The sequence below is a fragment of the Rhea pennata genome, chromosome 4 (assembly GCF_028389875.1).
Source record: "Rhea pennata isolate bPtePen1 chromosome 4, bPtePen1.pri, whole genome shotgun sequence".
Lineage (NCBI taxonomy): Eukaryota > Metazoa > Chordata > Aves > Rheiformes > Rheidae > Rhea > Rhea pennata.
Genome location: NC_084666.1, coordinates 25,290,261 through 25,394,114, shown reverse-complemented (window position 1 = coordinate 25,394,114; position 103,854 = coordinate 25,290,261). Strand labels below are relative to the sequence as shown.

General features: G+C 43.4%; 1 protein-coding gene across 1 annotated transcript; it reads left to right on the top strand.

The window, feature by feature from the left end:
* Positions 1–6,549: 6,549 nt before the first annotated feature.
* On the top strand, positions 6,550–87,446 carry RBM47 (RNA binding motif protein 47). The gene is made up of 5 exons (XM_062574604.1): positions 6,550–6,699; positions 80,082–81,241; positions 82,707–82,913; positions 85,436–85,638; positions 87,189–87,446. Exons 2-5 carry the CDS (start codon positions 80,113–80,115, stop codon positions 87,444–87,446), a joined length of 1,797 nt encoding a protein of 598 aa, XP_062430588.1. The 5' UTR covers positions 6,550–6,699; positions 80,082–80,112.
* The last annotated feature ends 16,408 nt before the right edge of the window (positions 87,447–103,854 follow it).

Here is a 103,854-nt window from a genome sequence, read left to right as displayed (position 1 = left end):
GCCTTTTCTGTGCTTACATTTTGAAGTGGATTTTAGGCAACTTCTCTTCTTTACTTTTTCCCCTTTACAAGGATTAATAAATAGCTGAATCCCACTTGGCCTGATTTTTTTGTGTTCTCAGAGCTTGCTTCAGTACATCACGATAATTTCCTGCTGAAATGCTTCTGCTGCACTTTGCCTGTTTCACTTCCCTTCAAAAGAAATGACTGCAGAGTAATTATCACACCAGCACTCAGTACATCTCTTAGCCAGGGTTAAATCTAACCACACTGCCTTGTGATTTTACCCAGCTCCTGATTTCACCAGCTACAGCTTCCAGTTTTGAGCTAGAGCAACGTGCATTTGTTTTTGAAGGAATGGGTTTGAAGAGAGCACTCAAGTTTTAGCAAATGAATTCTCTACTTTTCTCTACTTTTCTCAAGGCAGAAGACATCTCCAAGATCCCCTCTGCAAAGTATCCGCTCTTTTAATCTGTGAAGTTAATAGAGAAGAGCAATACTACATTCAGAGGCTCTTATCCTGGCATTTTCAGATCCTCATTTTATTATAAGGCCTGGAAAGCTGCATAATAAGAGGAACACCAACATTGCGATTTCTGCACTGGAGGAAGTGCTTTCCACGTCTATGTGAAAATACCAAGCTCCCTCCTTCCAGAGCTTTAACAGAAGAGGGTGGGGGGAAGAGAACAGCCTGCTGCAACTCCCTCTGAGTTGTAGGCTTCGGCTAGAGGTGCAGCCAGGGTTGTCTAAGGGCATATTTACATGGAGCGAGGGATCATGCAGGGCCCTGACGCACCTCTTGGGCACCAGCAGTCTCCAAGGAGTATTTGCTGGCTGCCTGTAGCCAGAGCACCCAGCACACCAACCATGCCCGCTCTGCTGAGGTAAAGGGCTTACCCTGAAGGCAAAACAGAGGTTTATCAAAGGTAGCCACTGCCGCACCATCCCTGGCACTGCTGCTCGTGGGCTCTGCATGGAAGAGAGCAGTTAATAATTCAAATTATAAACCTTATAATTCAGATTATCGGGAATAATTTGAGCTATTCTATGAAACGTCTACATTCGGTATGATGATGTGTTTTCATGACTACATAAGGAAAAGAGAAAAGATTCTTTTCCTACCTGTAAATATTTCCATGCAAATTCTTCTGTGCAGGTCTGATGTCTTTCATGAAGTTATGTTTGTGGATTGGATCTTTGAACAGAAGTTCATTCTCTTATATTACACTCCTTTGGTCGTGATGGAAACTGATCTTGAGCCAAGCTGGTTTTGCTAGTGAAAGGCAGGATGCCTGTGCACCTTCCCAGTAATAGGAGTTAGTTTAATAATTAGCAAAATAAATAGCAAAATATCTGTAAACACATCCTAAGGAGAAGCTGATCACTTACACTACTGGAAGCTTTGTAGGTAAGAGGCATTTAAAATCTGTAGGCAGAGCCAGCTGAGGGCTTTTCAGCTGTGTTGATTTTTCTGCCCCAAGGAGGTGTAGTCCTCAGGCGGCCTCCAGGAGAGTGGATGTGTCAGGAGACCCAGGGCTCCTGCAGGGAGACAGAGGATCTGAGAGGGTTTCACAGGGTGCTCCCTTCCCCTTCCACAAGCCTCATTACTTAACCCTGTCTTTCTCATCTCCTGTTGCCTAGAAGTGAGATCCTAGATGTGCTCCTTGCAAGAGCACGGGATGGTGTACGTGGCTCAGACAGAGACAGGTGAGTAATCCCTGCCTCTGCAGCCCTGCTGCTCTCCAGCCCTGAGCTGCCAGGGTGGGTGGTGGGACATGGCCCTCAGTCACTTACGTACCTCTTTTTACTGTTCTTTCCATATTATCAAGGTAGTGAACCTCCTGTTAAAGGAGGAAAATAGTTTGATGCCCTATGCAGCTCCTTGCCGATGTGCCCTTGACACTGTCCACATAAATACTTCCCCTGGAAAGGATGAAATGCCTACGGGCTTCCAGACAAGACATCTCCAGAGGAAAAATTGCTGTGTCACAGACTAAACACACCCAGATTTTTTTACTTGCAAAATGATAGTAATTCACAAACTAGTTCAGAAATGTTCGCTCTCCATGCTTCAGCTTCAATGTGAACTGAGAAAAATCATACCCTGTAGGACTTAAATACCAAATTAACTGCAGACTGAGCTAACTGAATTAGGTTCATTCAAGCAGGTCACAGAATCACAGAACAGCTGGAGTTGGCAAGGGCTTCTGGAGGTTGTCTCGTCCAAAGCCCCTGCTCAGGCAGGGTCATCTAGAGCAGGTTGCCCAAGACTGTGTCCTGTCAGGTTTTGAATAACTCCAAGGGTGGAGACCCCACAACCTCTCTAGGCAATCTCTTCCTGCGTTCGGCAACCCTCACAGTGAAAAAGTGTTTTCTTATAATCAGATGGAAATTCCTCTGTTTCAGCTTGTGTCCATTGCCTTTTGTATGAGAGATGCTCCTGACCCTCAATCACCTTTGTAGTCCTGTAAATCAATTTAGCCTTTAATCACATATTGGGAAGCATTCTGTGTTAGAAAGCTCAAACAAAAATTTAGCTAATCTTTTTTTCCCCTTTTTTTTTTTTGGTAGAAGTAATTCCTTCCTTCTCCAATCAGTTTTCTGATATTAAAACATTCCTGCTTAGTATACTTTCTTACTTGTAATGTTAATATTTTTACACTTAGTAAAAAAGGGGGGGAACGGCAAAATTTCCTGAATGAAATGTAGTTACCAAACTTGTGACATATTTTTTTACTGCAATAAAGTCAGCTTGTGGCAGTCGTGATAAATCGTCAAAAATTATTATGTAATTGGTACCACAATAAGCTATATTCACCAGGAAACAGTAAAATCTTGGGAGAAAAAAAAACAACAAAAAACGAATGTTGAATATTCATAGCCAGAGATTTTCAACTGCAATTTCAAGGTCTGTTTTGGAGGATACCTCCCTTAGTCAAATACTTTTGCTTTTAAAGATTAGTGCTCATAGTGTAATCATGCTACACTTAGCTTAATTTGCTTTGCTATGGACTCATTAAATTCTTTTCTTTTGGTCAGAAACCCTACCACGGCTTGGCAGAGGAACAGGAAATCTCTGCTCTGTACTACAGGGTTGTGACTGCTTTTTCATTTTAACCCACAGATTGAAGGGCACTGCAGCAAATTATGGCTGGATCTCCCCTTTCCGTTTCATTAAAGAGCTCCTCACAACCACTTACACTGACACTTTGTCAGCTGAACAGTTGGGACTTACAGGGAGAAAAAAATTACTCTGATGTCAAAAATGACTCAGACTGGCATTAGATCGATTTGATCAATTAGATCTAATGTTTAATTTTAGACGACCTAAAGCCCCCATGGTAACAATCCTTATAATTGATCATAAATTTCGAAGGATGCTTGCATCCCATCTCAGCTGAGGTAGATCCAGCATCTGATAGTCAGAAAGAGACTTTCCTGCATTGCTACCATCATTTGAATGGATGTAGTATGCTAAGGAAGCAAAAAAAAGTGAACTTCAGGAACAGTCTGGAAATATTTAACTGTTATTTGAACTGGAATCTGTGCATCAGAGTGCACAATGAGATACTGCATTTATTGCCACAAACTTTGCAACTTTGTGGGGTGTTTGGCACCACTATTTTGCTGACGACTTCCATCATCTTCTCTTACCAAATTCCGAAATTCCATAAAAAGCTGTGTGCAGGTCAGTCATTGTCATCACTGTCCCTGCAGAGATGGGCAGACAGACGCGGACCGTTGCAGTCCCCTGCGCGCCAGTGAGAAGTGCCTGTCACGCAGAAACATGGCGCACTAGGTTAGATGTTTTACTTGTCGGAGGACCTGTTGCCTGGCATTGGCTCGAACTGGACTCCTCATGCTCTGCAGCATTCCGTACCTGGAGCTGAACTGCACCAAGGCAGATGTCAAACTTTTTCCTGTCTTCAGCATCTTCAAAGCAAACCTGCCTGAACCCTCTGCTGAAAAGAAAGACATGAATTAGCTTCCAGAGATGATATCAAATTTTGAACAGACTGATCACACCCATCACCAGTCAGAGGAGCGCTGCAAGCACAGCTCTTGGCAGTGTAGCCGCTTCCTGGAGACCCTGGACAGTATATGTCCATCCCATTTTCTATACTATGTCTTGTAGCATAGACAAAGGCTGTCATTTAGGTGAAACACCTACACGTGCTGGCAAAGAAGCACTTCTGCCAATAATGCCAGTTTTGCTCCTCTAAATGGAGCAAATGGAGCATAACTTGTCTCTACATGAGTCAGTTTTCCTGAGGAGTAGATTGGCAAACTTTTCAGATGAAGACACTATCTCTTGCTTCAGGACAAACAGGGCATGGTTTAAGGAAGGCAATGCTAGCATACTTAAAAGATTCTTATAGTACTAAACCCTCAACATTTGCTTTGCCAGACTATTCTTCTTAAAGAATTTAAATGTATAAAATGCTTGCAGCTACTGTTGAATTCATATTTCAATTTGAATATTTGATTACATTTCCCCCCCGATTATTTGCTCCTTAAAACTGCTAAGTTCTGAAAGACTTATGCTTTAGACATTTGCTAAAACTGAATTATATCCCTTCATCAACTTTTGGATTATGACAGTTTGGCGAGAATCCACTGCTAACTGGAACAGTGCCATATTTGGCTATTAGATTTTGTTACACCAATAGGAGTCTGATTCTTCAGTTTCTCCCTGAAGTTAAACTTTCTTTGGGAGTTGTGAGATTTGCTTAAATAAGAAATATATGGTTCTTCTCTACCAGAAAATTGAATACAATTCGATAAAGGCATACTTAGAGGGACAATGCCTTCAAAAAAAGTAATTATGTAAAGTAATAAAGCAGTGTACACTCAGCTCTGAATATATCTTCTAAAAATTACAGAAGAATTAATTTATATCAGTAGCTTTAACCTGCAATATTATCTCTTCTTTAAAGATTTAACTTTCAGGATTGCTGATCTACTGCTTGTGGGTGTTTGCTGTTTCCAAATTTGGTAGATTAAGACACTATGTCCAGTCATAAATTACAGAAGTTAATTTCAGGGAAAAAAAGTAGCTGCAGAAACATCCTCCACAAGTGAACAAACCAATGAAAAAGCTCTTTAGATCACTACTGAACATAAATGTTATTCTGTTAGGTATTTGCATGTACATGTTTTGAAAAAAAAAATCAAAAAAGAAAAAAAAAAAAAAAAAAAAAAAAAAAGAAGGACCTGCATTTGACCAAAAGTCACTGAAGAGGGAAGCTGAAACCTTTTTTTTGTTGTTGTTGTTGCGTGACAATGCAAGCAGGAATTACTACTTAAAAAAAATATCTGATGGTGTGTGCTTCCTGTTCCAGTTTGTTTAGTCACAAGTCCGAATTAGACTTCTGTTGGTTGGTTTCATTTACTATAAACAGGTCTTGTGCTTTGTTCAGATACTTCAAAGCGCGCGGCCAGGCGCGGGCAGGTAGATGTACAAGGCGGCAAGAAAGTTCACAGGCTTGCCTCCTTGCTGCCTTAAGCACGGCAGACAACTGTCAGAGAGATCACATGGAGGTTGAAAGAAGGCTTGGCCTTTTTTTTTTTATATATAGAGTAGTTTCTGTTTTGTTTCTTTTCTAGACAGCAGATGTAACTTTAGGTCGGAAAGGATAAAATGTGGTACTTCTTTAACAAGCATTACCACTGCTTTTGGGGTAACTGGATCAGACAAGCCCATAGGCTTCTCCCCTTGCTATGCCAACCCCAGCGATGCTATCCTTCAGGTGAGTACAATCGCTTTATTTTGTTTTCAAATCCCCATCCACCTGAAGGATGTAGATGAATGAGGAGGGTATTTTTTCTTGACACACACTGGAAATCACTTTTTTTAGCCCTTTAAAGATTAAAAGGTAATCGCTCCCTCCCCCAGAACTTGTAGTAAAGCCCGTCTGAAAGTTTGCCTTCTTCCAGCCTTTGCATGGCACAGGCTTCGCTTTCTTTTCTCTCTCTCTCTCTCTCTTTTTTATCTGCCCTCCTGAAACAACAGGAATGCTGTACTGGCCCTCGGCCAGCACGGGCTCAGCGAGCAGGGTAAAATTTCAGTTCAGATTTACGGGAAGGTGTTGGGAGCAAAAATCTGGTTTGGTGAGTTTAGGGCAGGGAGTAGAGGAGAGCCACCTCGCTGCTGGGAGCGCAGAGAGCAGGGGCGGAGGGGAGGGAGGGAGCGAGGGGGGAAAGCCCCGGCGCGCAGATGGGAGCCCGAGCTTCCCCGCGGCGCGGCGGGCGCTGCTGAGCCCCGGCCGCCGCCGCCGCCGCCGCCGCCGCGCTCGCGTCCGCCCGGCCGCGGGGCTGCGCGCCGGCTCCGCGCTCAGCCCGCGCCGCCCCGCGCCGCCCCGCGCGCAGGAATGTGCCGGCAGGGCGGGCAGAGCCCGGGGCTGCCGCTGAGCCGGTGCTAATTGCAAGTCTTCCTCTCCACACTTTACTGTTCAAAAAACTCTTAAAAAAAAAAAAAAAAAAAAAAAAAAAAAAAAAAGCGGCGAGCCGGGAGAGGGGGTAAGGCGCAGCGAGCCGCCGCTCCCGGCAGCAGCTCCGCGCGGAGCGAGCTGCTCCGCGGCCCGCGTTCAGCAGCAGCGTGCCAGACCAGAAAACGCGCTCGGTGGCTGCCCGGAAACGTTGTCTTTGCCCGTGAATGGTGCCAGGCGCAGAGGTGGCTCCGGGCGCACCGCGGCTCCAGGTAGGTACCGACTTTGCTTTGCTTTGCTCTGCTGTTCCTAGGCCCTTATCTGAGGGTTTACTCTCCTGTGATGGGGTTGACAACGTGGTAGGATAGAAGTTGGCTCCGAAAATACAATTTAAAACATTTTTCTCTGGGGCGGGGGGAGCCTAACCAAGTGGACTGCAGAGATTCTGAATGAAGTTTTGGTTGTTCTTCCCAAGTGGCAGATTTCTAACGTCTTGTAATCATAACTCTGGGAAAAGATGACAGATAAGAGGCAGAAGCAAATATTAAATAAGAGTGAGAAATGATATTTGGGTTTGAAAGTTCAGTTTAAAGGGATTATGTATCTCCTTGTCAAACAGAAATTACAACATGAAGTGCCTAATGGCTTTGGAGTAAATTTTGTTTGAATAGCTGTTTGTTTCTCTTCCACATTTAAAATGCTGTAGTTGGTGTAGAGCACAGAGCTGTGACACAGCTCTGAGATGACAAATGGGTTCTCAGCGAGGCTGCTGTCCGGGGGTCTGTTACAGACTGTTAGCGTGAGAATGGGATCTTATCTTGGAAAAGTTTCTGACGACATTTAAAATATGTGTATTGATCACATATTTCCCCATACTGAGCTCAGAAGCTTGGTCAAGCTTCTTCAGTCTGAGGTGATTAGATGGGGCTCTCTGTTCATGTTAAAAGGAATAGCTGGGTTTTTGGAGGGAAAATTACACAGCTCATTTCTCTTCAGGATTTTAAAATAAAACTTTGGGCTAAAGCCAAAGTATTACAAGAGTTAAACATGGGTTGGGACGTAGCAGATCTCACAAACCCACCTAAATTTTATCAGCTCAACTGAGCTGACCTAACAGAGGGCAAGGGAATAAGACTGACTGAAACTAAGAGCCTGAGGCTAGTGCAAATTAAATATTGGTGCCTTTATGAGCCTTCTAGACTTTGCAAATGATAATTTGGACAAGCCTGCAATTATTCTTTACCAGTTGAGCCGAGTTCACATGATGCGAAAGGGGGAAATACGTGGGTTTCGCAACAAAGACGCAGCAAGTTGCTGTGCTGAGGACGACTGCCAGAGGGGTTGCCAGAGGGATACGCTCCGCATTTCTGTGCGCTGCAGGTGCCAGCGCGTGGGGGTGAGAGGTCACCCGTGGTATTAGGCAGAGCCTGGTATAAAGTTGAAAAACTGGAAGACAACATGCACTTTCTGAAAGGAAACTAAGATAACGGCAGAATTACACTGTGAGCTGGTGTCATACCAAAATTACTAAAAGGCTGGCAAACTACTGTCTGGGAGATAAATGAAGAAACAAATGCTTTTTTCATACATTTTTTTCTTGCTCTCTCTCACTTTCTCTCCCCCACTCCTCTTATGTACTGTCTTCTTGGGACAAATTTTTCTCCTGACCTATTTTAAACCAATGCATCTTCACTGACTTTAAGGCATGTGCTCCTGACTTAAATCAGGGTGAGGTGAGAACTGGGCTTTTCCTTGGGCTTTCAGATACTCTCATTTTCTGAAACATAGAACAAAACGCACAAGCTCTGCAAGTTAGGTATTGTTAAGGAAATATTTGCAATTGGTTGGCATGTAAATACAGTTCCTAATCATTTCTGTGTGTTCCTACAGCATCCTGGGATGAGAAATCTTTGTTTGAAGTTTTAGAAAGTAAAGGAATGTGCTGCATTCAATAAACCAGATTAAAAAACGTTGAAAACCTTGGAATAAAAGTATTTACTATAAGCAGCAGAGATGGCAAAGCCTTCAGACAATATTGTTCCAATGGCAATTCTGTCTGAAGTCTTGGACCTGTGTGGCCTGAACCCACCAGGCTTCGGCCAAGCAGGCATCAGTGCCAGGTCTGCTGGTGCTGAGCAATCCCAGCACTTGGGCCTGCTTTTGTGGATGCCCATGTCTTGATATCTTGGTGTCCAAGCTTGGCTTCCTCCACATGGCACAGCCTACTCACTCCTTTGTTATTGCTCTATAAAGTGTTAGAAATTCTTCTGCAAAAGCTGAGAGAGCTTCTGGTTTTGAGATTGCTTTGCTCATTAGATTTTTTTCACTGTCTGCTATTTTTCTCCATCAGAATTAAGACAGCTTAGGGGAAAAAATGGAAATGAGCTCAGAAGTAGACTTTGTTGGTAGCTGATGAAAGTATCTAATCATAGAAACGTAAATGGCAATTTACACCTGCCACCACAGATCTTGTTGGCTCTCACAATAGATGAAGTTGATTTTTATGGTTTTAACTGTACACTGAAGTCGTATTTGTTGAGTTGGGTAATGACATATTCAAAATTTATTAATATGCTATTTTTTTAAAGAGCACCTAGCGAAGAAGATCCAAGGATTATTCAGAAGCAGGGTACGCATGCCGGGGTTGGTTTTCCGTAGGAGCACACAGCACTGTTAGGATGACAAACTCCTGCAGATGTTACATGAAACTTACAGGTGAAGCAATAACTTAGTCTTGCCTCTTTTCATTCAGACTGCTGGCCTTGATCATCTGTGTATGATTTCTCAAATCAAATTGCTCAGATTTACCGAGAAACTTAATAGGGAAAAATGTGGGCTCTGTGAACAAACAGCCCTAGATCTCTAGGGTGCCAGATCCTGTTTCTGTCGAGAATAACAGAAATCAATGACTTAAGTGAAAGTAAAGATCAGGTTTGCTTCATAGAAAGGAAGTAAATCTGATAGGCTAACTATAAAGGACGATCTCCATGGGTATGTATTAGTGTATGCAGTTACCTTCTTAGTCAGGAAGTTTAGATCTCCAAATTACCAGTGATTAAACCTATAAATCTGAGTATCCCTTCCTTATTTTGTAGTAAAGTTGCTTTGAAATTTGTTTCATATGGGGATTTGAAGTGAAATTTTTGAATTTCTGAAATTTATCCTATCAACAGGGTATTACTCAATACTGTTTTAGTAGGAGGAAGGATTCTAACCTTTATCTTTTCCAGTAAGAGGCCTAAAATAATATTTCTTTGTTATTGTTCTTTTTTTCCAATAAAATGCTTCTGGGTACACCTAGCTCTTGCCAAGATCAAGCGCATCTTCTCAGCAGCCTTGTTGAGACAATGTAGGCTTTGTATAGTTACGGCTGTTAGGGTTTTGGTGACACAGTAAACTCAACAGAGCAGAGCAACTTCTTAATAACTGCAAAGCTGACTACCTGGTATTTGAGGGCATTTTCTTGTCCTTTCCAGACTTCGATTTGGCACGATCATAAGCAAACTTTCATTTGAAAAGAGGAGGGGGTTTTTTAATGTATTTTATAAAATATACGTTATATATGGATGCTATCTTTTACCTAGCTGGGTCATAAACCAGAGACAAAATCAGCACAGATGGGCTTATTTGGCAAGAGCTGTAAAAAAAGTGCAAATGCAAATCATCTACAACGTGCTATAAAAGAGTCATGAGACACCAGTAATTTTCAGCTATGTCCAAAGTGGACAAGCCACTTCAAGGCTTAACCAACCATTGAAAAATGAAATGCTGTCTATCGTATTGGTCAATGTAAGGGCCACCTGGCCCCACAAGGAATTTTATTCTATAGAAGCACTACCTCAAATGATACATCTCAGGGTCTGTATTCATTTTTTGGCCTCTGGGTAACTAATGGACGTATTTCAGTTCTGTCTTGAAATAAAAAGAAATCCTGCCTCTGTATTTTTGTTTCTTACCACAGAAGCTTACTAGAATCAACCACAAGTCAGAGCACAGGTTCAGCTTTGGCAAGCTGACTTCTTGGTAAAACTGAAATCATCATTAATTATTGCACTGTCATAGGGCTGGGATTCCTGGTCAGGATGTTGCTGCTGTGTGTGCGCGCATCTGCTTGCAAGCAGAGAGCAGAAGGACTGTCACCACTGCATGGGGTTCACGCATGAAATACAAGGCAAGAAAAAACAGAGCACACGGAAATAGCGGGGGACTGGTCAGCTGGGTACAAAGCAGCCATAGCACTTGGGCAGCCAGACTTGCTGCACTATTTCAGCAGCATGGGGACAAGGAGAGTTTTAAGAAGGAATTTAAGAGATTAGTGAAATTTCTTTGTGGTTGTGAACAGGGAGGTCCTTCCAGGGAGAAAGTATGAGAGAAAACAGAGAAGGTACTTGCTGGTAAGTACAGTGTGGGCATTCAAGAGCTGCGAGAGCATTCGTCATTCAGTTCTGTCTGCCTGTGCAAGCTGTGTGTGTAAGGACACCTAATATTTTATTTGTTAGAGAATGGAGAGCTAGTAAGCAGAAGCATAAAAATGAGTGGAATGCCCAAAGCAATAGGCTATGAAAATGACCTCTGTAATAGCATTTGGAAGATGAAACTGAATAAAGATGGCAATTATGAAAGCCAGAGGAAAGGATATAGCCATTATCAAGATAATGTGAGAGTGGGAGCCTGGAGAAGAGTTTTAGCTATGAGGATAGATAGCATAGGCAATATCTGTTGATGTGTTTGCAGAAAACATCTCACATCTTAGCTGTACCTGCAAAGCAAGTCTGTCTAAATAAAAATGATGCCCAGGTCCATCAGCAGAACAACAGTTGTCGCTGATGGTGGGAGACAAATGAGATTTCAGGAACCTCTTGAGGTGAGAGTATTAAGGACTGTTTTATCTACGTTGAGCTGGAAACAATAGTCAGGCTTTCAGAAGATACCAGAAAAAGTGGGCGAAGGGTGTCAGCTGGGAATGGATATTGACTGGAAGGCAAAATGAAAGAAATTGAAGCATAGAAAGAATTTGCAATTAAATTTGGTAGAAAGAAGGGGTTTAAAAGCAAGACAGAGGTCATCAGGGCTGATGGTGTAGAAATCACGGAAAGGCTGAATGGCAGGACATAATGGGGGACGCTACTTACTAATAAGTAAGGATCCATGAAAAGAAGAAAAGGAGCAGGAGAGAGAGGATAAAAGTGGCAGGAGAGAGTAAACAAAGAAGAGGCCAGTGCACTGAGTACAGTCTGATACCAGTTAGGGAGTATCTGAGAAGAAGCTCTCAGTAGGGTTTGAAAAGGTTTCTGTTGAAGCAACAAGGAGGTTTGGGGGCCTGTAGGGATGGAGATTTGGAGAGACTATGGCTGACTGAGGTCTTTAAAGTTGGAGTGTGTGCTCTAGAGACGAGATGAGGAATGGAGACACAGTGGTGTGAGGAAGCAGGTAGACAGCATGTGGGGTTCAACTGTGGGGATTGTCAAGGCTTGGGATGGGCAAAGGGCTAGACCTGGGAAAATGATACCAAAGGCGTGGAGGCAGAGTAGAGGCAGACATAAATATACACGGAGGGCTATGTCCTTAAGATGTTTTTACAACATGAGAGTTTGTTAAACTCACCTTGATGAAATACTCGTGTTATTAACGTGGCTTTAGGCCATGTCCACATCATGTGAACACCTTTGGCAGCAAAATCTCTGCTGGCTGTGGATGCTGCAATTTCGCCGGAGTTCATGCTGTTGTGCATAGCCACCCTCATGCTATGGCACACTTCTCCACATGGGGAGCATTTCACTGTCATTAGTATTCCCATTAAAGATAGCACTAATAAGGTGCGTGAAGCTCACAGGAACATGGGACTATGAAATGCTGCAAGCAGGGAAATATTTCATAGATAAGTGTGTTCAAACTATTGGGATTGCAATACAACCTGTGGCTCTGGCCTTTGCTTCTTGGCCTTGTAAAGTGGACCAGGAATAGACGGGCGTTATCAGACTTGCTAATTGTGCATTTGGCACATTGAAGGGAAGCTGGAGGTGTCTCAGGTGACCATGATGATATGAACACACCTCTACTTGTTGCTTTCAGTTGGTTGTGTCTTACTCAGTGTTTATGAAATAAACAGGGAGAGCAGATGCTGCTGACAAGCTTGTTCTGCTTATTCTGAGCATCCAGCCCCAGGCAGCTGCAAACAGAGGTATGTTGTGGTGCTTTACAACTCTGGAGGCACTGGGAGCAAGCTTTGCCTGGGGCACAGTCAGGTTTGAAGGGCTCCCTCTGGGTCGAGCGGCTGGCTCAGCCTCATTGCTCTTCTGAGGACACTCCAGCAGGCAGACTGGGTGGGAAGTCTGAATTCAGCCTCAAGACTAAACTGTTAAACACAATTTAAAAGGGAGACTGATAGAAGCTAGTGAGCTGCTTTGTGCTGTGCCCCTTAGTGAGAGAGCTGTGCTTTCCTTACAAATAGGCACACTTAGCAAGTAGGTGACACTAGTGAGTTTTAGTGAATGGTGGATCACACTGGGCTCATAGTGAGCTGAACGGATCACCTTTGTCCTGCAGGAAGGAAAAAAAAAAGTAATTTTCATAAAAGCTAATTGTATTGAGCAATAATAAACCAAAAGGCTTCTACGTGCTTCTTCCACATCCTGAAGTACCAAGTATTGACTTACCTGCATGAATCACAGGTCAGGCTGTACGTGTGTAGAATAAATCTTTCCAAATACTGCAGGGGTGGCAAGGAGCGTCTGGTACGCCGTGTGGGTGCTCGGCCTCGTGTTGTGTGTGATCGCAGGAACCTGGCCTGCGATGGGCAGCAGCTCTTGGAATATGAGTCCGTGACCGCTCTGCTCCTCCCTGCATCACAGTGCGTTGGGTTGCATCCCCAGGAGCCCTTCCTCACATACCATACCCCTTGGTCCTTTTCTCGGACTTCTGTTTTCCCACTGGTATTTGCAGGCCATTATTTGAGGTGCTGTGAAGATTAAAGAACATGTCTACCCATGCTCAGTTTTTATTCTTCTTGAAAAAAATCTGTTTTTTTCTACAGATATTGCTGTCCACACTAACACTCTTGGTAAGCTGCAAAGCAGACTGACAAACAATACCATTTTTTACTGTCTGCTAACCCTATAAGCCTAAGTAAGAAAATTCCTTAGAAATTCCTGTAAAAGATACTCATATCTGTAAGGAGCTAGTCATGCTTGCTGCAGGGCCACCTGCCTCGGGAAAGTTTATCAGATCACTGTATGGTTGATATATAGGGCTCTTTACAAAATCTACAGCTCTAAGGGATGTGCAAGGAATTGCCAGAAGCCCTAAGTAAGAGCAGTTAAGTATTACTAAACTGGAGGTGCTGGTGGCCTTGGCTGATAGCTTTCTCATCAGAATGATAAAAGTGCAGGGAAAGTAGCTGTTTTCCTCGCAGGGCAGCTCCAGGCTGCTTTTGCTACACCTAACATATTATCTGGAGTTTTAACTGTGGCTTTGTGTGTCCTGAAGATGAGTTGTTCGTGGTGTACTAGCAGGAAGAGAGACATGATTAAAACTTGGCAGGGATTTCAGACGTTATCTGTCATCCTTTTTGCCCCTGGGTAGCAAAGGTCAAAAACGACCTGTGGGGCTGTGGTGGGATGGCTGTTTGTGGTGGTCCAAGGGGCCATGTGCACACCACCACGCACCGGTAGAGCAGTGTGGCACAGGGTAGAGCCTCCCTCCTCGGCCAGCATCAGCTCGTGGCTTCATGGAGGAGGCTGAAATCTGAGCCACGGACCGACGCTCCCATGCATAGATCACAGAGACAGAAGAAGTGAAGGAGCAAATTATTCCTCTTGCTTCCTTGTGCAAACGGTGGCCTTTCATTTACTCTGCTGTCAGTGATCACAGACTTCACTGAAGTCAGTAGAAGTGTCCTGGTAACCTGTGCATGGGAAGAGAACGAGGCTTTGGTATTTTAACTTTGCAGTTGTTTTGATGAATACACTGCTTCTTCTGAACAGACGGAGGCTTCCCCGTGTACGCGCAGCTAGCGTCAGCACAAATCCGTCTCAGTGTTGGACCCTTCATTCACAAAGCACTGGCTCTTGGCTATCAGTGCCCAGCCACCAGCTGTGGTTTAGGCAGAGTGACCTTGAGCGAGTCGGTTTGGCTCACTGTACCTTAGTTTCCTCTCCAATATATAGGAAATATGTATTTCTGTCTCCCCTCATAAAATTTTAGAAATCCGCTCCTTAGAAGAGCTGTAGGAGACAGGCTGTTAAAGAACATACCAAATATATACAAGAGATAATGGGAATGTACCTGCCTCCAGCAGGAAGCATCTCTCCCTCTTTACATTTTCCAAAAGACACAAGTTTTGTTTTGTTTTGTTTTGTTTTAATTAAAGAAGTTCTATAAAAATATGGGGTCTCCAGAGAAACTGAAAGCAAAACTGCTGACTGTAGAATCCACTTACCTGGAGACAGTGCAATAAACTTTATGAAAAATGCAGTATATACATAAAGTTTTTGTGAAACAATAGATGGTTAGACTTGCGATAAAACTTCAAACTGGCAACAAAAAAAACATCAGTTACAGACCATAGCTGACCATGAATATTGTGGGTACTCAAGGCTTGTCTGCACTGGGGAGTTAGCATGCTGTAAGCTAGGATGTAATTTTGTAGTACCTTTGGACACACCTTCATTTATATATATATATATATATATATGTATATATATATATTTATATGCAAGCAACTGTATGTTCTTTTTTCTCAGTCTCCAAGCTAATCAGGAAGGATCCTGCTGTAGGTTTGGGGGCTGTAATCATGCTACTACAGGGCAGATACACAGCTTCCTGCCCCCACATGTGTAGTCCCGTCTGAGGACTACCCACAAACGGGTTGGACCAACCCTCACCAGAGCTCTGGTCAGCGCAGAGAGGGTTCGTTAAGCTGCGTTGTCGATGTTGTGCAAGTTTCTGAGTTCAAGATTCAAAACCACAGGACTGAAACTCCTTGGTGGGCTCCGTCCGTACTGTGCGCTGCAGCCGCTTGCCGGCAGCGTGCGTTGCCAACTCACTGCTTCCCCATCTTTCTGTCTGCCTTTTGCTTCCGGCGTGAGTGTTGTTTCTGGGGCGAGCGAGCTGTTCTGTTGTTCCCTCTGGGCACACTGCTGAGGTGGGACCTACCACTGCTACTGCTAGGTCTGGAGCAGGACGGGTATTTGCGCCGATGCGCAGCAAGGGTCGCTGAGCCGTGGCCTGTGGAGGGCCGGGGCGTGTACAAGCCAGTTCGAAGGGCTGCGGAGCGGGCTGCAGAGCCGCTGGCACCAAGGAGAAGCGGTTGGGAAGGACCGCCGCTCCGCGGCTGGGAACTCCGAATGAGACCCAAGAGGATGGAATCAGGCTTCTATTTCATGTTGTTCAGATCCGGACTCCAGCCAGAGGCCCAAACGCAGAAAGGGCACTGGCCTCTTGTCCCCCGAAACGTCCGCTTTACCTTGAGCAATCCGAGAAGAGTCACGTTTTACTGCTCCTTCTGCAGCTCCAAACCTGAACCATTTCTATCACATTTCCTCCTCATCTAATCTTATCTCTTTCTTAAGTTGTATTTGTGCACACAATGAGATGACAAGCTAATGAAGCGGGTGTTGCAACCCTTGCTGTGCTTCCCTATTTCCAAATCAAAGCACGATCTTTGTGCAGAAATCTGGAAGCCGCCTCCATTTTGAAACGTGGCCTGTTTTAAACAAAGAACACCAGTTTGTTAATTTAGTGTTAATCCTTATCTGGAAAGTAACTTGCGCCAAAAATCACTATATTCTCCTTAATTTAGTGTTAATCCTTATCTGGAAAGTAACTTGTGCCAAAAATCACTATATTCTCCAAGCTTCTGCAAATGTCAATCACAATTAAAAAAGATTTCTTCTGCATCCACACGTACTCTTGTATGTATATACGCAATAGGGTGTAGAACAAGCCAAACAAGAAGAAAATGAAGAAAAGCACAGGCATGACTGGTTTTGCAGGAAGAACACCAAGTTTAAGGCTTAGGAAACCTGGGTTCAAATCCCTGCCGCACCGCAGAAAGTGGCACAGACAAGTTACCGATGGCACAGTCCGGTGTGATGTTGCCGGCTGCTGTGGGTATCGGTTATGTGATTACCGCCCCCGATGCTGGTCTTGGCCTCTGCCATTACAGCCAACCATGCCGCTGGCGTGTGATATCTGTCAGCAGGATCTGGTCTGGCTTAAAAGTCTTTTGGGGAGTTTCTGTTTGTTTGAAGGGGTGGAGGAAGGTGACAACCAGCTGGATCCCTGACCCGAACGCCAGTGCTCTCTGGCTCAGCTCCCTTCTCCTAAACTGCCTTCTGCAGCCCACCTCCCTGGGGCCAGGAAGTTTGTGGAGTTTAGCTGGTTTGTGGAATTGCTGCTGGTGCTCCAGAGATCTTTGTCATTATAAAGTGTACAAGCGGTATGAGGGGTACAGGTGGTTGCACCCAGTGAGACATGTGGGTTCTGCTGGGTGAGTGGTGTCTGCTGTGACACCTTGAGGCAGGAGAAGGACTGCAAGCCCCCAGTTGCTGTGCTTATCCCGGCTGTGGCAAGGCTTGGGTTTCTGCTTCATATGTGTGGTATAATCATGATTTTTAGAAAAGTAGTTTTAAATGCACTGCGAAAGCTGCCAGTAGCTTCAGTTTGGATAAGTAGATACAACTGCTGTTGTCCACTCCTTAAATAACTGTGCACACAACACGGCTTGCAGAGGTCCATGGCTGTGGCTGCAGTGTGTGCATGAGGCTTTCATATCAAAAAGCTTCCATCATGTGAATAGATTTAAAAGGAAGGGAGAAAAGGCAGACCACCTCTGGTTAATAAGATTGCCCTGAATTTCTTAGTATGAGGCTATTTTCATTTGGTCATAATTTTGCAAAGCTTTAACTCCTTAGACTGAAACTCTGAATGGCAAAAAAGTTTGCCCCAGGCACGTGCAGATCTGCATTTGTCTGGATAGAGGCCCAAGGGCCATTTAAGCTGAAATGACTTGGCCATGTCTGAAATCAAAATGAGAGAATTTGCTCTTTTCACATTTTTGCAACCCCTTTCTCTGGAGCATCCCAGGGCGATGACTTGACATTTAGCAGGGAAGTGGCTTTTGCGCAGAGCTACCCAGATTTAAACAGGATATAAACCTCTGAGAACCACAGTTGCCTTGCACTTAGTGGAGACTTCTTCAACTTTTATCATCCAAGTGCCAGAAAATACTGTTCACGCGAAGCATGCACCTGCATGAGCAGGTTTTAACTGGAGCTGCAGTACTAGGGTGCTAGGCTCTCCGTGTCTGAATTGGGGAGCAGGGTTCAGGCCACCTGCAGGCAAAGGGAGCCAAGAAACAAGACGCTGGGGGTTGGGGATGTCAAGAACAGGCTGAATGGAGGAACCAAAGGAAGAGAAGAGGGACACTGGGACTGCAGTGGGGGGCAGGCATGGGAACAAGCCCATCTGCCTGGAAAAGCTGCTTGGGAGTCAAGGCTGGCGGAAAGGGGGATTTAGTGAGATAATTTGGATGGAAGGGGGACCAAAGCACCATGTTTCCATTTAGGACGTTTAGGTTGCCTGGGACCCACCCCCCCAGGTCCTGTGTCCTCCCGTACCCCACAGCTACCAGCAAGTGCTGTGCTGTTTTCCTGTTTCTGTGATTTATCTAGTTACTAGCAGAAGTCTATGTGGTGAGTCTCACGTGCCACCCTTCCTTGTGACACAGGCGTCACTAGGATGCCACATGATGGAATTTGGTTTTGTTTTTCAGTTTGCTTCAAAAAATAGATAAAAGCTTAGGAAACATTGCAAAGGGATACTTCGTGCAGAAAAAATATTAAGTGTGTAATTTTGGTAGTGCCAGATTTATTGTCTGTACAATCTTAATTTGCTTTCTGGTATGTATGACTATGTTTTGTTTTTTGACATCGTCAGTACTGTTCTTTCTTTTGCAGAACTCTTGCCTCATACCATGTAGGAAAGGCAAGGGGGTCAGTAAGTGAGCAATTTATTTTATATTTGTTTGTTTTCCTTGCTGTTCTGAGTATAAATGCTGCATGCTTTTGCACTGCTTTGTTCTGAAGGGAGCATCATTATTTTTTCTTAGGCTTTTTTGTGGTGTCCACCTCTAGTATTTCAATACTTCATAAACAGTAACGAGTTAGTCTGCAAAACAACACTGTGGGATTCATTTATTAAAAAACTGAGGCACAGAATATAAGTTAAGAAATTTACTAGAGTTCTGAGTGCATGGTTTAGCTGGCAGCTAGGTACAGGTGAAGATTTTTAGATAAATGTCTTCTTCACTGAAAAAATGTGCTTTAGGATTAATCAGATCTAGTTGTGGATTTATGTCAGATTTAACAGGTTATTTTGGGTGAACAAATAAAAACATATTTAAGTAAGTTGAAGTGTTACTTCCATGTTTCCGAAATACTACAACTCCTTTTTTCACTTCAGAATGATATTTCATTTAAAAATGTGACTAAATTTAACAGTAAAAAAAAAAGTAGAGAATCCATAAATGAAATGTTTGCTTTGGGGCAAAATAAACCATCTCCCTTACTGTTTTTTCCTGTTTTGGTTAGTAATATGAATCACTAGCACGCGCACGTGCCGCAGCGCAGCGTTCCTCTTTGGGACTGCCACAGGGCCCGCGGGAGCACCCCAAGGAGCAGCTTCGGAGCACTGCGAAAAATCCATCGGCTCCAGACCGAGAAGGGGGTCCTGGGTTGTCGCGCCTGCGCTGAGGCCCATACCCGTGTTTTCATCCAAATTACAGCCCATGCATTGGCTGAAGTACCAAAACAGCTGGAACCGAGCGTAGGATCCTCCCGTGCGAGAGTCACCCACCCGATTACGTTAGTAAAATAACTGATGAGTCCTCAGAGGGGGAGCGTGGGTCTCCTGAGGACGTGTCGGTGCTCCTCAGGTTACCTTCGCAACTGCTCGGCTTACTGGTGATTTCACAGCACACGATCGGCGCTCAGAAATTACTGCAGGCAGCTCACAAAAGCACCCCTGAGCTGCTGGGTGCTTGAAGTGCTTAAACTAGCCCGGATCGTGCAGGATGAAATGGTCCTGCGAGCCCCCTCGCTGGCGGACCCGAGGAGCTGATGTTCTGCAGCCACGTAAGGGCAATGGCCAGTGTCTCCAAGTGGTGACCGCTGTCACTGACACAGCTGCAGCAGGAAAAATAGCTCGTGGAGAAGGCAAGGATGATAAAAAAAGTTAGGACTATAAAGAAGGAAGGGATGAGAGAAGACAAATAGCAAGGGCAGTGCTGTGAGAAATTAGTGAAGATGAGAGGGGAGGATTTGAACTTGACGTGGAAAAAGGGGAAGTGGATGGATCCAAATGCAGACTGGGTTATTACCCCGGCTAATCCTTCCACAGATGTTACCTAGCTTATACAACATGGCCAGCATAGAGCTGACCGACACATTACACCTACTTCGAGATCTGCTTAATTAAAACAAATTTTAAAGGCAGTAATCAAATGCAGAAAGTACACCTTATGCTGCTGGAGGGGGGAGGGTTGGATCTCTTTCTCCTAGTGGTTTGTTAGTGTAAATTACAGTTACTTTAAGTTAGCTTGTTTTAAGACAAGGAACAGGACACTGGGAGCACGACCATTGCTCTTATGTATTTGTAGCATAAAGCTCAGGAACCGTAGGTGGGACCAGTTTGGCAACTCAGGGAACCTTAAAACTAAAGTAAACTCTCTACACCTTCCTAACTGCTTGCGAGTTTGCTGGCAGAAATGTGTTTAAAGCAGCGTCAGCACTGCTCAGATTGCCCCTGCCGTGCAGGATTTGCATATTTGCTTGGCATGAACAAATGAGGTTAGCGAGGGGGGATGGAGGGCGGCAGACCGAGTCTAAACTTGTTTGAGTTGAGCGGCGAAGGCAAGTGCTTTTCACGCTCTTCTATATAACCAGGTTAAGGGTATTGAGTGAGGTTGGGACACAGTGCATGTGCGTGAAATCCTGAGTCATTAGGAGACAGCGATTATGTGATTATGGGTTGCAAAGTGCCTGCTGTACAGTGCTGTCTCTGCTGTGTCACAAGTTGCACCTTGCTTTGGGCCAGACCTGGGTCTGTGGCGCAGTGCTCCAGGGAGGCTGCTCCCATCCCCTAGACCCATCCCAAAATGATACATGGCAAAAGCCTGACCTACTTGAAAGGTGCAGGATCAAAGCCTGAATAAGTTAAATGTCTGAGCTGGTGTAAACTGGCAAAGATCCATTTTTCAATATATTGTTCTAAAGCAGAAGCTAACAAATGAAAGATCCCCATTGTACCAAGCACCACAAACATGGACGGGAAAGGCAACCCTTATACAACAGGCTTGAAGTCAAAAGTCAGAAAACCTCACACACACAGAGCAAATAGCTGGAGATAATATGAAGCAAACAGTTCCCGAGCAGGCTGAAATGCAGTGGATCACAGGGCAGCATTCATTGAGCAAGCCCAAATTGTGAACATGCTCATGAAAACTAGTGGGTGGATGATTCACACACACAAAAAGGGATGAAGCGGAAGAGCTGGCACCCCTCTAATAGGGGACGCTGGGTTTAAACTGTTCTCATAACTTGGCATGGTAGCAGTACCTCCTGTCGTGCCCACACACGGGCACTTGCTCTGTTCCTCCACAAGGTCACCGGCTCCAAGGAGGACCTTTATAACATATGACAATAACTATTCGAAAAGTGCAGGATAGACCTTCTAATCTCATGTCTGCCCCAACCCTTGTTCATTTTATGGGATATTCATAAGGAATGCAAGCCTGCTCCTTTTCATATGCAAAGCTTTGGCCAGGTCTACAGTACAAGCTTTTGCTGGCCCAGCTATGCTGATCAGATCATCTTTCACTCCTCCTTCTCCCTGGTCTGCCCCCCTCCTTTCCCACACTGACAAAACAAGGGGTCATACCTGGGCTAGGAAAAGCTCCCTGTGCATCCACAGCTACACTGGCAAAATGCCTTCCCACTGAGAGTTTATGTCCCTGGGAGGTGGAGGTTCCCAACAAACTATCCTGGCAAAAGCCGTATTTTGCATGTATGTGCTGTGTGGGAGGTTTGGTAGTACAATGTACAGGGAAAAAAACAGCCTGAATTTTCTGTGAGCAGTTGCAACCTGCAGTAGTGAGTGTCCAGCATCAGCTCATGGGCTCAGCTGTCTAATGGTGACAAGGAGAGCCCGTGTCTGAACTGGTTTATGCCTAATTACTTGAAACTAGTGAAAATCAGCACATGGTTTCCCAGCTTGCAAAGCTGAATTAGCGTCAACCCCCATGGAGTTAACATGCATTATTATTGTTGCAGTTAAGCAGTTTCCATTCTTTATATTCTTTCTCTGTTTGGACTTTGATTTACTTTTAATATTCTGACCTTTTCTCTCTCTTTCTTGCTTACTTTGTGTCCTAGTGCTTAGAGATTTCCTGCTCATATATTGAAAGTTTTTAATGAAGAATTTCAACAGCACTTGGAGTTACAAGTAAAAACCCTCTGCAGCTCTTGACAGAAGAAGGAGTTATATGAAATTACTTCTAATCTCTTTATCCTTGTCACACCACTCTGCTATGCAGTAATACACCAAAGAATTTCCAGAAAGCAAAGGTTGGCAACTTCCAATACCTACCTACTTGACTGAAAATAAATAAATAAATAATAAAGGAACTAGGAGGTGAATTAATTCTGGTTCTTTTCTTTAGATATGTCAGCTGGGGGAGAAAGCAAGGGAAAAGTGGAGGTGTCTGGAAGAGGGAGAACGCTGGAAAATGTGAAAGCTTTCTCTCAGTTAAATTTTTTTTTAAACAAAACCTTGAGGCCAAGCAAGCCATTTGCCTCCAAAGTTTAGGTCATGTTCTGGAAGTTAAAAAATGAGGCATTCTGGTTGACTTTATCATGGCAGCTATCAATGGTACATTGTTATTCCCTCTTAGAGTGGCAAAGCTGCAAAACAAATAACAGTATGTCCTTGAGTGCACCAGCTATGTGCCTGACAGGTTTTCATTTTTCACTCTGTTGCATAATGCTGGCATACACATATGACACGTAGCATATGAAACTTTCTGGGTAGGGCTTGATCCTGCTTCCATTCAAGTCAAGGGTAATATTCTTACAGTTCTCCAAAGCAGCAAGGTCATGGTGTGTGCTGGAGCCTACCTCAGCCTCAGTCGAAAGCCAGACGGCAGTATTTCAGAATAGCTCTTCCACTCCAAGTCCAAGTCCACACGAGCGGGTGCAAGGACTTACCACTTCTGAAATCCCTTGGCAACTAATGGCATTTACCACCTGCCTGCTGTTTACTCTTTTTTTTTCCTAAAAGAAAAGAAGAAGAAGGAAAACCCAGCTATCATTTCTTCCTGAGATACATGCACAGCTATGCTGATTTCCTTGTATGCTGTATATGTCAGTCTTACCCAAGCGTTGTATGTAGGTGTTAAGTGATTTTAGAAAATACGATGAAATGTGGGTGGGACTGAAAATGCAGTTTCTATTATTCATCTATTTATGCCATTATACATGAGTGATCAGACTGTGCTCTTATACAGCAGCCTGGGAACCTATAGACTTGCGTGAATCATCCTTCTGTACGAGGGCCGGAGATATGCTATTTAGACCTTCTATTAGATCACCAAGATCTGTATATACTGAATTTTATTTCATACCTAGAACCAGCAACAGCCCGAATGTGATGAAACATCAAAACAGAAATCTGTACTCACGCTTTTTTCCTCACAATATACAAGATTATCAGGATCCCAATTGGGGGAAATATATGTAGACAGTTACCAAACAATGAAGACCTCGGTTTAATAAAACTACTTGTAAGCTTGTGTTAATTTTAGAAAATAATCTAATCTGTGTAAAACTAAATAAAAATTACGAGAAAAATGTTTTCACTTTTCAGTTTGGAGCACACTATGAAAAATTGTAGGAAATATTATTGAAGCACTACAGAACTGAATTTCTATTTTGTGAAGGAAAGCAAGGAATAAGAATCTTTGCTGTTGTTTTCAACAGGAGCGTAGCTGTGGGGAGGGACAGTTATTCACACAGTTCTGCTCCTTCCCTGAAGGAGTAAAGACGTGGCATTAGCGCTAGAGGTGACACCCAGAGAGGTGGCATTAGCACTAGGTGGCCAAACCATTTTCAGCTGCTTCAAATAGAGAGTTTTTTTGTCGGAGTTTAATCCTGAATGCTCTCTGCCTTCTGTGAGCTGCCCGGAAATGTACCTGTGACACGTGTGAACCAAAAATGTTAGGTGTAGATCCCTTATCATGATTTTGCAGGATCAACCACATTCCTGCTTCCACAGAGAGCAGTTCTTCTAGCTGCGGGCAGTGCAAACTTGTTACAGTACTAATTATTTGATCTTCTTCCTCAGTATTTCCCCGTGTAAAAGATTTCTTTATTTTGGGTGCTAAGGAGTTTAGCTTTCTATCTGTGTTCCCCAATGGCAGCATCTCTGCTAGTAAACTAAATGTGCCCAGAGTCGTCCTGTGTGGTGAGGCTGGCTGCCTCCAGAGGAAGGTGCTGCCTTGCTCACCGAAACTGCGCAGTGGGGATGACCCACAGCTCCTGCTACCTCCCAGCCTGTGCCAGGGAGAATTGCATTTGCCCTCTAGGTGAGTTTGGGTGAGTGGTATTTTAATGGCACAGGCCAAAAGTGTGTCGGGGACTGTTCAACAACTAAGCAATCCAGCCACTTTTCAGCACCCGGGAATGGCCACTGACACCATTTAATTTACTTCTATAGAGGTACTTTTTACATCTCCACCTGCCTTATTGGCACTGATCAGCACAATATTCTCCTTTCAGAGGCTACAAAATCAGGTGTATACTTATTATATATATAGTAAATATAATTAGTGCTTACCAGCATGAGCAAGTGTTATACAATAAGGCTTGTACGAGAGAACTGAATGATCAAGATAAAAACCTACAGTCTTTGGGATCTCTGCCTGGGAAGAAGCACTGAAAGAAGGCAAAATGATAGGAAACAGCAGATGCTGATGTTGAGAGCTGCTGTCAAACTGAACAGTCTTGCTGAAAATAAGTCAATTTCTGAGCGGGAAAAAGACGAGTGTGTTCACAGAGTGGGAGGAGGAGCCTGGAGGCTCTACGGTTCTATTTTTTTGTTGTTTTTTCGGTAGAGAAGGAACATTTATTGGGCACAAATATGCTGTGGATCTAGATTCCACTTTGCCTTAATCTATCCGTATTGGGGGGCCTGTTGCAAGCAGTTCATTATCGGTGGAACTGAACAGTGGACTTCTGAGTCCCATGGAAACATAAAACAAGCTGATTCTTTATAATTGACTCCCCCCTCCTTGAAGGATAGGGTGGAAAATCACTGGAAGTCACTGCCTTCATAGCTGGTCAGTACAGTATTAATGGAAGCTGGGCACTTCATCAGTTTAGTAGTAGAAATTCTTATAATAAAAGTTTGGAATTATATTGTCCTTAACCAGTTTTTGGCACTTTTTATATATACCAACATACCCAGTAAAATAAGGTGGTAAACTTATAGAATAACATTATGTACATTACCTTTACAAAAGAATTCTGCAGATCAAACCATTTTGCCTGAAGTTGTTTTTCAAAACAGCAGAGCTTCCTACATGTAGGACAAAGCATTCTCCTGTTACTTGGCAATATTAAATATAAGGAAGGCATTTTTTCCACAGAATATACCTGCTGATTTAACTGTCATCTGAGACTTTTTCTTTCACAGATTCATTTTGTTATCCACTAATTTCACCCACACATACCAGGATAACACTTAAAAATTAACAGCAACAACTTTGTTTCTCAGTTATGTCTAGTTTAACTAACATGGAAACATCTAATCCTCTTAGCTTTCATACCTTCACAAACAAGGATTTGTTTGGCTAAAAATTTTTAATTAGCCCAATCACATGGAGAAGGTATTTAACAACCCCAAGGCAAACTCGTTTCAGACATCAGAGGTGTCTCACAGTCAGATTCTGAGAGCAAATTCTGGGAGCCTTTCGCTGTATGCTGCAGAACTTGAATAACAGGGTAGGTGAACGACTGGCACTCAGTTTTTCTGCATAAGTGGGCAGCATTCTTTAATGATAACTTGCTGGCTCCAAAACATTGTTTTATGATCTTTTACTAGCACCCATTACCTGTTTTCCAACCAAAGCAGTCCCTCAGTTTGTGCTCACACAAATCAGTCCAGCTATAAGAAAGCTGAGAATCTTTTCGTAGATTTGGTAGGACCATTGAAGACCAGACAGGTCCCTGGAACAAATAAATACCTTCATAGACTGAAAGAATAGAGCAAGAACTGAACTTCTGATCTCAGTAATTTGAATCCAGAAGAAAGGGTGCTCAACCAGCATATGTATCTTAACCTAGGAAGCACAAGGCCACTGCTGCAGGACAGGTGAGATTGAGACAGGAATGACGGTGGCCTTGGGGCCATTGCTCCTCTAGGGTGTGAAACCAAATAAGGAAAGGAGCAATTAATACAAAGTGGAAAATAGACATAATGAAAAAAAAGCACAAGGGAATGCTTGCCTATGCTAAATGTGTATTAACTTGAGACAGAGTTAAATTCTAGATGGGCCAATTACATCCAGATTGATGTGATGGAGTTCAGTGGCTTTTATCCTTTTACTCCCTATTACTCAATCAAACCAGACAATACAGTGTATAACTGAGATGCTGTGGGCCTGTCCGCCTGGGTCTCCAGGAGCTGCTCTGCACTCTGCCACAGGGTTGGGACCACGGCCGTGCAAAGCCCACACAGCACGTGAGCTTGAATGACTCTCTGATCGAGCCTGATTCTCGAACAGTTCCTCTTGGCAGGGAGCTCTGCTGAGCATCCAGACCTGCCTCTCAAGCAGGGCTCTGGGGAAAACAACAGCAGTGCGGGGGGCATTAATTGTCAGAGACTATAGGGGAAGGCTAAGAGTGATGGCTAGCAGCAGTATTAGTTTGTTGAACTTTTCCAGGAACAAAATCTTCTTCTTATTTCTCTGCCACTATATATTCTTTGAAATAGCTGTTCCAGTGGGAATGACAGTGACCAACTCGGCTTAAGGACAGGACCTCTTTAGGGCTGTTCTGATTCCTTAGGTGGGTGTCTTCTTGGTTTGAACCCCACTGAGAAAGAGTTATAATTAAGTAAACCAGATCCTTATTTTTTATGAACATATATTCACCCTCTAGAGTTATTTTGGGGCACATCTAATCTTAAAGTTGCTTGTGAACATCTCAAAACACCAGCCAATAGTAAAAATAAATAAATATACCAGGTGTAACACTATCATCTTCTACTTAACTTTGTTTAAAGTCTCGCTAAGGTGAGCCCTCCACTTTCAGCCCTGATTTTGCAGCTTTACTTCGAGCTTGCCTGATTGCCTGATTGCCAGTTAACTTGAGCTATTTGATACATTTGCCCCTGAATTCTCCACGTATTTGTTCCTGGCTCCTGTTGCTTCCCGTTAGGATGCCAGTGCATTCTAGACTAATCTCAGAAGCTGTAGCACTCTGGCTCGGCAGCGAAGCAGATGCCTGGAAGGGCTGTGTAGTGAGTAGGGCACAACACACTCCTGTGATACCTTAGCATGCACAGACCTGGGAGGAATATGACTGGCCAAGCTGATTTTTGAGATGTGGTTTTGATGAGCTGTCCTTGCTGTGAAAAACAAAAAATACCCTCACTTTTGAGGAAAACCATGAAACCATATGGTCCACATGCAAATGAAGGATGTATGGTTTAAATCGTATTTCGTCACATTCTAGCTAAACATAAAATCATTTTAAAACCATTCCTTCCAATACAGAGTGTCTGTAAGATCAATTAGAAGTAGGTTGCATGAACAGAACCTGCATAATCAGGCAGAATTTCTATTGCAGATCACTTAATGAGATAAATTAAAATAACAAAAACATGAAGTATGAGAAGTTGTTCCTTGGGAAGCCAGCTTTAAAAAAAAATCCACTGTCTAATCTTATCCTGAACTTTCAGCTTTCAGAGGACAACTGAAAAGCTCACAGTGTCAAGTCAGTTGAGTTACTTATCTCTGTAGCATCATTTTGCAGACATTTGCAGATAACAATATATGAGTGCTCACAGTGTTGGTGACTTTCACACCATTAAGAAACCACTTTCTGGCAAACTTTTACAGTTAACCAGTGAAACATGATACAAGGGAAAATCTGGCAGAATGGTGTGAAAGAAGAGAGACAGAATGTCAAGTAGTATAACTGAAAGCTGAAGAGTGTCTCTAAGTAATGCTTAGCTTCAGTAGCCCATAGTACACCAAATATAACAAAATCCTTGCTACCTTCCAAAGTACTAGCATGAGAGCAACCATGGGAATTTGGTACTTATATAGAACCAAGCCAGTAAAAATGGTGTCTTTAGAAAGATTATTAAGTAGTTGGGGTATATGAGAACTGGCAGCAGAATTGCAAAGCCTCAGTAAATCCAGCATCCAAGGAGAAGATAGTATGCAATATTCATGAGGACTAGACTAAAGTCAAGACCAGATCAAGACAAAACTCTGTTTTCTCCAAATGTCCATTCAGTTTTGTGGAGAATACATGCTTTATTTTAGCCGTCTGAGTTCTCTGCATGAGCACTCCTGCAGTGGAGGGCCTGCAGTAGTGCCCATGGATGGCAGGTGCTGGATTTTCAAGGTCAGACAATTATGTCAGGAGCACTGTGTTATTGTATATGAGCACAACACTGATTCTTTTGAGGCATAAGAAGACTCAGAATTGAGCTCTGAGGTTTCTTTTATGAAAGTAAAATAATTTATGTAGAGGTTCTGGATTAATAAATGGCCCCAAGTTCTTCCTTTATCCTCAGAATGTGTGTAACATCCTTCACAACAGTACAGTGAAACTTATGTTGCCCTTGTGCCTGAGAACATATTACAGGCAACATTATATTCAGTAGTTCAAATTAACTGACTTATCTTCAGAACACCAAAAATATCCGGAAATACCATTATTTATCCCCTTCTGTTATACAGCAGCAATGATAAGCACATTATTAAGGCATATTTCACCAGTGCAATTCCATTGCCTTAAACTGAGTTTAATGTTGTGATTAGAGGAGAATTTGAACAACTGAGTCTGACCCGCTGTGTTTTATAGGTTCATTAGCTGAGTGCCATATGTTATGATCTGGTATAATGCTAGAAATATCTGTTATGAAATCAAGAAGAGAACATCATTCTGCCATTCCTACTGTTTATGAAAAATACATTTTAAAAAAGCAATAAAAATGGCACTGCACATTTTAGTGCACACATGCATGCACAAATGCATGAGTGCACAAATGCTTGAGGATTTGAGTCAAATGTATGCACAAATGCATGCAGTCATATGCTGTGGATTTCCCTTCTGTGGCTGCAGGGAATTGTTTGAGATCTGTACAGAGCTGCACTGCCCACAATATGTTAAATATAATACACACAATATAAAATATTTTTTTATAAATAGTGTCTGCATCTTTTAAATTGAATTAGCTGCTATAGAAGTCTTAGTTCTTGTCTCAGCAGGGATACAGCAACTTATTGCTGATATTAGTCACGTTGCTTAAAGCCCTATTGTAAAGCACTCAGATGCTGTAATGATAAGCATGATATAAGAACATGTCTGAAATAGCACAGCTACCTTGACTGTAGAGGAACTGTGCTGATTTGCATCAGTGAATAAAGTAGACTCTTTAGGTTAAAAGAAGCTGTCTCAAATCATAATCTGATATCCCAGACAATTCTCTGAATTTTGAGTGGCACGTTAATTTGCATGACTGAGCACATTTACACTAGAAATGTGGCACATTTAACCTGTATATTACTCCCCCATCTTAGTCACATGGGAAAAAAAACGCTCTTGGAAACATAGACTTTTACCGAATGTCCAAAATAATGTGAAAAGGGTGAAACTTCTTTTGGAGAGACTAATTCCTCTTTCACTCAGCTAGAATAAAATCAGCAGAAAGTTTAATTTCTAGAAAGAAGTTTCACAAGGGTATATATTTTAACGAGGCAGAGCAGAATTTCCTTCTGTGGAATATCATTTATTTTCTTTCTTTGTTTTCATGAATAAGTTGGATTTGCCACAGTACTTCATACAGGCCTAAAGACTTCAACTGGCAGTAGAGGCATTTTAGTAGATTTAAGGCGACAAGCCCTGTTGCCTCCTTTTCCAGTTAGGTATAAAATGACAAGAGCTTTGGGGACTAAACAGTCTCAGATTCCCTGTTTTTTCTTGTCTCGTATGGCACTGAGGGGGGATTGACAGCGGTGATAACCCAAGACGTGGGACTTGTTAGTATGTTTGCTGACGAGAAATAAATCCCCTGCGAATACCAGCAGCTTCTGCACTTGCAGGACCCCAGAAGCTCGCAGAGCTCCTGCTAATCAGCAGCATTGCAAGTAACGTCGGGATGGAGCGAGCTGTGTTTAGACAGTGCTAATTCTTGGGTACAGTTCTGGAATTTTAACACCGACTTTCCTTTCCCCCACTCTTTGTAGTCAGCTCAGAGATGCAGTATCGTGGGTGGGAGAGCTGTACACCAAAAGAGTTACGAGCTAACATTTTCCTTTCTGTTCCTTAACAAAGAATACAATCAGCAAGATGTTAATACCCAAAACATTGACTAATACACTGATGAAAATGAAGTTTCAGTGAGTGTTAATCCATGTGCTATTTTTTGCAAAAGATCCCTGCAGGCTCTGCCCCATAGTCCACAGACTGATTCATATCCTGGAATTTCAGGCTGATACACAGTGTGATCCCCCAAGGCTTCTATTCATCACAACTATGTCTGGTGCTCATTTTTTTGTGGAATGTATGCATATAGGATTTAGTGCCATAAGGAAATGTTGACTGGCACTGATTTACTTTACTGCAAGCAAATGGAATTCTGTTCAAGCTATCAATAAAATTGCATCACTCAAGAACTATAAATTGGCTCAGTGACTGGACTTCAATCAATAAATGAATTGTAGTGTCCGTCCAGATAGTATATGTGTCGAATGCACACATTAAGAATAGCAGCAAACTCAAAAAATTAAACTCTCCTTTCTCTGTGTTTCTGTTTATTTATTTTAGCTAGGGTGCCCTCACTTGCTTGTGTCTAGGAGTGACATTGTTCCAACATGCCATTGCCTTCATTACTGAAAGAAGCCTGGCATGAAGAAATATCTTACCTTTTCCCTAAATGTGCTACGGTTACAACTCATGCCAGTCCGTGCGGAGGGGCGCTCTGCAGCTGCTTGCCGCTCCCTGGGAATGATTTTCCCTGGATCCTCCCAGCAGAGGTTGAAAGTAATGCAGGGGAAGGACTGCAAGAAATTCCAGCATTGTATCAGGCTGTCAAGTCCTGGTCTTGAACAGTCAGTGCCTCAGCCTAGACATAAGCTTGGCGAGGGAAATGAGGCCGGTCGAAGGTGGTGGCAGCGTGATTCAGCAGCCTGAGCTCTCGCACTGGTTGTGTGCTGTAGCTCTGGCAAAAACGCTGTGGTAACCCTGCACTGATGCTTTTCACAGTTTCTCCCAGGAGATAAATTACTCTTTTTTTGGGAAGCAGAAATCACTGACAAATACAAAATTTACAGATACCACTAGGACAGGCCTAAAATAGCAGACTCAGTTCTTTTGCTGTACTGACCCTATTCTCATTCTCCAGAATTATTCAATCAGTCATGTTTCCCTACTTCCTATCTGAGTAACAGTAAGTGTATGGAAACACTAGTCATGATCTAGATCCTTTTTCTATTTTAATAATGAAATAGATCAGAGTTTTCTGACTTTTTCCTAGGATTAATGGTATTTTCTGGAGTTACTCTTAAAGGAGTGCTGTAGTGTAGTAAGAAGAATTTTACTAAGTTGCCAGGATGCTCAGTTTCCCAAGCATAGACATCCCTGCATTTTTTATGAGTAGCCTGCTAATGCATGTTAGATAAATGCATTCTGTCTCCCAGAATGCCCACAGTACCCTTAGTAGAATCAAGTATTATTTTAATTTGTGACATTAATCATTTCTCCTTCAGAACTGACTGTATATCAAAGGGGGTGAAAATACTGTGTTCATTTTTTTGCTTAGTCAAGTGAGCTGGGAGTCCATTAAGGGAAATGTAAACTATGCAAATGTAAGCCATTAGTAGTGTCTGAAACACACAAGTATGTAACTTTAATATGAAATACTGACTATCACTTCATAATAATCCAGGATTATTCCAAAATACGAATCAAGTTTGTGTTTAGATACAGACAATAAGGTTCAAAAGATAACGGCAAGTAAAATTAATCATGAAGAATCCTGTGTTCAGGTTTGCATTACTGTTCTCATACTTATCGACATTGCTAGACTGCTAGCAATTTTGTTTGGTTTCAGAATTGGATATTTTATTTAGTGTTTGATGTCTCTTAGACAGCTGCCTGGCACTCTTTCCCATAGTGTCTTTCAAGATACTTCTCGTAATGCAGCCTGGAGTGCTGCTAATTTTTAGAATATGATTTGTCATCTCTCCTCATAGTAGTCTATAGTATTCATGTAGTTCTCTGAAGGTATATTATTTCAGAGCAAAGCTTCAGTCCAGTTACTCCCCTGAGTTTAAGGAAAAAAATCCTTTGCATGGCTGATGGAGACCCGCAACAGAGATTCAGCTGTAAGTGCACAGTGCAGACAGAACTTCAGTGCTCTGCAAAATAACCCCATATCCACATGGAATAAGCTGAGCTGAGTTAAGCCAGATACATTCTTTCATTTCAGATGTTTAAATTCCCACTGGTTAGGGGACCATTTTGAACCTACAAAGCCAAAGATCTGGTTCCAGTACAGATGCAGCTCAACTCAAATGCAAAGTCTTGCCCTCAGAGAGATTTTCTTCTAACAAAGCAGAGGTCTTGCAAGAACAAGTCACTCCTGACAGTTCCTCCATTTTGCACAAAGGGTTGTAAGAGTAAACTGCAATTCCAGTTTTAGTGTAAATGAAATGCAAGCCTCAAATCTGAATTCTAGCCAGCAAGTAAGACTGAGACCCAATCACATACAAATGACTGCATCTCTATTTTAAAATAGAGAGTACTTTTTTTCCCTGGGATACAGGGAAACTCCCAACTCCCAATTTCTTAATAATCAGTAGAACAGGGTTCTATATGTCAGCTATCAAAATACAGCATTTGCCTAATCTGAAAGATTACAATGTGAATTTTGAAGAATCTGTGAAAGATTTTTGATTTCTAAAAATGTGCAGAAGCAAGGTGTGTTTCATGACTTGGGAGTTTGAATCAGCATTTTCCCACTAACCATGATATGATTGTCAGGAGAGTTGTAACGCACAGATTATTTGTTGTAGAAGTTGCAGTTTACCACTGATGTCTGAAAATGTGTCAATGTGCTTGCCAGAGTAGGCGTTACAGGGTTACAGGGTTTCTTTTAAATCCTTTCATTGCATGGGAGAAAAGCTTCAGTGAGTCCCTTTGAGCTTTAATGGAAGATCTGAAAAATAGAAATGCCATAAGACTGTCCTGGGAAACTGATACACTGGCTAAATGCTGCAGTTTTCTGGTACAGAACATTGTGTTATTATTCAGTTCTTCAGCTTCCATACAATAGCCTGGAACACTACAAGCATAAAATATAACTGGTTATGTGTGCATAGGAGTAAACGATACCTGGGCTTAGTCCTTACGAAGAAAACAAGTTTAGCAACATATTTGATATGAACATGTGATGTAGCTACTATGCAGAGGCTATTACTGGTTCTCCTAGGCTTCTTTTATGTAAAGATTTTTAATAAGGAAAAAAAAATCTGCTTCAGGCTATTTTTATTCATAACGGGAAAGATTGTTTCATTTTTCTTTTTGGACCATTACCCTGCAGTTCCCACTCCTCCATTTACCCTGGGCTCTCTGCGCAGCCATCCCCAGCTCCCCTTCAGTACCAGCCCCCTTTTCCAACACTTCACCTCAGTTTTCTGGCAAGAAGCTGTCACACTTTTCCTCCCTTGCTGCTGTGTCCTCTAGTCCCTTTACCTTACAGTTACTCTGGTCAACCATTTGCAGACACGCTGCTCCCCTGTCATTTTCTTCCCCAGATTTTGCACTTTGCGCTCTCTCCTGCTGTCCCGGTGATCTCCCAGTTCTTAGCCAAGCCAGCTGCCCTTCAGTGTCTCCTGCACCCGTTAGTATTCCTCATTGTGTGGGTTTTTCTGGCCCTGAAAATGGCCCGTTGGCTGATCGGATCTTCCTTTGGCATCATTTTTTTTCTGATTTTTAAACCTCTGTACTCTCATCACGCTGTTTTTTCATACTCTCCATCTGCCGCTGTATGGCTTACAGCCTCCCAGATGTCCTATGACCACCTCTATCACATGTAAATTTTTGATCTACCATTCTTCCTTCACCCCAAACCCTAACTCTCCTTTTAGTTATGCTCATGTCTTGCCAATATTTTACCTGATTCATTGTGACTTCTTTAAACCCAATAAATGCTTATACTTATTGCCTTCTCTTTCCAATACCCATTAAACCCTCATTTTCTTCCTTTTCCCTTTTCCTTTCTTACACTTTTTCTCCTTTCTCACAAGCATTATTATGTCTCATTAGCTTTCTGTCCAAGATACCTTAACCTGCCCTGTCACCTAAATTGCTCCTGCCCATCTTTTTCCTTCCCTTACGAAACTATGAACATCCTCTGATCTCTTCTGTACTCAAGACGCTTTCCTGGTTCTTCCCCCTCTTCCTTCCAGCTATCATTTGCCCTGTAAGCAATTTACAGCTCACGTTCCTCCTTTGCCATTCCTATTAATCCCTGTGATTCTCTATTAATTTCTTTTCAGTTGCTTGTCAAGACCTAGACTGCCTCCTGACTCCTTCTCTCCTCCTGGTATTTCTGCAGTTGGTCGTCCAGCTCCAGCCATCTCTCAGCCCCACACCGCCTCCTGGCGCCGTCCTCCTTGGGAGCTGTGTTTCTGTTTGAGGAAGCTCCCCTCTGCCTCAGGGTCCCCCCCTAAATCTCTTGAGGACAGCTGATAGGAAAAACTCCAAGGAAGGAACCTCTGTGCTTATGCACACCCTTCAGGCCTTCATCTCATTCACCCCGAAGGGTGCACACTCACCACGTCCTTATGACAGACTCTACAAATGCCCTTTCCTATAGTGTCCTTAATTTGGTGATAAGTTGGATAGGCTGCAAAAGACATCTGTGTACTGAAGCTGAGGTGGCGGGTTTTAGTTACAATGAGATAATTAAAACCTAAATAATAGCTCGATTCCAGATATTTAAGTACAGTCCTCAAGAACCAGCCTCATAGAGATTTATTTCTATCTCCTCTGAGATTCTCAGTATAGCAAATAATAACACAAAGTATTTTATTCATGTACTTAGCAGAGAACATATCCCAGGCTAACTATTTGCTGGAAAAGATGATTCACTCTTAGCTTTTCCATTCAGCTATAAAATCTCCATATACACTACCCTCTTAAGCATTATTTTTAAATAGAAATGTTACTTATCTCCTGGGGTTCATTTAAAGCAACTAGCTGTACTTGCTGAGTGTGATAAAGATTTTTCATGTAATCAAATGTTCAGAGTGGCATTAAATAGCAAATATTTGTCCAAATTTAACATCAGGTGCTAAGGATGATGCTAAGAAGTAGACTTCTCACTGCTAAAATGGCTACAGGTTAGCTTCAGTTCCAGTGTTAAAGCCTGAGAAAGTAGAATGAAGACAGTTAGTAATACATTTATATTCATTTATTTAGAATTCTTATATTTTACAGCCCCACATACTCATCAGATCTCCCAAAGCATTCTACAACCTGAAGTGCCTTGATAAGACAGACAGACAGATATTTTTGGTTTTAATATAAGCACTTTACTGCATAAAAATAAGCAATTATATTCTTATTTCAAAGTAACTACAGAAAAAAAAAATGTCCTGTAGCAAGCCGTGGCTTACAATTATTTAACTCATATACATAATACATGCATTTAACAACATAATTAGGAATGTCTGAACTGAAATGTAAGTAGAAATCTCTCTTCCTGCTAATATCCTTAAAAGGAGTAAAACAGTAAAAAACACTATAGTGACATTAGGAGTATTAATTTTTCTATCTTTTTCATTTTCTAAGCAACAGTCACAGAAATCTATAAACAATTTAGCCCTGAAACACTTTTGTCTATCCATTCTTTGTGTGTGGCAGCACTTTCGTATAGTAAATAGCACTTGTTGCAAGGCAGTCCTTATGGTTACTGCGCTGCTCACAGCAGGTTATTTGGCACTTAAAAGCCTGAGGTTGACTAGGAAAATATGTGTGTAGGGCTTGAGCTTGGTCTGAAAGCAAGTGACTTTTTGGTATTGCACTGCTGAGCCCTGCTCCAAATAGGAATCCTGCTCCTCTTCGGAGCTTGGAGCTTCTCCTGGATCAGGGGAGTGCTTAGGTGGTGCCAGCGCCATAGTAACCTCACTTGGAAAGGGGCTGATTCATGAAATTGCTCTGTTCTCTGTAACCCCAACAGTGACAGCTGCGGCCAGATAGTCTTATGGGGTTCAGCTTTCTATGCATGCTTATTTTGGTGTCTAAAGTGAGAGAGGGGCAAGCTCTTCCAAAAATTTCGTTCAACGTGCTCTGGTTTCCCCCCGAACTATTTTCTGTTGCACTTGAAATGTTCTCCAGTTTTGCTGGGGACATTTTACCCTGGGTGCTTCTCTGTCGCATCTCCCAGAAAACAGGATGCTACAGACACTGTTATGTTCTGCCACCAGAACCGGCAAAGTAGCAGGACAGCGAGGGTGTGGATACAGCTTTTCTCTGCCATCAGAGTAACAAGAGGCCAAATTTGCCCTGTTTCTCTCCACTGATGGAGGTACAAAGTGTAGCTTTGGCATTAGCAGTCTTCAATTTTGTTAAGCTACAGACTGATGAGCATTTCTGCTGGGTGAAGTGTAGCGTGTTTAGTTGTGCTCTCCCACCTACCTCCTATGCTGCCCCGCAAGCTGCATTCCTCCTGAACTGGGGAGCGGAAATATTGCAAAAGTGGCCGTGGTGCGCACACGTGACTCATCTTAGCCCGGCACAGCAAGACCTCGCGCCCTGCCGGTGGCAGGCTGGCAGCAGATGTCCACTAAAAGCAGGTGTCCCCGTTGCCGGCTTGAGGAGGAATGCACTAGAACAGCACCTTCCCAAGGATCCTCCTTGTCCTGTAACTGTTATATCAAGGGAAAACCCAGAAGAAACATATAGGAGGGAGTTTTGTACTAAAATCAAACACATGGTGAATGCACATCTGTGATTTTAAAACACCACTTTTCCAATACAACCATTAACTAAAAGTGTGACTGTGGGTGGCATCATGCAGTGCAGCAATACATGTAAAAGTGGTTGAACAGCTACAAAGAAGGGAATATTTTGAAATATTTGTCTGCAGTATGAAGTAGCTAAATCACTAGCACAGTGTGTTCGTACAAAATACAGATGAAGTCAAAATAGGCGGTTCTCAAGAAAGCTTTGGATGATAAGGTTTTGAAATATCATTTTTGTAAAAAAGCTGCAAATAAGAAAGTAAACAAAACAGATTTCTCTCTTAAAATAAAGCTACTTCTTCTAGGGAGTTTTATAGCCTGGCTTTATATGCTTTTGTACAAGCATTGCTCGTTCTATTAGCCAGGTATTTAACAAATCAGCTCTATGGAAACTGCTTGCAATTGGCATATATTCTTTCCTATTAGCATTCAATATCTCTGTGAATCATGAGCATGTTTTCTCACATATCTTGTGTATTTTGAAAGGTCTAATCCCTCCAATGCAATGATGACTGAAACTCTGCCCAGTGAAATCACTAGCAAAACTACTCTGGGGTTCAGTTTTGCACAGGCATTTTATAAACAGTCTCTTTGCTATCTTCTTCCTCTTATCATCTGCAGGAGCACTTTGTCTGCCCAGTGCTGAGGACTCATTCTGTAGTAGGTTTTTTGCTTTAAAAGCTCAGGACAAGTTACTGTATTGTGGACCAAAGTGAAGATTAGCTACTGTAGGGCTGCAGGTTTTGCACTGCCGGTAATATTTCTGAGAGCCCAGATGCCCAGCCAAAGCCGCAGCTATAGAAGTGCCCACGTGTGCCACTTTCAGGCCACTGCTCAATTCACACTTCATGTCTCTACTGTTTGCCTGTATGATAAGGATCTTCCAAGACTTACAGACAATTATTTTTTCCCTCCCACCTATTTCTTTTACAGCAGGTAGTTGTTAGTCCTGCTGAGGAGGGGATACAGCTCGTTTTGGAGGTCATCAGTACTGTTCCAGTATTTACCAAGGACGTTATTTCGAAATGCTGCTTACGGATGGGTCAGAACATATTCCCCACAGCCCTCTGTACTCAGATACTGGAGGTCCTTTACCAGGAATATGAAGTTTTCAAAGCTTCTGCAGTAGCTACTCTGGATCTGCCTGTAGTGTTTACCAAAGCGAATGTTGCCATGCAGGATGAAATACAATTGCATCTGTTGAAAGAGAACTGGAATAAAATTAAACCCTGCTTAAGATTCACTACATAGTGCAGAACAGAAATTTCCCCTTTTGTTATCTGATCCCCAGGTTTCAGTTTTGTTGTTTGATCTATTTGCTGTGAGGGTTGCTAACACATTGTAAGCAAATTGGCTTTTCATTGAAAATGCTTTGACCAAACACCTGTGCATTTTAGGTGCTTTTTCACTGTTAATATTTATATTTCTTCATTCTGTTGCTCCCAAGCCAGCCTGGAGTTATACATTTTCTATACTAAATTAACATTTGACTTTATAGTTTGCATGCTGTATAAACCAGCACCTCCTCCATTGGCAGTAAGTAAATATTCAAGTGTTACGATGCCCTTGAAACCTATGCTCTGTGACAAAGGTTGCAACTGAGAAGAGAATGAAACGCCAGGTTTTTGTGGGTCACAGTTCCTTGTGTCATTGGTACGTTAATCAGAAACCTCCCCTTGGTTATCTGTATAAGCATGGTACAGAGAACTTTGGAACAGACGGCACAGGGACACGCTCAGGCTCCTGAGGAGCGTTTGTCTCTCTCTGAATACTTGCAGTAACTCTAACATGAAAAAATCCTCTTTGAAAACAGAAAATAAGGAGAAACGTGTTAAACTCAGGTTGGAAAGAAGCCTTCTTGCACCTCTGATTCCAGCTTTAGTACTGTCTTGCTGTGTGACCTTTGGGAAATTATTTTATCTCAGTCTATCCCAGTCTACAATGAACCAAAGGTATTAACACTTCCAGAGAGATGCCTCACAAGGGTACTTAGCTCAGTCATTCATGTTCGTGACTTGCTTTCAGCTGCAACACCATATAAAAGTATTACTGCTTTTACGTCTTAATTCCAAAGAAAGGTGAAACTCATTGATTTGGGATACTTTTCATTCTGAGGTTAATTTCTTGAAACCAGACAAAAGGTCACACAAGCCTATGTGAATAAAAGACTGAGTTCTTACAAGGCAGTTATACACAGGCAGGTAGGGAAAATTATCTCTTTTTTTTGTTTTTTACTGCTTGTGCAATAGTGAAATCACAGTTTGGTTTCTGTGGTGTTATATCCATTTGTCTATACAGACTGATTTAGTGGGAGGCCCCATTAAATTATCCAGTGTCCTGTTTGACCAGGGTGAAGTTATACAACCTCAGTTATACCATAGTAGAGCCTTCATTTTCCTGCTGTACCTACAAGCTGTGAATACAAATGAACTTCCTCAAACTCCTTTGGCCTCAACTTGTCAAGACTAAACACAGATGGCATGGTGCTCTCAGGCTTGCACCATGCTAACATGCACTGCAGAAATATTAGCATCTTGGAAGAGTGAGTATTTGGATAGCTTTTCTGTAACAGGCAGTGAGTGACACCCTTGTCTACACTACCAAGCAAACCAAATTCAGGCTCGCCCAATATAACCAAAGTACCAGTGTTCCACTTTTTCACTTCCAAATCTTTCTGATGCAGTCTTGGTGTCCAATCTTGCCGGAGACTTAGCCACCAGCGTTACTAAATGAAACACTGCGGTGATAAATTCTCAATCTAATCCAGATGAGTCGGTTGCACTATTTCAGAGTCCTCTGTTGAAATGCTTCTGCAGTCAGGGAACGCCAAGCTGCCAAAAGCAGACACTTCTTTTCACAGAAGTGAAGTCTCTCCACCCAAGGTTTTGTTGGGAAGGTATCTGAGATCTGGAGGTGTCCTTATCCGGGCAGGAGGGAGGCAGCATCTCTGCATCTCCCGCACCTCGCCTGCTTACTCAGTCCTGCTCCCTGAGTAGCTCTCAATGCAAGATGGAGCAGCACTACTACGAGCAGCCCCTGCTCCTACAGAGCAAGTTAGGCAGGGCCTCAAGCTCAGATAAGCTCTTTCAAATGAAGAGTTCGCTCCCAGACCCCTTTTTTTGCATGGGGATCACATGGCAGTCACGATTAAGAGCAGCATTGTGGAGCAGGAGATTGTTACTCTCTCTGCCTGTAACTGTGGATAAGCGAGGCTCAGAGAGGTCAACATGACTTGGCAAGCATCGTGCCCCAAGTCTGTGGAAAAGCTGGCGGAGGAGCATTGGTCTCTCCCACAACCCTGTGCAACAGCACTCTTCCTTGCAGACTGGGAGCAGATGCTTTAAAGCATCTGTGAGGTTTTTTATCTAGAGGGAACACAAGCTGGCAGCTGGGAATTAGTAAGGCGTATGCAAGAGACACTGCAAGGTCTTACAGGTTGTCTTAAAGCAGCAGGGGTGTATCCAGCAGCTGGGGGGAAGTCCCTATGCCTGTCTGTGCACACCAAGAGCCCGTCGTCTGCGGGTCCACCTGGGGACTCTCTAACAAAACCCCCTCAGGAGTCCTGGCCTCCTCCTGTGTTCAGGGTCCTGACACTGCAGCTTTGCTGCAGGTAGGACTACCTTAGACTGGGCAGCGTTAGTCAGGCAAATCCTTTTGGCCGTGTCCCAATGCTGTAAAACTTGTATGGTGAAAGCTGTCCATGGGGGGGACCCAGCAGCGGACCCAGCAGACAGAGGCAGTCCCCACAACCCAGCCAGGCTCAGCTGATGTCCACCAGCCTGACGCTGCCGAGCAAGGCAGAAAGGCCCCTGGCTCGCATGAGGCCGGACGACATCCAGACCAACCAACCCTGAAGGTGGAAGAGCTCCATGATGTCCTGGGCAGCAGGTTATTGTAGCAAATCTGGATAGGCAGAGCAACCCATGAAGTGGAATTTCTTCTTAAATATGCACCATTAAAATACATGTTACTCAACTCAGAGAACCCAGATGAGGCCAAAATAATCAGTCTTCCTCAAGTCAGGGCCATCAGACCGTGATGCCCAGGAGAGGACCACCCCCTCCCGCCAGGGTAGCCTGGATTTTCCCATTGCTCCTCCGTGAGGGCACGTGTGTGCGTCAGGGCGGCGAAGGAAGGGGCTCGCAGCCTGGAGCAGCCCCTCGCCCAGCCGGACCCTCATCCTCTGCTCGGGGACCGGCAGCTGCAGCGCTGATGCCGGCCCGTTTCCGCTGCCCTCCGCTTGTACCTGTTAGCGGGAAGGCAACGGCTCTGGTTAGTGCTGGTGAAACTTTAACTCTGAGCAGCCCCTGGGAAGCCGGAGTGCGGGGACGGGGCGGCCGGCGGCGAGGCGAGCCGCCGGCGATCTCCTGCCCGCCGCCTGCGCCGCTCTGCGCCGCTCTGCGCCTTCGGCCTCCCGCCTCGGCTTTGCCTCGTCGCGTGCTTTCAGAGCGCCGCGAGAGGCGGTTGCCGCGGCCTTTTCCTTTGGAGGTTTCTAGCTGTCGCCTGAGCGGCCGTTCTCCTAGGCTGAAGGCGCGTTTGGAGGTTTCTGCGCTCCCGTGGCCTAGCCGTCCCCGCCGCGGTCTCCGCCGGGCCCACCTCGGCTTGCGCATGGAGGCAGAGCGCTACGGACGGACGGACATTGCCGTGACTGTCCTGCCACAAACTACCTATTAATAGCACCGGCTATGCAGCCTTCCCCATGTGCACCCCCCCCTCCTCCCCGGCAGCGCGTTGCTTTTTCACTTTTTTATTTCTGCGGGCGTCTTTTGTTGCCCCGCGCGACCGCGGCGCTGCCGTCTCCGCGCGGTGTTTGCACGGAGGGTGGGACGGCGGGTTGGTAAAACATTGACGGCGCGCGGCCGGCCGCGGCCACGGCGGGCGGGCGCCCCGGGGGGAGGGAGCCGCGGGAGCCCGGCGCCGGCCAGCACGCGCGGGAGCCCTCCGCGCCCGCCGCACGCGCCCTCCCCAGCTCGGACCGGGGCGCGTCTTGCTGAGCGGCGGCCGCGAGGCTTTCGCCGAAAGGTAGGAACGCAAAAGTCGGCGGCGGGGGTTGCGTTGCTCTTCTCGGTCCGCTTTTGTCAGCTGTAATCGACTGCGTGGTGTCCTCAGAAACACGCGGCGATTAACAGCGAGTTGTTTCGATGTTGGTATTTCTTCATTACAAAAAAAAAAATCACGGGAAGTTACATTTGAAGACGCCTCATTCGTGGTTTTCTAGCAGAATTCAGCCCAGCTGGCTCCTGCCCGCCACCCAGCTGAAGAGTAAGAGCAGAAGTCCGAGTTTCTAACCAAGATGTGTAATCTAGTTAGTGCTACAGGGGTGGCTTAGTGACTCAATCTGAAAAACACTTGCTTATTTTCGAAGCAGCTTTGCAAAAGCAGACAAAATGACAGAATTTTTCAGTATTTTTGCCACAAAATAGCTATGCTCCAAGACAGCAGGCACAGAAGAAATGCCAGCATTTACGCTGCTAGTAAGATGCTACACCTGTCCCACAGAGAGGTGAAGCTGAATAGGTACAAATAATTGTGTTAAGTTTACTGAGTGACTGAAAGTTTCTGTCACACTGTGGAAGCTGGTTTGTTCATGCAGGAACCAGCCTCAGTGTGTAACTTGCTAGTTTGGACGTGTTTTTATCTAAGTACCTATGGTGACTCTTCAAAAATCATCCCAGGTGGCTGCCAAGTAATCCTGAAGGGGAGTTTCCTGTGCGATAAATATGAAATGACTTGACATATACAATATTCATCAGTTATATACAGTATATTTTGTGTCCAGAGAGAGATGCAAAATACTATGCTTAAAAGGAAACATTTTTTAATAGTTCATTGCTTCCAGTTTCTTCTTGTCAAGAGAGAGTCAGTGTTAGGTGCTAGCCATGCCTGCTACTTGCTTTAATACCTCTCTGCTGTGACATACAGCTTTTCTTGATCTGTTTACTTACTGGGCTTGCACATTGCATGCGATTTATGCTTAGTAAGTGCTCAGTGGTGTTAGGTGATGCTGAAGTGTGGTAACACATTTACATTATTAAAAGTAGTCTAAGCAAAATGTGATTTTCATTCTTAGTACTGAAAGTCCTAGAGCAAAACGCAGGAAAATATTACTGAAGAACAAAGCAACTGGATTTCCATGAGCAGCTGCTTTAAAGAAATAGGATTCAAGAAAAATGTTGGTAAATCTCACACCATAGTTTCAGTGTTCTGGTGAATTCTTAGCAGTAAAGTACATTAGTGCTGTGGACCCACATGTGGTTTTCATGTGTGTCGTAGCTGATGCGTGATTCTTGCATTCTCCTCCCAGGAATGGCGATTCCAGTATTTAACAGTATATTGGATTGATGTGGAAGTTTCCTTTGCAGTAATTAAAGATTTCAAATCTTATCTCAGAGCTTGCAGAGACCAAAATAAAAAAACCCTAAAATCTAACATGAGGGGCAGTGATGACACTGTTACCTTGTTTTTTTCGTACAAAGATAGGGTTCCGGCTGGTGACTGTAAGAAAGATTTCGTGGCTTGGATGGAAGGAATAAGATTTTGTTGACAAAATCTATTCAGCCTTTGAGCCCTGTTTACACTACAGAGGACTTGTTTCAGTGCAGCTCCAACCCCTTTCCACCTCTGAATCAAGGAGTCAAGGAAAAACATCATTAGACAGACATAGATTTCAGGGCAAGAGGGTCATAACGATTTAAAGATAGCTGAGCAAAATGTGCAGCCCGTATGACGCAATTACAATTCATACAGTTGTCGCTCTTGCAGTAGTTTAAATCTTTCCTGAGAGATTATTACTGCAATATCAACAGTACTGTCAAATTAAAGGGGAAATTTTTTAACATTCCCCATTGCCCCTGAACATGCTGAAACTGCAGCCTTTCAAAGTGTGGTGTGATTGTGGCAGTGGGAAGTTATAGGGAGTAGGAGAGTGTTCTCATTGCCTTCTGAATCAGATGGCCAGTGTAGTCAGCATAACTGAATATGACATTTGCTTCATGTAAAGGAGTAGTATAGCTAGAATTTGTAAAAGACATAGGAAAACCTTTTATCTTCTTGCAAACTACCTTTGTTTTTCCCATTGATGAATTACGGAAGTGCTCATTGCAAACATCTCATCTGAAGAAGGGCTCTCCCCAGGACAACTGTCTAATCGGATACCAGTAGCTGCTTCCTGAAATGTCTAAACAAATTTTCTCAAAGTGTGTTTTTCATCTGAGAACTGACTGTGCACTTATGGAAGAGTCTTACTCAGCAGATCTTCTCTATTGTTATTGTTTTTGAGGCGCTCTCTTCATTTATGATTTTAGATGATCTGATAATCTATAAATTATGAGCAATTTAAATTGTTTCAGCAAATAATAATATATTCTTATTTGCTAAAATGAAGCAAGCAGATTTCATATCATGTGTTGCATTTTCAGCAGAACTGTTTATCAAGTTTCAGTTAGTTAAACTTGTGTAAATATGCTGAAAGCAGCAGGGCTGCATAGGTATCATGAAGGTCAGCTTGGCCTGCAAAACCTTTTCTGGGTATTTGAGATGGAAAAGACCAAGCATGGTGCTTAGCCTGGGCTGTTTGCGGAGTTGCTAGTTAAAAATAAACTCTTTTCATCCTCAAAGGGAGTTCCATTCTCATGGAACTCCAAGCTCATTCCCTTCTGCTGAAAGTAGTGTTTGGGCTGGACCTTCAGGGGCCTCCAGAATTCAAGCACTCATTGCAATGGTTTTCACTTATTTATTGTACTAGTGTGTGTAGCAAGGATCACACCACAGGTTGTATGTCAAAATCACTTTCTTCAATTCCCTGTAGCAAAGAATTTGACAAAAAAAACCCTGTATAAGACAGGTTACTTTGGTCTTAGTTTTGCTGGTATCAAAGTCATCACTTCCATTGGACCTCTTTGCAGAAGAGCATACTCTGAGTGGAGACATTTATAATCATTATTTTTTTCACCTGGTACAGAGGCACATGACACCTAGAGAACTGCCTAGATAGGCAACTGCAAGTGCTTTGGGCTTGAGAGAGAAGAGCAAGTTTCTCTGCAGTCTCTGAAAGTTGTCATGTTTCTCCTGCTGGAATGAGGATCCGTGTTTTTCTCTCTGTGAATGATGGAAAAGCTTTTCCCTCGCTGTCCTCTCGTACGATGCCCATGAGACTGGCATAGCTCATTCACATTTCTGTGTAAGCGATTTAAAACATTAGCATTTAATTAGTTCATTTCCTTAAGGCAGAAATGTTTTACTGGGAAATTTTTTGCCTTTTACAGAAGCAATGGTTTCCTGTGGGGAACTATTTACCTTTTTGTCACCAGTTGCAGAAGCTACCTTTGTCACAATAAGCTGACTTTCCCCTTTCCATTGGGATGAATGAAATGATCAGGTAAAGAGCAAAAGATGGTGATTACAGACATATAGACCTATCCTTGCATATTTCCAGCTGAGCATAAGCACTTACGACTCATTGAAAGCTCAGCTCTCCAATTTTGCTGAAATAATGGGTTCAGTGTTAACCCATGAATTGCAACTGAATATGAAATTTAATTTCTCTGAAATGAAGTAACTTTAATTGTTTTAATTACCAAAATTATTTTGTGCTGGATGCACATATATGCAATTCCCAACGATGCCAGTGAGAAATGAATGCATAGATCTTAATTTAGTTTTTCTTTTCTGCAATGTGCTCTTTCACTGAGAATGCTTCTGTATGCGATTTGTTGCTTTCAGTAATAACTTTCAGAATAACTTTTGATCTCATCCAAAGTCAGTTGCTCAGATCAGAGTGCAGTTTAGTTGATGATTAAACATACCTATCCAAATGAATGTCAGCCCTGCCTTCCCCTTCCTAGTGCTTGGTCACAGTTTCCCTTACTTCCAACATTTCATAACAGCTGTCAATAAGAAACAATATTATAATGTGGTAAAAATTTGCTTAGATACTACAAGGTAAAAGTAGAAAGAATAATTAATGATTTTAGCAGAAATGATTTGAAAAATGGCCAAATAAATTAAGTACTTCTCATATTACAATACGTGAACTTACTGCTCTTCTTCAGCGTTTTGCTGCAGCTCCCAAGCTATGAGAACAAAAGGAAAAGACACTGTACAAAAGTTGCAGTGCCGTTTCACTTTCATGTTTGGAATGAATCACGTCTGACAGTTGCTCAGATTGCCTCTCTTGTAGAGCCAAATATACATTTGGCTTAAAAATAAATCCACATTGTTCAAACTAAAATCTTTAGTGGCTGAGTGAAGGAAATCATATTCTGCAGATGTGAGGTCTTTTCATGCTTTCTGAAGAACTGTTCCTTGTTCCAGGCCTTCCCACCTGCTGCAAAGTGATGTCCTACAACATCACTGCAGTGATACATTTTCATAACTGACTCCAGTAAAAGTGCTTATCTTCTTTCTTCCAAGTACAGCCCATAGAGAGACTGTCAGCTGGGACCATACTAAGCTTTACTGAACTGAATGCTTTCACCTGAAAGACTGCGTACGCTTTAAAGCCAAAACTGCTAGGTAAACATTCTGTCAAGCATAGAAGCAAATTTTTCCAACCTGTTTTGTGGCACTTTTGTTAATGTTTCCACAAGCAATACTCAGAGCAGCCACTCAGTCATGATGGTCTTGTACTTCAGCTGCTCTCAGAGATGCTCAGACCGCATATGTGGTTAGCTTTGCATAGGCAGATGGCTTTCTAAACAAAAATGAGACTAAGGACTTGGCATTGGAAAGTTACTGACGTGGATAGTCAGCCTCAGGTTGAATTTAATAGAATTATACAATCATCTATTGGCGTTGATTAGTAGAACTGATAGCTAAAATCTTGATACCTGGCATAGCATTTGTTCCTGATGATGTTATTCTTGGGAACTACTTTACTTTTACTTACAGCATACCAATGGGGCTTCGTCAGGCTCTGCTTAGTAATAAGCCTTTAACCACTGAATGTCTCAAGACAACCCTGTGCAGAAGTACTACAGAAAGCAGCAAAATCATAGGCACAAATGAGAAGAACAGTAGATAAAGGGAAATTAGAAAGCAGCAAAACTGGCAGGCTGATGCCAAAGTATCTGAAAGTCAAAACGTGTTTCTTGCACTGAAAGCTTATCACACCCGGTATTAGAGCAGTAGCATCCAGATGGAAATCCAAGACAACAATACCTAGGAGCAATATAAAAGGCTTAAACAACAGTGTCTTCTTGATTCTCCCTTTCCTTTATCTTTCAATTTCCAGAAGATCTTTAGGTTCAGTATCCTGTAATATCCACTGTATACCAAAATATCAGATATATTACACTTGAGGGGGAAGGACTCCAGAGTACTTCCAGAGACTCCTAGGCAGCATGCTCCCTTCTTTTTACCATCTGGAGAGAAATTAAATGGTTAGTAAATCCAACAGAAAATTATTTCGACAGACTCAGCAGGCTAAATTCCTTTTCTGCAAAGCTCTCATGGGTACTCACCTGTGACTAAAATCAATGGAGATTCTCCTGGTCCATTTTTTACTGGATATTTTTCCAAACATTTTTCCCACCCTCCCCTCAACAAGACCTTTGCCCCTGTGAATAAAGGCCATCCTGGGAAGCTGGAGGTCAGCGATGGGAGCTCCTGGCCTCATGCTTTTCTGTTCTGCATGGGGGAGTGAGTAGAGGTGTGACTATGGCTGTTTCTCCAAAAAGGGAGAAACTAGGTGGATTTTTAAAGAAGCTCAACGCTTTCTCAGCCAAAATAGTAAAAGAAAGTATTGAAAGAAAATCAATGCATAAAGTTACAGAGAAAGAAGCCTCAGTACTGTACTTGTGAATTGCAAAGAAATATTGTCAGTGGCTCTCTGCTGGGAATGTAACAGTTCAAGTAATCAGAACAAGTGAAAAAAATACACCTAATTGTGCTTTGCATTTCCACTGTAACTAGTATATACATGTAATTTCCCATGAGACTGAATAGAGGAATTTATTTCTGATAACCAGGGATAAATACCACAATTGTGATTCTGTACTACCATAGTAATTACAGATAGCCCATATTCAAACTAGAGTCATGCAGAGTTGTTCAAGATGGTGCTGTTCTATATCCTAAGTTTTTTTCACTCTAGGTAGTAATCTATTTTCTACTGCAAATTATTTTTATTTAAATGGCTGGTGAGTTAACACTGATGTTGGATAAAAATACTATGGCTATCAGAGTAATGTACACATCTGCATTTGTGCACTTTTTAAAGTGAATGCTTTCTGCACAGAGAGAGAAGACTTTGTTTCTTTTTGGTTACTTGAAGAAAAAAACAAATAGAATAGTAAGCAGCTTTTTGCAAGTAGAAGCAGGATACTTAAGAGCCTTCTGTTAACAGTGACATTTCTCTACTCTGGAGGAACAGAGGGAAGGCATTGCAATGAAATCTGATTAAGGAAAGAAAATACAAACTATCTTTTCAATTTCTGCCTATTTAATATGTAGGCTCAGCTCTGCTTTTCATTTGCATTTCATACAAGGAAGTTTCAATAAATAAATCCTTGAATTACTTGGGAGTGTCTTCAAGGTGGCATAAAAGCCTAGTGAGGGCTCTCCTGTGCATTAACTGTAATGGCAGGGAGGTTACTGCAATCTGTGTCTACATGGGGTGAGAGGCATGTAGGGTCCACCCCAGCCAGCATAAATATATATCTTTAAACACATTGCAGTTGTGTTAATGCAGATGTGTTTTAAAGTGCTTTTGCTTGCGTAGACACCTTGCTCATTGTGGAGTCTAACTAGAGAACTGTTGTGTGGAAAACTGAAGAACTGGGTTAAAAAGAAAGTAAGCAGAAATTCTCTCAAAAGAAGTATGAAAAATTACTGGTCCTGCTTAAGATGTCTGATGGGTGAATCTGAGAATTTCTTGTGGACATTAGCAATACTCTGAACTCACACATTCAGGAGTGTTTCCGTTCCTTTCCTTTTGGAGATGGGGAGACCTATTAAAATCTCTCCTGATGACCTGAAGCAGCAGTGTGTGAACACACTTATAAGAGCATTTCAGAGGACTGCAGATCTCCCTAACGTGTGGGTATGTGGAGATCTTCATTAACCTTACTAAGGTCTATGTCCAGAGTCCATGACTGCTCTGCTTGCCACTGGCATTTTGGTTTATCATAGTGATAAACTTTGAGGCCAGATAGTGTTGTTCTTAGATATACAGAAGATGTATTTGAAAAAGATTTTTTAAGGGAGTCAAATTTTTACGGTGCTTTAAGTGTAGAATTGTATGAGTGTACCCAACTACAGGAGATAGGATCTGTGTCTCCTCTTTTGTCTGCTTGTCCAATTGAGTTTAAGGGATTTTGCTGTTTTGTCTAAACTCAGGTTTTTCAAAGTTATAATTACATAAATTACTTACAGTAAATACTATATTTTTGTGAGTGAAGTCCAATCATTCTTAAAAAAATGTTTTTTTTTAAAAAATGATTCTTTTAGCTTATAGAATAGTTTCTATGATAAGACAGCATGCAAACCTTTTTTAAATGAAATTTTTAAAAATGAAAGTATGTGTCCTTCAGACTATTAACATGCAGGATCTGTACGTTTGTTTAAGGGGGCTTCTACCTTCTTATGAGTTGGATAAACAGATTTGCAAACAATTGAATGAATGCAACCTCCCTCTGCCTTTCCTCTTTAATCCAGCAGACCACCTTGAGTCTGTAGGACAGTTAATGCTAAATACTATGATAACTGCCAGTGGAGCTTTGCTATTAGAGATTATAGGAGTTTCTGACAGAAGTTAGCCTTTGCAGATAGCTCACAGCTGGCATTTGGCCATTACACATCTAACTTTCATTTCGTTTAAAAAAACTTTTCTAAATAAACAACTTTGTAAATGTTAAATATTTTAGCTATGAGGGCAGATTTTGAGACCTCAAATAAGGATGTTACACTGGTGGTATTTTCATGTACAACAGATTTTACTATTTGCTTATAAAAATATTTAAGGAGTAGCATTTTATATTCATTAGCTGATTTATAGTGAGTATGCGTTTCCAGTCAGCTCTGTCAGGAAGAGATGGATAGGGCTAAATATTTAGGGGTTCTAGTAAATTAATCTGAGGTTGAGTATGGAGGTTGGGAGTTCTTTTATGAAAAGCATCATCAAAACAAATGTACCGGACTGGATCATCTATTTCAGTCATCTTTCCTACAGAATTAATTTTGGATGCACAAGCGTGCTTTATTTCTTGTTTATTCCGCTGGTTGCTCATGTGAAAAAGAATGGACACAAACACCAGGAGGATGTCACATACACACACACACACACACATCCCGACCCTGGGCCTAGAAGAAAGGAAAACCAGCAGAAAATGGCAGGAAACCTGCAGACCCACATGTGACTCCAGCTGTCATGAGTCAGATGCAACCCACAGGAATTGGGCAAGACGAAGCTGCCGGTTTCCCCCCAGCATCAAGGATTCGCTTTCATGGGAAAGCTCCTACCTGTGGGTGGCTCCATAGCTGAGTCATAAGCGGGGATGAGTTCAGTGGTGAAGCAGGAACTGTGCCTTTCTGAGGGAGACAAATCTTAGTGCAAAACCATTGCCTATGTTGAATGCATTAATACTGAAGGGGAAGCATCAAAATTTTACAGATTCTCATCTTATTATATTACAGTTAAACTAACTCCAAACATGTCAAACATGATCAGATAGCAGGACACTCTGACTCATTAAATATAACCTTGCCAAAATCTTTTCTTGCTTGGGTCAAGATATTAATCATTACTTGTGCTCAAAATCTATGCACCAGCTATGCTGTGGTTGAATAGACCAGGTTCACATAAACACAGCTGTGCTGTCAGCTACTTTTTAGGCGGTTCTCTTCCAGCTGCCCCGCAGCATTTGGCTTGACTTTTAAAAATAGCCTGTTTCTTTCGTACAACCTATCATCTCCAAAGCATAACTCCCTTGTTAAAATCTGATTGTGAAATATGATTTTCCCATTTGCTCGCTACCAGCAGGATGCCTTCTGCATGAGCCTGGTATAATAGCCTCGTATTTCATTCGCTTTGTGCAGTGGTTTGACACTCTCAGCAATAGGCTATGTCGTGGAGTATCTCTCACTCCTCTGGTTGCCTGTCTCTTCTTGTGATAAGGCTCCATTTCCATTTGCTTGGGTTTTTGTTTAACCACTTGCACTGCAAATGTCCAGGCAGGGGGGAGGGCAGGCAGTCTTGGGTCAAGTGCTTCTCCATGATTTTTCTTGCTTTTGCTGGGTTGATTTCTTCACATTTAGAGCTGAGCAACATTTTTGCTATATGCCTGAGCTTCACACAACTGTTCCAGGTAATCAAAATGAAAGCAATCAGAATGAAAACAAGTTTTTTTCTCACCTCAGCCAAGGGTAGCATTTTCCTGGTGTGTTTCAGTAGAATCACATGAGGTCTTTTGGAGATATGGAAGCCAAACATGTGTGCCTTAACACCTCAAATTTGCAAGTTGATTCAGCCTGCTGGACATTATTTATTGTTTGAGTATCTTTTGTGAACAGCAGTTTTCACTTACATGTACTCACTGTGCTATTATTTATGGGAAAACAAAGTGTAGAGAGCGGACAATTTATCCTGAGATATCAGACACTGCTTGGACTATATGCAGCCAGCACGAGGCCTGCAAGGCTTGAGGGTGTGAGAGAACCTGCTGACTCAAACTGGGGCTTCTGCTACCGCCTCTCCCTCCCACAGAAGCGGTATAGCATTGCGGGAACCGTGGGAGCAGAGAGGCATTTCCATGGCAGGGAGTCCCAGCTGGGTGAAGATCTGTATCACTTCATCCTTTCCCGCACTGCAGGTGTCAGAGGAAGGAGAAGTGAGGAAAGAGTTGTGATGTCCAAGTCCACTCTTTAGCTTTCAGCATTTAGCGGCTCCTGCAGTAAGTTGCAGGTTACGTCTGCACAGCTGGTGAGTGGTGCCTGGGCCCAAGGACAAGCACTGCACTGTCGCTGTGTTTAGCTAAGCCTGCCGGAACAGACTGCTGTGTCCAAGTGACACTTGTCCTCAGGGCCTGGAGACAAATACCTCAATGCCATCGTGCCTAGTTAACCATGCCAGAACAGACTGTGTCCATGCGATGCTTGTCCTGGGTCTTCTCTCGTCCCTGTGATGACCCTCCTAGTCCTAAGATGTAATTATTGTTTTTCATGTGCTTTTCTTTTGCTGTCAGCCTCCGAAAACTAGTGGAGTGGTGTCATTAAGCTGAGGGTGTGTTTGGGTGCAGCATGGAAGCATGTAGGGGTACTTGTGGGTGCAGTGCAGGGGTGCTGTTGGGAGACTGTGCTGCATCTTACAAGGCAATCAAATGCAATTCAGGCTGGTCTGTTTTGTCTGGCCCTGGAGCCACATTTAGGCTTTTTTTTTCAGGAAGAACTGGTTAGTTCTGTCCAGAAGAGGCTCCAGAAGCAAGCAAACACTTACGCAGCACGGAGGCCCAGCAGGACAGAGGAGGAGCTGGAGAAAGGAGCTATCACACAGTGCAGATGTATGCAGAGCACATGGGGCTGCTCTGAGCTGCTCCAGGGATCAAAGCCCAGTGCTTTTCCCCAAACAGGATAATGGGAAGGGTGCATGCACCTTCCTCTGTGCTCCTTCTCCAAGCTGAATAGAGTTGCAGTACAGGTAGCGGTCTAGTCCTTCCTCCACGTGGACCCAAGGAGGCTTGATTAAACTGCGGGTTTCACTGAGTCTAATTGGCCTCGTCCAGGTAGCTCGAATATGCCCTACACTAGGCGTGGAGATGCCTCCAGGCTGCCTCAAGTTCAGCGCCCTTCCAGGGCTCTGCATGGGACTCCCTATCTGCAGCAGCGCAGTCTGACCCACAGCTCTCTCTCCTGTTTTCCTTGTATAAATAAATGTGATCCTCTTTTAGAAGAGGTTATTTGCAGCTCCTCCACAAGGGACAAGCACAAGACAGGGGTTTATATTACAGCTGATTGAAATTCTGTTTTTAAACAAAACACACATTTTGTAGGAAATGCACATGATCGGAACCAAAAGCATTCAGAAGGACGTTGCAGCTTCAATTAAGCTATCATGTCTAAGATGTAATTTCTGGTCCAAACTGACAGGAAGAACTGCGCCAAAGCAGCCAGGACTGCAGAACGCTCGTGTGAAATGTGAGACTCCCACTCAGCAGCCTATGCTCTGGCTACTTCAGCTGAGGGTCCTGTATATGACTCTGTCACATTCATGAAACATATTTATATTCCCCAAACTAGAATCACCAGATGACACTTTCTCTCTTTGAGCTAAAAGCTCGTACTTGGATTTGTAAAACATTGTGCTCTCAACAGGCTGGTTAGAGAAATTTGACAGATAGTGATTCTCTTTTCTCCTATTATACTTTTTCCCTGCTTTCATACAGTTCCTTATTTCTTTGATAAATCAAGTCTAAATTTATAATTGTAATGTATTCATTCTGATTGTACAGTCGAGCAAGTGTTGTCTTCCCTGTTCTGATGAGAAACAAGAACATTGTTTGATATTAAACAATACGTTGTTTTGGTGCTTCCACTGCTTTTGAGCGTAAGAACATTAGAAACAAACACCCATAATGGGATAATATATGAACTGATTTTTCCCTTTGCTGAAATAAATGTGCAGTAGCTTTTTTAGTACATTAGCTTTCAGGGATTTGCAAACCATGGATAGACAACTAGACAGATTGTTCCATTATATCATTCTCATTAAAGGACATCGTTGGCTCCAGATTTCAGCCTCTCCTGAATGTTTCTTTCTTGCTTTATTAGAAGGTCAATTCTTGCTGAATATGTCTTCTTTGTTACTATTGCCTTAAAATTAACCACTGTTATAAAGAGCAACTGAAAGATGGAAAAAGATAAGAGAAAAACAATTTCTCCTTCAAACCATTATGTTCTTTCTGTGCATTGTCCTCTTCCTAGAAAAGCAGGGAAGGAAGGAAGGCAGCTCTCTCTGGAGCCAATGCTGCTACTAATGAACTGAAAAAAGCGAAAGTAGCAGCCAGGATTTTTCATACGCCACTTACTATTCCAAGAGTGAAAAAGCCTATTTTTTCTAATCTCTCTGCTGCAGGACACACCTTTAAATGTTTTCATTACTTCTTCTGTGTCATCCCAGTAACGTTGTATTTGAAACCACAGCAAATTTAATGAATACTAAATATAGTGTTTCTGAAGAAAGAAGAACACTTTTTAGGATCTAAGTTTATTTTAAAAAAAAAGTTACAAGAAATGAAAGTGTAGTATAGTCTAGGAAATCTGATTTTTACACAGACTTAGATGTAATTGTATACCTTCTTTGCATAATTTTGTCATAAGATTTCTTGCAGTTGGGCCATGTAATGATTAAAGTTTGTGTCTGATAGAGGGAGCTTTTGGTCTGTACTTGTTGCAATTTCAAGATATGAGTATTTAAAGTTAGACTTCCCCAAGCCAATACCTAAGCACTTACACAACTTCAAAGACTCTTGAGCATGCTTAGTTCCTACTTATCTCAGTGTGAATTTGACAGACAAGGACTACAGGATTTAACATGATTATAACTGGATGATCTGTGAATAGCAGAACTTATTAAGCCTGGTTTTCTACAGTATTGCCATAGGAATGCGTAATAGCTACAACTCTGTTACATATTTCCAATGCTCCCATTCCCCCAGCTTCTGCATTTCTCCCGTGCTCCTTCCTGCATTCTCTTCCAGCTTGGCTGAGCAGGTTCAGGGCTGGTCGCAGCTACGCGTCTTTGTGTCCATGCTGACTGGCCTGCTGGCTGCTGCCTCGTGGAGGGGGAAAAAGCTGAGTTATAACTGCCTCTCCCTCAGTCGGATACAAATTTAAGTCACTTCTCCTGATTAGCCCTGATTTTCGTAAAGCTGTATGAACTTAAAATCTTTGAGACATCTGTCCACCTGCGTGACGCTTGGCTGCAACTGGCTAGCAGATTCAGAAGCTGTTAATGGGGGAAACTGAGGGCTGGCAGACACAGAATGGTTTCATAAGCCTGGAGCGTTTAGGGTGTGGGGTTATTTTCAGGAAACCAGGCTACAAATACCAAGCGTTGATCAAAAAAAGGAAGAGTATGCAAGTATGAGGAATCATGTTCAGATGGGGAAATTAATTCCTAGTAAAGACAACCTGAGGTCTATTTATTGCCTGTTTATTCTGTTACATTGACAAATATAGCTGGTCTTCTGTATAGAAATGCACTCCCTCCCCTTCCAAGTTTAAATCCTTAAAACAGTTTATATCTGTGAGGTTTTTGCATTGCACAGAAGCTATACTTCTGGACTGCGCGTGGTAAGCTGAAATAGCTTTAGGATTTAACCATTAGCTGCTACAGGACTTTGCTCACTTTGACTTGTTGACCTTTGGCCAATTGAGGTAGGAGAGAAGTTGGTTGCTCTTGGTGAAACATGATCACAGTGTACTCAGGGAGGAACCTTTTGTAAAATGCCCTTTTATCAGCTCTGGTTGTTGTTGGAGGTTGTAATGATTCAAGTTCCCTTGATAATTTGTTCTGTTGTTTCTCTGTGACTTAAGAAGTCCCTTCTGCAATTAAGATCTCAGAACTGCAGACGGGCTGGGCATTGGGCAGCTGTCCAACGCACACCGCAGCTTAGCTGACCTGTACTCACCAGTACTCCGGCCCATGCCACAGCCCTGCAGAGTATGTAAGTCTACTGTCACTCATCTGGTTGGAAGTGCATTTGAGGTTAGTAGCCTTATCCTGTAACAGTTTCCTATGGTTATGGTTATATTTCATATGGACACAGAATATGCAAGAGAGAATCTGGTTAGTGACCCATCCATTTTACTCTTCTGTGCAGGTACCAGGAGTAACTGCCCTAAAGCATAGTGTAAGGGGAGGTAATTACGGAATAGCCTTGTTCAAAGTTATCTGACCTCCTAATCACATAATACACCAATTACCAAATTGTACAGTACAAGAGACTGTCTTATGTCTTAAATACGCCAGTTTATAGTCTTGTTTCTTTCTTGAAGGTGAGTATATTCTGATTACAACTGAATATCTTTGTTAGAAATGGGCAGTCATTTTGGAGTCATATCTTGCAGCAGGAAGTTTCATGATAGGGAACTTCTCTTCATTAGTTTAAAATTTACCACCTTCCAATTTCACGGAGACCCTCATGGTAGGAAGCACGGCACTTAGACCATTGTTAAAATCATGGGGGAATGACTCACGGCAAGAGATGGTGTGATGTCAGAGTTGTCTCTAGGACAGAAATGGCCAACCTGTTTCTGAGAATGAACCACTTTTAAAATGAAGTATAAGATGAGGACACACCTGGTTGAGCTTGCCATGAAGGTGCAGGGAGTAACACAAGGAGATCAGTAACAGACCAAAGTAACCTCTTCAACAGTATCATATGGCCTTTTCAGGTGTATGCCTTTTTTTTTTTTTTTTTTTTTTTTTTGGTCTGTGAAATGTCATATCTGAGTGATTACATAAGGAAATGACCTTTCCTTTGTTGGCATCATCAATATACTTAGGAAATCATGTGCAAGGCAATTTTAATCCACTTACTTAGATTTCATTTGTAACAACAATTGTTCCCCAAAGAAATGAGAATTTCCAAAGAATTTCTATTGTAATGACACAAAAGCATTCTAAAGCATAACCTTACTACTCTTCAGTCTTGTGGCACGTCCTCTGAGAAAGATTTCTTAAGAGACAAGGGGCAAAGCAAGGGAACTCTCACCTCCTGGTTGTTTTATCTGTTGTTTCTGGAATGCACTATTTTGTACATACCACTGATTTAATACCTTAAAATGTATGTGAGAGTCAAATTAAATCCCTGATGTAGCATTGTTCATGTCAGAAATGGTGATGTGGCACCAAGAGCAAATTAGACTCATCCAGATAGTTTATACACCCCCCAAAAAATTCAATCAGCTCTTCAGATGCACCTCTTAAGTATAAATAAACAAATAATTTCTTCTACAGAGAGAAATTTTTTAAAAAATTTTAATATAGGTGAGAGATGTTCAGACCTTAAGGGTGACATGAAAGTCTAAGCCATTTTGACAAATGACAGACAGGTGGCAACCTGTGTTGCTGCATTAAATTGTGCACTTCGATTACAATATATTACATTTTCATATGCAGTGATTCTGTGCTGAATCGTGTTGTACTGAATCAAATTGTGTAAAACTGGGACCAAACTGCACAAAAATTCCATCCTTCATCTTTGGTAAGAGTCTCCAATGTGTAGCAGGATGAGAAACATCTTCAAATGCAAGTCTCTGCTTACCCCCAGTGGTGCTCCAATGATAGCACCCAGCCACAGCAAGGTCAGATTTCAACCATCTTAATCTTTCTCTGCGTAGCTGGTAAAACACTTACCTTTAAAATGCAACCCATTTGTATTTTTCCCACTGAGTGTGTTTCCTTTGAAAGTTCACCACGGATGTTGTTGGAAAGGGCAAAGGGTAAGGAGTAAAGAGGCACTGACCTTTTAAAGTTCCTGAGATCTTAACTGCTTTTTCAAAAAAGGGAGTATCACCGAGGAATTAGTCATTTGTCACCTGGTTAACCCACTGACAAGCTGCAATTTCCTGTTTAATTGCAGATGCTTCCTTGCAAACAGCTAACATTTCAGATGCGTGTTGAACATTATTTGTGTCCCATAATTGAGGACAGTCGTTCCCATCAGCTGCGCCTCTACTAATAAATAAAACACGCTCGAGTCTGCTCCCAAGTGCAGCCCAGCACACAAGCCTTCAGCAGGAGCCTTTTCCTTCCCCCCAGACAGGGTGGATTTGCCCACCGAGGGCAGTCTCTACCTCTTGCTCTTTCAAACTGAGCAACTCGGTTAGTGCAGAAGCATTTTTTGACGTGAGGAAGGGAAAGAACGGTTTTACTAATGCCCTTAATAATTACACCCATTCAGATCGTTCTTCTCATTCCTAAACATTTCCATTACCGTGGTCCTTGGGGTCACAGACGCTTTGCCTCTGTTATCTTCTCGAGTGTCCGTAGAGGTGAGTTATGTCATCAGTGCTCCAAGGTCTTTGAGACAAACGTGCTCTATAGCAGAAGTGTAGCCCAGTAAAAAAATCACCTTATTGTGGGGTTTGGTTACTGCTGCCCATTAACACAGTCCCTGAGCGCTTTCAAGTTTAATTAGGCTGGCCCTGCGCCGCGGGGTGACCTGGCGCAGCGCTGCAGGCGGCGGTGGGATCGCGGCCGCAGACCCTGCGCCAGCAGCGGGCCCCCGCGCAGGTGCAGCTGGGGAGGCAAACGTGCTCCTTTGCTGTTCGGGCCGGTTTGGTTACGGTGGGTGGTTTTACCACAGGGCTGCAAAGTTCCTAGCGAGAACGGTTTCTGTTATACTGGCATTTCTGCGCCAGGGAAGCAGCTCATATAGCTGTAGCTTTAGGGCTCGCCTATATATGGATTTTCCACAAGTTTGGTTGAATAGCTACTAGTATGGAGGCAAATCCATCCATCCGTGCAACCTATGCCCTGCCTCAGTAGGGAGATGGTTGCACGTGGAGAGGAGACCGGGTGCGAACGTGGGCAGCAGAGGAGCCCAGCAGCGAGGCGAGGTGGGCGAGGGGAGCACGTCCTGGTGGGAACGCCGGCTCCGGCGAGAGCAGCTGGCTCTGCCTGTCGCGTCAGGGTATCTCCTAACCCGGACACATCTTTTTACTGTTTCAATAAAGTCCAGTCCCATCTATTCTGGCGGCGTAGCACTGATACGAAATTGAGTCTATTTAACACAGAGGTCTTAAATAATGCCGCCTTTCCTATCGGGTGAAAGAACAACGGCAGTTCAGGCACTGCTTAAATCATAAATAGCCGCGTTTTGTAATCCTGGCAGTGAATCAGTATTCTGTAACATGTCAGCTGGGAATGTGTAATAAAACATAATGTAAAAGACACAGGAATTAATATGTGGAGGTAGTAAACACGCCCCTGCAACTCGCTCAATCTCCACTAGTCAAAATTTTTCCTTTGTATTACTGGGATGCAGAAGAATAAATCTTTCTTCCTGGGGGAAACTATGTCATTTCCCTGTGTCTTATCTGACAGTCTCTTCTTAAAAATGATTTCTGAGTGATGGATATTGTCTTGCTTTCAGTACGACATTAATAACTAAAATAGATACGGTTGTGCCGTAACCAGAGATAATGCCTGTTAGCGGGGGAAAGGTTCTTTTCTCCTGATATTCTTATTTGCTATAACCTGTGAAAGAGCAGGGCAGCTGGTGGAAGAGACGAAATGAAGGTTATCTGTCATGTCATGGTCATTGTCATACCTGGATTCTGCAAGTCACATTTCAGGCTCTTGTATGCATAAAATTGGTGGTCTTCATCCGCCCTCTTGCAAACATACACCACCAAACCCCACGATGCTCTCCGTTACCAAAAGGTGAGGGAAATGGTGAGCATGTAAATTGCTGGGATTTTTTTATGGCTCATGCAGTTGGATGGCCTCACCAGTGCCGGGCAATGGCCAGCAGCCGCCCTCAGCTCCGGCTGGCCCCTGTGGGCTCTCGCGGCTCCCAGAGCTGGTACCGCCTCTGCCCTGGCGTCCTCCAGCCCCTGCAGTCTGGCGGCATCTGGAGCACTAAAATTCACTAGCTGTGTCCACACTTTTAAAAAGTAACAGTTTGTTATTCTACCCTCTGATCTCTCTAGCTGGTTCAGTGAGCTCCTTGGTGGCCCTCATCCACGTCCTGTGAAATCTCATCAGCTTCTCCAGAGCAGGAGCTATGCTCTAAAACCAGATTCAGAAGTCTTTGAAAGAAACCTTTCCCTTCTTTCCCCGAGAACTTCCCCATGAGCAATGCTTCTACAAATGCTGGGAGCTAGCAGCGCTGCCCAAAGAGCCAGTGCCGCCATCTCCCTTCCCTTCTGCCCGCACGAGTGTGTCTGCAGGTGCGTGGCCCACGGGGGTTCGGGCTGACCACCGCTCCCCGGGAACGTTTCCTCTCCTCGGCTTACGGCACGGCCGCTCGTGGCAGCACGCACGAAGCAGGGCACACGCACGGTGCCGGCGAGGCAGGAGCAGCACCTGCAGCTGGCAGCAGCAGCTCACAGGGTTTGTGGAGCTGTGCTGTGACACACCGATCTGAAGCAGCCAAATGAAGCTGGTGAATGTTAAGCCCTTTTTCCCAGAGAGTGTTTTATTTGCCGAGGGACTGAAAAGCAATCACCGTGTTAACCTCCCTTGCAGATATGTCTATCCAGAACCCATCCTGTATTTATTTTAATGGAAAGTAAACATCCCACAGAAGTATAATAGCTGTGGCTATATAAAAAAGCACTTTGGGCTTTCTGATTTTCTTCTTTTTCTGTGTCCTAATTGAAATATATGCACCTAGACAGGCTTTATCTGTCTGCCTAAATTTTGGGACCTAACACCTTCTTCCAGGTTTAAATGAAAATACAAAATTGTGCATGGGGAAACTGAACCTACCTGCTTGTCCCCCTGGGAACGCCTCTGTGATGACTTTCATTACAGAGTGACAATTAGTGTTTGCTAAAATAAAACCAAAACTTTGTCTAGCAACAGTTAAGGTTATCAGGACAACCCTCAACTGTCCATGAACCAGAGAAACCTGAGATTAAAAAACAAAAGGGGAAAGACTACTGTGTCCTTGGCCACCTTTACAGCTCTGTGAGAAGGCTGCTTTTAAGGCAGACCCCAAAAGGAAACCTACCCCCAACTTCACCAAATTCAGTTTACTTCACACCCTGCCTCACGGGTGACCACCCACACCTTGTCCCAACAGTGGTGGGACACGAGGCTGCTGCTCTTCAGGAATCTGGGAGGTTTATGTGGGCTGACATGACATTTAAGAGCACCTCCAGGACCTAATGCTGCAGTTTTATGCAGGGAAAAACACAGCTTCATAAGACTGTAGGCTATATAGTAAAACTGCTTTGAGATATATAATTATATGTGCATTTGTGTGTTACATACAGTGGTGGTACCTCTTACAGCTTGTATGCTCTCTAAAGAATTTTATCAATTTGTGGTCTGTATCAATTTTAAGAAAGCCAGGAAATGAAGAATTGTGCTTTATTAACTTGCATTGTACAAGAACAGGTGTAAGAGAACATGTTATTCATCAAAATAAAGTGATGTTGTCTCTTTAAACATTCAAATAGGCAATAAAATGGTTCTACAAACATGTAGGAACCTGTTCCACCAAACACAAAATGGTTTTGTTAAAAGGGGAAGGAAAGAAAAGGAAAGAAATGAAATGAAAAAAGGCTTTCAGTGGTACACCATGAGATCCTAATGGTACTGCGGCTGAGGAAGAGCTTGTATGTGCGTATACTGATAAAAATGTAAAGACTTTCTGAAGCTCAGATCAGAGATTTTGCAGTTCACTCTGAAATGCATGTGGTTTGTAGGTGAAACGCTTTATCTGGCACCTTCCCTTCTCATTCCACTACAGCCTGTCAGTAGTTTCCAAAGATCAAATGTAGCCATAAAGCCAACCTACTCCTCACTCCTTGCTTTTCCTTCTCCTTTCCCCTTCTGCTTCGTCTGCAATGACCCCATCACATGATGCCAAGCTGCCACACTGCAGTACCTCCTAAAATCCTATTTTCTACCATAACCATCAAAAATACTAACCATCATTCAGATAATGACCCTCAGTAAAATGATGAGGCTGTGATCAGCCTCTGGAGCTCTTTTGGCTTTGATCTTTGTAAACATCTCAGAAACCAGAGCCAATTCTTGTATTAGTGCTTTTCTTAGTGTAGGACCTTGTACATCCTGTTAGCAGAGGCAAGAACATGTATCTGTTTCCAGAAGAGTAACAGATGATGGGAAGCATACAACCTCCTTGAAAGCCTTTTTTGTATTAGGGAACAGGTCCTCACTGGAAATGCGTTAGCACCTTCTAGTGAATTACTCCTTTTCTTTTCTTTTCATCTTGATTTCCAGCCTTTTTTTATTACCATATTCATGAGGAAATTATTCAGGAAAATCTTTTTCATGTAATCCCACTACAGGAAAGCAGAGAAGGAAATGGAAGATTGTAAAATGGGAAACACAGGCATGGACTAAACAGCATGGATTTTCTCTGTGCTGTTCCCATTTACATCTCTTAGACTTTGATTGCTGCTTAGCTAATCATCATCAGAAAGGAAATAACTATTTATTTTTGGTATTGTAACAGAAGATGACACTTCATCATTGCAGTCAAGCTGTGTATTAGGAGAAATTAGGTATTTATATTCATAAACAAGTTCAGAGGATGCTATATGAACAGAGGAGACTGTGTGTGTGTACAGAGTCTGCCCTTCCTCGTGCCTGGATGGCCTGCCACTTGGCCCTAGCTGTGTCCCTCCCATTATGTAGGAGCCATTAAAAAAAGCCATATGAACATTAAAAACACAGTGTGTTTGAAGCCAAAGGGAGGTCGGTGCTCAATGCTAGAGAAAGCCCGAGAGCACATGGATGATGCCTGCCCGACTTTCTTAGGATCCCTGTAAAAACACTGCCCGCAGGACACAATAATATATTTTCAAATTCTGTTGTTGGGCATAATAACCCCTCAGAATACCATGTAGCAACTTGATCTACTGACATTTAATTGTTTTAAACAATAATCAGGGCATATCCTGGAAACTAACAACAAGCTGGAGCTAACAGTGAAGCAGTGCAAAGTGAAAGCCAGGCTGGCTCCCTAGGTGATCCTAATTCAAATAATATATTAAAGATCCTTCTAAAATTGAGTGCACCATATATTAGCCCATCAGCTTACTAGCATCAGGGCATTTTCTTTCCTTTTACACTGGAATAATCTTCCCTGTGCTTTCAGGTGCATGCATGGTTGTAGCTGATTAGATTCATTCTGTAATGCTTAGAGTTAAAAGTTAATACTAATTTGTTTTCCAATAGAAAAATGCAAAGTAAAGATAAGGATCTTAACTTAAAAAAACTAATTGATTTTGTTGAGGGGAATTCTGTGAGCCTGTATCAGTTGAATATTATATGGGTGCTTTTCTATACAGTCAGTGAAATTGAGACATGGATCTAATTTTGGCAGAATCTCCGAGATTTAAAGCCCAGATTTGAGACTGATTCGTTTTACAGTCTGGGGCAAAATGCTTAACTGATGTTCTGCAGCTTTCTCACGTGCAAAGTAGCGGCTGCTTCCCGACAGCCCTCTCGTACCTAAGGGGTTAACATTTGTGGAGAGGAATGCTCAGAATAAAAGACTGGTGCAGTGGGCTCAGGCTGCAGGCATTTTGGGACCAGGATCCGGGCTGCAGGTGTGTTTGTACAGTGCCTAAGACACTGTGGCCACACTAGTGCGGATAAGTAAGTCTGAAAAGTCAGAGCAGGCTGATTGCAATCACCATTTCGGTTGGGTTGTAGGTTAGAAGAGCTGCCTTTCCTGTTCACTCTCAGGACTGCCACAGAGATACTTCCTTTGGCACAGTCTTTGCCATCCTCCAAATTTCTCTCTCCACCTTGGTGCTTTCTTTTTTGACCTTTGCCCACCCAGATGAAACCAGATTACTGTGGAGGACCGGCTGATACAAACTGACATTGCTTTTCTGCAGAGTCGTCCCCTGCGTGCAGTCTGGTCTTTCATGAAAAGGTGAGATGACTCCCACCTCAGGACAAGGCAAGCACACAGTGGTACCTCCTGGAGTTACTCTCTTCCAATGTGATGACCGATAACCAGAATCAAAATTGCCTGTTTGCTGGTTGTCTGGAGGATTGGATTTTACTTTTTGGGAAAAAAAAAAAAAAGAGAGAGAAAGAAGAAAGCAATAGATATATCAGAAAACAACTGAATTGAGAATCTACTGTTGAAATTACTGCTAGATAGACAGATAGATAGGTAGCTAAGTAGGTGTGTGTATGCATGTTAAATTAAATATTTTGGCCAGGCAGATTTTAATTTTCAGTTTGCTACAATAAGATGGTTAAATGAGGGTCTGCTGTAATTACTTTTTTTTTAATGAGGACTCATAGAACTTTCAAAGTCTTCTACAGCGCCAAACTCAACGAGTGATCAGGCCAAGCCCTGATTTCTAGGTAAAACTACCCAAAAGGAATCTGCTTGTGGCCCCTGGAGAATTCTGCACCTTAGTGTTCCCTTGAAACCTCTACAGAAGCAGCTCTCCTAAGCCTTCTCACAGCAGTCCTGAATACTTTCAAGCCATCATTCTGAAAAACCTATGAAGCTGAGGTGGAAGTGCCTTGTAGAGCCAGGTTGAGCGAGGGCTGCAACCTGCAGTGGATTTGTTTCTGCGTTACGCTGTTTGTTTTTCACCGTCTCTGGACAGCGTCCTTCCTGAGAAATCAGTCCATTCCCAAAGCCTGCCCTGCTCCCTCTTTTCCCTCTGGCTGGTCATACTTACTCCCTGCTGCACTGCCAAATCCATCATCCCGAGCGTGTTTCACTCCGGTTCCTTCTCTCGACTGCTCGGCAAGGTGTGTTGTTTGCTTTGCCTAAGTGCTGCTGGGGCCTAATGTACCGTTGTTATGTACAAACCATTTCTACTGTCATGAATCATGTTTTACCACCCCTTTGCTTTTACTTCTCCACCATTTTTTTTTCTTTCAAGCAAACACATCTGAGTTCCGTGTTTGCAACTGAAACGGTACTCGCCAGGTATTCAGCCCCAGCTGAATTATTCCTGCAATCCGGGTGTCTCTGAGATTAGTACACCTACCTCGCACGCAGGCAGTTTTCATTGCAACCAAAGGTAAATCCATTAAACGCAGCCAAAAATAATTTTACCAAGTGTGTACAAAGCAAAAGATTTTACTGAAAACCTCATTCTATCGAGCAAAATATGCCCCTTGCTTATCTTATCTGTTGTGAGTAACTCAAGCTATTTGCACAACGCCTTGTGCTAGGAAGGAGTTGTTTGTACATGTTTCACTCCCTTTTTTGTAAGTTTTGAATTTTGAATGAAATCTTTCTGTTCAAATTCCTGCTCCCCGTGAAAATGTCAAAGTTTCCCTTTTCTATTCTTCCCTTAAGGTTCGACCCGGCCCTCCAAGAATCCATTAGTTACAGATGGTTTTCTATTAATTTTCAAGCTCCTTTGGAGAGCTCTCGGCGTCTGGCAGCATAACATCCCCTTTCCCTTCTGTCCCTCCCACTTAGCCTCGGTCTAAGAGCCCTTAACAAATGACTCCCAAGGAATTTAAATGGCTAACGCTGGCTGACCAATAAAGCGGTGCATGAACGCTATAACCAGGTTACACAGTTCTTTAGGAAGCAAGGTTGCTCAGGCAAAGGTGCGTAGTGCTGTTAACCTGTCGCGCTGGGACTGCGGGATTGCAGAGGTAAGGGAAATTACGCTTTGTTCTGGAGGGATTTTTTATTTGGTTTTTTGGTTATCAGGTAGTCGAGACTGAAAGTATGTCCTTGTCAAGGAAACAGATTTGGTTTTTTCCTTCCATTGGAGGGTCTCAAGAGTTGGATGAGAAGGAAGCAGGAACATAGTTCTAAACTTGAACTACGATTTCAACAAATGAGTACCTAAAAGAATTTGCCTGGCAAGTAACAAAGCAAATGCCAGAACTGTTAAAGCTAAAATACTGATATGTTCAACCACTTATACTACTTGGACAGAAGAAAACAAATAAAATCAGTTTCAGAGAGGTTCTGCCTACTATCCTAAATTAATGAAGTGAAAGGTGGGCATGCAACAGCCGTCTTCTTATGTTTTATGTTGAATTGGCCTGTTTCCACCATCGTCTTTTGTGCTGACCTGGGTTTTGTTCTGCTATTACTCAAGGAACTGACATCAGAATCAAGCCTTAAAAGTGGGTTATTGGCTTTAGATAGAGAATCTGGGGCTTGCGGATTGAAGGTGGTGAGGAAGGCTGAGCAAGCAGAGTATATATGCAATTATTGTTAATAGAAATGAGTTAGCTCATTCTGTGAGTTGAGTATTTGAGAATATTTCAAGAGAATGAGGTTCTGATAACAATCTATTCACAGTCTACTTAAAAAGCATATGAAATGCTTAAGGCTTGTACATGACACAGGACACGTGATGTTAATCTGTTAATCTGTTCACCCTTGCTTATTTATTTATTCATTCATTTATTTATTTATCATGATCAGTGTTAATAACAACAGTGAAGTTTGAATTTAAATCTGGAAAAAAAAAGCAATTGAATATAATGTCTCTAAAAAAAAGAAAGGGAAATTTAGTTTTTATAACTAAAGTTCAGTTATGTTCCAACTTAAACCATAGGCAGGATTGTTATTTCAAATGAAAATGAGATGCAGTAATTGTATATAATGGCATACTGGTCTAAGCTAAGTGAGGTGCTCTGAAATGCACATTTAAAGTGCAATCCTTCATTCTTTGCGCATCCAAAGTAGCCATGTGGAACAGCCAGTGTCCGGAGTCCAGGAGGGATGTCACGGGAAAAAGGACCTGCCATCCTCTGCACTGCCTCATGGCCTGACAGGCTTCGTTGCAGAAAGGGTGTATTTTTCAGTCGTATTATCTCGGTTGAACTTTGAAGGTCTTTACGCTCAGTGCAATCCACGGTGACCCATGTTAGTGCATGCCAGCTGATGATGTGGCACCTAAGACCTTCTCTGGTGTCTGAAAGAGTTAAGAGAGTTTTTTTAATTAACATAGTTAAGGTGTCATGACTGCAAAACATGTCTTTTTTGCTCATCAAGACAAGGCCATATGACTGTCTGTCAGAAGCTTGTTGTAATGCTGTTGGTTTGATTATTTTTCCATGGGTTTTTCATGTAGTTCTGCACTTTATAACTGAGATTAGATAACGTGCTGGATGAAATAAATAAAGTTAACAAAGGAGGAGCCATTTTGCTAGTCCTTTTAAGAATTTCTATTTAATTCTGCATTTCAGTTCCATTCCTTGCTGAAGAAATTTTATTGATTCAAATGTTGCTTTTCTTCTTTCTCTAGCTTTTAAGTAAGAAAGAAAAAATCCCAGTTAAGTTCAGCAAAGGTGACTTTCAAATAACATCTGTCTCAAATCCCATTGTTTTTTCTGAAATGCGCAGAAATTTCATTTCCAGATCACAGGTATTTCTAACTGAACAGTAATTTCGATAGGCTGAACCTGTCTTGAATTAACTCAACAGAGGAATGGTGCCTCCTGAGAGAGTCCCTGCCTTGGTTAAACATTTTTTTTTAATTTATAATATTAACCCTGGGCAGAGGTAACGAGTACTGGAAATCTCTTCCTTGTACTTGTAAACCTTGTTTCTCGATTTCAATCCAAGGGTTCAAAGGTTTGTACGAACTTCTTAGATCAGAGGTCAGACACAAATTGCTGCACTTTGCAGCTTCGTTCTGCCGATACGACAGAATTTCACAGCAAAGACGATTGCCTTTCATCCCCCTCTTCGCCGCTCGCAGACAACACCAGGCAGTTAAAAGCATGATATGTACAAGTCAGCCATTGGTACCTGAGTTTAATAAATAACTAACTGGGTTTCAGTGGTGCAAGGTGCATATTATAAAAAGGGTCAAATGTCAGTGCACAAAGAAAAAAACATGCAGTCACTGACTAAGCCAAATGTTTTGAGTTTAATGTACTTTCAGCAGTGAACATTCACATCGCAGTTGTGGTTAGCTTTATGCTGATTTTCATTTCTGTGACCTGAGGGGGAGGGAACAAGTTGGGCCACTTTGAGCTTTCCCTGAAATCGCTCCCTCCTGCTGAAATCAGAGTCGCCCGTTGGGCCCCTCTGTTGTTGTAGTGTTCACGTGGTGAATACGAAGCCGGGGCTGTGGCAGTAAAAATAGTGCAGAAGATTAGTGGGAACTGAAAAGTCTTAAACCATGCTTTATTGTTATAAAATCAACTAAGCAAGTAGGCTTTGTATTAATAGGCAGCGTGTTTAGTTCTGGGTCTTCTGGAAGAATTAGCTGAAAAAAAATGAGATTAGAAAGGCTGAAAATGGAATTGTAGGTAGTCTATGGACCCCTTTTAGATACTTTTGATTGCATAGTAAGATGGAACATTTTAATGTAATGATTACAAAGATGGACGGACAGACAGACAGTGATCTACTTTATAGAAACGCACGAAAATCACAAGCACGTGCTCACACATCCCTACACCACAGAGTTCAACAAAATGTTTCACAGGCATTTTCAATGATAGAATTACATCACTTAATTTGTATATATCTTCCAAGAGACAAGAAGTGAGACAGGTGAATGTCTCATCCTTCCTGTGTAATAACGAAAGGAGGAGCTTGTGTTTGGTTTTGGTGCTAACCTGCAAAAAAACCTTTTTCCTGTCTTTTTTTTTTTTTTTTTTTTTTTTTTTTTTTTATGGTAAAAGCTTGCAAGCTCATAGTCCAGCCTATATGAAAAGAGTCTTCCTTTCCTAGAATAGATGGGGTTTTTTCAGCAGACAGCTAGTGAAGAAGGCACACTTATCTGCCTGAGAATCTCTGCCTCGATCACGGTTTCATTGCATTCGTGGAAAACACTCTGTAAAAAAATTTCCCATTAAATACGACTCATCTACAATAGGAAGTGCTTGTTCCACACTGAATGATTACACTGCGCTTTATTTAAGTGTCACACATTTTCCTGCCTGACAGTGCTAATAATAGACTTTGTTGGCTAGATTGAAATATGGGAATTTGAGGGGAAGCGAAGGGTTGTGTTTCCTGTTTTGGAAAGCTGGTAAGAAGGATTACACCACCCATCTCCCATCTTCTCAGCTTTCCTTAACATGTTGCTTCAGTATCTTGCAGGATAATAACTTCAGACCCAGCCAGCAACTGGTCCCATTGAAAGTATTAAGAGTTTTATAATTATTTTGAATTGGACTCAGAGACAGAGCTGGGGCAGATCAACAGTGTAACACACAGGTTACACAACTTGTTGGGACAAAGTTCTGAATGACTTGCAGCAAAGTGCATTATAAAATAAGGGAGGAGACTGGGTTTTACTTAGCCAAACTTTCTTCAGAAGTGGTTTAAACTAAGATGACTGATTTGGCACCGCAGTAAATTAAAAGCACTCAAGAAATACACAATTCGTTGACAGAGTTCACATGTAGAAGTGGTAAAAATAACAACTATGTTGGTAGGATGCTCAGTGCTCGTGGTAATTTGGCATATGCATAACTTTTTGGTCACCGTCTCTTCATTCTTGCCATGGGAAAACCATATATGCACAAACAGAATTCTTGCTTGTCGTCATCAGAAGACAAGGGCATAAGGTAAAAACCCAGGCTCTGGAAAGTTTTCTCGCTTCATTATCTGGGTTATCATTATCCAAATTTAGACTTTTTCACTTGAATACTATCCAGGCCAGGAGACTGGACGGTTCAAGAGTCTCCTTCCTGTGAATGGTCATTCTTCTGTGTTGATAATGCCTATGGACATTATGCAAGTGAAATTTTTGGTAGCAAAGGGTGCAGAAAGGGTTGAAAATAGGATAAGCAGGAAGTTTGCGTAATACAAAAAGTGAGTTGTTTTTGTATAGCTATCATAACTTCAGTTTTCTTAGATTTTAGTATTTTACACAAAATTGCAGTGAATCATAGAATCATAGAATCAGTAAGGTTGGAAGGCACCTCTGGAGGTCATCTAGTCCAACCTCCCCGCTCAGCAGGGTCACCTAGAGCATGTTAGACAGGGTTGTATCCAGGCAGGCCTTGAATATCTCCAGAGAAGGAGACTCCACAGCCTCTCTGGGCAACCTGTAACCTGTCAGTGGCAGAAGATTAATATGGCTTAGGGAACTGGTATAGTATAGCTAAAGGTATTAGGTCTGTGTTTCTTTATGATGTTCATGACAGTGATGAAAACAAGGAAAGGAAGAAGTTTAACCCTCAAATCCTAGTCTGAAGTTGTAGCCAATTACTGACTCCACAAGTCAAGTGCTCAGTTCTCTTACTGGAATTAAACTTTGTAGCTGGGCAATTCCAGGATATTAATGTACAGAATAATTTCAGGTGTTTTCCTTGTAAAAAGGAGGAAGACATAGTAGAAAGTATTTACCACAATGTTGTTGCAGTTTTTCAGCCAAATGCATTGCTCTTGGTTGGTGCCTGGGGGACATAACCAGTCCTTATAAGACTTTTGAGGTGAGATTTTCAATATTGCTCATCAATGCCTGAAATATATCCCCACAGAAGCCATTAGAGCCTTACTATTGCTATCAGAGGAAGTAGTGTTAGATAGTGAGTACTTTTGGAAATCACATCCTCTTCTATTGCTTTAAATTTTCGTTTTTGAAAGAGTCAATAAGAGGCAGGACCTGTCCAAAAGAACACTGTATCAAAAGATGAAATGAACCACTTTTAACATCCTTGGGTCACCTAGAACAAATTTAAGCAAGTGACAATTGGCTTCCCCCAGTAGATGGTTTAAACATAGTGCGTGGACCCGTTCTGCAGCAGCTCCATGCTGAAAACTGCCTCTCAAGACCAGAACATTAATTAACCCACCTAATGTAAGGTGAACTGACTAACTGACCAGAATAAATTTAAAGTTTAAGCTTGAAATATGAACTCTTCCACTTCAGCCAGTGTTGAGACCCCTGCTGGGGTCCTGAGGACAATATGCCCGCAGTGACTGTTAGTAGAAATGGGAATTCCAGAAGTGAGCCTAAGGCTTTAATAGGTTATAGCATCCTGCAGTCCTGGAAAACTTTTTATGACTGAAGGAAAAGCTTAGTCCAGAGGAGGTAACAGCTCTGATTTTTCCTACGCATAGTGGCAAGACATTACTTTTAAATATTGCAGTGGATAATAGGAGTATATTCTACTAACAAGCTCAAATGTATTAAATATTACTTAATTACAATTGAAATTAATCTCTCTCGCATGGCTGTGTTGCTTTGTGCTTCACTAAAATGTTAACACGAAAATCCCATCACATCCTGAGGAGGTAAGAGCATCCCTCCTCTGTGTACATTCATAGGTCTTCTCCCTTTCCCAAGACAAAGCTGCAAAATATAAAATGGTTGATAAAAAAATCTGTTAAAACTGCAAATGTGTGTGATGTAACATTACCAAGATGTTCTCAAAACATACTAAGCAGCTCTTCCCTTCTAAATGTCCATTCCTCATATAAGCATTAAGCCTTTAGTGTTCTGTGTTAGCTTTTGCTACTATATCTTAATCCTCCCTGACCTTATTTCTCCCCATGCCAGTCTAAAAAAAGAGGTAGCTGAAATGATCTTTGACTTTACCAAAAGGTGTCAGCCAATTCTGTCACATCCCTGGCCCCTCCGTCTCTGCACGAACCTTCAATATTCTGTGACCCTTCGTCCAGCCATTCTTTTCCTTCCTCATTTTCTCGTCCTATTTACTCCCTCCCTCAGTTTTCTTCTCCATCGCAGCTGTGTTTTTGATGCCTGCTTTCCCTGTTTTCAAAGCAAGTCTTGTACTACCCCTGCGGTACTTTGCACTGAGTAGAGTATTTCTCCTGGGCAGAGAGCCACGGTTGTACGTGTTCACAGCTGAACATACACTCAGCATGGTGTGAGCAGCAAATGTCGGTGCGTGTGCGTCTCCCTGCTCAAATGCAAGACCTGAGCCAAAGGATTCTCCCGTCTGACCTGGGAGGAGCTGGACAAGTCCGAGTGCCTTAATTCAGGCACGCATGTGACTATGAGAGCGTGCAATGCGTTAGACCCCTGCGCCGGCAGCGGGATAGCCGACACAGCAGACAGACATGCTGTTGTCACCAGGGCTGGTCTGAGCTAAGAGATTCCTCCCACAGGTTGCCTATCACAAGCTGCTCACCGGGCTCTTACCATGAGATGTTCCTACCCCTTCAGACCTGCTGATGCCATTAACCACATTCTCCACAGCATTTTGCCAAAATCATCTAGATGATCTAAATGATCTAGGAAAACCCCACCTTTTCAAAGTGCTAAACTAGGCTGCGGCAAACTCTTCATCCAGCTCAGCTGCAAGTAAAGCAGTATGTCTGACGTGCTGCAGACAGCTACCGTGGCCTGCTGACCTCCAGTACTTCTTTTTTTCTTAGAAGTCCAAAGAGATTATCCATCCTTCTGCGGAACAAAGGCTTTTTCCCTAGAAGCCTTCCCTTTCCTATACAAATGGCTTTCAGAAAAGTTCACTTGCCAAAAAGCCAGGCTAAAATGATGCCCTTTCACTTGCAGTGACGCAGGAGAAGATTCAGCTTCAGACTTCCACATTTCATAAGTGACAGCAGGTAGGGATCCAGGCTCTGATCCAACTCTGTTCTCTGTTGAAAACCGCAATGGGATCTAGCCTTTGACTCTTAAAATATAAAGTAAATTAGAGTCAGGCAAAATCTTCACACAGATTTTCTAAGGAGGATCAGATCCTGTTTTACCCCCGCCCGCTCCTAGGCACCTGGAGGGAAGCCAGAGAACCTGCCTGCAGCAGGAGGTCCCCAAGCTGTGACCGGAGGGCAGGCAGGGAGTGCTCGCAGGCCCCCCTTGCTATGCCGGATGGGTTTGTAAAAGGGGTGTGACTTTCTGTTTCACCACTAGCTGAGAAAGGAGTACCTGAATATAAGCTCACGGCCGGAGCTGTGTCAATAGCAGTGCTAGGCTATCGCCGTTTTCTGCAGTCATACCCGCCACGGCTCATCACAGACACATCCTTACTAAACAAGCCTAAAGACGTTGGCTTTGTTGAGCTCGTTTATGCAAATAAAACATATCAAATGAATGAGTCTTGCCAAAAAAAAAAAAAATGTGTAATGATACCGTAGGTGTATTTAGAAGAGGAAGTAACTTGCACACTACATTTGAAGCGGTGCTCATGCCACTGCATTATTTTTGATCGACATGTCCCTTTCATTTTTCTGTTCAGCTGAGAAATCTGTAAACAGACAAACTCTGTTTTCAGCAAAAGCGTTTCTGTGGATATCTGATGTTTATGGTAAAGCTACGTAGTTAGCTATGTTGTTGGGTTTATTTTATATATTTTATCTAAAACTACCATTAGGAAAGAGTCAACTTTTAAAAATAAAGAGCTTTAACTGTAGTAGTACTTTCAGGGCTGCTACAGAACATCAGGAACTGGATTACTATTTGCCCTTATTATTTTAACTTTAAAAAGTAGAAAGGTCACATTTAAAGCAGTAGCTGATATTTTGCTCTGTCAACAGAGTGCATTTAGGTAAAATATTGGTGGTTGACCTTCCTTCCATAATGACAGGAGTTGCGGCTTACAGGGCAAAGCGGTGGCAGTTTCTCGATGCAAGCAGGCTAGTGGATTTTCATGAAGGACCGCAGTGTAATCTCAGTGGGAATTTATGCAGTGCAGCCAAAAGTGCCCAAATTGATCTACAGAAATACAGCAGTGTTTTAGGGAACTTGGTGAGAGGAGCAGTCTCGCCGTCCTGTCCTCTCCCCGCTCTAGCTCATCCATGTCTTCCCGGTCAGCTTTTGAGGGCGGATCAGGGGAAATGCGGGTGGGATGTTCCATGTGCTGATGAGGCTCCAGCTGTGGTGGAGCAGCTGCCGAGGGTCCTGTGGAGCCAGCGGTGTCACAGGGGTATCTTGCAGCCTCCTGCTTGCGTGAGCCCCTGGCCCTGGGCTATGAGTGCTCTCGGCTCTGCAACCTGTAGGGTGACGCACAGTGCCACTAAATCTAACGAAATGCAAAACTGGAGGCAGGAATAAAATGCAGATGTGGAAACCAATCCTCCATAGAGCCCACGAGGGCAGTGGACACGTACTCACAGCCACAGGAGCAGCAGCTGTGGGGCTTGTGTTTGTTAAAGCTGTTCTACCATAGCCGTGAGGCTCCTTCAACATCAGTGCAGGTGGCTGCATAACGTCCTCGCGCCACGCTGAGCGTCCTACAAGCCCATGAGTAAGATGCTGTAGGGACTGTCTTTTTCAAAGTGGCAAATCTGATCTTCTTTGCTCCAGCAGACAGTGAAAGCGCCCTGGGAACACGGGTATGCCTTCACTTGCAGGATTGCCTTACTTCGTACCATGCAGTCACTTGCCTTCTACACTCTTCTGTCTCCTCAGCATGTAACTGGCCTTTTCTGAGCCTACTTCACAGATATCAGCTGCAGAGGTTTCTCTCCTTGTCCTTTCCTTCTTCTGTTGCGGATCTGCAGTAATATCTTCGAAGGCGTTTGGATTTCTGTGGCCTCAAACCTGCTCAGCATCCCAGGGCACCCCAAGATGAAAAAGTTTGGCTGCCTTAGCCACGGGAAAAAGGAAGAAGGAAAGGCACGGAGGGACCGAGAGCCCTGTGGAAGGGGGCTGGTGGTGCCTGCTCCCGCCCGGCGGCAGGGAATTTTGCTCCCGAGAGACTGTCCCCTCCCAGCGGCAGTCGCCGTTTCACGCTCTGCCTTCGAGATCAAAGCAGTGACCACCCGGGCACGCGGCAGGGCCACGACCGCGTCCCTGTGCCGGGAGCCCCCTGGGCCGTGCTCGACCGCCTGTGCCTCGCTTTGCCTTTAGCCTGGCAGAAAGGGCATCAGCATTTGGCTCTGCGTTGTTGCGGTTGGCATTTTTAGTAAGGAATTTGCCTTCGTTAGGCAATCTATTCATGGTATGCCCTAGGTCAGTCACTGGCAACATTTCCCATTTAATGCTCTGTGTTGTCATGTTAAAAAAAAAAAAGGCTAAAAAGGAGATAATTAATGTTTAGGATGTTTAGGGCAAGACCTCTTAGCACACAACTGATTGGCAGGAGAAAGAGTTTCGTAAGAAAGAGGAAGTGAAATTTGAATGGTTTCCCCGAAACGTGTACTTCTGAAAGTTCATCTGCGAGTAAGGGAGAGTCCTTTACACAGAGAAGCTGAACTGAAAGGTTTCTGTGTCATGCTTTTAATGTCCTGATAGAAGTTAGAATCTATTAAATGTGATAAGGAACATACAGAAAAATCAAACAATCTTTACAGCTTTTTCTGAGGAAAAAAAGAAGCTAATCATGTTTCAAGAAAAATTAGGAGTATTTGCTTCAACTCCTTGGACACAAAGGTTCAGATCAGTCTTATTAATGAAGTTTTCCATAAGAAGAAGTTCAAGGTTAGACAAACAGAAGCTGAAAAAGGAATCACACTCGGGGGAGAAAGTCTTTCACCAGGCACAGGCTGATAGAGATCAAAGTGCTTCTAGTTTGTATTTTATGTACTAGCACTATCACCAAACTGGGCATTTGAGTAGTGATTTGCACTACTGAAAAAGTACCTTTCAGAGTGTTAGGTGATTATCAGGTGTTTCTGAGGATGCACAGCATGAGCAAGCCAACTGGTGGGAGCCTTTGCTTTTCTCCTCCAGTCAAAGCCACATACCTGCATCTACAGAACACTTGCACACGCACCCAAGCGCCCGTGCGTGCGTATATAAGCACCCCATGACTTCCCATTTCTCTCCTATGGACTTTTTCTTTCAGACTGCCTTATGTCACAGTCTTTTGTTCATCCCAGCTGATCTGCTTCTCATGGATAAAACCCAGCCCCACATCTCACTCCCCGAAGAGAAATCCTCTCTATGTCCCGCTGCAAAGCTCCTCTGTCTTCAGTTTCCTAGATACCGATTGTACCTGGATTCTGATAGATGCCTCGGGTTTTACACAGATGTGCTGGTAATCAGTCACAGGGGGTGTAAAGGGCAGCAGAAAGCAACCGAGGCGCTTGGCCACCGAGGCCCTGAAAGGGCTTGGAACTAGGCCCAAATGTTTGTTTGGTTTGCAGTAATTTACTAAGTTTTAAATTATGGGAAAAGGTGGGAATGATTAGGGAAAAGGAGAAAGGATAACTATTTTTTAGAAAGATGACTTTGAGCATACACCAGCTCACCAGCAGTCTGGTTTCAGCACATAAGGTTCCTGGGGGAAACCACGTGCACTTTTTCTGTCTCAGTTCCACATCCTACAGAATGGGGTAAAAGCCATTCAAATTCAGCAGGATGCTACAAAGACAAATTCATTCTTTTTTTTTTTTTTTTTTTTATGTGCAATTCCAATGTTTTGAGATGCACCGGATGGGGTATTCTGGGTACAAAGGCAACTAGGTGGGTATTATTTCTTAAATTATAGTGTAGTTTGTTTTGACTATTTGAGCTTCAGTACCTATTCTGCTTTTTTGCTGTTGTTCTCAGCATTTCAGACATGATGTGCACAATATAGCAACAGCTATAATAACTACAGTTTTAATACAGTCCAGATAAGTTGTCATTTAAAACTTAGTTGTCTCCAAAGTACAGCCATTCTGATTAGGAATTAACACTTTTGTCTATCTCTCTTTTATGAGTCTTTGCAATTGAGATCAGGTGCACTTTCCTCTTCAGAGACTAGAACTTGTATTTTATAAGACAGCACATTTTTTATATAGCTTAACCTTTTACTTCTTCTCTTAGCATTAATCACACTTCATGGGTATACACAAATTGGTCTGGCACTATCAAGACCAGTCAACTCACAGTGTTAGCTCATGCCATGTGTACACCTAAAACACATGGTAGGAAACTTTCATGACCGGTTTACTATGGACTAACAAAATGCATAGATACTGCAGGATACTTCAGAAAAAGGTTATTCTGAAAACAATTTTCTCGAGAGTGATTGTTTTTTTACGTGAGTGGGTGAAGTTGTTCTGGCAGCCTGTTTTATAAGGTAGAATCCGCAGGAGCAGAGAGCTCTCAGAATGGACACGCTTGTGGTCTTTCTCATCAAGGTAGATGATATCTAAACACTGTGAAGGTGCTGACTGTCATGTGGCAGTGAATTCTGTTAAATGTATGTTTAGCTGAATCAAGACAGACTCTATGAGGTTTATAATTGTCTTAGATACTATATATCCATAAAATCAAGATCTATGGAATTGCACATAAAAAACTAAGCATATTTGATCATGAATTTAGATTCCCTATAGATTACACAGGGATGAAATGCACTTTAGGTTTACAGAAATTTTTTAAGTATTCACCAGCATAGAGTGTACAACATTATTTGTAGCTAAGGTGGCCATCAGCACATAGCAGCAGCTTGAAGTGCAGCTTTCAGCATTAGACATCATCCTCCTGAGGCAAAGAGCCCTGGATGCAGTGCAAAACTGTTGGAAAACAGCCAATTCCTGGACTGCCACCGTAGGCCCAAACTGAATTAACAGCTTGTTTCTGGTGGGGCAGGGGAGACTTTGCTCCATCTCTCCTTTCTCTGTGCTCCTGGTGCCTGTGTGTAACTTTCTAGGCCATAGCCCAGGTGACTGAGCCATGCAGATAACAGAATACAGACTTTTATTTTACAGATTGACATAAAATTGATTGCAATTACTCATTTTTAAACTTACCTAAACCTGAAAAAATAAGTAATTCTCTTGGCAACAGGTGGTCAGTGTAAAGGTAGTGATTATTATTCAGCAAAATGTTTGTTTAATAAGCTTTCCTTTCATTTAAGGAAAGATGAAGTCACATTTTTAGGAACACCTTGTCAAGTGAAAAATGAAAATCTTCTTCTCTGCTTTCGTTTTCTTTAATGATGTAGAATAATTCTCAGATCTAAAAATGAAATGTCTGACTGTGGCACATTAAAAAGGGGGAACATTTCAATGTAAGAGAAACATTTTTACAGACAACATTTTAAAACAGAAAGTTGTCATAACTGATGCGCTTCCATGAAACACCTGAATTCACAGAAAGGGCATTTTCTAAAGCAAGAATATTGCCTGGGCATCACCATGGCTATTACTGTCCCTCCACCTTCTCTGCCTCTCCCTCTGCTCTCCATATTTTTAAATGAAAATGGCTGCGCTGCACCAGTAGTCGTTGTGTAATACTCGTGGTCCAAACACACCTGCAGGATTGGTCCCTTTCACAGATGAAGGCTCAGATAGGTCTATTTTCTCATTCCCAAATGCATTTAGGAGCTGAAAACAAGCACTTTAGGAGTTTGTCCCTGGCTTGGATAGAGGTAAGCACTATTCTGGGCAGCTCGAGGACTTTCCTGAAAAAATTCTGAGGTGCTACAGTCACTAAGGAAAAACACAGGTCTTGCAGGTTATAAGAATTAGATTTAGCTGCCTAAATTCTGCATATGTCTTTCCGTGAACATGAGCCTACTTTACTAATAGACCTATCAGTGTTTAAAAAACCTAGCTCTGTGGCAACCAATACATTAAAAATGGCCAAATTATTCTAACAAAGGGTGCATACCAGAGTCCTTGTGAAACAGAGAGAAACTTGTGTCCCACTGAGTCATGCTAGTACACAGAACAAACACATCTGGCTGAAATTTCATCCTTTTTGTAAGAAAAATAAGCTTGCCAGACACAGAGAGCATTTCTCATGGTGGTTTGCAGAGTTTTTCTCGTGGGGCCAATGCCCAATGATTGTTCTGCCAATAAACTGATCATAAATACAAAATCATGGCAAATCATAGAATTATAGAATCAGTAAGGTTGGAAGGGACCTCTGGAGATCATCTAGTCCAACCCCCCTGCTCAAGCAGGGTCACCTAGAGCATGTCAGACAGGCGGGCCTTGAATATCTCCAGAGAAGGAGACTCCACAACCTCTCTGGGCAACCTGTGCCAGTGCCTGGAACACTTGGTTCACCTGGTTGATGATGCAAAGATTGATGGGATTGCAAATAATATTGAGGAGAAGGCAGTGATATAGCACTCAGTAGATGGGATCCATTTAAAATGCAGTTGGATTGCAGCCAAATGCAAGGTTTTGGCATTTAGGAGTAACACATGCAAGGCATGTCTCCTTGGGATATACCCAAGTATATATCCTGTGCCCCCATGGGATATACACCAGCAAATGGCACCACTGAAAAGGATTTAGGGTTAGAGTATTGTTTGCTAGTGAAAAGGTTTGGAGAAATAGGCCTTGGCTATGTAAAGAGAGAAGTGGGGAGAAGAGAGAGGGATGATTTTATCCCTGAGTGCAGCAAAGGTGAAAAGAAAAAGGAAAAAAAAAAAAAAAAAGAGTCCTTTGGGAAGAGTCACGAAACCAATTTTAGGGGAAAAAATGTCCAATGATGAAGACTTCAGGAAAGACTTTCAGTCTAATAGGTTTATTAAAAAGAAGGCAGAGTTGCAGCTTGATTGAACAGCTTAAATGTCATCATAAAGCAAAGGCACAGGTATTGAAAGACTCTTTAATCTAGCAGAAAAAGGTTTAACAAGTAATCCTAGCTGGAAGCAGATGCCAGACAAATTCTCATGAGAAATATGGCCCGCTTGTTTGTCAGAGAGAGTGATTACCAAACAAGCCATAAAGGGAAGCAGTAGGGACTGCATACAAGTCTTGATGCCTTAAAATCAAGGCTGGATGTCTGGAAGATATGATTTACTCAGATAAATGTTATAGGACTCAATATGCCAATAACAATAAAATGTAATGGTCCATGTCATATAGAGTCACTCATGGTAAATGGTCTGATAGTCCTTTCCAGCTTTAAAAATCAATGAATTAACTACTCTCAGAATCCCAAAGTGTCTGGTTTTTCAGTTGTGCTCAGAAAGAGATCCCATTATCTTGCAGATGTAGCAGTTAGCATTTTAATTCTTCTGTATTTCCTGCCATCTCTCTGTACTTGAATGCAGAATGAGATTTCAGAAATTTGCCTTTCCCTTGCTGGCTTGCCAGGCTGTACTGACCAATTGCTTTAAAGCAAGTGGCCTGTAATAAGGGAGTACCTCTTTTCAGCTTTTGTGAAGTCCCGTTGAAATCATGAAGGAGACAAACATGCTAGACATTATACCACAACAAGCAGGCAACTTGGAAGCTTACCAGTTTGCTCTTTGCACAAGAGAACAAGAATTGGTTCCCCAAACTTTAAAATGTATTTATTATTTCTCACTCAAGTGTTATTCTGAAAGCCTACAGGAGCTAGGAGTTAGTATCGAAAGGGAGTCACACCTGGTGCTTCATGTGCATCCCCCCCACCCCCCCTTTCCCTGTGGAGTAACAGAGCTGGCACTTTGCTGTTCAGGAGTAGAAAGATCAGCTGAGGAATGACTTGGAGTAAAAGAGGGCTCTGGGTGGGGCATCTTCCCTTTCCCAAACCAATGCTAATTCCTTCCTACCCATCAAAGAGGAGATAATCCCCACAATGGATCTGAGGTGGTTGGTGGCAGCTGTTCATGTGACTGCAGCCTCCCGCAGCAGCAGCTCTCGGTAATCCCCTCCTACTGCTTCAGTGAGCAGATGCCTAAATCGAAGCTGCATGGTCACAGGCCTCATCCCCTTCTCCCCTCGCTGCATCCCTCCCTGCAGTAAAACATTCAGGGTGGGACAAGTCATTCTCCTGCTCTTCTGCAGCCTTGTTCCCAGCTTGAAAAATGAACTTGCAGAATAGCAGGAAGACAAAAGAGGGCTGGTGGGATCCTGGCGGTAGCTAACAGCTTCTAATGCATGTCCTCCTCCTTCCTCCTCCTGTGCCTAGGTTTTATCAGGCTTTGAATGATTTTGACATCATGACTGCTGAGGACTCCACTGCAAGGATGAGCAACGATTCCTCCAACGTGACTACTACTAAAGTTCCTGAAGGCGTAGCCGGTGCACCTAATGAGGCTGCTTTGCTGGCGCTCATGGAGCGTACAGGATATAGCATGATTCAGGAGAATGGGCAACGCAAGTACGGCGGTCCCCCTCCCGGCTGGGAGGGCCTGCACCCTCCTCGTGGCTGTGAAGTCTTTGTGGGCAAAATCCCCCGTGACGTCTATGAAGATGAACTTGTCCCCGTGTTCGAGTCTGTCGGCCGCATCTATGAAATGCGCCTGATGATGGACTTTGACGGGAAGAACCGAGGCTATGCCTTCGTGATGTACACGCAAAAGCATGAGGCCAAGCGTGCTGTCAGGGAACTGAACAACTACGAAATCCGCCCTGGCAGGCTGCTCGGGGTCTGCTGCAGTGTGGATAACTGCCGCCTGTTCATCGGAGGCATTCCCAAGATGAAGAAGAGAGAGGAGATCCTAGAAGAGATCGCCAAGGTGACGGAAGGTGTGCTGGATGTTATCGTGTACGCAAGTGCCGCAGACAAGATGAAGAATAGAGGCTTCGCCTTTGTGGAGTATGAGAGCCATCGAGCAGCTGCAATGGCCAGGAGGAAACTCATGCCTGGGAGGATCCAGCTGTGGGGACACCAAATAGCCGTTGACTGGGCAGAACCAGAGATAGATGTGGATGAAGATGTCATGGAGACTGTTAAAATCCTTTATGTGAGGAATTTAATGATTGAAACCACAGAGGACACCATTAAAAAGGTCTTTGGGCAGTTTAACCCTGGCTGTGTAGAGCGGGTGAAAAAAATACGTGACTATGCTTTTGTGCACTTTACAACCAGGGAAGATGCCATTCACGCCATGAACAACCTTAATGGTGCTGAACTGGAAGGCTCCTGCCTGGAGGTTACCTTGGCCAAGCCGGTAGACAAGGAGCAATACACTCGCTATCAAAAAGCAGCCAAAGGAGGGGCAGCAGCAACCCCCGAAGTAACACAGCAACCCAATTATGTTTACTCTTGCGATCCGTACACACTAGCGTATTACGGCTATCCGTACAATGCCCTGATCGGTCCCAACAGAGATTACTTTGTGAAAGGTTAGTAAGCACAATTAGGGGATGTGATGGGCAGCTTTGATTTCAGGCAAGGGTGGCCCAAAGCCTGTCTGAGCCAGATAACAGCTGGTGCTTTTCGTTTTTTTCTTAAAACACTGTTTTGCAGTTCCTTTTGCTGTATTTACGATCAGTCTCATTTTAATTTATGACTGTGCAGACTGTATTTATGTAGTAATAATTGCTAATGTACAAACCAGTACAATGGAGGCATTGAAAATGAGCTAAAAGACTAAGCGCAGGATCAAAAAGAAAGTGATCTGCTTTTTATGACTAGTGCAACAAGTTTGGGCAAATGCATGGTCCAGGGCCTTCAGTTTCTGATGTCCCCTTCCAAACTGCTAGATCCTTTGCCCTCGCCTAGAGGTGGGTCCTGTGAAACCCACACCCCAGGGCTGGCCATCCAAAGGGAGTGATGTCTGGGATAGCCTTAGGTGGGAACTCTCCAGGTATCATTTGCCCTCTGCATTAAAATGGTAGCAGTGCTGCATCCTTTAAAGAACTACAGGCAGAAGGGGCCATATGAGCACAAAATAATTTGTTATGTATAATTTAATTAGTTATGGATTATAAATATCAAAAATTAACCAAAAATAGGTTATTCATTAAAAGCTCTACCAGCTGTAACTGGTGTTATAATTATAATTATCTTGTACTTACAGGAATTACAGTTTCCTGAAATTCTTAATGTATATTTCCATACAATAGGCAGTTTACCATGAATATATTCTAAAAAAGAAGTATTTTTAACAGTAGCTGATCAAAAATTTCAACTTCAACTCAATTTCCAGTGAACAACAAATGAGTTAACTGACAGTTAATTGACAGAGGTGCAATTGGCAGTCACAGAGTACGTTACTACTCCCATGTCTAAAGTACATGGAGTTGTGCATGGAGTTGCTAACACAAACAGAGGTGATATTTTTGGAAATGGGACATATTGACATAAATAAAATTGCAGAGAAAGCAAAAGACACTAGTAAAAATATATTCAATAAGGGGACAAAGTTGGTTAAAGGGCAGATTCAGCTTAGTGAGGGCGATCTTTGCATCACAGGCAGCTGAGCAGCTCGGTCTCCTTTGGAGGACAGCTGAGAGTAGGAACTAGAAGTCTATCACGTAAGAATTACCCCTGGAGGAGCCTGTAACTACAAAGCCTATATTATACTCAAAAAACTGGCCATGAGTGTTGTATTGTTATGAATAAATGCGTGATTTATTAACGGCTGGAAAAATAAAGAGCAAAACTTGCGTAGCTCCATTCGGTGCTTCTGGCAAGGCCAAACGCTCTATTTTCATGAGCAAAGTCAGTAAAATTCAGAATCAAACTCATTTCAGCAGCCTCATTTCTAACTATCTGCCTCCAGGTTTCAGTCCCAGGTTGTCAGGACTCCCGGCATTGCTGTTGCTATCTGTTATTCATCACCCTCTTTCCTGTTGTTATTACAAGCAGGCAGCGTAAGAGGCAGAGGGAGAGGAGCAGCCGGCAACCGAGCCCCCGGCCCCAGAGGCTCTTACCTGGGGGGATATTCTGCCGGCCGTGGCATTTATAGCAGGTACCACGAAGGCAAAGGAAAGCAGCAAGAGAAAGGATACGAGCTGGTGCCCAATCTGGAATTACCCGCCGTCAGTCCGGTGGCCATTAAGCCCGGTGCAGGTCAGTACACGCGGCTGGGCTGGCCCAGCCCACGGGGAGGGGGCCACCACGGCTGGCACGCGAGCCTGGCCTCAAGCATTTTGCAGGTGTGACTAGGCTGGGAAAAGGGCCTGGGGATTTCCCATTGCAGGAAAGTCCCCACCAACATATTGCTCCTCCATCCCCGTCGGCAGCTTGGGGACAGCCCTTCTGCAGGCGCAAGGCAGAGAGCCTGGGTCCCATTCGCAGCCACGCAGCTCCCTGCAGGGGAGCTCTCCCCTCTCCTGAGCTATGTCCTGCCAGCCCAGAGACCAGAGGCAGCGAGCTCCTTTCTGCTATATCCCCAGCAGGACCTGAGCTTGCCTTCCTTGCTTAATGCAATGGTGGCTGAAGCCTTGAAATTCCTCAAGATGTTGTTTGGAAAGACTTTTATTTGGAAAAGCAGCCCTGAGGAAGAAGGTCCTTTCAGATGACCAGGAAAAGCCCCCTTGAAGAAGTCCTCTGGTCTCTCCAGTCTTCTCTCTGTGATAACTGAGAACCTAAGTGGTGTTACAGCAAAACTGCAGTGGTATATTAGAACATGCTTCATACTACATATACCAGACACTAGAAAACTTGCAGTGAAAACTTTAACTGCATCTAACGAACACTGTGAAGAGTCCTTTATAACAGCTGGATGAGATAATATGAAAAGAGAGGTCTAGAGGAAAAGGAACACTGTTAAAAAGACGAGAGCAATTTTCAAAGGATGATTTGAAAGGATCTACCTTTATCTTCAGACTTCCTGAGAAAACTATCCACTCACACCCCAAAAATATTACCACTATACATATTTATAAAGATACTTTAGGAATTCCAAGCATTACTAAGGGATGCTTGAAAAGTAATTTTTGAAACGCACACTTTATTTTAACTATTTATTTATGAAGCCTACATAATTCATTAGACTACCAAAGAAAGGCCTGAATCTCAAGTCTAAATGTTTCTGCACTTCAGTCATGTTCAGATTCAGAGTTTTTCATCTAGTCTTGTCCCTCTCATATGGTTCCAGCACAGACTCCAACCACAGAGGACCTGATCTGTTTTTCCCAACCAGACCACCTGAGCTAGTAAAAGGTATTACGTGCCAGCCTTACTTCTGTTATTAATAGGATATTATTTTGCAACCATACTACTGGAATGGAGGAGTTGAGATGTTCAGACTTTGCAAGGTTTACAACTGTTTAGAATAACCTGAAAGCTCCAAGAGGCATTCTCCCTGCAAAAAGTTAGACAACTTCTGGGACATTGCTCCATACCCCAGCTGCCTGTTCCTGCTTTTCTGCCAGAAGTTACTGCAGGACAGGGCATGTGGCCTTTGCTGCAGTGAGAAATTATGCAGGTTAATTAAACCAGTGCTAAAATTGGTTTGAGCTGACCACATGGAATTGGTGTGAAGGAGAATAAGAAACGCTTACATGCAGAGGTGTCCACCTGAGGAAGCAGCAGTATGCTGTTGCTGGGAACATCTCTGCCTGAAAGAGGGGATTTGATCAGATCCCTTGTTGCAGTCTCTGTGATCAAAATGATAATATTGGTTGCTGGGATTTATCTTTCCCATAGACAGAATTCCAAAGTTTTATTCCAGTGAAAAAAAAAGTGCTAATTTGGTTTCACTCCGGACTTTCTGGCAGCAACTCACACAGATACAAACATCATCATCTCTTAGTCCATCATTTATTAGTCACTCAGTTTTCCTTTAAATAACCTTAGTGCTGAAAGGCTCAGGAACTGAAAGCTGAAATGTGCATTATGAAGTAAAACAGCATTATAGATATGATTATTGAGACTGTTCAGCAAATTACATTCCTTCCCTAAGCAGTGCCATCAAGCTCCATTTAGGAGCATGTACAAGTCCGCTGTCTTTGAACTCACAGTCATTATGACCAGAGCACTTTCCCTTTGTCTGGGAGCTTTAATTATTTCATGTTGTCCTATTTTGGCATGAGAGGAAATCCTCTTAAGAGCAATTTCTTTTCTAGTGCCATTAAACAGATTGATCCTGCAGCAGAAAGACAGGATAAAAATCTCTTTAGCCAAGTTAGATCTGGGAAATGCATAACAGTAAATCGGTGGATATTTTGCAGAGCTGGCCAAAGCACAGCATATAGACTAGACCAGTTGCTGCCTGCAACTTCTATAACTGCAGGACGGCAGCAGCTGGACCGGGCTGTGCAGACTTGGCGCGCAGCCCCTGCTGCCTGGCAGGGCATCCGTGTGGCCACCCTGAGGTGGCCCCAGGCTGGGGGCTGAGCAGGAGAAAAGCACAGGCAGAGCGCAGGGCAGCAAGTCGGTCCAGGCTCACGGTTCACGTGGGCTCTGCGGCCGTGCCACCAGCTGTGGATGAGGGAGGGGCACCCAGCAAATGCAGCTGCGCCTTGCGAGAGCAGCCCAAAACAACGGTGGGAGAGTCAGCGTACCCTGGCAGGAGGGCCGCTCGCTCTCGGAGTTGAAGCCTTGAAGGCTATCACCCAAAACAGCTTTATGTATCTGGTCTCTCCTAGTGGCCATCCCCGCGATTGGGGCCCAGTACTCCATGTTTCAGGCCGCCCCACCAGCCAAGATGATGGAAGATGGCAAAATCCACACAGTCGAGCACATCATCAACCCTATTGCCGTCCAGCAGGACCCAGCCAGTGCGGCAGCTGCCGCGGCCGCAGCTGCTGCGGCTGTGATACCTGCCGTCTCAACGCCTCCCCCCTTCCAGGTGGGTTCAATGCTCATGTCCTGCTCCACGTAGCTACACAGGTGGAAAGCCTGGTGTCTGGCTATGCTCCTGTGACAGAGACACTTTATTTTTTTCCCTTTTCCCTTTCCCAAGACACCCAATGAGATTCATCTCACACAACTTCAGACATCTACTTAGTGGTTGTATCTGACAGCAGAGCCAACGCCTGAGCTACATCTGAGTAGCTTCCTTTCCATTCAAACCTTCCTGTGTATCCAAAGCCAAACCATTCTTTATGTCAAAGGAGAGGAAGAGGCGCTTCCATCTGACCTTGACACTGCGTTATCTGGGCATATCTAAGCAGAATTACAGAGGTCACCCAGGAAGCCTGCTGGCCTCATTCCCCCCTGCCCGAGACCCTGCCGCACGGGCTGTCCCACAGAGCCACCCCCCACAGGGGGATGCAGGCACCTGGCGGGGAGCAGGCACCAGGGCAAGCATCCACTCCAAATCCTCTCGTGGCACTGCAGAGAGCATGATGGGCGGGAACATGCATGTTTTACGTCCAGACCTTTGGGGTTAGGTAGGGGTTCTGTTTTACAGAAACAGTAAAAAAAGTAAAAGTGAAGGTTTATGCTGATAAAGCTACACAGTTGCAACGTGCAATTATGTAGCTACAAACCATTGCAAGTCTTTTAACTTTCACTGCTTGTGTTGTAGTAGAGTCTGAGTCCCAGTCTGGGGTGAAGAATGCTCTTGTATGAGGCCCATCATGTGCAAAATAGATGTTTGCTGCAAAAGGTTTATGAAACAATAAATTCTTTTCCCTACAGAAACGACATTGCCAGGCTAGGAGGTGCGTTACTGTGCATGCAGGGCTGATGCCCCCAACTCATTCAGCATCATGAGGGAGCTCTAGGTGGCAACAGGTCCCTGAGGGGACTCTGCCTGTTTCTGCTGGTGCCCGGTGCTTTTGGTGCCACTAGGGGCATGGGCACATGCTGGTGGGGCACACTCTGGCCCTCTCCCCGGGATGACAGGCAGCAGCACCTGGGTCGGCAGCAGCAGCTGGTCTCTCCAGCTCCACCACAACCCTGCTGGCAAGACCTGCCATGGCAGATGAGGGTCTGGATGATGGTGCCTAGCATACGTTGGGTGCTTCAGAATACCACCATCCCTGACTAGCCAGGCTCACAAGAACAAGCTGGTGTAGGAAGGGCTGTGGGAACCGTAAGTAGGGATTTTAGTATGAGAGTCAGCAAGAGGCAGATGCGGGGGGAGGGACATTTTGCCAGGGAGGTTGGCCAAGACTCAGGGTTGGCGGGCTGTGCAAAGGGAGGCCAAGAGCGACTGCGCGAGCAGCCAAAGGTGATGGGGCAGGACATGAAGGGAGCAGAAGGAAAACGAGTGCCACGAAGCACGACGAGGGCAGGACAGCAGGGCGCGGGGGCGTGCAGGGTTTGGAAGGCAGTGCCGAGCCCTGGTGCCTGCTCACGGTCTGAAAACCCTCTTAAACCTGCGCGGAAGCAGGGACAGGAACCGCGAAGCCCTTTCGCCCGCGCCGACGAGGCTCGCTTTTCTATTCCCAGGGCCGCCCGATCACGCCGGTGTACACCGTGGCTCCCAACGTGCCGCGAATTCCCGCCGCCGGGATTTACGGGACAAGCTACGTGCCGTTCGCGGCGCCCGCCGCGGCGACGGCGACGATAGCCACGCTACAGAAGAACGCGGCGGCGGCGGCGGCGGCGGCGGCGGCCGCTTACGGCGGCTACGCCGGCTACATACCGCCGGCGTTTCCGGCCGCCGCCATCCAGGTTCCGCTACACGACGTCTACCAGACGTACTGAGACTGGCCGCCGGCGAGGCTGCGGCAACGCAGGCCCTGAAGGAACGCTTTACTATTTATGAAGAACGACCCGACCGCAACAGAGTAACATTTGGACTCAGCAAACTGGTGCAGAACCTGAAAGTGAAGAATGTTAAAGGATACATTTGAAATATTTTGTACGCATGAAGTTTTCACTAATTTTTTTTTTTTAAGGCTGTTTTTAAAATTTAACGTGCCTATATTCATACATTTCTAAACGACCGTGATGCATTCAGCCCACTGCTTACGTGCATTTATACACGTTATAGTGGGATTGCGTATGGTCTTTTTTTAGCAGTTATATTTTCAATATATTTGTGGTATGAAGGTTATTTTTTAGTAACTTCTGCACTCCAGAGATGTCTATTTTGTAGTGCTTTTAATAATATATCAGCTATATATTAAAAAGCCCACCTGAGCAGCTAGGGAAAGTTTAAACAATATATTTTGAAGAATATATTCAATATTTAAAGAATACATACCTTAGATTTTTTTTAAAAGAAAAGAAAAACAACAAGTATCTTATTTAAAAGTTATACTGGAAAGTGCAATTTGAAAAATATGCAAGACCTCTGCATTTTTGTGCTGGCATTAATACAATCTCTTTGTTATTATTTGGAATCAAAAAATAATAATATTGCTTTTTTGGAAGAAAAAGAAAAAGCCTCATCACACAAACCTCTTCCTAGTGTGATCAGCAGGCTTACTGTTAAGTAAAGGAAAGGTTCTGAGTTTTCTTTAACAACTGGATTTTCTATTTATTGAAGCTACTAGTAGTTCAGCCTTGGAGCACATGCAGAAAGGAGTACCTGGTATTTCATGTGAGGCGTCTTGACTTAGATCTTCATCCAGTATAAAACATAGGCTGCTTTTAAATGCTCTTTATTTTATTCTTTGAAGTATATGTTGTAGTGACTGAGAATGTATGCTGTCGTAGGCAAGACCGAGCGTGCTCTTGTCGGCAGGAAGTACAGCGTTATTTACCTACAGCTTCATCATGTTCCGTGACAAATTTCTGAGGTACTAGGGGTCTTAGTGATAGTGGAATTAATAAAACAGGGCTAGCCTCCCTCCCACCCTCCCTTCCACACTTAATTCCAGTTCTCATTAACTGGGGTTATGCATGCACATCCGGGCTGGGAGTGATTAGACCCAATGATTTTAAGAAATAGAGCTTGTAAATATCTTTTAATATACATTTTTAAAGTCATTTTATGTTGCAAATTTACATGGTATGTGGTTTGCCACAAAACAAAAACATTTTATTTGGATGTTATAAAAAAGTTTGTTTTATTAAGAAGTAAATATATTATTGCAGTGTTTTGTGGCCTGTTTAAAGGCTTTTATTTAGTAGTGCAGTGAAAGTAAAATATAGTAAAATGTTAAAGAAATATCTTGCCCATTTTATGAAGTACATCAGCTCTGCAAACACAGCTCCAGTGAAATGAGATGTGCAGCAGGGAGTGAGTAAACAATTTCCTTCTTATGGTATAAATACCAAGAGGTTTCATGTAAAGGTATATTTTGACCACTGAACCACTTCCAGATCATGTCCAGCTCAGTAAAGTGGCCTTTTGATACGCGTTTTTCTTGCCTCAAAATAGAGCGGTTGTTTTTTAGGTGCTTTTACTCAGCAAAGCTGAGCTCTATTTAAACCTGTCGAACGATTACCGAAAGCACTGTGACGACGTTAACCATTAAATTGGACTCTGCCCCTCCGTGCCCCTTTCCAGGAGGCTTTTATTGCGGGTCGCAGTGCTGCCGAAAGCGCGCCTAGACCTCAGCCCCAGGGCGAGAGGCAAAGCCCCGGGCTAGAGCCTCGCGCGGCCGGACGCCCGCGGCCGGCGGCAGGGTCTTGCCTGCCGGCCCCTTTCCCCACACCCAGACCAGTGACCCACTGCTCCCGCTCCCACTATGCATTTTATCCGGTGGTGGGAATAGAAAGGACCCCCAAACGTAGCGTGGCAAGCCCCAAGGCGTCCCGGCCCCTTGAGCCGCTGAGGCAGCCCCCGGGCGCCGGCCAGCCGGGTAGCGCTGAGCCTCCCGCCTGCCTCTGCCCTTTAGACTTGTTGCTGAACCATTTCATGTACACTACTACTGAGGTAAGTCTAATAACTTGAAATGTGAACACCTTTAGTTTAAGAACAAACTATACAAAGAAAATATATATATATATATATATAAATATATATATATAAAAAAAAAAACTAGTGTGCCTTATTCTCGAAAGAGCTGATATTTTAGGTATTTTATTGTATCTCTGTTCTCTGTACTGTTGGAAGCCTCTGAGTTTATTTAGTTCTTGCTCCATTTACGGTACATTTCTAGGATGTAGTGAATAAAGCATTCTTTAAAAATGGAGACTGTTACTTCGTTGTACCATCCTGCTGCCAAGCTGAGTCACCCAGAAGAGGCTGTCGAACTGGGCAGGCTTTTGGGTGCTTCCCCGAGAGCTGGGGCAGGAGTGGGAGGTGGGTGCCAGAGCCACATCCCGCAGGCGCCTGTCCCCTGCCTCCCCTGTCCCACACATGCCAAGGACAGAGCCCTGCCCAGCAAGTGTCACCATTCTTCCAGCAGGCCTAGGATCACCTTAAGTTTCTTTTCACATCCAGTTCGGAGTCTCTGCTTGGATGTGGATGGAAGAGCAGAGGTTGGTGTCTCTCCGTGCTTTCCATTCACCCCATGCACAAAGCCTCTGGCACTCTGTTGCGTGTGCCTGGTGCAGGGCAGCAGCGCTGAAGGCTGGCACCGAAGTGCCCCATCGAGGGGAAACGGCACCTTGTTTTCATCTCTGCGTGATTCAGCATTCAGCCACGGTCCTTTTGTCCACAGAAGGCTAAACTGTGCTTATTGGCAATATGTGCAGCCCTGCAGAATCCCTGCTTGTTTCCTCCATGTAAGTCCCTTGGAAGAAAATTTGCTGAAAATACCAAGTCTTGGGAGAAAAGCAGGGTGAGGGAGCAGAATTTAAACTCCTGAGATAGAATGAAAAGAAGTGAGAGGTTTTGGCCACTAAGACAGGGACTAGCTCTACTGAATAACCAAAAGAAAAGAGAGGACAAGCTAAGAGAAGATCAGAACAAACACTGCACTGTCTTCTACATCCCTCATAGGAAAGTAAAGTATCTGCAACCAACTCTCTTCATACACCATTTTTCACCCTACAATAAGGGCAACTTTTTTTGTACTTAACATGTCTTGAGCTTCCCGAAGGATAAGAATCATGAGAGTTTTCCCTAGTCATATTTTGTGCTAGCAAATGGAAAGAAAATACTCTTTTTTATTCTTTGTAGGACTGGGGCATGTGGGGCAAGGTGACAGAGCGAGTGTCCTCATTTTGCTTGCTTCTTTATGTAAGTCTTGTGTCCCAGCTACCATTTCCTATACGAGGTCGATCTATCTTGCTCAGGGAATGGATAACCAACCTGATGCTAAAAGCAGCTTTCAAGGAGGTACAGCAACATTAGGACTTCAACTGTCAGGTAAATCAAGTCATTGATGAGTCAAGAAGTCTTATGTCTTCCCTACAAATAGTTGCCAATGTTCCCACTCACTAGAGGTCCACCTGCATTCACTTTGGATGAAAAAGAAACAAATCATGTTTTTTTACAGGTGTTCATATCCTCCACAAAAATCAAGCATTTTGATTTTTGAGACAGAATATTGTGCCACACTAAAATATGTCTCTAGTGCTCTTGTGGAATTTTCCTCTTTCCCTTTATCCAAGTTATCCAAGATTAAAATGGATCTACACCACATTTGATTGCTTTTTCTAAACAGACACTTTTATTTAAGAGAATTTATCGTTTTCCTAGATAGCTGGTTTCTGATTGCAGTTTTGTAAGATCCTAATTAATGATTAACCCATCATAAAGTCCAAATGTGCAAGTCATTCTCAGGATATTAACATAAACAATGCCAGTGAACAGCAATTGTGTCTTTAAGATGACCTTGTTGCTGTGGGAATGTCAGGAGCTATACTGAGGCCTTGGGCACTGTGACAACTCTGAAGGTTGCCAAGTTGATCCCCTTCCCTTTCTGAACGTATTTCTTGATGGTCCTGAGGAGCAGACATGCACTTCTCTGGCTGTTATCAATCTAAATTGCTAACTAAAACCAGTTTTGACTTTTTCAAGAAACAATATACGTTAATACAACCATGGTACAGCACTTATATAAACAGATTAACAAGACATTCAAATGGATTAACACCATTTTAGTATTGCAATATCTTGTTTATACAAGCACTAGAGCTCAGAGTAGATTTGATATGTCATTTTTGCGTATCATTTGCACCTTGCAGAGCATCATGCAGAGCATTTTTGATATTTCTGGAAAGGTATAGCCATGATATGTTCTGTGGCTGTTGTTAAACTTCTAACATTTGTGTTCTGGTTATGTCCTTACTGATCGGCATTCCTTTTTATACATATCAGCCATGGATATGGGCCATCATGCTGAGCTGTAAAATAAACAAAACCCAAACCTACTTAATAACAGGAGAAACTACCACTGTTGTGTATCTAAAAGTCAGCAAAATCAGGTTTTATGCTCCAGTGTGTTAATTAAATGCTGAATCACACTTGACTAAGTTTAAAGGTTAAGTCCTACCTGGCAACAAAATGGTAGGAGGAGTGTTGCAAGGAGAAGTGGTAAGTTAAAAAACAAAAAGACACAATTTTGTGGCTCCAGGAGTCCCTTCCCTCTCAGCACAAAGGCAGGCTACAGCACACAATTATAGTCGTTCAGTGTGCCAAAGAGCAGAGAGAATATGGACATTTTTAGGAATTCGACATAGGCTGATCTGTAGAAATACTTCCATATGAAATACCTCCTGTCAGGCTCATGAATTCGATCAGATCTTTTTCTCTCCAACCAGAAGGCCAGGACTGGAGTTCACTCATTTTCTAATAAAAGAAGACAGAAGCTCTATCTTGCAGTCCACACTTGGGCAAAACTCTAACAGATCCTGCAGACAGAAGGTGAGCAATCAAGGACTCGATTTCTTAATGAAGGTCTCAGTCCAGGAATCAGTTTCTTCTTTAGAAAACATTTTTGCAGGATAGACAGCTCAGATGGGCTGAGATTTGTCCCAAATGCACCAAACACCCATGTGTTTACAACCCACACCCCACACAGTCTGTGTCTGTGGGGTGCTCTAACCCACGCTCCAGGGCACTGTGCTTCCCTGCCCAGCACCTCCTTGTCACCATCAGCACTTGGTACTCCACACTGGCCTTTGATCCCAAGGGTAGACCAATATGGATAATTGGCTCACACTTGGGCCTGTGTCCTGTCCTCCTGCCCACGTTAAAAAAATCCTACTGTCATTTCCTGGGGCATTTTTAGCAGCAAGATCATAAACAGCTTGGGTTGTGGGTTTATGTTCAGCTTGGCTGCTTTTTTTTCCCGTCCTCTTTCCAAACTAGGAAGCACATTTAATTTTTGCTAGAAGTGAACAAGTCTGACTGCACTTTGATTCTGTCTTTGTACATTCTCCCAGTATCACAAAATACTTTTTTTAGCTCAACCACTGTCTGCTATCTGCTTACTTGTGGGAAATGGAAAGCCACAGGTAAGTCAAAAGATCTTACTGAAGCATGAAAAAAACTGCAAAAAGCCTGTGAAAGCCACAGAAGTGACCTCAAAGTAGTAGAGAAAGAGTGCATTTAAACTGGCCAGAGGCAAAGCAGACTACGCTTATCAGTAGCTCCTTTGTTCCAAAATTTTAAAACAGTAACTACAATAAGCAGTTTTTACTCTCATAATAAATCTGTAGCATATGGACCAGGACATCTTGCAATCACTTAGCACCATATGCAATGGTTTTGTCACACACGTACTGGCTGTACACATGGCATCCTTAATTTCTCTAGTCTTTGACTTTCTTAGGCTGCTGTCACTTCCAGAAGGACTTTCCAGTCATATGAATAATTACCCTAAAGCTTGGGTTCACTCTAGGCAAAAAGATACCTTGGCGCCCTAGGCTCTGTGCAGGGTGCAGAGGGCCAGAGCCATACTGAGCAGTTGCTACGTGGCATCCAAACAATTGTGGAGGCCCTTGCGCTCCTGCAACCTCCCGAGCAGCAACAGTGCCATAGTGGAGAGCACCGCAGAGTGCTCACAGGGCTCCATGCTTCCTGAACAGGGCTCTGAACACAGCTGATATATTTGGGACTACCAGTACCTCATCGATTTCTGTGTCACCAAGGCATATCCAAGCATGAAAATGCTTGATCATCTTGCCCTTAGTGTTATTTATGTGGCCCAGGCTTCACCTCTAAGTCCCCAGTACTCTGTAGAACAAGGAAGAAGCATCTTTTGTGGGTAACATTTTTACCTGCTCTTTTGGGGAAAGTATCCCCACTACCATCACTGGGTTCCTATAATTAGGAAACAATTTTTAGGAAGACAGCAGTGATTTCAGGCAAGTTCCTGACATCAGGTTACTCCTGCTAATTCTCTACCTATCAGCTAGGTAATTCCTCATTATCACTCAAACTGCTGAAGTAATCAGTTCCAAGAGGCTATCCATCTCTGTATCCACATCTCCTCCTTTCCTCATTTGAGTACTATGGCTTGAGGGGGCTGAGGCAAGCTCCATGCTCCATACTCCTCCCCTTATGGTGTCTTGGTGATGTTGTTGGCCACCCTATGGCTACACAGTGCTGTGGGAAGCCCTGGAGCACATTCAAAGGCTCTCACACTGCAGATGAGCTCGAGGAAGCATGGGTAAAGTACATTAGGCTTGGCATATGTGACAAAAATGAAAGGTGAGGAAGAGCAAGTATGTCTGACTCAAACTTGCACCCTGAGTCATAAGGCAGTTGACAACCTACAGTGGAGACATACTTTGAAAAAGCATTGCCTAGATCACCCGCACAGTTTGGGAAACTGTGATGATGAGACATCTTGAGGCTCTGGCCTGAGGGAAAGCTGGTCAGATGAGGATAGGTGTCAGACTGCAGCAGGGAGGAGATAGTGCTCTTCATTTGGATGCACATATCTCACTATTGAAATTCTCCTCTCTGGAGTATGTGCAGAGCCGGTCTCCCTCCACTGATGCAACTAGCTGTGTTCAGTATTTTTCCCCAGTACTGGCTTGTCAGACTCAGGATATTGGCTGGGTAGGCGGGCATCAGTTACAAAAGGCAGAAAAATAGTTCCATTTGTGCCTATTTAATTTTCTCTCTGAAGGCTAGTGATATGGATGCATGGAATATCTCTCTCTCCTTCCTTCTAGCAGATCTGAAGGAAGATGCACAGAAAGAGTGATCTGGTTTCTGCTGACAGATACTACGTTAATCATTAAACTAGCTTCCCCTCCCCCCCCCAGCTCCCCGAATACACAGGGGGAAAGAAAGTGGGCTGAAAATGGAAACAAGTCAAATTGGCTTTAGCCGAGACCAGGTTGTCCCTCTAGCTCTACATATGCTCTCATATAGGTAGATAATGAGGATAGTGGGCAGAACTCACTTGTGTGAGACCTCCCATTCCATCCCTAGTCACAATTCTTTTCTTAGGGTCCTGCAAAACAGAAATCAGTCTCTGTGTCACAGAATCACAGAATGGCTGAAGTTGGAAGGGACCTCTGGAGATCATCTAGTCCAACCTCCCTGCTCAGCAGGGTCACCTAGAGCATCCAGACGGGCCTTGAAGATCTCCAGAGAAGGAGACTCCACAACCTCTCTGGGCAACCTGTGCCAGTGCTCCATCACTCTCACAGTAAAGAAATTCCTCCTCATATTCAGGCAGAACATCCTGTGGTTCAGTTTGTGCCTGCTGCCTCTTGTCCTGTCACACAGGACAACCGAAAACAGTTCAGCTCCATCCCCTCAACACCCTCCCTTCAGATATTTGTAGACAATGATAAGATCCCCTCTCAGTCGTCTCTTCTCCAGGCTAAACGGATGTGTCCTACAGCTTATAATAAGTTGTATCCTACAGCTTACTTCTCTTTTGCCAAAGAATATACTGAGTATGACGTACAGCAGAGAAAATCTGTTTCTCTGTGTGAGATGGGAATAGTCAAATACACGTATGCAAAGTGACTGAAATTCAAATGATGCTTTTGTGTTTAAATATTGAAGCAGGAGGGATGCTCTTTAAACAGCTCTGAAACTGAGCAGTCATGTATCAGCAAGGTTACCGCTATCGCTATCATCACTACCAGTAAGATCATTACAGACATCATTACTGTAGACATCAAAGATGCAGTCTTAAGTGCATCTCAGTTTAGCAACAAGGTTTCCTCTTCCCTGCAGCTACCATCGGAGGCTCATACAGAACATGTTACTTGCTTTCCCTAAATCCAGACAGCGTCAATACCCTGTCCCATTGGGTGTTGTCAGTTGTATTGTAAATAAAGTACTTACAAAACATTGTAATTAGCAATATCTTTGTCTCATTGGTTTCACTCTTTTTTCATATGAAGCACAGGAGGATTTCAGTGGAGCACAGATCTCAGGTTGTGCCCTGCAACAGGGTAGAATTTCACCTATGAATAAGTTTCAGCTTAAATCCCACCAGGAGTAAAGAGTGAGGTGTCACCTTGTCTTCCCCACTCCTGAGCATTGCTGCTGCTCAAAAGTAATGGACAAACACTCCCCAGTTGTGTGTCTCCAAGTTAGAGAGCTCAGAAGCAGTGAAGCCCTGGGGTCTGGTCTGAGGACAACAGACGTGAGCCTGCTACATTTCCTGCACTATTTGAGAGTGTTTTCTAAATATTGCAGTATCTCTTTGGAAGTGCCAATAAAAGCGACTCTTTAAATGGGGCACGTTTCCTCTCCACAGCTTTTGCAAGAAAAGCTAAATGGCTGAAAGCCTCACACAAGAGCCCCACACGGGAAAAAGGAGCCATGTAAACAAAGCAGCTATAGTTTCTCTATTGGTGATTGGCAACAAAAATCAAGTCCTGTTCGGCATCTTACTCTCTCAGACCCTCGAACCCCTTCTAACCCTCACCTCTGCCCAGGAGCCCAACGTGCCAGCCTGCTCAGCGCCCAGGCGGGGGGCTCAGTCCTGGGGCAGGGCGTTTCTCGGTGCTCATTCCCGGCTCGCTTCCCTGCTCGCTGGCCTGGCTGCGAGGGGTGGTGAGCGCACCAAGGACCACACTCGCAGGCACCGCCAGGGCATCCCGAGCCACCAGGCTTGGCCCGAGGCTGCAGAGACCTTGCCGCTGCCTGGAGCAATGGATCACATCCTGCGCTAGGGTCTCGTTTTGCACCCAAGTACCATTTATCTGATTCCCTGGGGTAACTGATACGTGGATCCTGCCTGCGTAGCTCTCTCAGTTTCCTGAGACTCTCCCCAACTATTTGTTACAAGTTGGGTATCTCACTTCTCTTCCACATTCGGGTTTTCGTATCCGTGAGTAAGTTTTTCTCAGCTTGTTCCTTTTGGGGTTGGGACAATGACAGCAGTGAGGTCTTAAAAGGATTAAATTTAAGAATAATAAGTATTGCTTTAAAAGAAAAAAAGAAAAATCCACTCCCTGAGAAAGCAAACTTCCTTGTCTTTCTGTGGTGTCTTTGTGAGCAATACACAGGGGAGAGAGAATACGGAAATGTACTGCACTTGGCACCTAGCACACCTTAAACTCGTTTTTCAACATTTTACAACCAGCTCCAGCCATGTGACCTGTGTGGAAAGATAAACCGAGAACCAAGATATTTAATCTTTTTTTTTTTTTTTAAACACAAGGAAGTGAATTTTATGTAGTTGTGATCACTAAATTATAGTCAATGATTTGCCCAAAAGAGGAAGAGGGAAAAGAAAAAAATAAAACTGAACAGCTTTAGCTAGGAAAGGCTGGGAAAGGGTGGCTATTTGTGACCAAATATTCTTCTTTAGCTTGAAAACTTTCTCGGTGAGCTTTACTATTTCCCTCTGGCTGTTGCTTTCAGGGAGTCAGTCAGGTAAAGACGAGGATTAGTCACCCTTTGCTTTTGCAACCAGAGTATTAATAACTTTCCAAAAGTCAAGCTCCCTAATCTGCTCTTTGAGTAAAAACAACAGCAATTACCCACATAAAGAAGTCAGTAAGTTATCTAACACCATATCACCCTTGAAAGCGGTGACTTTTAAAATTCTTGCTTCATCTGCAAAACATGACAGGTTTCCAAACGAGAGCCCTGTGCCAGGCGAGCTCGGCGCTCCGCGGTCCGGGGACGGGGTGAGCCGGCACCGGCACAGGCTGAGGAGCAGCTCTTCAGCAGCGCGGGATAGGAGGGGCCCGGCTCTGCCCTCCCCGGGGACGACCGCCGCGCGCCTCCGAGAGCTGCGGCCGCGTCCTCGCCGGGGCTCGGGGCAGCCAAGCAGCACGCCACGGCCGCCGGCTCCCGCTGGGAACGCGCTCCGACCGCGGGGCGATCCGGCTGAGTCATTCCCCCTTCCAGGAGAGGAGCACAACCCTTGTGCGGAGCTGAACTCGGCGACTTCTCCGCACCAGAGTGTCTCGCTGCACAGCAGCAAAGGCCACCTCGCCCCCGTCCTCCCCCCGCCTGCGCCGACGGGGCCGCGGACAGGCGTGCAGCCCCAGCTGCCGCTGCCGGGCACAGGTGGCAGAGCCTCTTTGCTAAGGGCAACAGTCAGCACCGAGGCGAGAACACAAGCCTGGGGAAACAGCAGTGGAAACAGGAGACGTGCAAGAAACTTGCGGGCTCCAGCACTGCCTCCTGCCGCCCCGCTGCTCCCGCCACGAGCGCTCAGCCCCCGCGGGACGGCTCCTTCTCTCTTTGTGCCTCGGGATCTGAGGGAGGGCAGAGCTTTCCCAAACACTGCCATCACCCCGTCACCCTTTAAAAGTTCGACTGCAGTTAACTTTGAGAAATGTTCTTTCAGATTCCTAAAAGCAAAGGTTGCAGAAGGAGCTGGCCTAGCAACTGTGAACTCTGGAGATTAAATTGCTTTGGAAAAAGTAGCAGACAGAGAAGAAAAAAAAAAAAAAAAAAAAAGGGGGGGGGGGGAGACCCAAAAGGTACTTGTTTCCTGCGGTCTCACTTCTCTGTGTGTCAAGTTCTAGTGCAACTTGACTACTTAAGTTTAGTCTTCAGAGGTATTTTCTTCTGATCTTACCATGATCACAGGAAAACTTGACCAAGATTTTTTTTTTTTTTTTTTTTTTTTTTTTTTTTTTGGTGAGGGGAGCCATGGGAATAGTTTTCTTTGCTTTGGTGAAACTAAAGGAGAAGCTAACTTTAAAATGAGATGACCAAAACTTAGGAACACACCCAACTGGTCTGTGCAATGCAAGATAAGCAATTGCATATAATACTCATAACTCTGTGAATTCAGAAATTTAAGACAAGTCTTTAAAATGACACTACTAAAAGATCCTGACACCACACACTATATTGAAATAAAGAGACTGTCTGCCAGAAAGATTATTTCAGAATAGCCTTATGATGTCTCACTACAAACTTAAAAGCACTATAACTCAGGCTTAGCCTGCTTTCCTAGAGCTCTTCTAATCTTAGCAGAACTTTTCTCTCCTCCCCCTCCTCTGATAGCAATTGCTACCTGCCTATTCATTAAGCATATCAATCCATAAGCCCTAAATGCTCTGCACACCCCACAGTGTGCTGAAAGGAGAAGTGTAGGGGGGCAGGCTCATTATCTGACAAAATTGTATTTATGTGCTTTTCAGAATTTTTTTCCCCCCAGAATTTGATATCTTAATGCTGGTAACGGGGTAGAACAGTCAGTCACATGCAGGTTGAACAAGGCTAGGAGGACTCAGGTGCTGTCTCTTGCAAGTTTTCTACTTCCACTGGGCTTAAAGTGGAAGGCCAACACGTAAGTGCATGTGGGAACACACATCTCCCCAAAACAAAAGATGAAAGCTACTGTTTTAATGAAACTGAGGGAGTGGGGGGAAATGAAGATGGAATGGAAAAACTTGCCAAGGGGTCAACAAAAGAAACAAAGGGCAGCTTTGTATAACCAATTATTTCACTCCCAAGAAAAATGCTAGGGCAAGCTATTGCATTACTGTCCAGTATTTTTAACACAAATTTAGTGTAATCAGGGCTTTGCTTGTACCAGAGGATAATGACAAGGGACTCAAAAGACAAGATAAGATTTAATAGTAGATGAGGCTTAGAAAGATGGGAGAACAGGCAAGGAACAGGCCCTCCCTCACAGAGGCAAGGGACTACTAAGGAAAAGGGAGGTGACTCACTGCATTTTAATTCTACACTTTGATCACTCTAGACAAAAGCTTTTGATAAATGTTATAGGATCTATTGATCAAAAAAATCAGACAGGGTCAGAGGAGCTAATACAATTGCAGGGTAAATAAAGCAGATTGCAATCTTTAAGAAAGTAAATTTTGGACAATTGGTGACTCTCATATGGAAGCATGTTCAGAAGCATGCGAGGCTCAAATTGAAAGCTTGGAATAACTTAATAGATACACAAGGATCAGCGTCAAGGATGAACTGATGTCATTACAGGATACAGGAACTAACAAGTGATATAGCTGGGCAAATCATTGTAGGATTTCTGCCAAAAAGCTGTTTGGATATTTCCACTGAGCTGAATCCTAAGCAGGACAAACACATACAGAGTGAGTGAGCACTATAGCACTGGGCAGTGTTGCATCAGCCCCCATGCTTTATCCCTTCACTTCTGGCTTCTGTAGGATCAGTCTTGCAAGTCTGGAGTGCCAACACTTCCCTTGTGGTAGGAAGGATTAACCTGGCAGCTTGCTAGATGACAGCTTGCTATCTGTCACTGACTGTTTGCAGTGAAATATGATTTTGGTTGGACCTCCCCCATATAGAGAGCCTCCTGTGATGGCTGTTTTGTCCCAGTATAGCTTTTTTTTTTTATTATTATTATTTTCCTTCAAGAGACAACTATGCTTACTTTAGAGCCTTGTGTTTCTACATATGCTGAGGACATAATGCAAAGTAGCTTGATTTTATCTAATTTGGTTGCTACTATCAAAAATGCTTTAAAAAAGGTTTAAAAGTAGCCCAAGATTAATAGTGTAGAAGAAGCAGGGACATGACATCATTTTGTTCCAATGCTGTTTATAGTATAACAGAGAATCTGTTACCCCAGGAAGATCCTGCTGTGATTTTAGCAGCTGCCCAGCCAGAACTCATGGGCAGCTGTGCTGATTCAGATGCAAGACACATCTAGCCCACTATATGCCAATGGCCAGGGAAGAACAGCACAAGCTACACCTGCTCAAGCACACACCCCACACCCAGAGCCTCCAATTATTTCCAGCTCAAGAAATTTCCTGATATTAATATACTTTGTTTTTTTAGCAACTGTCAACAGATCTCCCTTCCAAGTACAATCTTTTCTTAAAATAAAAAAGCAGTTTCATTAGACAACCTTCTATTTTACTCTACATATGCATGTTTTATGTTCTTCTTACAATCACATGGTTGCCTCTATTTAAACTATGTGCAACTTTCCTGTGCCTGAAACACAGAATAATTTTACTTTCTAAAACATGCATAGAAAGAGAGCAAACCAAAAGGAAGGGATCAGCATCTATCTTTGGAGCCAAAACAGGAGACTATCAGTATTTCACTCTGACATGCTGACCTCATCCAGCAGTGGCTGATCAGCAGTTTTGAAACTTCAGCCCTTATTTTTGATGCTTAAGCAAAAAACACTAGTCTCAATATAGGGCAGTATGTCCTTAAAATCTGGTCTTTAGTACTTCTGAAAGTTTTCATATTTGTTGCCATTGATTTTAAGGAAGGAGTTACAGAAAGAGCTACTTTCCACAGGGCAATTCAAGATTAGCGTATAGAGAAACAGCAGCCACACTCTGCCCACATGAACAATTAAAGTTTAATACTTACCTGATATTGCAGAAAGCTGTTGTTGTTGGAAACTAGACTGCATCTTCAATGGCAGAGGTTATCACAGTAGTTCAGGTATTCACATCATGCCTAACTGTTGCACAGGTTAGAAATATAACCTGCAAGCTAGCACAGATGAAGCAGATGTAAAGGATACACTGGGCACAGTAGTGCTCATGCATGCAGTATACCCTGCATCTTAACTCCGCACAAGGCAAAACAAAGTTGGCTTCAGTCTGGAATCTCATCTATGATGTCAAGTAAATGAGAAACCCTGCAAATTATTTCCAAGACTGGAAATGGAGCTAAGCAGTCAAAGTTGGGCTTTGGGAAAGTGATAAGCACAGAGAGCAAGTAAAGATGGAAGATATAAAGGAGCAGGAGGGGCTCCTGAAGTATGTTCTAGAGAGGAATTTACATATATATATATATATATATGTGTGTGTGTGTGTGTGTGTGTGTGTCTAAAAAAAAAAAGAGAGGCAAATAGTAGGCAAGTTATTTTTAAAAAACTAATTTTGGATGTTGCCTTTAGATCTTGTTTGGGGACCCTCAAATTCTAAAGTTACTCTAGCTTGCCTGAAAAGGTGCTTTAAGTTACATCTCATCACTGCACTCATTCTGCCCCAGAATGTAATGCAGCAAACAAGCTAAGAGATACTCGGGCACATTGTTAGTCTGCCTTTCCCAATACAACAGGATTGTGCAGCGTTCATTCCTCCTCCACATGCTCTGTATAACCATATAGGCTGAACTTGCAAGAGGCAATGCACCTGGGGATGTCTGGGATCTGGTACTGTACTACAGTTGCAGCACCCTGGCAGAGTACATGCTGTGCAACTGCAGACCCTCGCCTCAGTCTGAACTCATGTATGACAATGCATCCACATAATCCTGGGAAATTCATGCTTGTTTTACAGCTGGGAATGCAAGCAGGATACAGATTAGCATCCAGCTAAGTCACTGCTACAAGTACATATCTACAAAGCACTCTAAAGGTAAAAAAAAAAAAAGCTACATACATGTTAAGTGTTACTTATCTTCAGCTGACTCATAAGCATTTCAAAACTATCCACATTTAACATATGATTACATATGATTGCATCTTGCCTCCTGAAGGATTTGTATAGTCAAATACACTTCACAGCCTAGTTTTATACTCATGAGTTGCATTTTACAGTTCACATGATGGCTTTCTTTGAAGCACCAAGCAAAACCCAGACTGAGGAACTGGATAGCATGTTGGCTCTCAACCTTAGAAATGGGTCAAGGCTCTCAGCATTGACATCAAAAGCTTAATCCTACTGCCTAAATGGGGAGAGGGAGAGGGAAAAATAATCACACAATAAGCAGATAACTATCAGCTATCCTGCAAGAGATCTAAAAGAGCAGCGATGTTAGCTCTGCAATCCTGTCCTCAGTGAGAAAACATGGTAGAATTGCCTTGGCAAAGATGTGGGGTATGCCGACAAGGACGGTGTGCAGAAGGGTAAGGCAGAACAACCACTTTTGCACATCCTCTCCCCACCTGTGCTTCAAACAGTTCATACAAAAGGCTGTTCAACAGGATTTTGGATTACCTCAGCTTTACCTGCCATGCTGGCCTCTGCTAGAACAGTTTCCAGGAAAAACAGCAGGGATGGCCCAGTGCATTTACAGTGTATGGGAGCAAAGGCTAACAAGGAGCACTAAATGGAAGGAACAGGGTAACTCAAGGCTTTATGGGTACACCTTAGTGCCAACTATTGGTTTCCTCAAACAGGAATTGTTGGTTTAGGGCAGTGAATTCCCTAGCTGGGAAGTGAAACCAACTCTAAGGCTCACTCGCATGAGTGAGTTGTCTGCAGAGCCTAGAGTGACACTATTGTCTTATTTTAAGGCTCTGCTCCAACTTCAATCTGGAGATGTTCCTAGCAAATGCAGAAAGGTTGGGGGGGGAGGGGAAGGAGGGGAAGGTGTACGGAGAAGGCAATAGCATAGTTTCCAGTCTCATGAATAAGATGGGAGGATCCTATGCAACAGACAATCCAGGGTCAGGTTTAGGTCCAACAAAGCTATCCCTACCATCAGGTTGTGCCTCAGTAAAATTATAGAGGTTCCTAACCCAAGCCTAAAGTGTCATGAAAAAATAAGTGAATTACAGAGGCAAATTAGTCTTTTTGATGAAGCCTCAGAAGAATAATAAATTTAGGCAGACTTCTACACTGCCTTTCATAAACTGAGATGTCCCAAGAGGTTAAACTGGAAGCTGAGTTTTCTTTTACCTTTACCAGCAGAAAAATTTTCTAATAGCACTTAGGAGATTGAGGCCAAATAGAAAATTAACCCAGATCAGTGGTAGAGGACTATGTGCTTTCTAAGACAGTGAGGTTGAAGCAGAAAAAGCAAGACAAAAGCTGTCTTGCTATACTATGCACTATAACAGCAATGACATGCTACAGCCACCATTTGAAGTCAGAGGAATTACTACCGATCTTCCCATAGTTATGACCTCAATATATAAAAATCTGTGACATTTTGCACAAAACTGAACTCACTTATTCTAACCAAGATCTAGAG

Excerpts from the sequence above, each read along its gene's own strand:
- RBM47 (XM_062574604.1), top strand. The coding sequence starts at position 80,113 with ATGACTGCTGAGGACTCCACTGCAAGGATGAGCAACGATTCCTCCAAC. Across the intron at positions 81,242-82,706 it reads CAGAGATTACTTTGTGAAAG|CAGGCAGCGTAAGAGGCAGA; the intron begins GTTAGTAAGCAC and ends TGTTATTACAAG. Across the intron at positions 85,639-87,188 it reads CAACGCCTCCCCCCTTCCAG|GGCCGCCCGATCACGCCGGT; the intron begins GTGGGTTCAATG and ends TTCTATTCCCAG.